Source organism: Amphiura filiformis, chromosome 10 (assembly GCF_039555335.1).
Source record: "Amphiura filiformis chromosome 10, Afil_fr2py, whole genome shotgun sequence".
In the NCBI taxonomy this organism is placed as follows: Eukaryota; Metazoa; Echinodermata; class Ophiuroidea; order Amphilepidida; family Amphiuridae; genus Amphiura; species Amphiura filiformis.
Genome location: NC_092637.1, coordinates 61,752,163 through 61,874,058, shown reverse-complemented (window position 1 = coordinate 61,874,058; position 121,896 = coordinate 61,752,163). Strand labels below are relative to the sequence as shown.

General features: G+C 37.2%; 4 protein-coding genes across 5 annotated transcripts in view; 2 read left to right on the top strand and 2 right to left on the bottom strand.

Moving 5' to 3' along the window:
* Positions 1-2,184: 2,184 nt before the first annotated feature.
* LOC140163127 (uncharacterized) lies at positions 2,185-22,505 on the bottom strand. Its single transcript, XM_072186502.1, has 6 exons — positions 22,300-22,505; positions 18,200-18,384; positions 17,048-17,138; positions 4,670-4,843; positions 3,506-3,600; positions 2,185-2,957 (listed from the first exon to the last, which is right to left on the bottom strand). The coding sequence occupies exons 1-6, from the start codon at positions 22,406-22,408 to the stop codon at positions 2,919-2,921; spliced, it is 693 nt and encodes a 230-aa protein (XP_072042603.1). The 5' UTR covers positions 22,409-22,505; the 3' UTR covers positions 2,185-2,918.
* Positions 22,506-26,359: 3,854 nt separating this feature from the next.
* LOC140163121 (DNA repair protein XRCC2-like) lies at positions 26,360-29,311 on the bottom strand. Its single transcript, XM_072186496.1, has 2 exons — positions 29,277-29,311; positions 26,360-27,310 (listed from the first exon to the last, which is right to left on the bottom strand). Exons 1-2 carry the CDS (start codon positions 29,307-29,309, stop codon positions 26,381-26,383), a joined length of 963 nt encoding a protein of 320 aa, XP_072042597.1. The 5' UTR covers positions 29,310-29,311; the 3' UTR covers positions 26,360-26,380.
* A 226-nt stretch (positions 29,312-29,537) lies between these two features.
* LOC140163120 (mediator of RNA polymerase II transcription subunit 16-like) lies at positions 29,538-68,061 on the top strand. Its single transcript, XM_072186495.1, has 22 exons — positions 29,538-29,711; positions 35,205-35,360; positions 36,733-36,934; positions 38,206-38,340; positions 41,024-41,129; positions 41,650-41,733; positions 43,187-43,264; positions 43,651-43,746; positions 44,614-44,726; positions 48,834-48,991; positions 49,388-49,452; positions 50,548-50,691; positions 51,896-51,997; positions 52,699-52,810; positions 57,662-57,795; positions 59,510-59,590; positions 60,885-60,988; positions 61,744-61,858; positions 62,511-62,609; positions 63,103-63,168; positions 65,712-65,937; positions 66,827-68,061. Exons 1-22 carry the CDS (start codon positions 29,656-29,658, stop codon positions 66,948-66,950), a joined length of 2,556 nt encoding a protein of 851 aa, XP_072042596.1. The 5' UTR covers positions 29,538-29,655; the 3' UTR covers positions 66,951-68,061.
* A 49,902-nt stretch (positions 68,062-117,963) lies between these two features.
* The window catches only part of LOC140163119 (spondin-2-like), a 9,314-nt gene continuing 5,381 nt past the window's right edge, over positions 117,964-121,896 (top strand). Inside the window, exons 1-2 of one of the 2 annotated variants that reach the window (XM_072186492.1) lie at positions 117,964-118,104; positions 119,358-119,581. In XM_072186492.1, coding sequence (XP_072042593.1) covers positions 119,359-119,581 — 223 coding nt within the window. In that variant the 5' untranslated portion in view covers positions 117,964-118,104; position 119,358. Of the gene's footprint in view, positions 118,105-118,642; positions 118,750-119,357; positions 119,582-121,896 lie in introns of those variants that run through there. The other variant, XM_072186493.1, reaches the window with a different exon arrangement.

Below are 121,896 nucleotides of genomic sequence, written 5' to 3'. Positions count from 1 at the left end.
AACACCAAAGTACGAATATTTCCAAACATTTAAATTAGCTAAAATTTAGGACATGTTAAAAACTATATTTTCTAGAACTTTAGAAGAGTACTTTTAATATTGGCCGGTTATTTTTCACACAGCGACGTTAACTAGTCATATCCCGATACTTTTAACGTAGGGTTATTTGTAGAGGTCACGCGTCAATGGGAAAGAGCACTGTGTATTGTGTATAGGAAAACGGACAGTAACTGCAGTATGGAAGATGCAACACTTTAACACACACAACAAAATAAACAAATACAGTCTAACGGTACTAACATGCCTAATTAAAACCGTAAAGTTTACGGTAAATTGCCGTAAAATAACGGTGAATATTTTACAGTGTTGACACGAAGATATATGAATGATGACGTTGTACGCCTGCCATGTCATTATTTCGTGTAAGATCCGGTCCACACGAATGGTTTTTTCCAGGTGGTGGATGACATGATCGAGCCGGCAACTTGTGAAACCGCCCGGCCGTATGGCATTTTCAATATACTTGGTTAATTTTATGGGGTTCATTATCGAACCCCAACGGTTTTAGCTTGTATTTATATTACTTATTAACATAGGCCCATTTGTTTGTGATATTTCAAGCGTTTTAAAATTTCAAAATAATCCCATTCATTTACACGGTTGACGACGAAAATTCACTGAATTTAGAGAATGCAATGCGGCCACCACCTGTTTTTTTCGGTCAATTATGATCGTGTCATAATCGTATTATGATATTTATATCGTGTGTCCGCTCACGGTCGTCATCGTAATACAATCCTGTCGTCATTCTCGAATGATGATTTTTTTTCCATCATTAGACCAGTTCGTAGCATGATCGTAACGTTACCGTGTTTACTCATTTTGTAGTATGGCTGTAGGCCTATGTTTATTCGGTGAATTGTGCGATAGATTATTACGACGGGAATTCATAACAATTAGTGGGTTTTTAGCGGGTTTGCCGTCGTACCAGTTTAGAAATGTTAAGCTTTCGTCAGGAGTAGCTCTGACTTCTTCAGGACAAAGTACCTAAGAATGAGACATGTAGGACGCCCCTTACCTACTGGTGGCTCTGAAAAGAGCCGCTCACTGAAGACTGCCCCTTGTCAACAGAGAACAAGCAGGCAGTCTTCAGTGAACGGCTCTTTTCAGAGCCATCAGTAGGCAAGGGGTGGCCCACCTACATGTCTCATTCTCATAGGTACATTGTCCTGAAGAAGTCAGAGCTACTCCTGACGAAAGCTTGGCAGTTCTAAACTTGCGGCGAACCCGCTAAAACCCCACTAATTGTTATTTAGTGAACTTCGTAATTGACGTTCCTCATTTATTTATCATAATCGGGAAATTGCGACACAATGACGTTAATATACGAGTGTGGACTGGCTCTTAAGCTAATCGTTGCCTAGACTACCTGTAGTCCACTTGCCCATTGTGCATACTCTGGATATTGTATTTAAGCTTAAAACTCTGATTTAATTAAGGTGTGCACACTTGATAGATTTTCATATCTGATCTTTTCAGTCACCCTACTCCCTCTGTTTGTTAGCTTCCCAAGTGGACTACTGACTTTGGATTGTGGTTTTCATGCTTAACACGGCTGTCTATGAGCTTCTATGGATGAGATTGTCGGAAATCTGGCCTACTAAAATTGGCCATGATGTAATGCATTTTTAAATGGATCTGGCTTGTGATTGGTCGCCCAGATCTCGTTATGGTTTAAATCCTCCAGGTACCTGTCATTACCATTAATAACTACATGGTACACAAGTATGCGGCTTTTGTGTTGTGTAATTGCATGAACGCGTCAATGAGTGCATGAGCGCGTCTTGTATTTGCTTGCGGTTAAATTTGATTGATAAACAAGTATGATTGACAGTGTGAGTGTTAGGGACTTTGCGCGTTCAAAATCCCGTTTAAAATTGAAAGTCCATAGTCTTTTTTTAACATGGAATTTCACGACTAATAAAATGGCAGATTCTAAAATAAGAATTGTTCAGTATTGAAGTGCCAATACAACTATGACATTATGATATGTTGCATTCAATAATATAAGCCTACGTACACTTTACTTTTTACTGTCACTAATATAATAATATAAACTTTAGTATTTTGATGTAATAAATATCAGTATAATTTCGAGTTCAACTAAATATACTTTCATCATGATTAACATTAATAACATGCTTTTATTTATCAAAAATCGACTATGGCATAGTCTAATCGTTGCCCAAATCCCATCCAACCCCTAAACTAAGCCTAGCTCTGATTTAGAATTCTGAATAAAAACCTGTTATACGGGCGGACGGACTTTTCAAGTAGGGTCGTTCGGTCGGGTTATTTTTTCCTAAGGGCCAAAATTACCCTACCATCCAAAAGGCAAAATTCTGAGTCGGTGGAGCCCGTGCATGATTGTTTTTTCGTCACCTGAGGGCAGTTTGCATATTTGATAGAGTAACCGTCGCTCTAATTTCATAATAATACTTTTATGATTTTTAATAATAATTGAAGAGCTTTTGTTGCAAAAGCCCTTACATCCACTTTTTGACTTTTTGAGAAAACATCTTTTTTCAATCAATTTTTGAGCCCATTTGTTTGCACTACATTACATCAAAAAGAAAATTGAAATAATCTCATTTACTTTTTATGAACTTTTAATTAAATCCGGCAAAATGCCATTTTTGAGCATTTCCGAAGCTACAACTTTTGTTAATTACAGTGATTGTTTTTTCAAACATAGTGACCCCAAAACAGTTCATTTTGGTTTTAATAGTTAAAGAACATTCGAGGCCACTGGTATACATCAAGAAAATATTTTCCTAAAATTTTACATTAATTTTAAGTTCAAATGGATTTGTATCAATCATCATATTAATAAATCTCGGCACTGTCATAGTTTTTGTTTACCACCAAGAGAAGATGCTGTTGTCTTTCTGCTCTACCTGTAATAATAATAATAATAATAATAATAATAATAATAATAATAATAATAGTAATAATAACAATAACAATAATAATAATAATAATAATAATAATAATAATAATAATAATAATAACAATAACAATAATAATAATAATAATAATAATAACAATAACAATAACAATAATAATAATAATAATAATAATAATAATAATAATAACAATAACAATAATAATAATAATAATAATAATCCAGCATAGTTCTAGAATCCCTGTATGCGTACCTTGGCGTACTCCAAATCTCTTATTGTTATTGCTGGTGGTGATCATGTGGTGATGATGATGACGATGTCTGAATTTTCAATTCCTACAGTGTATATAGTTATAGAATCCCATTGATGCGCACTTTGGGGTACATCGTTATTGCTGGTGATGAATATGGCGACGATGATAATGATAATGATGATGATGATGATGATGATGACGATGATGATGATGATGATGATGATGATGATGATGATGATGATGATGATGATGATGATGATGATGACGACTATAATGCTTTAATTACCTCCGTTTGGCAGTAGTCAGGAACGGTGAAGTATTTGTCTGGATTCTCAATCCCAACAGTGTAATTATAGAATCCCATTGATGACGCCACGTTTTCTGGAAGTGCACGAAAAGCAACATGTTTGATAGGCCTATAATTATTAATGACTAGAGTCGTACTCCGGTAGGCACAGTCACGTCACTTTCATATGCAAGTCTCACCCAGAATCAGCCCCCGTGAGTTGTCTCCACTGAACAACACAGGCTGTACAAATCCTGATTTTGTGGTTGAGAATCATTGAAACTTTTCATTTCGCCTGAAATGCTCTCTATATTTTTTAAGAGGTTCGTTAGGTTTGTGGATCGTATACGTCAGTGACTAAGATAATGGGCCCCTCGTCTCTGTTCATAGTGTTCGGCGTTCTCTTCCTTATCTAGATTGCTATACGGCGGCTCCCGAATTACATTCTTTCTTGCGGTCATCTTTCTCATTTATAACATGATAATTATATTGCATTTTTAGAAATATGGAATAGCCACTGCAGAAACAGAAACTAAGAAAGTAGCTCAAAGTAAATGAAGCTTTTGTACAATCTCGTTGGTAGATCATATTCCCCCCATAATTATCTTATGTATGTATATTTTTGAATTTGTATGTTTGAGATGGAACCAAATAAAATGAATCTGAATCTGAAACCTTTACTCGCCAAACAAGAAAACAATCGGTTAGCGAACAGCGATTGCGGACCACGCCGTTCAACAAAATCATGTTATAAACGGGAAAGATGTCAAGTCCTCGAGAAAGAAGTCTTATGAACAGAGATGATGGACCCATTATCTTGCGCCCCTCATATGGTCCACTTCTGGGCGATGGTGCGCCCTCTGCTGTTGTACAGAAGTTGGATGAAGGTGTGAGTAATGTCAGCATATTGTGAAGTCCCATGGTGAACTTGAATTGATAATTTCAATAAGTTGTCAGTGGTTTGATAAGCAAATCTTGTAACAACTTTGACCAAAATATACCTACTAATTGTGCTAAACTTGGACCAACGGTAGTAAACTTTTGTAACAAACCTTTACTTACTCAACGTTTGGTATATCCCATGAAAATTGCTCTCTTTGATGATATTATGATGCAATTAACCAATCAGAGGAAATGCAACACAGGGGTTCAAATGACACTTACGAGAGACATCCCAAGAATTGGTTTTTCCAATGAAGGTTTCACTAATCGGTAAACACTGCTGCGTAACACTGATACTGTAGACTCCAGGAGCCGGATCTTGCATCCCATAATAATACCCGTCGACAAAGATCTCTTTGTTGCCCCAGTAGTATGTATTTGAATAGATGAGGTAATCTATAAATAAAAGGGAAAAGACACTGATTTGGCCGGAAGGAGGTATGAGAATTAATTATTCCATTTCATGAACCACAACTGCTTACCCAACTGTGACACTTAGGCCCCGTATCCATAGGTTGTTCCCTTGTGGCGTGTGCCCTTGTTCCGTGTACACTTGTTCCCATGTGACCTGCCACACAGACAACGAACCTTTGTTTTGCTTAGTGGCCGCTAGCCTTAACATCTAGCCCTAACTTTAGCCGGTACCATAACTCTAATTCTAACCCTACCCATCTTAATTCCATGTCCTAACCCTAACCCTACTGTGGACCTAACTCCAACTCTAGCCCAACATAGTGCAGTTTTGTCCACGGCAAATTCACCGTGACATTTTCAGCCATAAACCCGCTTAGTGAAGATTAAACCGAAATATGCAGTACTAAACCATTATAGTAATCGATTGTCCAATGCACATTTCTTACCACGTGATAATATTAATCCAATCAGCGATCGAATTGTCCGCTATGGTCGACTAATCCAATCGATAATGACGCTATTGACATGTACGGGTGGAGCTCCACTGACTGAGTTTTGGGGATTTTTCACTGGTTTGCTATCATTAATTACTCATCAAGGCGCTCCACCGTTATTATAAGGACTATGCTAATAATTTAAAGATTGACATGTAGAGATTAAAGATTGACATGTAATTGAAACATAGAGCAAGTACTAAAATCAGAGCTTTTATACTTTTCGCCAGCCCATAAGGGCTGGTATCTAATTCCAAGATGGGATTTGTGTACACTAAAGATTAGCTAAGATTATAGCCTTCTTCTATTGGTATGAATTATTGTTTTTACTTCTTGTGGTGGAAATGTTTTTGATGTCTGCTAATTCGATTTGTAAGGAAAAGAAAGTATGTTTTGCCGTTTCAACGAACGAAAACGATTGAGTATTGCCAAAGTTATGTTTGAATTAATTATGACTTAAAAAGTTATCATAGGTAGGCCTACACATATAAACATAAACTTGTTCAGCAATAAGCATATCAAAAAAATGACATGGTCAACAGGGTAATTAGCGGGGTATATCACCGGCACCAACAAGATCATTGACTACTGAGCATAGCATGATGTTTGGTTGCATGTGAGTGCATAATTGATATGTTGATAACAGATCTAATCAAGTTGTAGTATAAAAATCTTCATTATTATATGGACCACAAGTCAAAGTAATTATCTATCCTATCCTGTATCGTTTTATGGATAAAAATGCCTCAAAATGTTATTGATGATATTATTGCTATCTTAAACATCAGTTTTGTCTTTTCAACAGGAAAAATCTGATGGAAAATAAAGTTTTTAGGGGCTAGCTATAATAATGGGCACAATCCTATATAGTATTGAACAATATATATCCCATATTTTGTCATGCACTTATAGAAAATAAATAAATTATTGTCTTACTTTATAGATTATAAATACTGTAAAATGACATATAACTAAAGTGAGGCCACTTTCTATCTATTTTTATTTGATTCATAAAATTGCATTCAACAAAATGATTGAAGACTGAGAAAACGCGCAATGCAGAATGGAATAGTAAGATGCCATGTCCATAGCTTCGCAGGAGTTTCGGACTAACACATTCAGAAAAAATACAGTTTTAAAGTGAAGATTGTAGTGAGTGATCAGTCCTTTATCATGTGCTTGCCACTATCTACTTTATATTAAACTATACATTGCGAATTAATATAAAATCATTTTAAAATAAAATGTGCATGTAAGTTGAGTTTACATAGCGAATTAACTAACAACTGCAGTGTATTTCTTGATTTTAATAATAAGCATGGGTAAAAAGCAGAAAAGACAAAAATACAGAACAATTTGGAGTAATGAATTAAAGAGTTGACAGGAGTTATAGGAGTAATGTTTTTTGATGTTTCAGTGTGCATGTTCTCATCATTGATGGGTTAGTGGACTGTCATGTAACATTGATATAAGCGTGATCCTAAAAATGCCTTTCACGGTGACCCAAACTATTTGCAAGACCTCTTCTGCATTGAGGCTGGCCTTCCCTTTTAACAGCCATTGTCAGTAAGAATGGGACCGAAATGGGACTTTGTGATTCAAGTGCGTCATGGATTTTCTTTAAAAAAAATAAGATGATGCATCATCAGTCCAAGAAACTACCCCCAAAATTTTAGCTTCCTCGCTCATTTCGTTTGTCCGAAAAAATTATTGAAATTTTGGCCCCATAAACATCGTTAAATGGATTACCAATTAGTAGCCACTAGAAAATTGTGCGCCAACGTTGGCCCAGTGAAAAGAAAAGAGTTTTTGAATCCTTCTATGGGTATCATTACAATGATGCAAAAAAATTGTTGGGTTACCATTGGCGCATCGTAATAATCAAGTTTAAAATATTAGTGAAAAGCGCCCTCGTGCTGTTTTCTGTGGCTTTAAACTCATTGCGCCATTAAGCACCCACGAAAAAAGCAAGTTGAAATGGATAAACTAATTATTTAGAATCAAATGCAAATGCAAAATTGATGGGTGCTCGTTGGCGCAAGAAGAAAATGGAGGTCAAAGGTCAAAATTTCTAATTTTGAGCCATTTTCACGCCTCATTAATTTCATGCGCCAAGGTCGAAGAACAGAAAAATTTGTGTTCAGTGGTAAACAAACTGTAACTCTACTAAAAGAAGCAGTAAAAAGCTTGGGTCCTGTTGGTTTAGTATTTTTTATGATTTTCTAAATATCATCTTAAAGCAAGTAAACAGTAAATAATATGCCATGCCGTACTATGTGCGAACTTTAAGTATCCTCCACTAGATATGCCAACAAGTACCCATGGTGTTTTAACTTCAGTTAGTTTATTCAAGTGCTGTTGCTTGCATTTCTGTGGAAATAAGTGTGGGCTCATGTTGGCGCAAGGATATTTTAAGGGTCAAAGGTCAATTCAAAATCACAAAATTCTACTTTTATGTTAGTTTGTGCGACCAATATGCAATCTTCGAGTGTCCATTTCTCGATGTGCCAACAAGTACCCATGGTGTTAAACTTCATTTAGTTTATCCAAGTGCTGTTACTTGGGTATCTGTAGGAATATGCTTGGGCTCATGTTGGCGCAATGATATTTTGAGGGTCAAAGGTCAATACAAAAAAATCAAAATGTAACAAAGTGCATTCTTTGAGTTTTGGTAATTTCAATGCCAACAAGATCCCATAATTTTTTCACTACCTATGCCAACTTGATTTATTCAGTTTCTTCATAAAAAGCCTTGAAGTTGGGATAATATTGGCATTATATGAATATTTAAAGAGCCCAATAATACAAGTATGAGACCAACTTCTGCATTTTTATTTAAAATGCAGAAGTTGTGCAAGCTTACATTGTAATGTATAATAAGTGAAGAACAATATTGCATTTTGACTGCAATGAATCAATATACTTATACTTATAACATGTGCAGGCTTATAATATTTTGGAGAACATTTTTATAAACCATGAAAACTTAAAATGTGTACCTTCCACTTGGTTTGTTGTGGATGGTCAAATGATCTGAAAATGCAGGGTAAGGTTTGATTTATACACATTCTGCATTCAACAGTATTAAAGTGTTACCGGTACTCTTAAATATCACTGTGCCATGAGCATCCATAAGACTTAACAAGCAAATATACGCTCCATTTGAGGTAGATATTGGGACAATGTTTGTGCACATTTTCACAGTTGCACAAACTCGCAAAAGAGTTGCACTTTGTGCTTTAGGATTGACCTTTGACCCTTAAAATATCCTTGCGCCAACATGAACCCAAACAAATTTCTACATAAATGCAAGTAACAGCACTTAGATGAACTTATTGAAGTAAAAACATTATGGGTACTTTTTTGGCACATCTGGTAGTGGACGCTTGAAGATTGCGTATTAGTTGCAGGAACTATCAAAAAGTAGCATTTTATGGTTTTGGATTAACCTTTGACCTTAAAAATATCCTTGGGCCAACATGAACCCATATTAATTTCTACATAAATGCAAGTAACAGCACTTAGATAAACTGATTGAGGTAAAAACATTATGGGTACTTTTTGGCACATCTAGTAGTGGATGCTTGAAGATTGCATATTGGTTGCATGAACTATATAAAGTAGCACTTTATGGTTTTGGATTAACCTTTGACCCCTAATATATCCTTGCGCCAACATGTGCCCAAACTAATTTCTACATAAATGCAAATAACAACACTTAAATATGTTGAATGAAGTAAAAACACCATGGGTACCTGTTGGCACGTCCTGTTGTGGATGCTTGAAGATTGATGGAACCCCTATTTGGCCTATTATATGCTATTTACTAGGCTTTAGGATGATATTTAGAAAATCATTAAAAATAGTGAACCAACAGGACCCAAGCTTGTTTCTGTTTCTTTTATTAGAGTTATAGTTTCTTTACCACTGAACACCACTTTTAATGTTCTTTGACCTTGGCGCACAAAATTAATGAGGCGTGAAAATGACACAAAATAAGAAAATTTGACCTTTGACCCCAATTTTCTCCTAGCGCCAACGAGCACCCATCAATTTTGCATTTGCATTTGATTCTAAATAATTAGTTTATCCATTTCAGCTTGCTTTTTATATGGGTGCTTAATGGCGCAACAAGTTTCAAGCCACAGAAAACAACACGAGGGCGCTTTTCACTAATATTTTAAACTTGTTTATTACGATGCGCCAATGGTAACCCAACCATTTTTTTGTGTAATTGTAATGACACCCATAGAAGGATTCAAAAACTGTTTTCTATTTACTGGGTCAACGTTGGCGCACAATTTTGTAGTTGCTGCTAATTGATCAACCATTTAACGATGTTTTGGGAGCCAAAATTTCATTATTTTTTTTCGGACAAACGAAATTAGCGAGGAAGCTAAAACTTTGGGGATAGTTTCTCGGACCAATGTTGCATCATTCTATTTTTTTTAAAGAAAATCCATGACGCACTTGAATCACAAGAGTCTGAATCTTACCGACAGTGGCTGTTAAAGGGAGTTTTTATTGATATATGATGCTAACTAGTTCATCTGGTATACCCACAGCACAGCGCTACTAGTACGGGTCAATTACCTGTGTGAGTGCCCCTGTGTTGTGTGCATACATGTAGTTAACAATAACTGCATGATGAACCTTAAGGTTATACACAATTTTGCCATTTTCAGAAGCAAAATGGGATGCACGTAGCCCCCTTTAAACTTATCTATTTCTGGAAATAAATATCGGAGAGAGAAAACGCAAACTACGTCTAAAAGCTGAAAGTGTAAGGGTCATTATTATGCTTGAATTTTCCACTTGGCTCAAAATGAAATGTACTTTTCAAACATTTCAATTTGTTTTCAATATCCGGAGCATCAAGATTTTTGGGAACACGGCCATAATTTCTCATTGGAAGTGGCGATTTTGTTGGGAACTTCGACGCACATTACAAACAAGTCAATAAAAGAATGTGCATATTCATTCTTGATATTGGTTGTCTCGATTTTTTATATAAGCTTAAAATGTTGGCCGAATTTGAAGTAAAATGGCCTCCACTTGTATGTCGTTTTGTAACCAGTAATAATAATTCCGTGCAAGATTTCATAGACAAAATTCTGACCTACATTATTTCTATAAACCCTCTTCTGCATGCAGGTGCTATTTAAATTTTCATTTCGATAGCAGAAAATTGAGATATTTGCTATTTTTCCGACTCGCTGCTGCCAAATTGTCTAGTTTCGCGATAAAAAGATACAGCGAAATCAGTTTTTCTTCGAACCATTTCACCTCGTTTCGGCTTGTGCTTTGAAGTACAAACTTCAAAATTGATATAGTGATTCTATATTTCAAGCTGCGTCATACTGTGTTTTTCTTACCTCTGATTGTCGCTGCTCAAGGCCAAAATTCGAAATTTTTTGGACAGAAGTGACACTCTCATTTCTTTTTAAAACACGCTGTTTACGTACGACATTGTTACGACGGGCTGTATTTGCCAAGTGGTGTTGCCGAGGGCAAGTGGTGTTGCCGAGGTTGGATTTTAGAATATTTAGGTATTTTCTAGCTTAAAATCCAGCGCCAATGCTGCGCTTGCAACAGGTAGATATTTAGAAATCCATTTAAGGTATGGGTATGGGTATGGAAATTGGGGATCCCAAAAATTGGCATATGCCTATATATAGGCTATATGCAAAGGGATGGGGCATTTTGGCAGGCCAAGGGGAGGGGGCCACAAAATTTGGCAGTCCAGGGGGTGCGGACAAGCGATTTTCGGCTGGCCGAGACGGGAGGCAAGCGATTTTTAGCGAGTCGCTTGGAAATTTTGGCTTATAATTAGTAGGCTAATACCGGTACTGATTGCAAGCCGGGCCGGGGGAGGGAATAAAATTAAATTTTGGCAGGTCGAAAGGAAGAATGACTTTACCTAGCACACATTAAAGGGGCATTTCGTGATCCACAGCCTCATACAACCCCATAGGCCTACGTCCTTTCTCACAAGTTAAGATTTTTATACCAGTCATCCCGCTCTGGCCACATGTTTAGGCATTTTCACGCAGATCAATTCATTAAGCAATGGAAAATATTGCCAAATTTGAATTTCGTTTTAAAAGCCTAGGCCTACTCCCCATTAAAAAAACCCACTAATTTTGGGGGATTAAAAAGTTCTGTAAAATGAAACAAAAGCCTGCCTCAATCCTAATTATTCATTTAATAGGCCAGGCCTTCATTTCTGAAAATAGCGGGAGCTCAGTTAGTCACTCTCCTATGTGTAGGCCTACTGAGGAGCTTGACAAGGAGCTCAATTATATAATATCAATATTAAACCAAAGGATTTTCAAGAAGTGAGCAGCTCAATAAATGCCATTAGTAAAATTATTGGGCCTACGATTTTTATATTTTATTTGACTGTGATCCGTTTTTCTATAGGCTATACATGCCTACACTGTATATAGGCCTACCTTTAAAATTTCTAAAATTGGCGGAATTGAACAAGCTCTAAATTTCTCATACGTCCAGCATAACCAAGGGCAACGGGGGGGTCCAGCATAACCAAGGGCAACGGGGGGACGCCCCTAGCTATGGCCATACCCGTAGTGGCGGAACCAGAATTTTTTTCCGGGCATGGGGCCCGGGGGGGAAGTGAATTTGAGACGAGGGCACTTATTGCACTTGAAATTGCCGCAAAAAGTGGAAAATTACATAATTGTGGGGATTTTGCCTAAAAACTGGATGAGAAAGAACAAATATTGGGGGAAATACTGCCCCCCTAGCGGCGCCACTGCATATCCATCCAAGCTCATCCATGATGCTAGAATGACGGAAGTTCTGGCGCTGAAATTCAATTTCAATATCACGAGTTTTTATCAGGGATTTTACCAAGGGAAGGCGATAGTGTAGGATTTTGCTGATATACCAGGCAACACGAGAAAGGTGTGGCGAAATAAGGGAGTGTTCATTATAAATATTTTCCATTATCATACTTTTGACGCAGAGAGCATAATTATTTGAAGCGTAGGCCTACATCGTGTCAGTCACATGGTCACATTATTTTCTGTTGAAAGAGAAACGCACATGTCTCTGATTAGCTCGGGGATTAGCTACTGCGCGCTGCGTGCTGGTCTGTTGTTGTCGAGTGGAAATGGGAAATTTATGAATGAACTTCCGCAACTTTGCAACATCATCACGCAGCGGCGTAGCTGGGATTTTTTCAGGAGGGGCAAGACTGTAGGCCCTATGGGGCGGGGCCCAAATCCACCAAATTTCCCACTGGGGCGGGGGCCCAATTTTGCCAGGCTTATCATAATCGTATATATGGTAGGCCTATTGAGCTGTATTGCATATCGTTTGAATTCCCCATCTCTCTGCCCCTCCTCTCACCCTCTCCTCTCTTTTTTTCTCTTTCTCCCCCCCCCTTTCCCTCTTTTTTTCTTTGCACTAGGGGGCGGGGCCCAAATAGGCAATTTTTGCAATTGCCCCCCCCCCCCCGGCAGCTACGCTACTGTCATCACGGTAGACATACGCGGTAGGCCTACAAGCAGGGCTGTCAACTGTCACGCATTGGCCGTGAGTCTCACGCATTGGGTCACTTTCTCACGGTCTCACGCCAAGGTAGTATAATCTCACGCCTAGGTAATAAATCTCACGCAAAAAGCTGCAAAATGAGTAAAATCTCACGCATCGTCCTGAATAATTTGTTGCTCCTACCCCCCCCCCCCCCGCTTTTCACATTCCCGAGCGCCGTGGCTCAAATATTAATGGTTCAAAATGAACATTGGAGTCGGCAAATCCCGGTACGCCTAGCTCTTTATACAGACAAATATAGTAGGCCTATCAAAATGTTGTATTTTTATATTTTCTGGTGGACTCGGGGAGAATATCATGTCATGTAGGTCACGGCGCTGGGTTGGGGGGGGGGGGGTCAAGGCATTTTGGTAGGCCTACCCATGCTTGATTCCGGGAGGTTTTTTAGCAGGCCCGACCATTTTTTTAAATAAAAACCTCGGGCGGGTCTCTTCAAAACATTTGTACCGCGGGGATCAAAGTCATCCAAATTTGGCCTAATTTGACGCCTTTTTAAGGGCACTTTTGCCAAAATGCGCCCAAAAGTTGGTCGGCGCTGTAAACCCACCCATCATAGTCGTTGAAAAGGTAGGCCTACCCCAAAACTGTGGCATCCCACGAACCCGAGGAGAGACCTCCGCGGGTAAAAACACACCTCTAGCGGGACCAGATTTATAATTTAAAATAGGCCTACATTTTGGAAGCCAGTCATCACGACAAAACGGCCATGGCAGTGTTAATGATATTAACACTTTGATTTTAGGCTTAAATAACGAGTGTAGGCCTATAAATTACAAATTTGCACACACCCGGGGGAACCTTCTCAAGCTGGTTTGGGTAAGGATGTGAGGCTGTGACTCCGAAAAACTACGGTACGATTTTAAACCAAATTTGAAGAAAACAGACCCAAAATTGTATCAACTTTTGGACTGAAGTTTTCGCAAATATTACTTTTTCGAGAAAATTATTGAAAATACCCTTCTTGAACCTAATTTTCATGACACTGAGGGTCAATAAAATCATGGCTAAAAATACAACAGAGTCTAAACTAAATGGCTGAAAATGCACCCCAAATCTGCCGCACATCCCCACGACACATTTCACCTTATAGATTTTGAAAATTGTCGCAATAAAATAGGCCCGAACTTATCCCAAATTATCCCCCGAAAAAATTTTTTTTTGCAGGTGAGGTTGGAGTCTTATTATTTTTATTCTCAGAGAGGATATGGGTTGATATTTTTAGCAGGGTACAATTTGTCTTGTTTTTTGACGTTGAAGTTCCAGATTCTTTTTTTATATGTTATTATTCATTTATTTATTTATACCCCGGGATTTATACCCTGTACGTGGGGAAAAGTACACACGGCAGCTACAGAGAAACCACGAAAACTCCTGTGAAGTGCATGAAAATGCCCCGAAAATGTGCCAACCGAAACACCCGAACAGGAAGATAAAAAAAAAAAACAAAACCAAAAACCCAGGAAATTTCCCGAAATAAGTTCCAAATTCTTTGTCCCCACTAAAATATATGAACACTCCCTTATGAAGTCTGCCCTCTTCCGGCTATTCTGGTAGTAGGCGTTGACAATTACCTTCATATTTTTGAAGCATGTTGAACCCGATTTGTTCTCTATTCACATTTTTAACGTTGCAAGTAACATTTCAAGACCTCTATTTGTGACAGGTATTTATTATCTTGCTAGAGATGTGCCTAAAGTTGAAATTCAATATTTCGGATCGCAAAGATCGAGAGATATAAAGTTGTTGAATATCAGTTTAACACCATGGATCATGGGCGTCTTATATGAACGATTACGATAACTAGGCAAAAATGGCTGGGATACAGGTTGTGTAAATACGACATGAATATTCATGAACTATACAGATTCCATTCTTCTCTAATAATAAAGATGTCAATCACTCTCCCAGACGACAGTTGCTTGGCGCTTGTAAACAAATCGAATAATAGTGCTTGATAACAGCTAAAAAAATAGGCTAAAAACACATTTTCACACAATTTTTTCCAGATTTTTTTATTTCACATGATAAGTAGACATATTTTCTTACGTATAAGGTAATAATATATTTTTTCTGGAGGTAAAGCCCCTCAACACTTTGTTTAACCTTAAGGGGGTTCGAAACGATGTTTCTGGAAAACAGAAACTGAATTTAAAACCATTTGAATAGATTGAATAAGTTAAGCTAAATACACTGAGCAGAATAGTTTTTGTTTGAAGGAAATCGGACATACGGTTGTCAAGATAAACATGTTTTTAGTTTCTTTGTATTCTATTGTTTTTGCCAATATATTGATGAAGTTAATGAGGAAAATTGGCATGAAACTTTGCCAATGTGTTTCTATGGCCTAAAACATTAACATGTGATTTTCCCGCCCATCTAATTTGCATATTTGCATAATTAATTAGCATTATACTTAAGGCAAATATTATAATATTTATATTATATATTATATATATATTATTAATTATACTTTATGCAAATTAGATGGGCGGGAAAATCATATGTTAAAGGTTTAGGTCATAGAGACACATTGACAAAGTTTCATGTCAAAATTCGTAAAGGTAAAAGTAGTATGAAGGTTTATTCATAAAATATTGGGAACATATTGGCAAAAATTAATATTAATGAGCACATTTTGCCAATTTTCCTCATTAACTTCATCAATATATTGGCAAAAACAATAGAATACAAAGAATCTTTCAACAGCAATATCTCAAAAACCGTTTGTCCGATTTGGCTCAATTTTAGAATTAAGATTATTTTGCATATCTCTCTGCAACAAGTCTATTTTAATCTCAATCAGAGCAACTTGATTTTGCCTTTCGTACCACCTTAACCCTACCATACCCTAACTCTAACGCCAAAATAGGATTTAATATTTTATTTATTATGCAAATAACCAATTTCCATGCCCCTCAGAACATGTGCATCTATCGGGAACTAACCTTTTGTTATGCTAAATAGCCTTCTGAAATGTGACACGTATTTAAAGTGAACATCATGTAATAATCGTAATGTACCTAATAATTCATTGGTCGCAACACATAGTGGCGTACGTGAATGACAAAATACGTCTCCGAGCAAAACGTTTTTGAAGGATATGCCACTAGTAACGGAGTCGATACTCGTCCACTGTTATCTCTCAATGGCCCAATTCCATTTAAAATTGAAGATTAAGGTTCAAACTATTACACTGTATCTTTAATAGGAAACAGGGAAAAACTCTTATAGGACAATAGCCAGCTCTAAACCTATACGCCACTATGTGAAACGGTAAGTTTGAAAAATCACTCTACGCCACTATGTGAAAGTTATGAAATGAGCGTAAAGTCACAAGTTTGTACTTTACAGATCTCCAGGGTGCCGAGTTCAGGTTCTTTGTTTCACGCATGCCTATAACTTTTTTTTAATTTTATTTTTCATAATCGTTACCGTTTCATGCAATAATCGAAACGAAAGCGTGCAAATCAAATTGACCCCTAAAAGGGTCATATTTAATTGACACCAAATATAATCATTTATCGACCCACGTTCCGGGGTCATTTTCTAATCGGGACCTCTGAATAGTCTGTGCAACCACGTTAGGGGTCGTTTTCTAATTGTAACACTGAAAAAAAGTCATTTTTGAAACTAAAAGAGTTATTTTTAAACTGACTATATTAGGGGTCAAATCATTTTTTGACCCCAAAAGAAAGAAAGAACGAAAGAAAGAAAGAAAGAAAGAAAGAAAGAAAGAAAGAAAGAAAGAAAGAAAGAAAGAAAGAAAGAAAGAAAGAAAGAAAAACGAAAGAAATATGGGGTGAGATAGATGGATTACCTGATACACAACGTTCCAAGTGAACGCCAAAAGACCCCAAAAGAAAGAAAGAAAGAAAGAAAGAAAGAAAGAAAGAAAGATGGATTACCTGATACACAACGTTCCAAGTGAACGCCAAACACCCCAAAAGAAAGAAAGAACGAAAGAAAGAAAGAAAGAAAGAAAGAAAGAAAGAAAGAAAGAAAGAAAGAAAGAAAGAAAGAAAGAAAGAAAGAAAGAAAGAAAGAAAGAACATACGAACGAACGTAAGAAAGAACGAAAGAAATATGGGGTTATGGGATGAGATAGATGGCTTACCTGATACACAACGTTCCAAGTGGAATAGATAAACCTCCTTCGCTCCTTTAAAACACTTTTGCTTGTCAAGGTCGATTACCCACACATAATCCTGAAAATTTAAATCGAAAGACATTTTGAACATATCAGCACTATTCTACGGTGAATTCAGTAGCGTACACTCTAAATTTCAAGGATTTAAAATAAATCCCAAGGGACTGTGATTAGGGACCAATCAAGTGTTAGATTTAAAATTAAATCTTTAAGATTTAAAATTAAATCTTTTAGATTTAAAATTCAAATCTACAAGATTTATTTTAAATCTAAAATTGATTGGTCCCTAACTGACAGTCTTAAGGATTTATTTTAAATCCTTATAATTTAGAGTGTAGCCAGGGGGGGGCAGGTGGGGCAGAGTGCCCCCCTGACAAAAAATGAAAGAAAAAGTGCCCTCTGACAAAAAAAAAAATGAAAGAGAAAATCAGGAGGGCAAAGGAAAAGAAAAGGGCAAGGAGCCCTTTTCTAGCAAAATTCAGGGCCAAAATAGTGTTAAATACAAAATTTTTCCGCGCTACGCGCGCACATTGTAACAATAAAGCCCTTTTTAGCCGGATAATGGGCGCAAATAGTGTAAAATACCATTTTACTCGCACATCATCCCAATAAGGCCCTTTTCGGGAAGCTCGAAGACATACACTCTCTAAGTATTGTATGATGCAACTGCAATTTTTTTTCGTCTGTGCCCCCAAAATTTAATTTTGCCCCCCCTGACCAAGAAAGCTGGCTACGCCCCTGGGTGAATTCATGTTGAATTCTGCACGTTAATGTTTAATTGTATTTTTAAATTTTTGTCAAGACCATACGAATTTTCTGCACTCCTCACTCAATGATTTCTATAAGAGCGCCTATATAGTACGGTACAAGAGAACGAGTCTCCTCCACAGTCGTTCCAAAACTGTTACTCGAATTTTCTATATTGTTCGCGATAACCATGATACCCACGTGCAGTCTGGGACCCAGACTACATGAGCACTTCAAATTAATGGGCTATTCAGATCTAAAACTATAACCATATGGAAGACATAACTTAAAGACTGGGCATGGAGATTAAGGTCTTCCCAAAGAGGTGAACTGGAATAGATATACCGGTTAAGTGGTACAGCCCATATATACCTTTCCAGGTTGTTCTATAACCTGCACGTGTTGTTCGACATAGGTAGGGGCAATTATCATCCTGGTGATGAAGGTGGCAAACCTGTTATTGGTGAAGTCATACACAGAATCATGCTCTTCAGTTAGTGATGTCTGGCCGAAGAGTAACCCAAGAAAACCTGTTCGTGTGGTTGCAGTCACACCACCTGAGAACAATAATATCAAAGTAAAACACAGAAAATTAAGAAATTGAGTCAATAAAGAAAGTGACGAATCTATGATCTTCAGTTAATGATATCAGGCCGAAAAGTAACCAGAGAAATCCTGTTGTTGTGGTTGCAGTCACACCACCCGAGTAGAAAATTAAGAGAGTGCATTATGGCCATGATCAGCCATCACTACTCCTATCCTAGAAAAAAATGCAGCACTGATATCATGAATATATTGGGAATAAAAAACATTATCATGATTTGTCAAATTAAACTGTTAATAAAAATTCAATTTCAATATTTGGTCAATTTGGAAATATCGGGTAAGCGTTTTTAGGGTGTTTATTATGAATGGCCAAGTGGACCAAAAAACGTGTAAGATTATACGTGTAACCTTACACGTGTAAGATGGTATCTTACACGTGTAAGATTGCATCTTATATAGTGCGTGTAAGATAGCATCTTAGGGGTGGTGCAATAATTATGTGTACCCCCCGGGGGTGAATTATAGGGGGGCAAAGATTTTTGGCAGGCCAAAGGGGGGGCAAGCATTTTTGGCAGGTCAAAAGGGGGGGTCAAGCGATTTTTGGCAGGTCGAAAGGGGGGCAAGCAATTTTGGCACAGATATTTTAGGCACCGTTTCTATATTACGCCCTAAAAAGGCGTAGGAAAAGGTTAGGAACATGTTCAAATACGCAAAATTTCCTGCTCGCTGCGCTCGCACTAGGCCTATATGATATGACAATTTAAGGTTTTAAATTCGGGTTCCACAAAATCTTGCATGTGTAAGGGGGGGGCAAAGATTTTTGGCACATCAAAAGGGGGGGCAAAGGTTTTTTGGCACGTTGACCATTTTGAAAATTCACCCCCCCGGTACACATAATTATTGCACCACCCCTTAGGCCCTATACGTCTTAGAATCTAGCGGGATGCTTAAATTGGCGAATCATATATAAAGAACGCATCTTTAAACGGAAACCCCAAACAGCCTATCATCTTACGCGTATTCATCTTCGACCAATGAGATCTCACCATAGCATTTCTTATACGCGTAAGAATTGCCTATTAGGGGTGGACGGTATTCCGATTTGACTGGTACGACGAGTGTCGAATAATCTCAGCCTCGATATCGATCTGCACCGCGGTAGTTTTCGCAAACGTGATTATTTTACCATCACCTCTAGAAATGTAATTGATATGAGCATTAATTGACTCCAGATAAAAAAAAGTAGCCAAAAAGTGAGATAAATCGGGATGTGACCATGACGGACCAACAATTCCTGATAGAGATTCGTCATAAAAAATAGGACATTGTAGCCTGAGACGATTTTGTAGCACTATACTTAAATTAAGAACTTGCCTCGTTTACAATTTTGGTGACGAGCTCTCCTTATCCTCGGTACGGCGCCAATAATATCACGTATCGTCCATCACTAAAATCCAAATCTTTCACGTGTAAGAAGTCGTGGGTGTTACAACTCACAAAACGTCTTTACATAGGCCCTATTATTGGTTGAAGTTTGTTACGCGTGAGATGATTGGTTTTTTGTGATTTCTTACTCTGTGATTCAATGTTTCCAAACCAATACAATCGAGGTTGATATCCCCCAAGAGATTGAAATGTTTTGGCTTCATATTCGCCCAAATAGACTACCAAGAACAGTTTCTTCTATTATTGTTGGTGCACTCTATTTCCCCGACGAAAACCAAGATATAATGATGCTTAGGCCTATGTTCAATCATATTCAAGATACTTTGTATCTCATGCGTGTTAAATATCCTGACGCACGCGTTTGCATCATAGGGGATATGAACAAACTTGATGTCTCTCAACTTTGTAGAAATAACAACCTAGTCCAAGTTGTCGACAAACCAACAAGAGGGAATAGCATTTTGGACAAAATAATAACAAATTTTGCTCAATTCTATTCAACCCCTTTGATTGAAACACCTATAGGAACGAGCGACCACTTAACAGTTATGGTTCCCAAAACCTAACCACATGCAGTAGGCCTATTAAGCATACTAACGCGACTATTAGGCCTACCAGAACTGTCCGGCCAATCAAAGACTCGGGCATTCGTTCTTTCGGTTCTTGGATATCAAATCACGATTGGAGTGAAGTTTACGAGCAAAACAAATCGCAGGATTGTACAAATGCCTTTTATAACACCCTGAATGAACAGATGGACTTGCATTTTCCTACACGGCAAGTAAAACATCATGTCACAGATAAGCCGTGGATATCTTCGAAAACAAAGGAATTAATCAAAAGACGTCAAGAAGTTTTCGATCACACTAGACCTCAATTTGGAGACACTACAGGAACAAAGTTCAGTGTTCCATTGCTAATGATAAGAAAGACTATTACCATGACAGAGTTCAAAGGCATAAAAAGTCTAACCCTGCTGAGTGGTACCGTCAGATACGTGTTATGACAACCAATAATACTAGCCAAGCACCCATTGAGCCTCCAGCAGGTACCGACCCTTCTGATCCTAAAGCTGTGGCCAACTGAGTATAAATGATCATTTTGTTTCGATCGGTCAGCACATAAGCCCGTTGAACATTTCTGGCTTACCCACTTACCTTCCTGCCCCAGAGGGCTCCCCAGAAGCCCTTCCTGAAATATATCCCTGGGAAGTCAATTCGAAATTGTCTAAAATCGGCAGGAAAAAAGCGGGGGACCAGCCCGGGGGCACTCCAACTTTGGAGGTGACGCGTATGTAGGGCTGTTAAGACCCCCTTTTCAGCATCGCTGTCACCCAAAGACCCCATATTTTTTTTTTACGAACACATGCTCGCTCCACGCTCTGTCACCCGAAGACCCCCTATTTTTCCATTTGATCTGTCACCCAAAGACCCTTACAAGTTCAACTTGAACAGCAACTTTCATTTATCACTGATTTTGTTACTTATTTTGAAAAAATAAAGAAATTTGAAGCCATTTAGAACTAGAAAATCGATTTTTCGAGGTTTTTGTGGCGCTGTTTTGGTTCTCACCCAAAGATTCCATTTATAAAAAAGGTCATTTTCTCACCCAATGACCCCATATTTTTTACATTTTGCTCTCACCGAATGCCAAAAATCATGCTCTCACCCAATGACCCCATATTTTTTACATGTTGCTCTCACCGAATGCCCCTTAGTGCGAAAGCGCCAGCCCTACACCTATATCCATTTCAAATTGAAGTGCCCCGCTTCGGGGGACCAGATGGGATCTCATCTAAGCTGATCCGTGAGTTCTCAGTTGAACTCAGTGATCCACTGGACGTTGTTTCTGCAGTTCTCTCTGCTGTTTGTACTGAGGTTGGTTTTAGTTTCGGCTTCAGTTTGATTTGTCATTGTTGTTTATATTGTAGTCTCATTTAACTCTTGCCATTGTTGTGATATTTTTGTGTTAATATTTTGTTGTGTAAATGATGTTGTAATTCAGCTATTTGCTGCGAGTGCATTGTTTTAATAAACCATTTTATATATAATATAATAATAAGATTCGTCAATTTAAAAATTCCGCTTCATTCTTACACGTATTAAAGATGCATGCAATCTTACGCGTATAAGATGCAACCTTACACTAGTGAAAATAGTTAAATTACTCAGGGTAGGCCTACATCACAATACAGCGCGCAAAAAGCTTCCGTAACATAAACCAAATAAAGTTGTCAATAACATTTTGTTCTGCGTATTTTATGCCCATTCTCTTGGCTATGCCAGTTTGAATGGAAAAGAGAACATTGGGATTTTTGGGGGCATTTCTGCCTCGGGTTGCAGGGTAATTCCCACCAGCTTTTGTAATTGATTTTAGTATAATAGTATTTTTGATACCTCATTCGGGGTGGTGCGACTTTTCTCAACATATATTATACCACTTTGATGTAGCCACTTTAGTGGACCAGGGCAGCCTCTTACCTTTACGAACACTAAAGACGTCGTCAGGAAGGCAGCATTTTTGCGCAGAAGCGTCAATAACCAAAACAGATACACAGACAATCGCAGCAAGATAATGGTACGCAGACATGGTTAAAGCTATATATGGGCCGGCTCCCAACCGATAAATTCTGACGATCACGTTTTGAATAAAACTTCCAGCAACTGGTTTGAGTGGTTCAAGTTTGTGTTTATATATATATATATATATATATATATCTTTGTCGTTATTTACACACGTAGGCTTACATCATGTACACGTTGTCATAAAGGTTCCAATAATTTCCTGTAATTGTTTGATCAGTAACTCATGATCAGCCCATCAGCTGATAAGTTTTGTGGACTGAATACGTAAAGATACACAAAACGGGGTGACCCATTGTCATGTGATTGTCAGTAATCAAGGTTTAATTGCCACATCGCATGTGACAGATTCTGGCAGAAAATTGTGGAATAGGCGGGGGAATAGGACCACATTTTAGTTTGAAAGGAACACCCCGGCCCCGGCAATCACAACATTATTAGAAAAATAATTATCACTAAACACGAATCACATGGTTCTATAAAGCAAACTCATTAGGCCTATTGACCGTAAACAGCCGTCTCTCACTACGCGAGTATTCAAATTCCCGGGCACCGAAATTGCCTCTGGCAATAACGTCCCAGCTCAGTAACATATTATATGAAGGCTGAAGACAACTGAGCACAAATAACCATGACGTTATTACCACAGAGAATTTCGGCGCGGTAATTTTGAATATCGCATATTTTTCTAACATATAAGGCATAATGTTGTGATTGCCGGAATGTTCCTTTAAAAAGTTTCCAAATTTCATTCTACATTTCCTGATATATACCTGTCTGTTACTTTTAATGTCCCATTAACTATCCCATTAAAACCGGCACAAAATATGACCGCCCCAACTTAAATTTCAATGTTTCCGCCGCCACCACCCAAAAAAAAATCATGCAAGGATCCACAACATACTCATCTATTATGATACAGGTCACAGTTTACATACATTCGAACAATTTGGGTACAAAAACTCATATTCTGCAACTTGAGGTCAAACTTTGCACCAGACACTATGCTTGTTTAATTGATGTCAACGTGGTCCAAAGTGACACTTATGATGAAGTCTTGGGATATCCGTAACAGAACCCCGGTACACCTCTTGTGTGACAGGTTTATTATCTGGAAATGTGTGGAGGGTGGGTTTCAAATAGAGTTGCCAAAATTCCATTTGAAATTATTACCCCCCCGAGGTATTTCAAAAATCTTTCACAGGGGGAGTGTGTATTTAATTGAATTAGCCCAATCTGGATATTACTGTACAACTCAACCATGTCAACGTCATAATATTATCCATTATCCTTCACATGACCTCGATTTACTACTTTTATCTATAGTTTGATTAAGACGCTATCATAATGTAAATTTTGCAAGAATAAAGAAAGATATACCGAGCAAACCATTCAACTAGTAACTACTACAACTTTAGTTGATGTAGAAGATTTTATTCTTAAGGACATGGCCTTGTTACTGGGGTTATATTTATTGATTTAAAGCCATAATGTACAATTTCCATCAAATTTAAATTTTGTCATTCTTACCCAAAATGCTGAAATAATATCAGTATAACTGCTGGAAGGCTTTTTGCCATTTTAAGCTTAAACAACAAGGGAAAGTGAAACAAACTCCACTGCCTATTTGGTCGGTTAACATGGAGTTCTATGGCAGACATAGAGTAATAGTTATGACTTATGTCAAAGTTGCTCTGTTGGCCTACAAACACAAAGAATTTGGCCACTTCCATTTGGGTACAAGTTGGGACTGGTGTAAACATTACACATATACGCCGAAATTTGAAAAAAAACCCACCAAATTCATATTATATAATCGTACATTAGGGCTTTAAAGAAAGCTTTTGACACTGTCAACCATGAAATACTTCTTAAAAAACTAGAAAAAATATATTGTTCAAGGCAAAGAGCTTCTGTGGTTTAAATCATATTTGTACAAAAGATCTCAAACATTTACTAGTAGTGTAAATTCTTCTTTATATGATTTTGAAAAAGTTAATATTGGAATTCCGCAAGGATCAATCTTGGGGCCTTTGTTATTTATTATTTTTGTACATTGTATGCCTACTGTTGACACTAAAACTATCATGTATACAGATGACTCAGGTTTAATTTATAAAAGAAAGAGTGTTTTGGAAGTGCAAGCTCAATTTTTCGATGTGCAGGGGAATTTATAACAATGGAAATCAATCAGCAATAACGAGTGAACAATGGGGAACACAATGGGTTTTCCCATGCTTGCCTAATTCAAGGTCGTGCAGTAAAAAAAACGTTGTTCATCATGCTAACACTTTAATGCTCATATCGTAACTTTTTCATATGAGAGTGGTTTTGTTTTGGGGGGGGGGGGAATCTAGATCTTCAATACGAAAGATCACAATTTTCAAATGAATTGTCAGCTTTTCCTCCCAGCTACATACACATAAAAATATCAATTTTTGATAATTTGCCATAACATTTGTATTGTATCGCGAATTTCAAAAAATCAAAATTATTAGATAATAAGGACATTCTTCGTTTTCAGAATATAATTATATATATTTTCGATGTATATGTCTGATGTGCTCTCATGTCCAACAAAATATACTAATGCAAACGTCCATATAATCCCCAGCGCTTAAACAGGTTTTTTTTTTACAAGTGATGTCTCAGGTGTTTTGGATCTAAAGGGTAACACACAGGCCAATTTTGGTTGAAACCACATCTAATTATCATTCCTCTCATCACAGGGATTAAAAAAATAGTTTGGCCTACCTGCTAAATGTATGTACCGTCATGAAATAAAAGAGCATGAGGTAGGTCAGGATAAATTTGTATTTCTTTCTTTCTTTGAGGGGGGAGGGGGTCACTCACATATAAGGTAGTACTGATATGTTTGGAAAGAAATTGATTTTTTTTTTAGCTCCAAAGGCTCCCACAAAAATGTTGAAATTTCAGTTCATCAAGCCCCTATTTTGCCCCAAAATCAATTCTTAGTTCCCACACTCCTATCAAAATTTCGGGGGGACATGGTGGAAGACTACTGAAATCCCACCAGTTTTTGAATACTCAAATTAAAGACAGTGATACACACAGGATTTCTGAGATGGTAATTAAAATGCATATTTTCTTTATTTTTAACTTCAAGTTTGAATGGCCACATACTACTTTGTTCCATTTTTTTAGATTACCGTATATATTTATCAATTAGTATTTTACCCAAATTATTTTAGGGCAATATAAACAAAATTCTTCAGTAATTTAAAATAATTTTCAAAAACTAAAGAGCAATGAATTTCCCCATATTTCAACAATTTTTGGTAAAATTTGTCAAAATTCTAAAAATATAAAAAACATGTTCCTATATCTAGTTTTTGGGAAAAAAAGCCCCCCCCCCTAAAAAAAAAATAAGAAAGAGGTCAAAATCATGCTTTAGTCTTCTCCACAAATGTTTTAGATAAATCTGACTTGTCAAATTGTTACCATTCCTGTGTAACCTTTAAATGCTTTAGACCAACAAGTCAGCTGTATGAAGGCCCAAAAATTTAACTTTTGAACACTCAAAATTAAGTTTTAAAATACGGTAAAAAGTACGCTAAAAAAACCGCATTCAGCATTCATTTTTGAAACTGCCATGGACTTGGAGACTAGCATTATTATTTTTTAGCCTAAAGGGTTGACATTTTGTAAAAAGTATTAGTAAACATTGAGGCTTCCTCCTCAGCAAATGTTACAATATTGCTTTGAAAGTCATTACACCACATTGGGAACAGTTCACAAACACTTGTTGGGGGGGCTGATGCAAAATTGGGGGTGATTGAGTTTATATACTTTTCTATGGGGTTGAGGGGGCCTGAAATTTTGAGATCTGAAAAGGAGGGCCCACAAACATTTTCACAATGAAATCTTTTTGCATCAAGCCCCCTAACAAGTGTTTGTGATAGGTCCCTTTACCAGCCAGGCCTTGTTGAACAATGAACAGTACCACTGAAACTTAACTTCACAAATTATACATGACCCCAGCTTCTGTGACCAAAAATGTACATTGATGTTTCACATTACTTGGGTGTATCAATGTCACTTTAAAAAGTGCCCTCATTGACTTCTCTCCAGATTCATTTGCAAGCACATCATCGTGTCTTCTTATTATATACCTGTGTGATACTAATTTATGCCATGAATTGCACAAATATTCATAATGTTCAATCTGTTCACGACTTTGTTCACTAATAGATGAGTTCAATGGTGATGCTTCTGCAACAGTTCCATGAAGGTCTTGCTGGAACTTCTTTGTCCTCTGGACAATAGCAGGTTTAGTAGCGAACAAAACCAAATTATATTCTTGTATTAACCTTTGAAGAACATCCACCATTTTTCTTTGCATAGTCTCTTGCGCAGTTCCGCTGTCACCTGCATTAGTTCTATCAATCCAATAAAAGGCTGATAATGAGTCTAACATGAGGACACAAATTTCCGGATGATTGGCAAATAATGACTCTAAAGAATGCAAACTGATGATAAGTTGTTCACTGGAGCTGCATCTCACTAGATGAAACTTACTTAAAGATGTTTTAATAAAATTCTCAACTTCCTCCCCAGATGGTATCTCTGCGTCAGTGTCAACATTATCCATCTTGAATTTATCCAAGTTTTGCAGAATTCGCTTTTCTAAAATTGCAAATAATCTCAACATAGAGAACTGATATTCAGTGTCAACAAAAACCACGCCAACGCTATGACCATTGAGTTCAATACCTTGCCAAGATGCAGGGAGGATGCATTGACAGATGAGGTGGTAGAGGATTTCAGTTTTTGCGCAGCAGGTTGTGCCGTATAGTTCAATCACGTTGCCAGGCTGGAGAGGCTCGGGAAAGAGGTTGGTGTCAAGAGTCTTGATTAGAGATGGTTTGTTTCCTAGTCTGGCAAAGAGCTGTGAAGAAAATTAAAATCAAGATTAGATATTGGTTACTCTGCACTGGCAGTGCTCATAAAATGGGCTAAGGGTGATTTTCCTCCGAAAATGCCAAAATAGCATTTAAATTTACAAGGGCACTGAACTTTTAATAGAAAGTTGGGACCTGTATGAAAGGCACTATTTTCCCATTATGGGGATTTCGGGTATGAACATCACCCAAAATCAAGCATACGTTGCATATAATTTATGTCGCTACAACCACTAACTAAAAAAAACCCAAAATATAACATCATATTGACATCAGAATTAAAATTGTGCATGCCCATATGGCACTGGGCCCAGTTGTAGTAGTTCTACAAATTTGAACGCTTGAGGACTTGTCCTCGCTTTTCATTATAAGTGTTGCAAAACATTAATATCAATTGACAATTTAATTAGCAAGTTAACAACCTGTTTGACCTCAACATATTCATACATGTCAATTGTCATTGCTCACCTTTGTTTTCACATATTTTGTTGTGAAAAATGATTAAAGGTACCCGGTCCCTGCACACTCTGTGTATCCGGCGGCATTCATGCTCGTCAAAAAGAAACGAGATTCGCAAAACACCAATAAAAGGGTAATTTTTCATACCACTTGTTCGCGAAATGAAAAAAGAGGGTGCTTTTCATTTACGTATTACATGCAACGTACATACATACATGTATAAATCATCGTAGCTTTTCATTATTCTTCATTTTACAAAATTTATCTAGATGCACAACTCATATCAGGTTCATTACCGTATTCTGTTTGCCACACATTACATACCGTATCACATCAATGTATACAACCGCGAGTGCCGAGCATTATAGTCCCTAGGCTAGCCAGTAGGCCTGGCATTTTCGGTAATTTGTACCCGGGTACCAGCGCATTTTCGGCGGGTAACCGGTACCAAATCAAAAAAAAAAAAAAAAAAAATTTTTTTTGAAGTTTTTTTTTCGGGTTTGTAGTGTCCCTGGACCTAGATGCTAGGATCATTCATGGTTGACCTAAAAAAAAAAATTCAAGATATTTTGTATTTTTAATATATGAAAATTTATACTTTGTATTCATGTCATAGTCTATGATTTCAAAATGCATTCAAATTCAATGCATTTTGAAATCATTAATAGACTATGACATGAATACAAATTATCAATTTTCATATTAAAAATACAAAACATCTTGAATTTTTATTTTTTTTAAATTTTTTATTTCGGTACCGGGGAGGGTATTTCCTACCGGGTAATGTAATCTCGGCGGTACCCGCTAGCCCGCCGAAAATGCCAGCCCTAGGCCTACGTGTTTCAGTCAGAAAGAGGTATTAGAAATGTTTTTTAAAATAGCGAAAAAGGGGGCATTGATTAGGGACAGGGATCGTTCACAAACACTTAATTGTTAGAGGGGCCTGATGCAAACAAATTTCATCGCGAAAGTTTTATGTGCCCCCTTTTGAGATCTCAAAAATTTCAGGCCCCCCCCCTCCTTTTTGACATGAAAATTATGGGTCAACCCCATCCTTTGAAAAGCAATATAAACTCAATGGAGACGGAGTGTGGGGACCGGGGCAATTTGCAATAGTTTTTGGAGCAAGATCGAATTTCTTCGTAATCGTACCGATTATGGCTACTAGGAATGCAGGTGTAAACACATACACACATTTATTTACACAGCACAATTGTTGGAACTAACTCCCGGTCGAAGCCTGGAATTTCAATTTACATTGTACGACCCTTTCCAATATAATACCATGGCTGCTAAAGCCTGCTTGCCTTTTTTTCGGCTGGCATTTTCGCAAAAAAATATCCCACCTCCCCCAAATTTATACTCCCGCCAGTCCAGGGATCAAAATCATTGCACATACAGCCCTAAACTTGAGAGTGATTAAAATAAATGCTATGCACAGTTGCATAAGTTATTGTTGACAGCACTCCAATCAATAAATTTAAGCTTACTCACTTGAGCACCAGTTTCAGAAAATCCCGAGGCCATCATGCAACCAATTATTCCATGATGCAACATACAATTGTTCGAGGTTAAAATATTTTTATTTTCCAGAAAGAAAAGCCAACAATTTATTAAATTAGGACAAATGAATCATAAAAAAAAAATTATAGTTATGATTTTGTGTTTTCTGGTACTAAATTGAACTCTTTTTAAAGATTATAAATGTCTAATAGGAAACATTTTATACGAGTGGAATTCTTGCCTGAACGAGGTTAAAAATGGCAGCCTCCATTGTCGCTCTGCGAGAGAAGTCTTTGTTGCATTAAACCTTATAATTTCCCTTATAATTCAATACTTTCTCGATATTTTAACGAAGTTTTTAAAGGAATGTATGAAAATGGAGTTAAGTTACATTACTGATTGGCCGAAAAGTGATTCCAACGTCTGGTAAGTACAGGAAATCTAAGTTAGTTTTAAGCTTACCTAATACAGTGTAGGTATCCCGGTTAACCTTAGTTCCAGTAACTGTAACTCGGTATCCTTATTTAACATTATGACATTCTCGGATACCGAGTTACAGGTCGCCATATTTATGTCCGCTTCGCAAATACGCTAGCTTGAGCTTATACTGGCCATTTCCCGATTGCCAAAAATAGGCATGTTAACAAAATTTTCAAGTAGGATATTTCACATGGAAATTATTTTGTTTAAAAAGGTGATTATTTAACTTAAAAAATGAGGGGTCAACCATGTCTGTAGGTCAACAATTAGCGAAGTTATGGGCAAATGTCTGTTTTAAAAAAAAACATGTATTAAATGCATCATTTTTCACCACGGCGATCCATTTTACACAAAGGCGATTTTATTTTATGAAATCTAACTTTCACTGCATGCTGACTTCTGTATCAAGGATAAAGTACCGGCACATTTTAGACTACGTCGTCAAGTTTCTGGTGTCCAAATTTCAAATTTTTGTATTTCCCTTTTTGGATTGAATGTCGCCCTCTATAATAAGGAATGTGGACATGTCTACCAAAAACTTAAAATTCTTCTTTAAAAGCACATAAATAACTTACGCAGATGTAGTGCAATATGTGATCTTCAGACACTCCGGCAAACTATCCGCATATGGATGTCTTGATATGATTGTTAAAAATGGTATATTTTTATGGTTTTTTCCACGTTTTTCGAATTTTAATACCTCTGTTAGGTACCGTAGGCCCTATGTTCATAAAATTTTGAAGTTCAACATTTTTAGCTGAAAGTTCTTTCATTTGAAAGAGAATCAAATTACCTAAACAATAAGGGGTCAATCATGTTTCTAGTGCATATACTTTTGAAGTTACAGACAAAAATAGTGTCACCAAATTGTCCAAAATTTTGTGTGTGAAATTGTGACAGCAGCCACATGTACAATGTACACTACTGTATGTGACCAGGGTTTTCTTTAACGCACAAAACACGCGTATTTACGCGTTCAGGCACTTTTCTGACTCCTTATATTCCCTAGTTCCAAAGTCCAATGCGTACAAAATCTTGAAAACGTGACGCGCTCAGATATTGCAAGAATTGAATAGAGAAACACCTGATATTGTGTATTTATTCTCGCTTTTGGCATTTAGGACCTATACTCCCGATATGTAGGACAACGAAAGGCTTTATGGACCGGCATTTCACAATTTTCAGCTTTTCAACTGTTCAAATTTAAATTTTACACAAATAGTGCCAAAATAGTCCACCAAATCGCTCAATTAGGTCTTCATTTTGCAAATTTCTAAAGTGGGGAACATCACCCTGCTTATAGTTGATAAACAAATGGCCACTTTCACTTCTGCTTTCGACATTTACCAATTTATGTTTGACACAATTTATAGGCCTACCATAATAGGGAAAACTTGCCGTCCACGAAAGACTCCATGGACTGCTCATTTCACAAATGTTCGGCTTTTTTAAACTAAAATTTTACACATTAATATTGCCAAAATGATCCACCAAATTGCTTCAATTAGGTCTTCATTTTAAAGTATAGTGAATCCAGCACCTTTTGGAGAAAGAATAAGTTTATGGTACAACAAATTTTGCCATTTTGAAGCTTAAATGTTGAAATATGGTGCAAAAGTGGAATAAATTCGCGAGAAGCGCGCAAAAATGTGCATTTTTGGGGCTAAAATGGCCAAATATGAGGTTAATTTGGTCAGAATACAGGCGTCAACATTGGGGGATGATTGTATGGACCCTCCCCCTGGCAAAATATTGGGGGAGATCCCCCCCACCACCACCACCCCAATCCACGCCTATAATGGCTCCAAAAACACACATATTGTTAAAAATGTCTTCAAAAATAATATTATAATCAAAATACCCCTTGGGCAATGTTTTTGACTCCTTCAGAGGAAAAATTCACAATTGAAAGGGTCAAAAAAATTTGAAAATACCCCTTCAGCAAAATGCTTAAAGAAAACCCTGTATGTGACCCCAGATGACCTCCTATTCTTTACTGTAAGAAAGCTGTTTTGGATGGTCTTGATTTACACACAAATGCTTTTGAGCTAAATCGAGTGTCGACTTGGTGGAACATGGATTGCACTATGTGATTAGCCTTTCAACAAGGCTCTGCCTGGACCACCGTAGTGGGAGCGCCATCTATAATATTCCACTGAAGGCAACGCGCGCTGCTGTCGCAACCGCTTGGCTCTGTCGCGCTTTCAAGCGCTCAGCGTCACGGCAACGCCGCTCGCCCCCCTAGGATCGCGAGGTCTTTGACAAAGACTACTATGTGATAGTTTATGAATCCATTATTATCCCAGTACCAACAAGGCAACATAAGTCAACATCACTTAGGTTTTGGTTGTCAAAATTAATTTTTAGTAATTTTTTCCATTGAGCCCCACAGTAAAGCCATTTTTGGACCGTACAGGCACATTCCACTTCCCTATGGACGAATAGCGCCACCTATAGTGTGAGATGTGAGCCTGGCTCCCGGGGGGTTCACTCCCATTGTGGCCTGTACACCATCCGCGATAATGAAAACGCGTAAAAAGGGTAGTTTTTCGTGGGTAAGCACGATCACGCTGTAACGCGCTTTAGGGTGTCAAAAACATGAAATATTGGGGAAAAGGGTAGCAAAATTGCAATTGCTAATACGCGAAAATGAAATTTAGGGTATGAAATTTGATGCAAGGAATAAAATCCCTGTTTAGGGTATTGTTTTAGGCAAGGGTTAAATCCTTGTTTAGGGTGCTTTTCAAAAGTTGATTATCGCGGATGGTGTACAGGCCACAATGGGAGTGACCCCGGGGCCTGGCTACCTCTGTTTATAATGTTGTTTAACGTGCTGTTCACATTTTATAACGGTCGCTTCTTGTAACGTGACGTAAATAACGTAACGTGACGTCAATCATAGACGAGAAAATAATACAAACCATTCACCAACTGGCGAAGTCCATCATCATCTGAAAGAAGAAGCATGCGCGCGCACAAAAAATGGCACAATCACATGGGCACGATCGAACGATACAAAGCGCAGGAACTTTGCCTCTTATTAAGCGTTCTGTGCACTTCCTGCGCCTGTGCTGGTTTTGTAAACACGCCTCCACGTGGCCATTAATTTGACCTTTAACCTACTTCCTCGCTACTTCCGTCAACGAGTCTCTACTTAGAAAATTTCGTAAGAGAAAGTGCTCCGAAAGAATTGCTTTTTACGAGAAAAGGAAGAATGAAGTGAAATTTCAACAACAGCTTATGGAAAGCTTGTGATGTAAAGGTACTTATTATAGATGATGTAGGTATTGAGTTTATATATAAATTATTTTATGGGCCGATGAAGACGGCAAATTTCTTTTGCGATAAGGACCAAAATCTACCGCAGCATGTCTTCGGGCCAGTAAATGTCAGTATGTTGAAGGATAGGACTGAAGACATGCAGGCAGGTCTAGGTTAGGCCTAACCTTAGTTAACACATTTGCTAGTCAGCAAAATTCGCCGACAATGTCAATGCATATTTACATAGAAATTTAAAACAACTGGCCGAAGAAGGAAACCTACATAAATATATGTTTTCTATACTTCACTTGACCCAAATATATGATTTTTTATGGTAATAAGACAATCACACATGGAATTTTAGAGGGATTTTGATAGCAGTTCCATTAAAAAAAATTGCTATCATAATGAGACTAAGATCTAGAAACACCCCCGAAATGCTGTTTTGGGGAATTTTGCTAGCTGAATCTTTTTGATGAAAGTCAATCTTGACAAGATGTAACTTTGCTACGGAAAGTGCTTTGAAAAAAAAAAAAGGTTTTCAGTTTTGGCTTTGTTTACTCAAGGGCTTTAATGTCAGTGATAATGATGCAGTTTGATGGCAAATTTGAATTCATCTAGCATACCTACACAGTGACAGTAATGTTGTAGAGTGGTAGCCGGTGTTATGCACTTTCAGTTTCCCATTGCGTTTGAATGGGAATTATTTTGCCTAGTCGCCACAAGTTAAGGGAGCACATTTCTTCAATATTTTGACAAGTTGACATAAAATGTTCTATTCTATAATGTTTGACAATAATGTAGGTATGCCAGGCAAACCTTTGGCACATTTGCTAGTCAACCAAATTCGCCGACAATGTCAATGCATATTTACATAGAAATTTAAAACAACTGGCAAGAAGGAAACCTACATAAATATGTTTTCTATACTTCACTTGACCCAAATATATGATTTTTTATGGTGATAAGACAATCGCACATTGAATTTTAGAGGGATTTTGATAGCAGCTCCATTAAAAAAAGCTGCTATCATAATGAGACTAAGATCTAGAAACACCCCCGAAATGCCATTTTGGGGAATTTTGCTAGATGAATCTTTTTGATGAAAGTCTATCTTTGACAAGATGTAACATTGCTACGGAAAGTGCTATGAAAAAAAGGTTTTCAGTGTTGGCTTTGTTTACTCAAGGGCTTAAATATGATATATAAAATGATGCAGTTTGATGGCAAATTTGAATTCACCTAGCATACCTAAATAATGTTATTTGCCAATAGTACGTCCAAAGACAAGTTGTAATTTTGTGTTTTTGATCGCAAAGATCGGATATTTTTATTCCCGATTCCAATTCTGCACCCTTCGCAACCTGGTGGAGAATTCGGCAGAATAAACAAGTTTTTAATTTGTAAAAACCAGTGAAGAAACTTACTATTTTCTTGCTGACAATTTCGTCAGTGAACCACTGACTTTATCGAAGCTTGTTGATGTTGTGATCCAACAGCTGATGACTGGCGGGAAGTTATGTCACTTCCAGTAGTGATGTTAGTCCTACTCACAGTCTCCAAAAGAGGATCATAAACCCGACTCAGATTGTAGACCCCTCGTCTCTGTTCATCACTCCTCGCCCCCTCCTCCTGATCTGAATTGACTCTTTTATCCATCGTGCTTTTCTGTCACTCTCTCTCTCTCTAAGATTTTAGACTCCCCCCAATTGATAATATGATTATAGCCCTGGCTACATGGTCACTAATATAGCTGAGTTCTTAAAAAGGGGGTCTACAATCTGAGTCATGTTTCTGTAGCAAAGTTACATCTTGCCAAAGGTTGACTTTCATCAAAAATATTCAGCCGGGGGGCTGGATTGGATTTCAGAATTCCTGCCTATTTTCAGGTGCACCACTGCTTAGTAGTGTGTACTTGTAAATTATATCTATAACACCATGCCACAACATCATAATTACATTAGCACAACTACATGTACGGTACAACCGTTTCCGACATACTAAATCTGTATTCACTTTTAATATATAACAAAAGTTCATATTTTCATCGAATAACTTACATTTTGTAGCCTAGATTTACGAGTAAAAAATATATATATCCTGGCACTTTTTGAATGACCCCAGGTAGTGTTTATCTTCATATGCTGTATAACATGAATTTTATCTTCCTTTATGCAGTATAAAGAAGCTAATTGGAGACAGTGTTTGTGCTTGGTCATGTCGCAACACAGTAGCATTCACAGCAGTTGGAAATGCAGAAATAGAAGAAGAGAGAGAGATGATCCAGCCTAAAATACACATTGTAGATCCTGATAGGCCATGGGAACTTCACAGGTTAGTATGATGGTGACCCTGGGATGGGGAACATAAAATACACATTGTAGATCCTGATAGGCCATGGGAACTTCACAGGTTAGTATGATGGTGACCCTGGGATGGGGATCATAAAATACACATTGTAGATCCTGATAGGCCATATGGGAACTTCATAGGTTAGCATGCACATATTTTGGGGGGGCTTTTGGGGTGCCAGCCCCCCGGGGTAAAAGCAGGGGGCGGCCAAAATGAAGGGGTGGCGGAAGAAGAAGGGGCGGCAAAAACAGGGGCGGCAAAAACGAAGGGCGGCAAAACGCAATTAGCAAATAAAAAGGGCGCTAAAATTGAAAAAACATAAAAAAAATTTGAAAAAGGGTTGCTTTTAGGGCGCTAGGGCCTGAAATCCTTTTTTTTTTTTTTATTTTTTTTTTTTGCTCTTCACTTTTTCAAACGACCGTGAAAAAAATTGGGTCAACCTTTTCGGCTGTTAAAGAAGGGCGGCAAAATTGTTTATTCTTCAGCCCCCCGGGGTTGGGGCGGCCACGGTACGCCACTGGTTAGTATGATGGTGATCCTGGGGTGGGGAACATAAAATACACATTGTAGATCCTGATAGGCCATGGGAACTTCACAGGTTAGTATGATGGTGATCCTGGGGTGGGGAATATAAAATACACATTGTAGATCCTGATACACCATGGGAACATCATAGGTTAGTGATCCTAGGGGAGAGAGAGAATTGACAATTCTAGGAATAGGCTTGTTTTCAGACTTTTGCAAGTACAATGGTAGCCAGGGGTGGGTGGCAGTGTTGTAGTCAAGACCTCTCTGTCCAAGTAAAGACCAAGACCTGCCCATCCAAGATCCAGGCGGAGAGTCCGAGACCAAACATTCCAAGACCAACGCCACCTCTTCCAAGGCCGAGACCTCTAAGTTTCAAGACCGAAGCATTACTTTAATCATGAATTTAAATTGAAAGCTCACAGTGCACCCTCCAGAATTTAATTGCTTAAAATTGAGCTATTCCAGTTAAGACATGGCCTTAAAGGTCATTCCACAAGGGATGTTTGAATTTTAGCTGGAATAACCCAATGTAACACCTGCTCATTGGTTATGGAGAGTTGTAAAGTCACATATAGATTTATTGTTAAGTTTAGAAACAAGAATTTTAAAAACAAGTGAAACAGTTCAAACTTGGCAAAGCGTGAAAAATTGTTGTGCAAAAAAATGTCCACTTTTATACGAGAGACAAGATTAAATCTAGTCAAACAGATAAACATACCTTGGAGCAACCAACGTTGCGGCCAGAACCACTGACCTTCAGCTGGGTTGTGATGTTAAACACTTTGACTCCCACTTTTATAGTATTTTATCATGCGTTTCTCTACAGTATCAGTGATGTCCACAAAGACACGATACAGGTACTGCAGTGGGACAAGAGTGGCACTAGACTGCTGTCTGCTGATGTCAATGGGACCATCCTGATGTGGCAGATGAAACAATACCTGCTGAATGAATGGAGATGTGTAGCACAGAGTCATCTGAAGGGTGAACCTATAGTTGCTCTGGCATGGCTTCATAATGGTATCAAGGTAAGATATGACCTTGGTCTCCCACACAGGGGATGTAGATTTCAAATGGAGTCACCCATCCAGGTAGCCCCATTTGAATTTCATACTCAGTGTGTGGAAGATTATTAAAGGTCATGTGTTCCAGAAAAAATTGTTTGATTGGCATAACCAGACCTACCCTAAAATAGGTCCGACCCTGACTTTTTTTTTGTTAAAAAAAAGAGTGAAAAAAAAAAAAAAATTAAAAAAAAGAAGAAGAAAATTATAAGGCCTTTATCAAATGCAATTTACAGCTTTAAAAGTAATATTTAAAAAAATTGCTCCCTATAACTACCCTATTTTTTTTTTTTATGTTACACAATCAAACATTTTTTTAGGCCTAAGGGTGTATGGATTTCAACTGCAATTGCCCAATGTTGCCCAGTGGCTGGTTGAAAACGTGTTGATATCTACGCTGTCATAGTTCATGCAAACATGTTGATACCATATAAACATCATTAATTTGTTTACTCAGAATGTCTTTGTCAGTAATGATGGTAAGACAAAACCTCATCCAATGTTTTGGTGTTATGTCACAGCGTATCACCTCTTGCGTCACTCGTCACATTGATTGCATTCATGGGTAGAGGACGTTAATGGATATGCTATTCCAGTTGAAATCCAAACACATCTATATAAAATGGAAGACGCGACCTTAATCTCCCACACAGGGGGTGTATATTTCAAAAGGAGTCACCCATATTGGTAACTCTATTTGAAATGCACACTCCCTCTGTGGCAGATAAAGATTGTGTCTTCCATAAGGGTGTTTGGATTTCAACTGGAATAGGGCTATGAATACATTAGCAAATAAGTCTGAAATCAGTTGCTTGGATTTGCAAGAATTGACCAGGGTGCATCATCAGTCCTTTATTTTTGAGGAGCGCGATCACGCAGGCGCTCCTACCGCGCACCTCAAAGCATAGTCGGGAGCGTAAATAACAGTGCTCCTTATTTTGAATTACGATCGCAAATAAAATGTCAAAAATAAATTACTCCAAGAACTGTATCACATCAATCACTCTGAATAACGGAGAGTGATTTTGAGGAGCTCAATATTGAGCTCCTCAACAAAACCAGGAGTGTGATTGATGGAGCTCCACCAAATTTTAAACGTGAAGGCCTGCATCATCCCATGTTCCATCAAAATACTAAAAACAATTTAACTCTTCAAAAATGATAAAGAGGACTTTCTGGCTGAAACATATCTAGTAAATTGTCATAATAGTTGTCATTTTTGCTTGGTTTTATAGATACAGTACAATGTGGACAATTTGGATACAGTCAACATGATGGACAAATTCTCCAGGACCAAATACTCAGGAACCTTGCCCAAACTTAGCGCCAAGCCAGCTGTTGGATGGGTGGCTGTCACTGCCACGGGACTGGTAAGTCAAATACTCAGGAACCTTGCCCAAACTTAGCGCCAAGCCAGCTGTTGGATGGGTGGCTGTCACTGCCACGGGACTGGTAAGTCAAATACTCAGGAACTTTGCCCAAACTCAGTGCCAAGCCAGCTGTTGGATGGGTGGCTGTCACTGCCACGGAACTGGTAAGTCAAATACTCAGGAACCTTGCCCAAACTTAGCACCAAGCCAGCTGTTGGATGGGTGGCTGTCACTGCCACGGGACTGGTAAGTCAAATACTCAGGAACTTTGCCCAAACTTAGCGCCAAGCCAGCTGTTGGATGGGTGGCTGTCACTGCAACAGGACTGGTAAGTCAAATACTCAGGAACTTTGCCCAAACTTAGCGCCAAGCCAGCTGTTGGATGGGTGGCTGTCACTGCCACGGGACTGGTAAGTCAAATACTCAGGAACTTTGCCCAAACTCAGCGCCAAGCCAGCTGTTGGATGGGTGGCTGTCACTGCCACGGGACTGGTAAGTCAAATACTCAGGAACCTTGCCCAAACTTAGCGCCAAGCCAGCTGTTGGATGGGTGGCTGTCACTGCCATGGGACTGGTAAGTCAAATACTCAGGAACTTTGCCCAAACTTAGCGCCAAGCCAGCTGTTGGATGGGTGGCTGTCACTGCCACGGGACTGGTAAGTCAAATACTCAGGAACTTTGCCCAAACTCAGCGCCAAGCCAGCTGTTGGATGGGTGGCTGTCACTGCCACGGGACTGGTAAGTCAAATACTCAGGAACTTTGCCCAAACTCAGTGCCAAGCCAGCTGTTGGATGGGTGGCTGTCACTGCCACGGAACTGGTAAGTCAAATACTCAGGAACCTTGCCCAAACTTAGCGCCAAGCCAGCTGTTGGATGGGTGGCTGTCACTGCCACGGGACTGGTAAGTCAAATACTCAGGAACTTTGCCCAAACTCAGCGCCAAGCCAGCTGTTGGATGGGTGGCTGTCACTGCCACGGGACTGGTAAGTCAAATACTCAGGAACTTTGCCCAAACTCAGTGCCAAGCCAGCTGTTGGATGGGTGGCTGTCACTGCCACGGGACTGGTAAGTCAAATACTCAGGAACTTTGCCCAAACTCAGCGCCAAGCCAGCTGTTGGATGGGTGGCTGTCACTGCCACGGGACTGGTAAGTCAAATACTCAGGAACTTTGCCCAAACTCAGCACCAAGCCAGCTGTTGGATGGGTGGTTGTCACTGCAACAGGACTGGTAAGTCAAACTCCATGTTTTACTGGGGAAAAAGTTGATTGGTGATGTGGTTTATTTAGAGTAGACTATGGGGTATGTGGATAAAATGTCTCACGAAGTTCATTTTTACTGTCTCCATCAAGGGACTACATGAATTTGATTTCAAAATGTAGATATTGTTAAGCTCATCTCAATCTGTTTGTTCTTAACTCCACAAGTGAATCATTAGCTAGAAAATCCCACCTAAAAACAGTACTAAACAAGAATTCCCTTTAAAAGGACAGTGTTGTGCTTTATACATGTACACCAGGCACAAAAAGAAACTCGTCAGTTATATTCATCCTTGCTGTTCAATAACTTGATAATTTTGGATTATTCTGAAATATACATTTTGTTAATTGGACATTTCTTTCTCATTTGACACCCTGTTCGTGAACATTGAGCAAGAATTTACCAAGATATGGGCTTCCAAACTCTCAAACCCCAAAATGAAAAGTTGCAATTTTAACGATTCAGCTGTGCCTGTTACACTGTGTGCTTTATTGATTGGCCCGTGGTGCTTGTGTGCAATACAACGATGCGTTCCCATTGAAAATCGCTGAAAATGCAACTTTTGATTTTGGGGGTTGAGGCTTTGGAGGCGCATATCTTGGTCAATTCTTGTTTGTTGCCTGGTGTATATATGCAGTTTTGATAGATGGTGTTCTAAGCACAATAACATGGCTATTTGTAGTGTAATCAGTTAACATAGTGCAGCCCTCAAATTAATTGAAGCCATTGAAGGCAGTTGCCCTATAGTGCTGCCTTGGTGCCCTGCATTTCTGTCTGTTTTCAAGCCATTGAAATTGCCTTGGTGGCCTTTTCAAAATTTTCAAAATTGCCTTGGATTGGCTGTCCTTTCAAATTCTTATTTTGAGGGCTGGCTTAGTGGAAACAGATGCAATGTAGCCTACCAGCAACAGTTAACCTCATGTGGTGTGACACCTGCTATTTTTGCCAGTAAAACACAACAGTGTAACGGTCGCTGGGTGTTGAACTACACATAAATGTATTGTGACTGGCAAGGTGCAAATTACCTTCTTTTGCTGATTCTAGCTTCCATAAAGACGTGGTACTTGTCTTTTCTGCTAAAGCATCACAAACCGGTAAAGCCTTTCCACCCCAGAACTGTCAATAAAGAGAAACACAATATCATGCTGAGTAAAATTACATTTCACTCTCAGTGAAATGGGCAACAGATATCTTGCCTCTCCAATATCTTAATTAACGTCCCCTCATAAACATATAGTGGCTACACAATTGTCATATAACACACCCTGTGTGAATTGTTGATGAATCATATTGTGGGTAGCCTGGTAATGCTGGGTATACAGTGTCCAGTACATATAAACATGCACTGAACTCATCAGCATGTACTGTAATAGCCTTTTTGTCATTTTGGTAAGCCTATTATTTTCCAAACTTTTGCCAACAGATATCTGTGACGGAGCTCAAGAATGGGGGTACCACGCACACAGTAACAGAATGCCTAGGGTTGACCAGGGCCCATGCAGCAATAGCAGATATCGCATATACTAGTGGTGAGTATAAAAAAAGGGTATAACTTTCACATTGGAACTATTTTGATCAGTAGTGAATTTTGACTTTTTTGTTGAAAAATACAGTAACATTTTTATCATTTAGATCGTGAGGTATTATTTCTAATGCTGAAAATGCCATCACTAAAAATTGCCACAATCCCCTCTGACGATCAATTTCAGCTCATATTATGTCATACACGGAGGGACACTTGGATATTAATGACCCGCATCTTTTTGTGCATGAATCAATTAACAAGCAGCTGTAGAGGATTTGGACACACATACAGTAACACGCTCACAGGTAGAACTGGCTCAGTTCCTCGGACTATGAGGCCGCTGGCGGCCGAGGGCGCCGCTGGCCTGAAGCGCCTAACAAGGCAGCGGCCGCCACTTCAGAGGACTACTTCCAGCGGGTACTGGTCACGGCACTGGGTCCAGGGCTAGCTCACAGGCTACATACAAATTGTTTGTGCAAAATTAACCCATGACTTCATAACATGTTTTCTTTTGTCTTTTACAGCTGGACATCTGTTAATATCTACATCTGATGGTAGCTGTCGTAGTCCTATCATGGTGTACAAGGTTGTCTTGAAATGGCAAGATGGTATCCTTTAATATAATCTGTCAATATAGATGGGCAAAGGGCAATTTCCCTAAAAATCCTGAAAGTAGCAGCAAAAGTTAAATTACCCGAGCTTTTTTTTTTTTCAAAAGCGGCCCCAAATTTAAAAAAAAGTATTTTCAGATATTTCTATTTTATTGCTATTAATATTTTTCATTCCTTAGTATCTAGTTTTTGCTCAAAAGGCTCAGTGTAATAATGATTTTCTAGTGTACAAACATCTTTCTTGCACTAAGTGGTGAGCCTTGTTGGATTTGTAAAAATGTTTATGTGGTACACGCGACCATCTTGCACTCTACAGGAAAATTTCAATTGAGATACAACATTTGTGACCATCCACCACAACTGAGCCAGGATGTCGCCAGTGCCACTATTGAGATATGCTCCATTGAACTTAACAATAAACAATAGGAAACAAAGGATTTATTGACCGCTTTATTGATTTTTCACTACTTAAATGTCAAGTACTATAGACATGATATACATCATTTTAAAGCTAATTTCAAGCAGAATATTTTGGTTGAATATCTCAAAAATGATGATTGGCGACTTCAGGGCTCAGTTGTGCTGGATGGTCACATTTTATTTATTTTAAATCAAGAATTATAAAATAGCCCAAAATGGTGCACATTTACATATTTTTATACTCCTAAATAGAGGGGGCGGCCTATCAGCAGATAAGCCGCCCCCTCTATTTATAATTAATTTACTTGGCCGTGAGATATTTTCGAGAGAGTAAAATCATTACATATTTAATTCGCCGGCAGATCCTCCATGAGCTGTTGTGGCGTGTGGTGGTGAATTCAACAACATGCAATCATGTCTTTATTTATTTTTATAATCCGCCAAAAACAATATTTTGACAAAATGGTGCTTACAGCTAGATTGCACTTACCCATTGATTTATGATTGTTTCAAAAATCATGTGAATTTAACCAATTTAGAGTGTTCTAGCACATCACTGATATTCCCTTTATATAAAGTATGCATTCTAGCAATGCTTCTAAATGTGTGTGGGGACTGCGTAGTTCACTTGGTCATATTTTCGAGAAGTTCTGATAACAAATCCTGTAAGACGTGAAACCTTCATGCAGAGAACATCAATATTAGAAGTGAAAGATAGAGTAGAGCTGAAAATAACATAAGTAGTTTGAAGTCATCAACAACCTGAAAAATACAGTTACCTAATTTAGGAAGGGACTTCTCACACACCCTAGACCTTGAAAAGTGAGCTATGGCACACTTACAAGTGTTCTAGTAAGTGTTCTAAATTCTAATACTAGCTGAGAAAGTGTTCTAATACTTAGAAACATTCTAGTAAGCAAGTAAACACTTTTATGTGAAATGTAGTGTCAGAATCGCCATCAAGCAAAATATGTAGAAGAAAGTTCATGAAAATATCTGAGGGCTATGTCTTCCTTAACTGTGTAACCAGATCAATGCAGTATTTCGTCTGAGTACCTTCCATCAATGCATCTACAATGCTGCTCAGACATCAACAATAGAGATAAATGTAAGTATAGTCTAGGTGGGCTATGTAAACAGACATACATTTAGCCTTATCAATAAAGGTGAGAATCCTGTTATGTAATACCCAACCACAAATCTCCAAGTACATCCCTGGAGACATCTTACCCTAACCCAACCAGATCTCACTAAAACTCACTATTAAACCCACTGCTTGTGCATGCATTCCATGTTATGCGATGACGTAATCAGCAAAAGTCATATATATACCAAGCGTAGCCCCCATGACTAGAGGCCGGTGATCCCCTCCATGGCATGCGAGGTGACCGAGTTCCGAATCCTGGGGATACCAAGTGACTTTATTGGGTATCTTCTCTCCTTTTTTCTAAATTGTATAAGTTTTTTTGTTACAACCTGTATATAATGTTTCAGATACCTCAGTTACCCATCTTAAGTTTGTCAATAAAGAGTGCACAGAGAGCCAAGGAGCCATGCTGTCATCTGAACAACTCGTTATATGTGCCACAGGTAAGGACACATCTTACATGGGTGTATTACAAAGTAACTATAGTATGAAGATGGTTTGAGGCGGCTATGTTACAAACATATGTATGTAACATGACATAACATAACAACGGCGCTTAATATAGCGCAATACCAAAAATATGAACATTGCGCTTTACAAACAACTACAAATATAACAACAGCAAAATACATTAGAAAATATATGTTTTAAAAGCCTTTTTGAAAGAATCAACTGTGAGAGAAGTCCGTAGTGTAGCCGGTAACTGGTTCCAGAGGGTAGGACCAGACACACTAAATGAACCATCACCAATTGTTCTATTACTTCAGAGCAAAGGCCTTTCCTAGGTGGAATGTAGGTAGCGATGTATGTAGCATTTTTAAATGTGTGTATATGTGAACTAGCACTTTAAGTGAGTGCACACTTACATGTATGTCACTTACTCACCATGAGTAAAAATACTAGAATTGCTCTCCTTTGAGCGACCAAATTATGTGTACATCCATATCAAAAGGATGCACTTGTCGGCTGCTACATGTATTTCTTTTCACATTATAACCAGGAATAGTATAGTACCAGACTCATCTTAAGTGTAGGTCACCTCAAATCATCCCCAAATTCCCATGGTTTAGGAATATACAGAGAATATAACTAAACTGTGCGATTTGGGGATGTTTTGAAGCGACCTCCACTTGAGAGAAGTCTGGCATTTAGTCTCGGCTATTATGTAAAAAACGAAACATGTAGCAGCCGACAAGTGCATCATTTTGATATGGATGTACACATTTATACTCCCCATGCTAAATTGTTGATATAGATTGGTAGTCATGTCCTCTTAAATCAACCCTCTTAAACCATTAACATTTTTCCAGGTCCGACAGGTTCATGTGTGGAATGCTGGAGTCTGAAGAGGGAACAGATTCCACTGCACAAGATGTTTCAAACATCAGTGTCCCACAACAGGGAGAATATACCTCACAGGCAGGTAAGAATAGAAACATTGATGTCCCTTGATCCTCTCTATCACTGTCCATTGTCCACAGAGTCTCGAGGGGTAACCACTTCCTCTGCACTAGATGCTTCAAACATCTGTGGCTCATAGCAGGGATTATATACCTCTCATACTTGTGGGAATAGAAACATTACCATCCCTCCCCTAAGAAATGCCCTTTATGTCCCCTCTGTCACTGCCCATTGTCCACAGAGCTTGAAGAGGGACTTAATTCCTCTGCACTAGATGTTTTAAACATCCATGTCTCACAGGAGGGAGAATTGATCTCACAGACAGGTAAAAACTGTTCCACATCATTAAGAGGCAGAGGAGGAAGGTTGGGTAAAAGAGAGATACAGGGTGTGTGAGATAAAGAAACAGAAATAACAAACGGGAGAGAGACAACATATGTGACATGATCAAGGGGAATGAGTCACATGTCGGCCCTGGTCGAAAATGAGTTTTACACATGTTTCTAAAGAGGACATTTATGGATGGCGGAAACCTTCAAAATACGCCTAAGAATACGCCTAAGAATACGCCTAACCTTAGACGTCTAAGATGCAATCTTAGACGTCTAAGATGCATTCTTAGGCGTCTAAGATACATTCTTAGGCGTCTAAGAATTTCATGGTAGACTTAAATCAACGAATCACAGGACCAGAAATCCCAAACAACCAATCATCTTAGGCGTATTCAATTATTGACCAATGAAATCTTAGACGCCTAAGATTTTACACGCCTAAGAATTCTTACACGCCTAAGATTGACCAGTTGACCGTGACTAGTGATGGACGGTATCGCAAATTCGATCAAAACGCATCTGACGGACGCTGTGCGTTAGAGAATACTTCGCTGGGTGGTGTATTTTTAGTCAACTCCGTTTCTCTCCATAGCCATGGGCGTCAATCCCAGAGAGAAAGGGGTGATGGGGTAGGGTACATGTTCTCCCATCTTTCGGCACAATGGCCCATTGTTTTGTTCTTTTCAGCCACTTTTTGACAATTCAGGCGGAACAGGGTATTTTGTTCATAATAGACTTTTTTCATTTGAACATAATCTAGCAGTTGATGTTGTTGTTGCAAACTGAGCGCGCAGTGATAAAACAATAATTTGTTTTAAATATTTTGTTTTTCTGATGACTTGCAGTTAATGTAAGATTTCTATTTGTATGGCTATAGTGTAAATGATGATGACGACGATGATGATGATGGTGATGATGATGGTGTTGTTGTTGATGATGATGATGATGATGATGATGATGATGATGATGATGATAGAAGGAAGGAAGGTTTTTATTTCAAACTCTAATGGTGACCCGCAGGTCAAATTGCTAGAATTGAACATTAATAATTATTAAACACACCTAAACAGACACAATGCAATTTGCAGGCAGCAGCTTAATCAGCGCCAATATTGCAACATTGAAACAAACAACTATACAAGCATCCAATCCAACCCAAACACTCCCCCAGTAGGCAATGAGGATAAAGTGCCTTGCCCAAGGACACAACACGTTGGCACGAGCGGGGCTCGAACTCACAACCTATGTATTATGAGTCGGGCGCCTTATCCACTCGGCCACACTCGGCCACACGTGCTGATGATGATGATGATGATGATGATTGATAATACAAATGATGTCAGATGATTATTAGAGTCGTGGTGGTGATGATGATGGCAGTGATGAGGAATTGAATTTTATTTAGTATGAAATCTACACCCCCCACCCACCTAGCCAATGTTGTTTTGATACTGAGATAGGAACGGACTAGTATTGGCTCCAATATTCATTGGGGGAGGGGGTTGCAAGCAATATGAAACATTAATGTTTGCCACTCATGTTACTTGTTAATGTTTAAACAAAGAGCACGTGTCTATGGTGTCAACTATACATGTACCCTGCTCATTTTTCATGTATATATATGTTTTTTCTTAACTCGTGTGCTATGACTGAGCCAAAAGGACATCATCTCCAAATACACAGTTAAGAGACCTCGATGCCTCCATTCAACAAGAAAGTTAACCGGACGGTGTAGGGTATGATGCGTTTACATCCAATATGTTCAGAGGTCAAGTTATGAGTGTGCACACATCATAAGGTCAACCAACTATGTCTTTATAATTCGAACAGCGTGTGACATGTTTTCGCCAAGGCCCCCGGGCCAAGGCCAAATTGTCTTTTATAATTGAAGAGATCAGATATGCATAATTTCAGTCTGCAAGAAGACAAGAGGTCAAATTTGTCTATGTTAAAAATAGAATCATGGAGGTATATAAATATATGCTTGGCATGTTTGTTCCACTTTGTTGTTTGTGTATTAATTTTCATCATCATCATCATCATCATCATAATCATCATCATCATCATCGTTATCATCATCATTTAGCATCATCATCATCGTCGTCGTCGTCGTCATCATCATCATCAACATTAATACCTGACTACTACTAGCCACACCAAAACAGCACACCGAAAATAAAATCAAAACAGTTAATCAATTTTGCTGCAAGTTCAAAGAAAATTAATATACAAATATTTAAATTCGTGTTTTATTTAAACGTATCTAATTGTAATTTAAACACAAGCATGACAACTGCTACATTAAGCTGAATTGAGCTATTTTGAAAAGAAATGTTGTTGCGGATTCTCTACCACACATTTCAAGCTGGATTGGCGCCAATGTCCATAGCAATGGAGGGTTATAATTTTCCCCCAAGACGCTCCCGGATCCCCCGGCATTGCCACTGAATTTAGAGCATGTTATGGTTATTTAAAAGGTGCCCTGTAAAGATATTGCTTGTGTCCCTTTTCGACCTGCCAAAATTGTTTGCACCCACCCTGTTTTATAAAACAAATGTCCCTGACGCAAATTTGACCCTCCACCACGCCACAGAACTTGTAGATGATGTTGAAGGCTATGTTGGCAACCTGCTCTATAACCTGGTACAAAATGGGGCGATTTGCCATTCTGCGGATTATAATGGCTCTTCTATTCAAACTTATTCCTATAGATAACCTGAACTGAACCAGAGATGACGGAACGGATTATCCCGTGGTACTTTCGATCACTGCGCATGGTATCTGTAATACGAGCTGCTAGTAGTCTTCCAAGGTGCTTTTAAGAGCTATTGTAAAATCTTAGGCGTCTAAGATTTCATTGGTCAATAATTGAATACGCCTTAGATGATTGGTTGTTTGGGATTTCTGGTCCTGTGATTCGTTGATTTAAGTCTACCACGAAATTCTTAGACGCCTAAGATTGCATCTTAGACGCCTAAGAATGCATCTCAGAGACGTCTAAATCACATTGGTGATACCGTCCATCACTAAAATGTCAATCTTAGACGTGTAAGAATTCTTAGGCGTGTAAAATCTTAGACGCCTAAGATTTCATTGGTCAATAATTGAATACGCCTAAGATGATTGGTTGTTTGGGATTTCTGGTCCTGTGATTCGTTGATTCAAGTCTACCGCGAAATTCTTAGACGCCTAAGATTGCATCTTAGACGCCTAAGAATGCATCTTAGACGTCTAAGATTGCATCTTAGACGTCTAAGGTTAGGCGTATTCTTAGGCGTATTCTTAGGCATATTTTGAAGGTTTCCGCCATCCATAGACATTTAGAGTTTTCAGAAACTGAAAACCCCATGTTGATACGACTTTTCATTCTGAAGTTACGCCAATTTATCAATCGCTGAAAACAAAATAAAACTAACGAATGTTAACCCTTTCTTTGCCAATATCTCAAAATCAATATTAGCAACATCCGACTCATTTCCCGTGATCGTGTCACATATAGGCTTGAAAGACAGGACATATTAAGGGAGAACAGGAGCAGGAAAGGAAGATTATGGCATAATGGTTAGGTACTTGAGTGCGATACATGAGTGCGATACATGATATTCCAGGTTCAATTCCTGGCGGTTGATATTGGCTACTTTGATATTGAATCTGTAAATTCAGACTTCTGCTGTCCTCCATAGTTAATTTAGAACTTGGTAAATGAATCATGAAAGTGCTCCATCCTTCGGAGAGGGGGTGTTTAAGATCAGTTATATAATTTGTTGGATTAATTTGATTTTGTGATATGATTTCAGAAATGGGTTTTTGATTCATCATTCAATGATGCATCACCAGTGACTGCATTAGCATTACCCAAGTTACCCGTCAAACTATCCAAGACATCCATGTATAATGGACCTGGGATGTTCCTGGCTCTGGCTTACCAAGATGGCAGTATTAAACTTTTACATAGGTATGTATTTCTTTGCTCGCTTCTTGGCATTACATAATCATATGGCCATGAAGTGTTTTTAATTGTTAATGAAAAAAAAAAAGTAAAAGTTCATGCCTGTATTTTACAGGCTGGAGTGCCTGTCTCTCTTTCAAAGGGACTTAGGGTCAGACTCTGTAGAATATTGTTGCTGGTTTTGGGGGTCCACCACTCTTCCCACCAAACTTTCTTTCCCAGCATAAACTGGTAGCCAATTATACACTTGGGTGGAGAGATACAATAGAGCACAATACAATAGCATCACAGCTGGGGCTTGAGTCCACAACCCTCCCATTATGAGTCGGAACCTGTTACAGTACCTCTAGGCTACCGTTGATTTATGACAAATTTGTATCATGTTGTAATTGTCTACTACAGGAATACATTGAAGCCTTATGCTGCTTTCAAGTATGAAGGTGTGAAAGGTGATTCAGGACCACAAGGTGAGTTACTTAGGCATATGCTTATATATATGTGACATTAGTAACATGTCTGCAAATTTTTACATAATTGTCTGGCAGTATAAGAATGCTACATTTTAATGCAAACCCCATCAAAGGCGGACATCTGGTTACAGAGTTATAAGCAATTTATCTTGGCTGAAAACAATATAAAACAACAGAATTTGTAAACTGTTTTTGCCAATATCTCAAAAACAATATTATCGACATCCGACTCATTCCCCTTGATCATGTCACATATAATACCTGAACACTACCGACATACTGTGTGAAAGTAAGTCAAATAAAAGCATGTATTGTTTTGGGCTAGAAACCTAAACCTGATGGAAACATTCATACATAAACACTTTTTAATTAAAAAAAAGCTTCATGTACAAGGAAAAACAATTATGTACATGTATCTCATGTATCTCTATCTATCTATCTATGCTAATACTGGAACAGGACCTGAGAAGGTATACTTGTCCAGGGTGGCAAGGTAACATCACATGTGTTCACATCGAGACAATCGTGCAGACAATATTTACAGTGCAAGTAAAAATCTAACAGCTGGAGAAGCTAGTAGATCACGATGGGCTGTTGCTGTTGACTGCAGCCGCCAAGTCGTGACCTGAAGTTTGGATCTCTGGGTCTATTTACGGTGATTTGTCCACTATTAATGAGAGTCCAGAGACCATGTTGGAATGCTGTATGTGTTGGGATCTGAACTAGGTAGACTGGAAGATCAATAGGTTAAATACTAATGAGTGCTTGTTCTTTTGATTTAATATAAAATGTCCGCTCATATACATTTGTAGTACCAAAGGTGAGCAATGGGCTGCTCCAGTTGCAATTCACATACCCTATGGAAGACATGATCTTAATCTTCCACATAGGGATTGTGCATTTCAAATGGGGTTATCTGTATACCTTTGAAATTTACACCCCTATGTGGGAGATCAAGGTCCTGTCTTCCATAGGTGATGTATGGATTTCAACTGGAATACCCTATTGAACACTGTGAATATGTGATGACAAAGTGATGTGGCCAACTTGTTGATACTTTGCATTCAACAAATCGTGTTTGGTTCATTACAGCGAAAAGACAGAAGTTGTACAACGGCAAGAATTTGGTGTTCATGGAAATGTCCACTGCATGTTGTAGTATCGTTGGATTGGATAGGAGGGGTGCTTTGTGCTTGATTAAGATAGCACCAACACTGGGCCAAGCATTAGATCAAGGTGAGTTGACCAGACTAGTCTCCTTGAGAGAGATGCCCACCTACAAGAGGGTAACGGTGCTAAATGCCCCCCTCCCAGCTGTATTGAGGTTGAGATTGATCACACAGAGACTATACAGGAGCAGTGAACCTCAGAAAAGTACCTTATTTTAGGAGTTTAATGTCCACACCCTAAACACACCTACATGTGCACCATACATCATTGCAAAGCTTGATATGTCTTCTTAGGCACCAGAACCAAATTTGTTCGATCTTTGGATCGACCGTCGATGCTGCTTCGATGTTTGTTATTAATGAACTAATCACTAATTGATTACAAATTAATGCTAAATTTATAGTGGTCAATATCAATACAGGCAAATATTCGTCCACTATAACAATTAACAATGTTTAATTGACTGATTTTATAAATAATAAGGATCGAACAAGCATTGAAAGATCGAACTAATTTGTTTCCCTTGCCTTAAAGGTTAGACATGATGTAGAATTTTCAAGTTGGGAGAAATGTGTTTTTGGACCATTTTGGTCAATAAATCTCATTTTTAGGCAAAAAATATGATTTTTGAGATAACTCTATTTTTGACATCTATGTACCAAGCCTCATCCATATAATCATGTTTTATACCTGTGAGTGTTTTTTACCAAAGTGGCCCTAAAACACATTTCTCTCAACTTCAGAATTCTGCATCAATGGTGCATGATGTAGGTGTGTGTAGGGTGGGGACATGAAGTCGCCCAAAAATGTGGTTCCGCTGCTCTTCTACTTTCAAAGATTAGAAAAAAATCAGTTGCCAGCTTTGCATGCCTTTCCTATAAACAGACTACTTAAGTTTTATATTCCATTGACAAGATTATTCATCTCCCTTCCCTCTACCCCTCCCTTCTCCCCCATGCCTTTAAAGAATATATTTGATCTGATGTTTGTTTGATCAATTGTTTGAATTTTTATTTGTCTGATGATTAAATGTATTAATTGATTAAAAATGATTTAATCTGTTTACAGACTGTGTCAAGCAGTGGTTGATTGTATGAGGAAGTGATTAATTAACTTGATTGATTGATTGATTGATTGATAAGTGTATCGATTGGTGAATGTTCTGTACTGACATACAGCTGATGGAAATGGCAGATATGATTGTTTGTTTGATTAATTGAATGATTATTAATGGATAAATGTATAATTGATTGATGTTTGATTACGACAGGTGCAGCAAGAACACACACCATAACTCAGATTGTGAATCTTCTAGAGTATTGTATGGTGACAGGCTGTGATTGGTGGGACCTGCTGCTTACTATAACCCTAGGTAAGGCACTTACAATCCAGTCATAGGGCCAGCCTTGTTTCTTTTATCCAAGACCAAATCCAATCCAAAATGAGACTGTTTGCCGATGATAGCATTTTTTACAAGAGAGATTGCAAATCTGAAAGATCATAATATAACAGATTGGTCATCCACCTGGCTGATGCACTTCAACATCAATAAGTGTGCTGTCCTAACAATAACAAGGAAGCGTAGAATCACCCATCACCATTATAACATCTCTGGTGAGCCCCTTGAGAGGTTAGATCATCACAATTTCTTTGGTGTGGAAATTTCGCATGACCTTCGCTGGGCAACCACTGTCATAAGATCAGACAGAAGGCTAACCGTACACTTGGGTTACTTTGTCGCACACTATCCCTCATGTAAACAAGATAAGAAGGAAAAGGCATACCAAGCCCTTGTTTGCCTGTAGTTGGAATATGCATCTGAGACATGGAATTAGTAATTGCAACTTTATTTCTCTATCACAACAACAATAAACAACAAAACAAGATTAGTGAAATGTGGGAGGTGAGAAGGAAGCAAAAAGCATGTGAAACCTCACTCCCTCCCCTTGGTTAAGTTAAAAAAAAACATAACTTGATACAATAATGCTCAAGGCAGTCTTTGGTGGATAGTGCATTTTGCATCAGAAGTCATCAGTTACATAAAAGTCTTACCTTTTTTTCTGTATTCTGTAGGTATGGTAGACACAGTGATTGACAAACTAACAGAGGCATTCAACAGACAAAGCAAACCAACACAGGAACTCCTATTCACAAGATTTGTGGCTCTCAAGGCATGTCTACACAGGTAATGAAGCACAATAGAGCAAATAGTGTCATTTTAGTTTAAGGTTGGTCTGAACCCTGGAATTATGGAAAATTTCGGGCCTCATAACTGCTGAATTGTTGGTGTAAAGTATATAAAATTATACATATTTAGCATGGCAAGACTTGATAAATTCATCTGTGAGGTCAAATTTGGGCCAAAATGCCATTTTTGGCCCAAAATCCAAAAATAACGTTTTTTGTCCCATTTCTTTTTCGTTCATCGTAACAAAAAATTCTTGGGCCAAAATGTTTTTTTTATTAATTTTAAAAACTAGATAAAAATATCTAGGAGCTGTTTTTTTTAATTTTGACCAACTTCACACCAAAAATATTTGAAATTTGCTTTTTTATGATTTTTTTTGAAAATTCAGTAGTAGAAGTACACTAATTCATAGTAGAACCTTTATCAAAAATTCGCCATTATTATTTGTGATGACAAACCTATTGTCTGTCCAATTAACTTAGACACCAAGTTTTTGTTACTTATTTGAAAAAATATCCACTTTCAAAGAAAGTCATGAAAGAAAAGTGTTAACATTCGCTGAGACCTAACAGGATTTTGTGTGTTTCCAAAGCATTGAGTGAGAGTTTACCAGAAATTCTATTGAAATTGGAACGTTTTTCTCAACATTTTAAAAATAATCTGGTAGAAGTTGGGTACCATTATTTTGGAAGGTCTCATTATACAGATTTGTAGGTATGGTGATTTTGGATAGTGAATGGATGAATAGTAAATTAATTATACTCCTCACCAAAAACATTTTATAAAAACGAAAAATATAATTCAGTTCATAAAATGCAGACAGTGTTTCTAATTGGCATATTTATTCTTAGTGTATTAACTCAGTGATCCCAGCTGTCCTTCAACCAATTACAACAATTCGGCGCGGTATTTGAATCTTCTTCTGTGCATGCTTTTGGCTTGGCCCATTTTTAAGAAAATACAAATTGTATGCCCTATGAATGTTCTGATGTTATTGGTGAGGAGTATAATTCACAATACACTCCAGATGCATAGTAACTTGCCCTATCCTTTGTTATAATGCACCAACTGTGACATCTTTTGGGTTAGGGTCGGTTCATAGTGAATATTCGAAGGCGAATATTCGTTGTCGAATACTTTTTGTGACGTCAAAATATATACGGCAATGAATAAAATATGATGACACGCCGAGTTGAATCGGATTAAATATCGCGCAACTGATAACGAGATACTATTGATTTATATGAAAGGCTCGAGGTCACCTGAATATCGTTCGACGAACGATGATTTCAAAAATCCCCAATGAAAATTAACCCGGAAATTAAACTACACAGTTGTGCAAAATACGCCTGGATAGTTCCAAAATGGCAAAATGGCTGATAACGAACTGAAAGAAAACGTTATTAGTGCGGTACGGTATAAGCGTACCCATTTTATATGACATAAAAATAAGGGACTATATAAAGACGTCCAGAAAAAGGAAAATGCCTGGCAGGCAATAGCATTCCAATGCTGTAGTGTTGGTAAGTTATGTTTTATGCAAATAATATGATATTTAGGCTTACAAACATAACCTACAAATGTACAAGTGAACGGTTCATTGTTTGCTAAATCCAAGCGAGATCACCCGAAAATCTATGCAAGGGAAATTTCTACTGCTGCTGATGAAAAATCCTAGAGTGCGTTTGGAGTTTTTTTCTGCACTTTACCAGTAGGCCTAAAAAATTCATAAAAAAATAAAAATAAAATAAACATTTAGAGCTCATCTGATCCACTTTCCCAGGAAATATCGATACTCCTTAGTTTTATTCCCCTGACTTTCCAGACATAATTATGAGTAAACATCAAAATTAATGTTTACAAAACAATCAAATATATATACATTCGTTTGCATTTTGTACATTAATATTAATAATGTACAAACATTAAAAAAGGGGGCCTAAGAGTATGTCTATTTTAATCATATACTAATTCCGCCATGCCCAAATATATTTTATATATGAAATCGTGTAAAATTGACCCCTTGACTATGGAACCCCAAATTCCAATCAAAAATAAAAACAACTTTGTTATCAAATACACTAGGACAATACATTGTATTACAGGAATTTAATAGATGGTGCATTTTAATAAATAAATAGATTAACACGGGTAATGGATTTAGAGAAATATTTGGCAATACCGGATTTACCACAGAGCCAGTGAATGAAGAAATTAATAAAAATAAAAATAAATTAAATGAGAAAATGAAAGCAAGGACATTTGGTGAAGTATTGTTTTAGAATGCGAAGGAGTCCTACATGTTTGTATCGTGCACAAATTATGATCCGAGACTATTTCATTTGACACGGGTGTATGGATTTCAAATGATCGGTCCTATAATAGATATCGATTAGAGAATTACAGCAAGAGGCTTTGAGGATGCCGTAATCCTCTTGACCATCAACCAATCAGATAGACATATTTCAGAAATATATTTGTAGAGTTGAAAATCTTTCAACTCTGGAAATATATATTTCAAGTAATCTCGTTTCACATTTAGCAGCACTTTGGCAGGCAATAAAGCCACGAAGGGACGGTAATGCTAATATACGATTTCAGTCAAATATTGGTGCAAATATACGATTTCTGTCAACTATTTGGCTATTCTTTGCCCAAAATTATGAAATGTATATCAGTAACAACTCTTAGGAGGGTTTTAGAGTAATTTTAACGAAATAATGAGGTAAAATAAAAGAAAACCCACTTACAATTTTGGACATGACGCTTAACTGTGGTGTTCTATAGGGAATTAAAATAATTCAAAATCGTTGTCCTAGCATCCTCTTTTTATGACATTTTTCAGTACATATCCACGAAAAAAGCATATTCCCCAAATTTCAGTTGATTCCATTTTATGCTTATGAAGTTATGCATGATTATGTGTATTACACTGCTCCATAGACAATACGTTGTAATTTCGTTCTGGTGCACCAGAACGAAATTCAAATTTCGCGATATCTTTGCTAAACGAATTAATCTGCAAGAAATATTTTGTACATCAACATTATGTAGCCAGAGTATTCCAGTGATATAAAAATCTCAACTTTTTTTGAGAACAGTGGGGGGATGATGCTGTGGATCAGGAAATGCCCCTTTAAATGGCTCGATTCACATTAGGTATAAGTTGGGACATTGTCAGATTGTTTGAACATTACAAATACAAACAATAAGGTTGAAAAAGAAATAGCCATTTAAAAATGATTTTAAAAGATCGTCTATTTGTAGCTTTATGACACTGAATAGACCAAATATCTGCCTCTGACGAAAAAAATGTTTTCCATGCAGATTTGTTTTTGTAACGAGTATGTCATTTCAAAAATAAAGAAAAAAAAGGCGGATATTACTTTTTAAAAACTCAACGCATTACTATTAATAGGCCTATAATTATAATTATAATGTTATACTTGATTAGATAACAATTAGCCATGTGTTTGATAATTACAGAAAACAAAATATGCAAAATGCTTCTCAAAGCAAATTAAATTACTTGGAATATGATTGTATGGTGTTAAAGTATGCAGTTTAAAGTGAATTGTAAACAAAATGTGAAAAAAGAAATGGACCTCTTGCATTATATGACCACTAGGGGTCACTTATATTAAATTTGCTCCTCCTGATCATCCTCCACCCCGCAAATTATGCTAATTATATACCAATTATTCAAATGTTAATATTATTTTACAACAATTATTATGCTTACTGTATTGGTCTCATCACAAGCTTTAGTTTGACACCAAATTTAACTACATAGGCTGTAGGCCTCCCTGTGGTAGGCCTATATTATGAACCCCAAAATGTCGCGCGTACATGTTACATCTCCACTTAAAACGCATGGCCACTTATTGACTTATTTATTGACTTATTTATTTCTTTATTAACTTATTAATTAATTAATTAATTTTTATTTTACAGACATTAAATCATGACAGTAGTTCAATATTGAGTTTACCTATTATTGTATTGACTACGTTAAAGAAATTCTCTAAATTTTGTTTACCTAGGTCAACGGGCAATACTGGTTAACAGTCGGGCAACGCTGTGAATTGTAGAAATATATCTTTCTCCGGTTCATAGTTTTATATTCGAAGCCGCATATATTTTGACGACCAAAAAGTATTCGAAGCCGAATATTCGCCTTCGAATATACACTTTGAACCGGCCTTTATAGAGGTTGTGCATGAAATTATTGATTGGCTCCAAACAAAGGATTTGAACCGGTGTCCTTCACCGAAATCATGGCACAGTGCAGTCCATTCAATCAAATATTTTCATCGACCTATTTGATCGTAGTGTATTTGTTATGCGTGTGAGACGACCTCTCGCGGTAGATGCAAACATGCTTTTGATGAATGCATTTGAGTAGACCGCCATTATTGTGAATTAGTAAAAGGATCAAAGAAAAGAGGGTGGAATCACTGATCAAAATGCATGATTACAATGTTCAAACACCCCTTACTGTAAATAGATTATCCCATCAAAAGTTTCAAGTCATGAAGAATATTCGCCTGGTCCCAGATATCTTGCTGTAAATCGGTCAAAATTGAATAAAAGTAGACAAGGAAGAATATTTTTTCATCGCTTTACTAATAATTTCTGTTAGGTCTGACCGTGTTTAGCAACTTTTCTTTCATGACTTTTTGCCAAAGTGAAAACTTTTCGATATAAATCATAAAAACCGGGTGTCTAAGTTATTTGGACAGACAATAGACTAGTGAACAATGTGTTTTTGATATTTAATCCCTATCCATCCTGCCACTGTTTTTCCAAACTATCCAAATTCTTCATAAACATTTTTGTATTTTTCAGGTTAAGCACAGGAGGAGGAGGCAAGTCAGTAGACTGTTATTGTAAACTATTACTCCAGGCTATTGCTTCTGTATTCAGATCACTACTTAGAAATCTGTCAACACAAGACAAAGGACCAGCGGAAAAACTCACAGGTATGATAATCTGTGTACAGTTGAAATCCATACACCCCCTATGGAAGACATGAGCTTAATCTCCCACACAAGGGATGTGAATTCAATTTGTGAGGTTATCAATTAATGTGCTATTGCAGATGAAATCCATACACCCCCTATGGAAGACATGCCCTTAATCTCCCACACAAGGGATGTGAATTCAATTTGTGAGGTTATCAATTAATGTGCTATTGCAGATGAAATCCATACACCCCCTATGGAAGACATGAGCTTAATCTCCCACACAAGGGATGTGAATTCAATTTGTGAGGTTATCAATTAATGTGCTATTGCAGATGAAATCCATACACCCCCTATGGAAGACATGACCTTAATTAAAGCCATGATTTTTCCGTGTTACAAAATTTAAATTCCGTGTTACAAATTGGACCATTAAGTGATTTTCCGTTTTACATTATAAAGCACTGAAAAGTGCATACATTCCCATACAAGCATGTTTTTAAAAGTGTAATTTGTCTTATATAATTATATGTACCTTTTTACTGTAGTCTCCCCTCAACATCCCCATTAAAATTAAGCATCATCTATTGTCTTGTGTGTACTTCCGATAGCTGTATCGGACAGAATCTTGCATCGTAGGCCTAGAATAAATGCTAGAATGAATTGTTTAATGGTTGATTACTGCAAAATTATCACTTTTTGTTGTTGTTTTTTTGCAAATCAACACAAAAGTTAGACATTTTACACAGATTTTCACTACTTTGTGGCATTTTCAAATTTTCGTGAGCAAACCCTGAATTCCGTGAATTTTTCCGTTTTTCGTATCACAGAGAAATCATGGCTTTAACCTTAATCTCCCTCACAGGGAGTATGAATTTCAAATGAGGTTAACTGAATGAGTGACTCCATTTGAAATCCACACCCCTTTTATGGGAGATTTGGATCATGTCTTCCATGTGGGTGTATGGATATGGAGTAAACTAGTTCAAAGGGTCACTAGTCTGAATGGAAAATTTAAAAGAAATAATAATGGCTGTAGTCAAAAAAGTTTTAGAGTCTGGATTTGTGATAACATATCCCTCAATCATATGAAAATCAAGAGTTTTAGAAAAAAGATTAATTTTCATAGCATTTATTTATTTAATTTTGCTAGTAAATGAAATGTATGAGAAAAAATTCTTATTAAGTGAAATGCACACAGCCTTATGCACATGGGACATTCATGTCTTAGCTCCTACTCCCTGAGTTCTTGTTAAATTACTGTATGGAATTCAGGTGACAACTCTATAGTCCGAAGGTTCCCGAATCCGAAGGCTCCTTAGTCCGAAGGTTCGCTAGTCCGAACACATAATTTACCATTCGCTAGTCTAAATTATTAAAAAGGTTCGCTGGTCCAAATTTCAGGTTCTCTAGTCCAAGGGTTCGCTAGTCCGAATAATAAATAAGTTTCTCTAGTCCGAATATAGAATAAGGCTTGCTAACCCTGACCGTGACCCTAACCCTAAACCCTAACCCTTACCCTTATTCTATATTCAGACTAGAGAACCTTCGGATTAGCAAACTTAATTTGGTTTTCGGACTAGAGAACCTTCAGACTAGCGACCCTTCGGACTAGAGAGAAAGCACAGGAATTCAGTGTGCAGCAGCAATCTATAAAGTGTGCAGAGGCCCATGGATTTGTCAGAGTACACTATAAATTACTAAAGGGTTTTCTTGGTGTTTTTATTTGCAGTTTTATGTTCACACAGTACAGAGACTGACCTGGATAAAGTCATGATGAACTTGGACACGAAGGAGTTTGTACTAGAACAAAGTAAGTAGCAGAAATAAATTGTTGCATACTGAAAATCTCAGAAGATCATTTCTTCCATACTCTGCATTCTACCAGCACATGTTCCTAATCAGGTGTTGCAGAGCTTTATTAAGTGGGAGATTAATAGCTATCTTGTGCCAACCAGTTAGTATTACCTGAATATACGACTGCTGTTTAATGCCTCAGTTAGCCTTTTGACTAATTTAATTTGCAAAAATCTAACTTTTTTTTTTTTTTTTTTAAGCTTGTGAAATGCTTTACACATGTGCTGGTAGTTATAATTCTTACCTGGGTGCCTACCTGTTACCTGACAACGTTGCCTGAACTCTAACCTAACCAAACATCAAAAAAGCTTAATTCACAAAGCATCTGCAAGTGCAGGTATCCCACATGATGTGATTGCATCATCATATGAGCAGTCATATGGTCACAGAAAGCTTGGCCAGCCAAGGTAGACCTGCGTGTCAAGATATCCCTGTGCACGTATCTGCATGGCACCCGAGGGGTCAGTGGTTCAAAACTGCACCTGAGAAAGAAAGTTTTGTCTTCTTCTTTCTTTCTTTCATCCTTCTTTCCTTCCACCTCACCAAAAAGCACCAGGGCCATTAGGGTTAATGGATAACTGCTGTTAATGCCTACTCCCTATTCCAGAAAAATACAGAACTATTTTTTTTTTTTTTTTTGAATAAAAATATATTATCCAGTTTTGCCACATGAAACTTAGCTGAATCCTAATCCTTTAGTTAGTCCTAACTAGCGATAAAAGTCAAAGTAATAGTTAGCCAATTTTTGGAAATAGGGACCAAAAATATGCGTTTTTAGGGTGTTTTTTGTATGCTGTGACAATCAAGCTCAAAGACTTGTACTAAGATTAATTTCAGTTTATGCATTCTAATTTTTGGAAAAGACATATTTCATTCTTTTAACCAACCATTTATTAAAAAAGTGAAAATCAGAGCAAAATTTTGGCGTATACTCAAGATTTTGAATGCCTAGACTTGTTCCAAGTCTTTGATTTTTGTGACTTGATTGTCAGAAAACATGCCGAAAATGCATGTTTTTGGCTCTTTTTTCAAGTAATTAGTAAAATAGTGAACTTTTTCTTTTATCTCCAGTTACGACTAAATGAATGATTAGGATTGAGCTTTGTTTCATTTGGTAGAACTTCATAATAATTTTTTAATCCCAACAAAATTAGTGCTCTATTTTTCTGGAATGGGGAGTAGGTTAGTCCAGACATAAGGAAACAGTAATTGTACACGTCATAAATACTCTCCACTTTGTTAATTTTCAGCCACCCTTCAGTCCTTACAGCATCTCATTCAGTTCATTGCAGACTATTCATTGTCTGTGTTGAGTTCAGTGCCGCTTACAAGTGCACATTCTGTTAAGCCAGGGGTGAGTACACAAATCAACTTTTTATCATTTTGTTGTGTTGGAAATTATTAAAGTTTGTCTAATATTTAAGAATGCAGGTCAGTAATACTCTGTGGTATGCAAAAATAATTGACATTTACATGTGTTCGAAATAAGCATGTAGAGTTAATCTGATTAGTAATACTCACAAATATTTTCAGTGAAACCATTCTCTGTCACCAGCTTTGTAATTATTCTCTTGGTCAGCTGACTCTAATTCTACAATAATACTCTACTTCTCTAATCTTGGAAAAAAAGTCTTAGAACGCTTTCGTGTCAAAAACGTAAAACTGACACCCCCTCTCCCTCGTGCAATGGTGGGAAATGCCAATTTCTTCCGGGGTTTCCTGATGTGTTCCAGCGTTGATGATGTAGATGTCATGTTTGTCCATAAACAAAATACTAGTACACTTCATTTCCATGATCATTGCAATATCTGCATGGAATTTTGACAAAGTGTGCCAAGTGTTCTAAGTACTTTTTTCCAAGATTGTTGATCCATTAGACTTATTTACTTGTGAGTTTTTCAATTGGTCCTTTATCCTAGTGTTGAAAGATTTCCATTGGAATAACCCATTTTTCAGTCATGATCAAATGCAGGCAATGTTAGATTACTCTGATACTCATGTTTAATCCAAGTCTATCATGGGCCATGCCTTTTTCATGATATCAGAGACTGCATTCAAATGTGTAAGTGACTATGCAATCTGACTCTTTGTTATTGCCTTGTGCTACAGGTGAGTGTTCTCAAGGATCCTGCCACACTATGTTTGCTGAGAGAACTACTGGTTATCATCAGAATTTGGGGTCTCCTCAACAAGTCTTGCTTGCCTGTATTCTCTACAACATCAGGTAGGTTGATAGGGTTATGTGTTAGCTTGTAGCAGAGAACAATTCCAACCTGGAACAGGCTATCTGCGGAAGCAGTTGCAGCACAATCTGTCAACGTTTTCCAGGCCAAAATGCGTCAGTTCTACAGATCTTTTTACTTGCACTGTTTATTGTTCTGCACTCTGCACATTTATAAGCATCATCACCTTACTCCTTGGATAAGCTTAGCTCTGTTAGGAGAACAACACTTGAAGACTTGATTACTATTGGCTTGTAGTCAGCTCTCCACAACATGGAGTAAGTCTAGCCGAAACAGGTTTTTTTTTGGTTTCAAGAGAGAGTCAAATCTCAGAACTCTGTATGAAGTTAAATTCACAATAAATGCACACACTAGCAGACGACACTATGGCGGGCTAATGGGCTATTCCAGTTGAAATTCAGGGGCCACTCAGGGAATATATATTTCAAATGGAGTTACCTGAATGGGTGACTCCATTTGAAATCTACACTCTCTCTATGTAGGAGATTAAGGCTATGTCTTATTACAAAGGTGTATATTTTCACTAGCACAATTGTCACTTTCAGAAAGAATAACTGGGTTGTTTTTTTAAAAAGGCATGAAATATTATCACCATGTTGAACTATTTGTGCTGATAACTCCTTGTCATTACAGATTCTTTGGATAGCTTATCTCTTCTCTTCAAGTTATTAACACAAGTATGGATGACCTGCAAAGATGACACACAAACAGAGCTGGATGACTCTATCATTGGTAAGTATGGAGGGGGGGGGGTACTCATAATCACAGGTTTGTTTGGCGGTTTCTAAATTTTGTGTAACTTATGCAACCTGGGTGAATCATTCAGCACTCAGCCAGTGACCTTCCATGATCCACATTGCAAGGCTACACATGGGTTGCATTTACAGCCTTTTGGTCAATGACCCCTTTTTCTAGGTCAATTTTGGTATATGGATGAGTGGGGTTGTTTTTTGTTTTTTGAATTTTTGTCACAATTTTAAATAAAACAAATTTTGCCTCACTTTAACAAAAGTTTTGAAAAATTTCCAAAACTTTTAGGAAAGTTGTTAAATATAGGACCAAATTTCTTGAAAACGTGTATACTGATTTTTCCTGATTGGAACTGGCTATGAGGAGGGGACAAGTGGGGGCTGCCTTCCTTTGCCATCCCCCCTTAGCTATGCCACTGAAAAATGTACTATATGCTCAAATTCCATTCTGAAGTTTTCCATGTTTTCACTTCCAGATGAATGTTGTCTTCTTCCAAGTCAAATCATGATGCAGAATTTGGATGTCACACCTGTCACTGAAGGTAAGGGTCTTTAACAGTTTTTGTCATGAAAATTTGATTATGTAGGTTTTTTTTGGTCATAAAAGTGTATCGTTTCTTAACCCTTACGCTCTTATGCTTTTTGGAGAATGGAAAAGAAGAAGGAATAAAGAGAGCAGATGAACAATTAAGAAATTGTTTCTTTTGGTCAGGATTCGAAACAGAGACCCTTTCTGTGCCAAACACTTGGTGTTTCACTGGCTCAGATAATACTTTCCGCATTACCTGCTACGGTTGTTTGATGTGATCATTTATTAATATTTCTTACAAAACATTATAATGTTCAATTCTAGACCTGAATAATATCAACAGCTATCACACTAATAAACTGAATGTACACATATATTTTGTAGCAATTTTTAACATAGATTTTTGTTTCTATATCAAATTATTCATCTTTTCTGCTCTTTTGTGGTAATTTTAATTCTATAAACTGTGCATTTCTGTGCAAATTGAAGGTGCTATTTACATATTTTTTAAATTTAAATTATCCAAATAATATGAGTTCTGCCATAAATTTTATGATAAAAAGGTGTTTTTTTAATTCCCCTGTCATTTGTTTAGTCTGTTTGCTGATGTTCTAATACCATTTTACAAGTGTCTACCCCTTGTAAAGATGCAAACAAGATTTTAGATAAATAGCACCATCATTGTTCAACTTTTATTAAAAATGGCTCAGTTTTACATGCCATCAAACAACCGTGCTGCATAATCCTAAAATTGTGGGATATCCTAAGATGTGCGCATACTTCACTAGCAGCATGGCTGCACTGTTATTAAAAAGTAGGGAGTTTCAGGTTTGTCTCAAGCAGACATGTCTCCCTCTTGTGAACAAGGTTGATGGGATTTGGTTTTCAAGTAGATGTGGTTGCTATTATAGTTGTTTCAATTAATGGAAATTGTTTGAGAGATGGGGTGAATAAGTCTGAACATGCTACCTAAAGGGTCTATTTCCTCCTTGCCAAGGAAGCATAAGTTTCCTTGACTACAAGATCCCAAGCAACCATGGGTTGGTTTTCAAGGTGCAACTCTGTAGTGAAATTTAATGTCATGACATAGGCCAGCAATGGGCTAGTCCAGTTGAAATCCATACACCCCTATGGAAGATTAGGGATTCAATCATGTTTCACCGTTGTTCATCACCGATTAACAACGATGAGTCTGCGTCGTCTGAGTGGTTTACTTTGCGAGCCGAGCAGTCCGGCGCGTCTGCGTGGTTTACTTCGCTCGGGCAGCTCCCTTGCGAAGTAAACCACTCAGACGACGCGGACGCATCGTTGTTAATCGTTGATGAACAACGGTGAAACATGATTGAATGGGAAATGTGGGACATTTACATCAAATTTTAATTTCCGTATTCTTTACTCAAAATTAGTAATAACTGTCAGGAAAGGTTTAATGTCTGAATACAATATCATGTCAAAATTGCTCTGTTAGCCTGACAAACAGAAGAAATTTGTTTATTTAGTAGGTGCAAGTTCAGTTGGAACGTATGTAAACATTACAAATATGCCAAAAATGAGTTGGTGCTCTTGGTTCTACCGTATTGGAAGAAAAAAAAACCTAGTCGTAGGAATGTGCAATATATGTTTGTCACATAAAATCAATATTGACAATCACAGGCCCATACACAGGGGTGTACACCCCCCCCCTATTTTCAAATATAAATTAAGTCTTCAGCAATCGCAATTTGCAAGTGTAGCAGGAAAAAAATTAGGTTTTTATTATGTTGGGTCAAATTTTGGGAAGAAGCTCCACTTTTTACCGAATTGCCCCCCTTCCTTGGAAAAAAGTCCACTTTAAAAAAAAGAATATGCACTCCCCAAAAGCAATCGTGCATACGGGCCTTGAGCATCCGATATCTGTGTATGAGATGTTACACCAAATATTTTCAAATATAAATTAAATCTTCTGCAATCGCAATTTGCAAGTGTAGCAAGAAAAAAAATCAGGTTTTTATTCTTTGTTGGGTCAAATTTTGGGAAGAAGCTCCACTTTTTACCGAATTGCCCCCCTTCCTTGGAAAAAAGTCCACTTTTTACAACAAAATGTGCACTCCCCAAAAGCAATCATGCATACGGGCCTTGTCCATCCAATATCTGTGTATGAGATGTTAAAACCCATCAGCTACTGGCATACTTAGTTGTACATTGCTGAACCTTCTATATGTTTCTGTTTGTTTTGGGGGGGATTTTTTTTGGGGGGTTAGTGCTGCTTCTTTTTTCATGGTTGGTGGAGGTTGTGGTCAAGATTAACATTTACTTTGCTAATGCATGTTTTCAAGAATAATCTAATCATTTATGATGATACACAATATCATTGGGCTATTCCAGTTGAAATCCATACCCCCTATGGAAGGCATGACCTTAATATTCCATACATTCAAATGGGGTTACCTGAATGAGTGACTTCATTTAAAATCTACACCCCCTGTGTGGGAGATTAAGATCATGTTTTCCATAAGGGGTATATGGATTTCAACAGGACTAGCCCATTATACATTGATTGATTTTCCCTCATTTCAGGTATAATTGGTAAACTCCACAGCAGGCAGACAATGTCCTTTGAATTTGACAGCAACCCCACTCCATTCATTACCCTGGCGACCTTTGCCCCCACCCTGGGAATGACCTTGGGAGCTGCAGACATCAACTCTAGATCATTAGCAGATAAAATCAACCAGAAATCTGATATTGTGAGGAGGCTGTATCTTGGCACTTCACCATCTGAACCACTCAAGAAATGTACAAGGTAAGGATCCTGTGACCTTTGACCCTGGTAATTAACCCTGTAATCTCTAAATTCATTTTATGGGATGGCAAAGTATGGTGCTAAGTATGGAAGGCAAAGTATGGTGCTTGTTCATATCCTTTTTTTTTTTGATTGGGTGGGGACGGGTAGCTGGACTCCAAAACGAAACCCATGAATATATCAAATTGGATGAAACAAGAGACCCAGTTATTTTGGTTTTTACCATTTTTTTGCTATTGAACAAACAAACTTTTTTTGAAAAACTAAACATAATTTTGGGAAAATATGATAATATTTTACAAACGATTTTGAAAATGGTAAACATTGGATGGGTAGAGTAAACAGTAGATAATGATGTCTCCAAGGTACAAAACACACCAAGGATTAAAGGATACCTAGAATATAGAAAAACAGAAAGATTTAATTTGAGCCAGGTATATTAACATGATGTGGAGAACAAGACAAAGATAGATATAGATAAAAAAATAATGCAGTATATAACCATTGAGGTGTACACTGACATTGCACTAGTGAAGATCCAGAATCACAGGGATATTAGACAAAAGTTGAAACAAAAATGGGTAGCCAAATGTGTCCTCTTTTTACTGCTTTTTGAATTTTTCAAATCGTTGAATATGTGTGAAGTTAAGCAACTAAATACTGTGTTTGTTTGTTTGGGTTGTTTTTTCATGTGCGGTATTTTTTAACAATTTACATTGCTTGCATGATTTTAAATTTATACTTTTGATGTTTTCATACTAGACCAAACATAAAATATAAATTTTTGTGCATTGTTATTTTCACGAGTACTAATGAGTGTAAAAATGAATGTTCCTCAAAAATGTCCACATTTACATTATATCATTATTTATGTGTCGTCATATTGCAGGTGTTCGTGTATATCCCTGTTGAATTCACCAGCCAGGACAACACCAATGAAATACTGGGAACAACGCTGGGCAAGGAGCTGCTTATGTGGGGGACTATGGAAGAAAGTTGTACCTGAATCATGAGGAATAGTTCATGAGAACTAGCCAGGACTACATCAGTGAAATAATAGGGGAAAACATTTGTTGATGTTCTGGGTTGAAAACAGACGTTGACAACTGGGCAAATTTTGTGTCCGACTTCCCACTAGAAGCTGGTGGTCTGAGACTGTGCAGTTGTGTCCAAATTAACCTGTTGACCGCTTTCACTTTTGAACAGATTTAGAACATTCCAAGTGTGATATTGTCATTTAACAGCGCGGTATGACACAGGTGCCGATAGGAAGTTATGCTATGACACACGACCAAGTTGCACACAGATATTTGTAATTTTTCAGTCTTCACTAGCAAGCATATCTTACATAAATATTGTGCAGTTGTATAAGACGAAGGATTCAGTCAAAGGGTAGGAGCTGCTTATGCGTTAGACTATGGAAGGAAGTTGTATGTGAATCATGAATGATGAAAAGATAACGGGAACCAGCCAGGACTCACCAATGAAATAACAAGGCAGTTATAATTAAAGACAGAGATAAAAAGAATTTGTCGCGTCTGATGTCACTGTAAATTACGATCCTTGATTGTTTTACACAGGTTAATAGCGCGCAAAAGGAAGGCCAATCTATCTGGGGCCGATCGGAGAAAAGGAATAACAGCAAAAAGGCAAAAAGCAGCTTTTCTAGGCATTGTTGACATGGTGCCTTCGTGAAAGAAAGTTTCGTACTATAAATACCTAACTTTTGAGATGGTTTGCATGTTTAAAGGTGCAAAATTAACAATAAGGCAGCCGGTTATACCGCCGCTTCAAGCAAGTCATCATCACAACCACTTGTAAACAAGCCATGCTCGAGTTTGATTGACAAATGATGTCAGATCCGATAAATTCTTTTTATCCCTGTCTTTAATTATAAGCTAGTATCCCATGTCAATTACCCCTCCGGTTTTCAGACATCGCTGAACCACACAATCAGAAAAAAACAATGAAACCTCAAAAAAATGATCGCACTCTGCATACTTTTCTAACTGCTTTTCTGATTGGTTGCCTTGATATAGGAGTGTATGAATGTATTATAATAGCTTACCATTAGTTATTAATGTGAGAAAGACCTGAATAAATTAAAAAGACGCCAATAAATGATCAAGATTTGTTTTGTTTTTATTTAATCACTGTGGTAGTACTTCTGACAATTATTTCTCAAAAAGCTACTCGCAGACATTATCCTTTAATGAGATTTTTCAATATCTATAAAGGTAAAAAAAGGACATTGTCAACAGGAAGTAAAGTGCATACATCAGTCATTCACCAGTATCACACCGCTGATGACGGAGTATGGTTACTCTGAAATTATTCGGACAAAAACGTGAGTGTTGTTGACCAGTTTTAAACTTTACCGTATAAATCTCTACACTCTCAATATCTATATTAATTTATTTGTGAATTAAAGTGCACTAATGCAGTTTATTCAGGGCTATCAACTTTTCGGAATTGCTTTGCGTGAGATATTGTCAAACGGTAATACCTGGACGGAAATATTGTTTGTGGACTAAAATTGTTAATTGTTAACGTCCGATTTCTTTCGCCAGGGCACCCGAGAATCTTAAAAGGATGGGAGTGTATCAGATTCATAAGGGGACAAACATGAACTTTTTTTTACAATGTGAGTGATTTTACAACCGTGGCATGTGAAAGTGACCAAATGCATGAGAGTTAACAGCTCAGCTGGTGTAATACAGACCGCAAAAGAAATAAGGTACCAGTTATTCTCACCCCTGTATATCCTAAACAAAAACATATGTGTTGTAATTAGAACTATTAGCCAAAAGCTTCATCTTTTAACTCCTAATTAAGACCTTGTTTGTTAAAATCCAAAACCCAAGGAAGATGTCAGCCAATTCAAAAGTTGCAGTTTGATCCATTGGATGCTCTGATTTGGGTAGATGTACCATACAGAAGTCCCTAGTATTTACATGAGGTTATACAGAGAGTAGTACATCCTTGAGAGGGCACTCTATTAATGTGGTTTATTTTATTAAACCTCATTTAAATACTTGGGACTTCTATATGATACATCTACCCTGATTTGTACACAAACATCAAACAAAATCACCAGGGCCGTGTTTTCCATTGATGCAACTCTCATTCCTTCCTTTGGTTTTATATCACTGTTAGCCGATTTCAACGAATGAGGTCTTAAATCAGAGCTAAAGCGTAAAATTTTGAGCCTCTCTAGTGTCAACTGCAAGTAACTTTGTCATTTTACTTGCACCTCCGCATCCATGTGTACATCCATATCAAAACGATGCACTTGTCGGCTGCTACATGTGTCTCATTTCACAAAATAGCTAGGAATAAATACCAGACTCATATCAAGTGTAGGTCACTTCAAATCATCCCCAAGTCAAATTATATAAGGAATGATCAATGTATTCCTAAACCATGTGACTTGGGATGATTGGAAGTGACCTCCACTTCGGAGATGAGCCTGATATTATTCCTAGCTATTATGTGAAATGAGACATATGTAGCAGCCGACAAGTGCATCGTTTTGATATGGATGTGCGCATATACAGTTCTCTTTCTGTACAAACTTTTTGGTACCATGTTGAGTTCCCCACTGACATATTTCTCTGGTGCGATAATTGGAGGGTTGCACCTATTAAGCAGAAGCAGACATATTTGTCTTTGTTTAGGATATACAGGGCTGATACAACTGGTACCAGAATTGTTTTGAGGTCTGTATATCAGTCCTAAGAGCATGTGGCTTTAGCCCCTGGATTTATTGGATTTGGGTGGACTGCCCAGGTCAGTATTTGTAAAATTGTTCTGCTGTGATCATATATTTTTTATTAAATTGGTGATTCCATGATCATGCAGGTGTAAACTCTTAAACACGATTACAAAAGACTTTTTCCCAACTTTAGCCATTATTATTTTTTTAGTATATTCAAGGTCATTCTCTGTGATCAAAAGTTACCAATGCAATTTTTAAAGCTGTAAATTGTGTTTGATAAAGACCTTCGCTCTTTTTTCTTCTTTTTTTTAAAATTTAATTTTTTATTTCCTTTTTTTTAATTAATCAATTTATTTTTTTGCAAAAAAAGAAGAAAAAGTCCAGGATCGGGCCTAATTTTAGGGTAGGTCGGCTTACGCCAATCAAACAATTTTTTTAGGCCTACTAGAATAATTTCAATACATATAGGAAGCCATACTCTCCTCTGCCTCCTGGAATAATTCAATGGTATCAAAATATTAATTTGTGTTCTGTGAGCACTGTTAATGCTCCAGGAGCACTATAACACTGTGATTTTATAACACATATTGATCCAAGAGCACTATAATGCTTATTGCACTAAGAGCACTATAATTTGTGATTTTACAACACTTAGTGCTCCAGGAGCACTATAACCACTTAGTGCACTCTAACAATTAGTGATCCCGGAGGATGATAACACTTATTGATCCAGGAGCACTATAACACCTAGTGATCCAAGAGCACAATAACACTTAGTGACCCAGGAGCACTATAATACTTAGTGACCCAGGAGCACTATAACAGTTACTGTTCCAGGAGCACTATTACACTTAGTGAATAAGAGCACTGTAACACTTAGTGCTCCAGGAGTACTTAACAGTTAGTGATCCAGGAGCACAATCACACTTAGTGATCCATGAGCACAACACATAGTGATCCAGGAGCACAATAACATTTAGTGATCCAGGAGCATAATAACACTTGTGCTCCAGAAGCACAATAAAACCTTGCGCTCCAGGAGCACTATAACACTTTGTGATACAGGAACACTCACTTATAACACTTTGATGATGTCAGTCTACACTCTGGACCATTTTTTTGCATCTAAAATCCGAATCCTAGAAATTTCACTTGAATTGCTTTTGTGATAGGACTCAATCTAAGGCACAAAAAATCGGACCACCCACATTAAAATACTGACACTAAAACATTGCATTTATGCCAACGTTTCCAAACTTTCTTAAGCGCAAAGGCAGTAGGTATATTATCCATTCTCAAATCTAAACATGCTAAATGCTATCTGTTATGAAACAAAAGACCAAATTTAACTTAAACTTAGTACTTACAACTTTTTACAATCCGGGTCTCGAAACTAGATTTCAAATGAATCTAATGTCGCCTGTACTTTGATGTTAAGACCCTGGATGTCCAGGGACGGCGGTCAGGTTGATATACACGAGATCAGACTTGGTACCAATAAACGGCAATTGAACCAGTTTTTCATTACAATTCAAGAAAATTATGAAAAATTACATTATTATGGTATCGTTGGGTGGTAAACCTATGGAATCAGATTTCATGATAGTCGCACGACTGTGGTGGGTTTATTTCGTATTATTTATCTTTGTTAGTCCTTTGTTCCCATGTTATCTTATTTTGGGCCTTATTTCCTCCCTTGTATAAAGCGCGGTGATTCAGAGTATTAATCTGTAGGTGTCAAACTTTGCAACATTTCTTCAAGCTTTCAACTCAGTACGACAGCAACTTAGCTCACTTCCGGTAATTTTTACCGGCGTGACCTCTGCTGTTACGTAACGCAATGTTGAAAATCAGGTGGCAAATACGGTTTTTTAGAAAACATCAAAAAAATGGAATACACGAGTCGTTTCTCCCTTCATTTTTATATTGAGCCCATAGATAAGATATGAAACATGAGTATAAAGCAAAGAATATTACGTGTAAAAGTTGAATTATTGTGGAAAAAATGAATGCTTTTGGTGCGCGAAGTAGCCTAAAAAATGAGAGAAAATGCATGTCACGATCACTAAAATGGTTATATCTGCAGCTTTGAGGAAACGCCGGTCTAATGCTTTTCTGTTGTGATAAACATTAATTAACCACAGCTTGTATTAAAATTTCAGCGAAAATGAGCGGTGGAACAACCTAGTCGTAGGTTGAAAAGTTGCGTTCTTTGAGTCCTCGTGCCGTAAGCGCACGTTGCAAGTGTCACGATGCTTCACGAAATGGATCCCAGCCGGCGCTGTCTATTATACATGTTATATTGATTAATATAGCAATTAAAAACGTCTATTGTTATATATTTTATAAATGCAAAATACTCTATTGTGTAACAAAATATTGTAGTCGTCAAAGAAGGTAGTATCATCTCATTTAACTGAAGTACAAGCAGTTTTGAAAAGATTGTTGTTGAGTGAGATCCTTGAACACGTTGAACGAGAAATAAGATAGCAAAAGAATACCCTTTGCCCGAACAAGTTGCGATGGCTTAGTGGACAGAGCGAAGGTGTGCAGTGCCGAAGGTTGAGAGTTCGATTCCCGTGTTATCTTATCGATGATGTGGAATTTTCAGTTCGTTTTTCTTTTCTTTCTCCTCTCCCTTTTGTCTTTAATACTATAGGCCTAATGAATGTCGGCTTGAAGGCCCACTTTTTTCATGATTTATTTCTTGTTCATGTTTAAGCCTAATCCTACATTCGAGTTCATATCTTTTAAAAAAATGCATTTAAGTTCAGAAGCTTTCAATATGATATAATCAAATAAAGCATGTCAAACTTAAGTAATTTTAAAAGTTCAAGAATATATATAGGCCTAGGCCTATCAAATAAAGGAACGTCAACACAGATTTTCACGATTTTTTAATTGGACTAGACCCCTCCCCTATCGGCAACATATTTTATGAGCTTTTATGCATAGGCCTACATATCAAATCATGAGATGCACGAATTTCAAACCTAATATTTTGGCATATTTGTAATTTTTACACAATGTTCAACTTACACCTCGGATTACACCTAATATAATTGGAATCAGCCAAGTTCGTTGTCTAGACCAATCCCCTATAGAACACCACAGTTAAGCGGTCAAGATATTAAGTGTTTTCTTTCATTTTTATCTCGCTACTTCTGCTTCAAATGTAACGTGAAAACCTTCCTGACAGTTATTTACTAATATTATAAATATTGTTATAATTTTTGGAATAACAAAACTTCAAATTTGCCCGAAACTGCGTATATTATGGCTTTAATAAATATATGAAAACTAGGATTTAAAAATATGAGTTAAAATCAAATCAAAAATCAAAGAGAGGTGCTTGCGGGGTTCGAACCAAGATCGAACTTCCAAATACATGTATTTACCACTAAGCCATACCAGAGATATGATTAATTCGGTGACAATAATAGCAATGTTATTCCCACTCAGTGCCTCACTCGTGTATTCTATTTCTGGAATGAATTAACACCGTCCAAATAATGTAACACAAACCTTTATGCTGACTTTGCTGAAATTGTTTGAACGTTGGGAGTATTATTTTCAAGTTAAATAACCAACAATGGACAATTGACAATGAAAGTTTCTTTGCAGGAAAAACATCGGCCGTACAATATATGGCGTGACAGTAGTCACGCACAAAGATAAACATTTCAACATGTTCAATATACGACTACGAATATACCCCAACCAAAATTCACGAAATTTTCAGGCAAGCTAACTTAAGTTATTCTATAACATGACACCCATTTTTGATTCCGGCGCTTTTTCTTGCTTGATGATATGAACATTTTTGTGTTCGTGACATGCAATTTTTCTCATTTTCCGAGCTACTTTGGACATGTTCAAGCTTCTTTTTTTCCATTTAATTCAACTTTTACACGTTATTTGTTGCTTTACACAAATGTTTGATGTCTTATCTGTGGTCAGGGTACATGAATGATGCAATATACGACCCGTGTCTTCCATTTCTGGAGCTATTTTGATAAAAAGCGTTTGCCGGCTAAAATGTCAACATTGTGTTACGTACGTAACCCGTGTTCACCAACCCGTATAAATTTTCTGTCGAACAAAAGAGGTCACGAAGTTGCTGTCGTACTGAACTAAGCCATGGAAATCTCAATCAAGCTTTGTTCAAAATCTCCAAGATTTTATGTGCAATATTATAATGAAAAATCAAGTAACATTACTCATGTTCAATGTTAATATTGCAAATAAGAATGAGCTCTGAACAAATTTATTTTGAAAGGAGTTATTTTTGATGAAAACTGGCAAAATTTGAGAGCAAAGTGCGTTACGCCTTGCAATACGAACAGGTGAACAGTAGAGTATGATGTCAGTTGTTACAATTCTATTAATCGCACGGATATTGAGCCGATTATTGGTAGGAAAGGTTGTTGCAACAGAACGACAGGTGTCACAAAAAATTATATCAGGTACAGGACAGCCGTAATTTATATTTTGAATCTGAGATCGATATGGATTCAATTGTGCTAGCTACACATTTTTCACGAATTATTTTAAAAACGGGTTTGTTGTTGTTGTTTTTTGGCTTTTTTTTTCTAACATTTTTAGTCTTCCCACTCAACACTTTTCTATCGGCGCGGTACACTCTTGGAGGAGAAAAAAGGTTCTAAGTAGAAAATGGCGTATAACCCCCAAAAAAGCTTCTTCTTACGCATCCAATAAAACACGCAACAGTTACAGTGAATTTTGACTGTGGCGTAGATTTCTTTTTGACATTAGGGGGATGGGTTGGAAAAAATGAAGTATAGGGAATCCAGCACCTTTGTTGACAGAATAAGTTTATGGTACAAATGCGCGCAAAACCCCAGAAAATGTGTGCCATATTGAAGCTAAAGTGATGAAATATGGTGCAAATGTGGAATAAATTCGCGCGAAGCTCGAAAAAAAATTGCACTTTGGGGGCTAAAATGGCCAAATAAGAGGATAATTTGGTCAAAAACCCACATACAGACGTTGGGTGATTCTATGGACCATCCCCTCTAGCAAAATATTGGGGGGGGGGGGGGACATAAAAAAAAGCTGACAAGGATTTAATTGTTTCAGACAGAAAGCAAATAGGATATCTAGATTGTTGTCTTGTTTAAAAAAATACATAATATTGAAGTAAAACAAAGAAACACAAAGGAACCAAGTTCGTGTTACTTGGTCATACAAAGGTTAAATAAGTTAACACTCGCCCAGGGGCTTAAACAGCGCTGACCATTGCCACCGAATTGACTTATGATTGTATGGGAAAAGTTTGATATCACAGCTTGGTGTTAACTTTTAAAAAAAGAACCCGCCAAGTGGATCAAATTGAATAGGTGCATTAGAAAATTATATAATGCTTAGAATAATGCATTATATATTGAGCCGTTTGGTTCATATTACTGAATTATAATTTGAACCGGTGTAGAAAAAGGAGGACAATATAATAGACGTTATTTTGAGCAATGGCAAACTTTTTAGTCCTTATGCTTTTATTTGTTGTAAACTGCAATCATTTTCGAGGTATATATATACATAACTTGTATAAGTTGTATATTTTGGAGGTGCTTCAAATGCAGCAAGTATATTTTCTTCAAATTTTTAACAGTTAGATTTCTGGATTTCGAAATGGATCGAGAGATAAAGATGTAACGATCGTGAAAACGAAAGAAATGAAGGACAGAAAAAAAGAAAGAACGAAGATAGAGACATGAAACATGCTGAAAGTAATGAATGAATGAAAGGAGGCAACGAAGTATGAGAAAAAGAAAAGAAAGAAAGCAACCAATATATAGGCCTATATTGTACGAAATGTTGTATATCCTTATTTTTTTTTTGCGGAAAAAGTTAGTTATGTCGTCAATATCAGAGAATCGCCACCCAAGCTGCAACAGTATGGTATAACAGCTAGCTCTCAGGTAAATGGTCTCAACATTGTTCCCTTGCCGTTTTCTGTTTTCTTTCGTCCAATGTTGCCCCTCATTACAACGCGTTTATGTCCGTTTTCTCAGCGGTCAGTCTTCCGCCAATTATACCGTTTCAATCTGACCTTTAACCTTGCAAAGTTCATGAGGAACATCACGAAGGCCGTCTGGGAACCCCCTCCCCGGCTTGCACGCCTAGGCTGGCCATAGGTTTAGCTAACTCTGTAGTTTAGCACGCTGCTAACACAGGTATTTTTCGGTTTCTTTTAAACAATAATTATCATCGTTCAAATTTTACATTTCAATAGTGCTTTGCTCTCTTTGCACATGGCAATTATGTTTCAGAAATCAGCGAATTACTGGGTTCCTTTTCATTTCGTTAATTATTTGAACCACGACTTTAGAATTTAGATTACTGTCACCCTTTCTGTTTTCCCACCCCAAAATATTTAAACCATGCAGTATATATTTGAAGCTGTTGTGAGACAAATCTCCAGGGATATTTTTTTTCTCAAGTTTGGTCCTAAAATCGCTTTGCCCACTCTTTCGACCTGTCAAAATAATTATTGTCCCGCCCCTGTAATTCACCCAAAGAGTACGCCTATCTTACGCCCCTTCTTATGTAACATGGAACCACCTGACAAAGTTCTCGGGACCAGGACTCGGTACTACAGACAAAGTGTTTGAAACCACAAAGTACTTGGGGCCACCTGACAAAGTACTAAGAACCACCTGACTAAGTCCGTACAACCACCTGACTAAGTCCATGCAACCACCTGACAAAGTACTTGAAACCACCTGACAAAGAATACACTTGGAACACCTGACAAAGAATACACTTGGAACCACCTGACAAAGTACTTGGAACACCTGTCAAAGTTTTTTAAAGTACCTGACTAAGTACTTGGAACCACGTGCCTGACTAAGTACTTGGAACCACGTGCCTGACAAAGTCCATGCAACAACCTTACAAAATACTTGGAACCACTTGACAAAGTACTTGGAGCCACCTGACAAAGAACCTGGAACCACCTGACAAACCTCTTGCAACCACTTGATAAATACTTGAAACCACCTGACAAAGTACTTTGAACCACCTGACAAAGTACTTGGGACCACCTGACAAAGTACTTGGGACCACCTGACTAGTCCTTGGTACCACCAATTTCTAACCGCATTTACTCATATGGCTATGAAGACACCATACAACTGTTGTTCTATACTGCGCCAATAAAGTATCCTTACAGTTGGAAAAATAATCACAATTTCAAAACTGAACAATATTGGGGTAAATATGTTTTTGTCTCGCCTGATAAGGCAGGAGACTATATAATCACTTTTCCGTATGTGTGTGTATGTATGTGGGGGGTGCGTGTGTGTGTGTGTATGTGACAAATTTGGTTAAAGTTTTGGTTAAAGTTTGCCTTCCGCCTATTTTCTCTCGGAGACTAGGAGTCGCACATTCCTCAAACTTGGTGGGTGGGTGCACCTTGACCCGAGACAGAACCAGTTTGTATTGGTTAGTGGTTCAAGGTCACTGAGGTCATCCAGGGGTCATCTTAGGTCAAATTAGTAAAAACTGTCGTATGGGTATGAAACCTGGTGGATACAGTCAACATTTAAAGCCAAATTTTTGGAAGGTCATTTCGAGGTCACCAGGGGTCATCTGAGGTCAAATTAGTAAAAACTGTCGTATGGGCATGAAACTTGGTGGGTACAGTCAACATTTAATGCCAAATTTTTGGAAGGTCATTTCGAGGTCACCAGAGGTCATCTGAGGTCAAATTAGTAAAAACTGTCGTATGGGCATGAAACTTGGTGGGTACAGTCAACATTTAAAGCCAAATTTTTGGAAGGTCATTTTGAGGTCACCAGGGGTCATCTGAGGTCAAATTAGTAAAAATGGTCGTATGGGCATGAAACTTGGTGGGTACAGTCAACATTTAAAGCCAAATTTTGGAGGGTCATTTCGAGGTCACCAGAGGTCATCTGAGGTCAAATTAGTCAAAACTGTCGTATGGGCATGAAACTTGGTGGGTACAGTCAACATTTAAAGTCAAATTTTTGGAAGGTCATTTCGAGGTCACCAGAGGTCAAATTAGTAATAACTGTTGTATGGGCATGAAACTTGGTGTGTACAGTCAACAATTAAAGCCAAATTTTTGGAAGATCATTTCGGGGTCACCAGGGGTCATCTGAGGTCAAATTAGTAAAAACTGTCGTATGGGCATGAAACTTGGTGGGTACAGTCAACATTTAAAGTCAAATTTTTGGAAGGTCATTTCGAGGTCATCTGAGGTCAGATTAGTAATAACTGTCGTATGGGCATGAAACTTGGTGGGTACAGTCAACATTTCAAGCCACATTTTTGGAAGATCATTTCAGGGTCACCAGGGGTCATCTGAGGTCAAATTAGTAAAAACTGTCGTATGGGCATGAAACTTGGTGGGTACAGTCAACATTTAAAGCCAAATTTTTGGGAGATCATTTCGGGATCACCAGGGGTCATCTGAGGTCAAATTAGTAAAAACTGTCGTATTGGCATCAAACTTTGTGGGTACAGGCAACATTTAGAGCCAAATTTTTGGAAGGTCATTTCGGGTTCACCATGGGTTGTTGCAGGTTCATTTACTTCTATCAAAAGTAATCGCGAAAGCAGGCGGTTGCGAAATTCATTTACTTCTACTGAAAGTAATCGCGAAAGCAGGCGGTTGCAAAAGCAGGCGAGACTCGTGGTTCGAGAACCGCCTTGTCTTTGTAATCCTGCACATTATGATACCACATTGCATCCAATGTGACGTCAAGAAGTAAAGTTATAAGCAATTGAATAGACGAAGGTCCAGTTTAAAAGTGACAAACTGGCCTATACAAGGCGCAAAAAGATTCCAACAAGCGCAACAACGAGACAACACAGTTTCTTCAATGAAGCGTTATTTAAAGCAGTTTTTATTTCAGTTTCTACTTCTCTGTACTTTTCATAACTTTCATTTTATTTGTCAGTTCTTTTGTTTCAGTTTTCTTTTGTTCCTTTTGTTTTAAATTAAAGCCAAACGCATAAATTAGCCATTCACCACTTTCAATCCAGATGTCTAGTCTGTGGAGTTTTGAGTAGGCCAGTTTGTCACTTTTAAAACGAGACCTTCGTCTAATCAAATGCTTGTAACTTTATTTGCTTTTGGATTTGCATTGGATTCAATGTGGTGTCATAATGTGCATGATTAGATAGTGCATCTATTAAAAAAACAAATTTACCACAGTATTATTCAATTTCGAAATTGTGATTATTTTTCCAAGTGTAAGGATACTTTTTGGCGCAGTATAGTTACCTTATCATGGAACCAAACCAATTTTATGTTCCCAAGTTGTACCAATTTGAATAAAGAGAGCATTTTAAAAGTGACAAAATTTACATAGCCGGTATGAATCACCCTGGAGGCCAAAATGCCTCAAATTTGTCAATTTTGAAATGCTCTCTTTTTTTCATTCAATTCGGCATAATTATAACTTGGACCGGGAACTTGGATGGCGCCAAATGAGGCATCAAAATACGCAAAACAAATTACACATTTATTGATTACTTTATAATTATGATACTTTAGTTGAGTGTTGCTTTTGTTCTAAAGTATATATTTTATGCATATTCATCATCTTCTACATTTGTTATTTATGTAAAGATTTACAGCAGCATCGTAGCATGTTAGAGAGGATCCAGACCTCTAAATCAGGATTTGACAAGAAATGAATGCCTATCAACAGCTGCTCTATAAATGAGATAATTTCTAAACTTAGAGCCACGAATTAAACACCATGAACATTTAATATTAACACATATTTCAAAAAAAGATCATCCAATATTTTTATACAATAGTATAGTTTCTATGAAACTAATACAACCGTAGCCGGTAGTTCACGTAGCGGACATGTAGGCCAAAGGTTAGCCGGCGCTTTCGGCGCAGGCAAGTAACGTTTTTCCCTTACAGGTAACTATACTGCTGGGCCAGTGTATCATATTGCGGCAATATGAAGCGTGATTTGAGGGTGGTCGTATGTATTCTCACAGTATTGAATAACCTATAATGATAGAAAAGGATGTATTATTCAGTTTAATATGTCACCCCTATGTTACCTTTCTGTACTGTTCTTTCTATTGTTTATCATCCATTGTACATTGTTAGTGTCAATGTAATGATATTCGGATAGATAACGAAATTTTAATAGCTACAATAGGGTGTATTTATTCAGTTTAATATGTCACCATAATGTTACCTTTCTGTACCGTTCTTTTTACCTATTATTTATCATTGTTAGTGTCAAAATAATAATCATCGGATAACGTAGATTAGCAACACGGCTATTTGATGTGATCATTTATTAATTTTTCTACCAAAACATCGTTTCTATATCAAATTATTCCTATATTTCTGCTTTTTTGTGGTAATTTTAATTCTATAAACTGTACATTTGTGTGAAAATTGAGGGCGCTATTTACATATATTTTTGATTTAAATTAGCCAAATAATATGAGTGTGTCTACCCTTTGTAAAGATGCAAACAGGATTTTAGATAAATAGCGCCATCATTGTTCAACTTTTCTTTAAAATGACTCAGTTTTACATGCCATCAAACAACCATGAATAGGATGTATTTATTCAGTTTAAATTCAGTTTTAATTATCTGTACCATTCTTTTTACCCATTATTTGTCATCCATTATTAGTGTCAATGTAATGATCGTCGGATAACGTAGATTGGCTGCAATAGGATGTATTTATTCAGTTTAATATGCCACCCCAATGTTACCCATCTATACCATTCTTTTTACCCATTATTTGTCATCCATTGTTAGTGTCAATGTAATGATCATTTGTAGTTTAGCTACAAAATACTTTATTTTAGGGATAGTTCACATAATTCATACCACACAAAGATACCCAAGTTAATTACAGGACCTCCGGAATAATCAGATGCTATAATCAGATAAGAAACATATCGCTGGCCATAAATAAATAAATGTCGGTTATTTAACGTGCGCTACACCTAAGTACCACGCACACTTCAACAATTATTCCGCTGCCATTAGGATATATCAGAATCATTTCCGCTTCCATAAGTCCGCAACTGATGCGCAGGTACTCTCAGCGACTTAGATTGTGATTACCCCCAGCAGCTCCCCATTTTACACCTGGGTGGAGTGAAGCAATTGGGAATGCAGAAGCTGTAGACCAGATTACGTGGTTTATCTTGCGTCATAGAACCACGAAATACTTTACTCAAAGCAGATTTTACATAATTCATTAAAAGATACCCTATAGGAAACAAATCGCTAAACATCCTGCAGTTGTAGACTGGTCCTTCAGGCTACTAGACGGGATAATCTGAGGATCTATAATTTTGTACAATACCTTCAACAAGCAGTAACATTATATTACCTGCTCAAGGAAAACCCTTTTAAGCAAGACAAGCATCCCTCAAAATTATTCCAATCGATTTCAAAATAGCGCAAAAGGCTAAGAAGGAATTATCTGTCCCATTTAAAAACTGTAGATTTTGACATTCCAAAATTTCAAAAATTTATAATATTCTGATGCAACTTTAGCCTGCAGAAAAAATATAACGATAAAAAGAAATCTCTACTTGAAAAGTCCATCCGCCTGTTTTTTGTTTTGTTTTTATTTTTCGTCGCCTTACGTCCAGGAACCAAGGCGTGTTAGAATTCACAACCCATTATTTTTTCATGAAAGAGAAATACAGGGTGTCCCAAAAAAAAGAGGCCCCTCATTGCGCCCTCTTTTTCTCCTATTTCAGAAAAGTTGATCAAGTATATGTTGGTATATTATTTCAATCGGCTCATAACTTTTGAAGATATGCCCTTTTAAAGAAATGTATCCGTTTTCACTCTGTCCACGGAGGAGGTTTGGCTACTTCAAAGATTGAAAAGTGCATATACCATGCATGAATATAAAACATTCCTCGATGATAACTTTATAAAATAACAAATTTATTTTAGGGAATGGGCTTTATCGGTGGGCTTATGGGTTATGGATTCTGTTAAGTGTCATTAATTTGGGCGAAATTGATGTGGGATGGGACTTCTTATGCTATACTTGCAATTACTTATGTTTTTCTCGGTTATTTTATGCCTTTTTGTTTTATTATGTTACTTACTTTCTTACTTTCTTACTTTATTGTTTCTTGCTTTCTCTTTATTGACAACATTAGTCATTTCTCTTTTTGGAATAAAAGGTAGCCCTGCAAAGGGCTGTTTAGTTTGTCTTTGGTTCTTTTGAAGTGAGTTTACTGTGCTGATCTGCCCTCTACCTGGTTGCCTCCTTGACGAATACAGGTTTCAGCCCTAGTCCTCATTGCATCAATTGCGTTGCGTAACCAACCTTGTGCGCCGGATACTTGCGAATATAGCAGTAATACGTTTGCAAAGATCTTGGATTTTGCCACAAATGAAGAAATCAAGTGGTGTGAGGTCTGGTGATCTTGCAGGTCACTCCACAGCATGACCCATCCCAACAACTCTGTTTGCTATCCGTGGACAGAGTGAAAAACGGGTACTTATTTTTAAAAGGGCATATCTTCAAAAGTTGTGAGCCGATTGAAATAATTGTTTTGGTTTATTAAAGCTAACAATTAAAGGTTTCTTACATACCAAAATATTGGGACACCCTGTACATTGCACGAGAATAATTAAAATGACTAAAGAATATTCTCAGCATCCCAACACTACCGTAACCCTTATCCTTAACCCCAACCCTTAACCCTTACCCCTAACCCTTAACCCTTACCCTATGTCAAACCTTAACTCTAACCCAAATCACCAGCTCTAACCTTAATCCTAACGATAAACTTTAAATCTTAAGCCTAACCCTCACCCTAACCATAACCCCTAATCCCAAACACCAACCCTTACGTTGATAATCCTAAGTATTATCCCTTAATCATAACCCTAAACATCAACCCTAACCCTAAACTCTTAATCCCTAACCCTTAATCCTAATCTTAACTCTAAAACATATATCCCTAATCCTAACCATTAACCCTAACTCAGTCAAGTTAGCTCAATCGATAAGGCGTTCGACTATGGTGCGAGAGGTTGCGGGTTCGAACCCTGGCGGTGCCTAGTACGCTCTCGTGAAAAAAATGAGTTAGCTTGAAATTCCCCTGGACAAGGAAGTAACTGCTAATTGTCTCGTTGTAACCCGTACGAAACTCGGGGAACTGATCCTGGTTGCGATGGTTATTTGTGGAATGTCTAGGGTGTGCGCTCTTGAAGCAGCACCTGATTTGTTGTTAAATGGTTTATGGACTGATGTGGGCCGTAGTGGTCAGCGACAACCTGTAAAGTGTGCTGAGGCTTGTGGATCAACGTCTAGGCGTTGTGCCTATGCGTAGCGCACTATAAATCACTGCGCTTTTTTTAAAACTCAAGTCATGACTCCAAACCCTATCCTTATTAAAATACAATATGCGGATTGTATCCTACAGTGATAACATCAAACATCCCACCCAAGCTACTAAATATCCGCGTGAAATGAATTACATAGAGATATAACTAAAGCATTTGATCTTATTGATTACTATCAAACACCATTTTCTCTACATGGCTTCTTGCATGTTAACGATCAGACAACCGGGTCATTGGCATCATTGCAAAGATAATCGTCTCCAACTCTAGTTAAGATCACGCGATTATTAGTCCTAAGTATTTCATTCATTGCTTTATACGTGTTTCATCCGTCATTAGATACCAAACTTATTCTTCAATGGTGGTGGCGCCAACAAAACTATAAATTACAAATGTCATGACATTTGTATTTCTGGAAATACTTTTCTATTGAATTTTATTTACATATTACGCAAAAGAACGCAATCTTGCCATTTGTTAAGTAATTAAATTGATATCTCTAAATTGAAAGAACTTCGCATTTTTCATCTTTAATGTAAAGTATGTAGGTTATATGCGGGCTCAAAAGTAGTATTTTTAAATCATTTTGGGGAGTCAATGACAATTTCGAAATAAGACTCGTATAATTACAACAATTAAAATCTAATTAGTTGTTTGTCGCCAGAGCCAAGAATAGCGTCATGAACTTTTGCATCATAGTAATTAGAATGATGTCTAATTACGTAAACACTTCCCGCTTGTTTAGAAGTAATAAAAAACATATACACAATAATTGCCATGCTAGTTGACATGCTAGTTGACATTCCCGACACAAACGTTCATCACTTTAATATCACCTTAATTTCTCAAGGTCGCAAAAGAGTGATTTTTTTATTGTTGTTTGTTTTTGGGTGTTTTTTTTTGGTTTGGGTTTTTTGGTTGGTTTGTTATCATGCCTTTCTGTGACCGTCGCGTCATTTCAGATTGTCACAAATAATTGTAGCTGTGAAGAATAAAAAATGATGATATGGATTTGATACAAATAATGTTTAGGGTACAAGAGAACCTTCAGGATGTTATTTTGAATGAAATTTGCATATCACGCACGGGTTAGAACCAATAAGATTGCAGGAAGTGTTAAGAAAGTTTGTTATAATTAGTCTCTTTACCCTCTACTCGGTGAAGAGAAGGTGAAATCGAGTTCAAGACATTTAGAGGGATCTAAAATCAGTAAACGACACTAAAAGGTTTAAAAGGTTTTCTGCTTGTCAGTACTAACGTTATGAAATTATATCCATGAATTTTGATGAAATACTCACATAAATGAAATACAATTACATCAGAATAACACACTTTTCTTCCACTTTTAAAAACTTTGATTCTAAAGTCGGCATCTTAAAGAATATGCGATCCACAGAAATGGAATCGAGATCACTTGTTGGTAGCATGTTACATTTTCACAACATGTTTCTAATCACAATAGATATAATGTTTCCAGTTATATTGATTAGAAAGTTTGTTATGGATTTTGCTCTATTAGGTGGTAGACTGTGATTGGGTCTATGTATGATATGAATACACTGTAGTTTCATGTAGACAAACCAGCAGTTCTGTTGGAAATGAAATTGTAGGTAATAATATCATAATTTGCACAAAATTATTGTAAATTGGATAAAATTGACCAACGGCTGTTAAAGTTTAGCATTAAAGTACATTTTAAGTGGATCAAGGTCTGGTCTGGGAAAGGAGATGTATGGCTATTGAGCTGTTCCGGTTGAAATCCATACGCCCCCTTTAGAAGACATGACCTTAATTTCCGACATAGGGGTGTGGTTTTTAGATGGAATCACCCGGGCAACCTCATTTGAAAATTCATACTCCCTTTGCGGACGATATCTTCCAAAGAGGGTGTATGGATTTCAACTGGAATAGCCCATTGCTCGTGTGTCAGATTCATAGAGTTTTATAGGTCTGGGAAAGTTGAGTCGATCTAGACTTGTTATCATTTGTCGCGGTCCCAGCCGGTTGGTGTTCCTCCGTCACTAAACAAACCGGTTTGTTTAGTGACGAAGGGGCACAAATCGGCTGGGATCGAGACTAGGTTATCATTACTCTAGAAAATACTTAATCAGCGATTGCAAAATATTTTACAGGTTATAAAAAACTTCTATAGGCGTACTCTCAGGTAACGCCATTTGATTTTCACATTTCGCAATTGGCGCAGCACGTACACGCTAATTCTGCTTTGCGTAATAGGTGTAAGTTGTTGGGGCTTAATTGACGCGCGCAGTATTAAACAAAATTATAATTTATATAAGCCTAACAAAGTATACTAGGATCTGCCAATGTTGATATTCCCCCATGCCGACATGACAACGATCTCAACAGAGATGAGTTATCACTGGAGACTGGGCTATTTGTATTAACTTAGCACCTTACAATAAAGAAAACAATCACTTATTTGACAATCATCTTTAGGAGATTACAAATTTGCCAAATTCAGGGATTTGCACGTTTCGCTTCTCATGGCGAATCATACAATATGTCCTGGTGTGAACATAGTGAAAGCTGTATATTCAAATGGTATCTTATTACAAAGAAAATGAGAAGTTAACGATTTGTAAATGTTTTCTTGGAACAACATGAGGTGTGACATGAGCTATCATGTTCCGTCTGATCACGTCTCTATGTAAGTTCAAGGTCATTGAATCCCGGCGTTAAATATCTGATAAAAGAGGAGAGGAGAGGAGAGGAGAGGAGAGGAGAGGAGAGGAGAGGAGAGGAGAGGAGAGGAGGAGAGGAGAGGAGAGAGAGGAGGAGAGAGAGGAGAGGAGAAGAGAAGAGAGAAGAGAAGAGAAGAGAAGAGAAGAGAAGAAGAGAAGTGAAGAGAAGCGAAGCGAGAAGAGAAGAGAAGAGAAGAGAAGAGAAGAGAAGAGAAGAGAAGAGAAGAGAAGAGAAGAGAAGAAAGTGAAGTGAAGAGAAGCGAAGCGAGAAGAGAAGAGAAGAGAAGAGAAGAGAAGAGAAGAGAAGAGAAGAGAAGAGAGAGAAGAAGAGAAGAGAAGAGAAGAGAAGAGAAGAGAGGTGAAAAAGAGGAGATGTATTCTATGCAACGTTCAGTTCTTGTCCTTTTCTTTCAAAGAAAAAAGGACGAGAACATTACTGATCGTTGAACTCAGAGGTTTACTGTCCTAAAGTTTCATCTTAATGTTTTCAACATACTGTACGTTGTAGACTCAGTGGAAAACCGCTAATGGCAAACATACAATTATTTGATGTGATCTCTTCCAATTTATTTCAATTAGCGATGGTATAAGGGCTGCTGTGATAAACAGTGAGTCTCTATTAAAGCCTTGTATGAGATTTATCTTCCCTAACTTCTTGGGTTATCTAGTCTTGGTGGGGTACCAACGGTATACTACAGACTATGGCTTCAGTGCTAGGTATATGGATGATGGGACACAATTGGCTATTCCAGTTAAAATCCACACTACCCCTGTGGAAGATTTTGGAAATATATTCCACAGAGGGCGTATGTTTTTCAAATGTAATTAGCCAGGGTGAATCATTTTGAAACTCAAACTCCCCTTGTAAGAGTACACAATTTTAGCCATTCAATGCTATTCCTTTTCTCCGATCGGCACCAGCCAGATGAATCGACCTTCCTTATACGCGCTATTAGCCAATCAAGGATCGTAGAGAATTTGATTGACAGTGACGTCAGACGCAAACTAGTCTTTTTATCTTTGTCTTTAATTATAGTAGTTTGTATAGACGATGGGAGACATTATTAAAATATATTATTTCCAATTACATTATAGTTTGTATGATATGATAATTATGACACATGACAACTTCAGACACAGTGTTTAAATAAACATCTCAAAAAAAGTAACTAGCCCCCCGTAGATAATGACCATTATTCATAAATGGGTGGTTGAATTACAAATCTGTAAAATGTGTCGGAAGCAGAATTTATTTCTGCACATTTTGACACCTCATTTGCAGCAATTGACTAAATATTGACGTCACAGCGTACATTTAAATCAATGTAACCCAAGATTTGAAAGTTGCAGTAAATTGTATTGATTTTGTATTCAGTGTAATGGAAGGAAATCTGTGTAATGATATCTGAGTGTTTTTGTATTGTAAAAATGTGTATGTAAGTGCAACTTTAAAATCTGGACCTCACTAAATTAAATTAACCGGTGTTTATTGTTTTCTGGGCTATCGTATCAAATAAGGTGTCAAAATGCGCAGAAATAAATTTTACTTCCAACGTATTTTACAGATTTGTAATACAATAGCCCCTTTTTGAATAATGACCATTATTTAAGGGGAGTTAGTTACTTTTTTTAGATGTTTATAATGTCAGTATGTCGATACAGTTGGCTGCAACCGAAGATTGATTTAGATTACAAAATGTTCACAAAATTTAGAAATATTCAGAAATTATTTTATCGATGTTCAGCATACATTTGAAGAAAGGTAACCATTACCGCGCTCAAATACATACATTCTTGATACAAACACATGCCCCGAAACAAGTGCATGTCAACCTGTCTATCTGGGATCATTAGGCATCATCTTACGACGGTATACAGCTAGGAGGTGCATGGGTATCCTGCCGCCTCGTGCCTGGAAGATGGCATTACTTTGACCTATTTTACCTTGTGTCTTGTCCTGATTCAGGAGAGCAAGGTGACGACCCACCATATGTACTATTAAGTAGGGCTTGCTTTGTACTCACTATAAACTGTCCTACAAAAAATGTCTTCAAAATTTTGCTTTAAAAATACTTCTACACTGTGACTAGGCATTGTTGGTGTAATTCACTATGAAATAAAAGGACTGGAATCGGAAATGAACACTGAAAAGACTTCAGCGGGATTACTGACTTTAAGTGTGAAAGTGTTTAAAGTCATTTTACTAATCACACTGAAGCTCACTAATCTTACTGGAAATTGTTTAATTTTCAGTGATATTTCAGTGATTATCTCAGTAAAAATTAATCACTGTTACTCTTTTCAGTGTCCATTTCAGGTTTCACTGTTTATTTATTTATTTATTTTTCAGTGATTTTATTTCATAGTGTAATGTTATGTTAACTTATAAAAGACGATAATCTCAGCTATTCTAACTGATTACTTTAGTGGTAGTTCACAAACACTCTCTTTTTCTTTTATAATTGAAGACCGAATTAAATAGATTCGGTCTTCAATTATAATGTAACCCAGGCATTGGAATAAATCAGGATCATCTTTTTGGGACACTTTGTAGCATTGCATGACCGAAACCTGGGAGCAACTGATGGGAACGATGAGTCATGGGAAATAATGAGACACCTGATTATTGTGTCATTATCGAATGAGAATTGTGCGATTCTAGCATCCTCTTTTTATGGTATGTTTGAGACAAAAATTTATCCTAAAATTTCAATTGATTCTGATTTTGTTTTTGCGAATTATGCATAATTATGCACAGGTTGTAACATGTGTGCCTATATCCGTGGCCGATGCCCTTAGATGGCTATACTGTGTGCCTATATCCGCGGCCGATGCCCGTAGATGGCTAAATTACGTGCCTCTATCCGTGACCATTGCCCGTAGATGGCTACACTATGTGCCTATATCCGTGGCCAATGCCCATAGATGGCTATACTCTATGCCTATATCCATGGCCGATGCCCATAGATGGCTATACGGTGTGCCTATATCCATGCCCGATGCCCATAGATGGCTATACTGTGTGCCTATTTCCGTGGCCGATGCCCGTAGATGGCTATATTACGTGCCGCGCCTCTATCAGTGGCATATGCCCGTAGATGGCTATACTGTATGCCTATATCCGTGGCCGATGCCCGTAGATGACTACACTGTGTTCCTATATCCGTGGCCGATGCCCGTAGATGGCTATACTGTGTGCCTATATCCATGGCCGATGCCCATAGATGGCTATACTGTGTGCCTATATCCATGGCCGATGTCCATAGATGGCTACACTGTGTGCCTGTATCCGCGGCCGATGCCCATAGATGGCTAAATTACGTGCCTCTATCCGTGGCCGATGCCCGTAGATGGCTATATTACGTGCCGCGCCTCTTACAGTGGCATATGCCCGTAGATGGCTATACTGTATGCCTATATCCGTGGCCGATGCCTGTAGATGGCTACACTGTGTGCCTATATCCGTGGCCGATGCCCGTAGATGGCTATACTGTGTGCCTATATCCATGGCCGATGCCCATAGATGGCTATACTGTGTGCCTATATCCATGGCCGATGCCCATAGATGGCTACACTGTGTACCTATATCCGTGGCCGATGCCCGTAGATGGCTATACTGTGTGCCTATATCCATGGCCGATGCCCATAGATGGCTATACTGTGTGCCTATATCCATGGCCGATGCCCATAGATGGCTACACTGTGTACCTATATCCGTGGCCGATGCCCGTAGATGGCTATACTGTGTGCCTATATCCATGACCGATGCCCATAGATGGCTATACTGCATGTGTGCCTATATCCATGGCCGATGGCCGTAGATGTCTACAATGTGTGCCTCTATTCGTGGCCGATGCCTGTAGATGTCAATAGTGTGTGCATATATCCGTGGCCGATAGATTTTACGGATTATCCGAAGAGTAAGTAATAAGTACATCTAGCTTTAATACATGGTATACTATTTTTCTACAATTGACAACAACTGTTATCTCCATATTATAAACATGTTTTATTCCTGTTATAATTATGAAAAATCCATGCGGAATTTCCTGGACAATACAAGAAATGATCATGTTTCTGGTGCCAAACATAACAAAACATCATTTATGCTCCCGGTATGAAACTTATGAATGACCCGATATGAAAGATACCCATAAACGAAACACAATAACATTAAAATTAAATAAACTTTACTCCTACTTTCAAGACTTAGTTTTGGAATTGGCTTCTCAACAATGCTCTGAATCTAGAGAAATAGAATTCAAAATAGAGTATAAAGCATATAGTAATTTACGTTATTTGTTTTCGGACAAATTTAAGCATGAATTTTGAGAATCAACATTTTCTTTTGACACGACCCAATTTTGTGACACTCTCCATTATTTTGTAAAAATCTTCCCCGATTATTATGCCTCCCATCATCCATATACCAAGCACTGAAGCCATAGTCTGTACTATCGATGGTATCCCACCAAGACCAGATAATCCAAGAAGTTAGGGAAGATAAATCTCATACAAGGCTTTAATAGAGACTCACTGTTCATCTCAGCAGCGCTTATACCATCGCTAATTGAAATAAATTGGAAGAGATCACATGAAATAATTGTATGTTTGCCATTAGCTGTTTTCAACTGATTCTACAGCGTGCCGTCTGTTAATACATTAAGATGAAAAGTTAACGACAGTAAACCTATATAAATGATTTGAACGTTTCTTTTTTGGTTTGGCTGAATAGAGCAGAAATATTTTATGTGTTGTACAGTTCTATACATGTAGTATCAACAGAAAAATCATGACCACTGTTATCGGTTTTCGATATGTAAAGTTGTGTTCAGTTCTCCTCTTTTCTAACTTCTTTTCCCTTTCTTTTTCTTCTCTTCCCTTTCCTTCCCTTCCCTTCCCTTCCCTTCCCTTCCCTTCCCTACTCTACTCTACTCTTCTCTTCTCTTCTCTTCTCTTCTCTTCTCTTCTCTTCTCTTCTCTTCTCTTCTCTTCTCTTCTCTTCTCTTCTCTTCTCTTCTCTTCTCTTCTCCTCTCTTCTCTTCCTCTCCTCTCCTCTCCTCTCCTCTCCTCTCCTCTCCTCTCCTCTCCTCTCCTCTCCTCTCCTCTCCTCTCCTCTCCTCTCCTGTCCTCTCCTCTCCTCTCCTCTCCCTCTCCTCTCCTCTCCTCCCTCTCCTCTCCTCTCTCCTCTCCTCTCCTCTCCTCCTCCTCTCCTCTCCTCTCCTCTCCTCTCCTCTTTTCTCTTCTCTTCTCTTCTCTTCTCTTCTCTTCTCTTCTCTTCTCTTCTCTTCTCTTCTCTTCTCTTCTCTTCTCTTCTCTTCTCAAATCAAATCAAATCAAATCAAATCAAAACATTTTATAAGCGTTTGATAGCTCGTGTGTACTCGTATTTGAATGGGGCTTCAACATTGTCAATACTGCTGTTCTGCTCGCTGGGATCATTAAAAGGGCCTTCAACTCACATAGAAAGAATCAGACAAACTGAGATCAAGACGGAACATGATAGCTCATGTGACAGCGCAGGTTGTTCCAAGTTATCAAAACAAGACATTTACAAATCGTTAACTTCTCATTTTCTTTGTAATAAGATACCATTTGAATACAGCTTTCACAATGTTCACACCATGACACATAGTATGATTCGCTTTGAGAAGCAAAACGTGCAAATCCCTGAATTTGGCAAATTTGTATTCTCCTAAAGATGATTGTCAAATAAGTGATTGTATTCTTTTTATCATGTTTATAGTAAGGTGCTAAGTTAATACCAATGGCCCAGTCTCCAGTGATAACTCATCTCTGTTGAGATCGTTGTCATGTCAGCATGGGGGAATATACACATTGGCAGATACTTTCTTTAGCCACCAGATAAGCTTTGTTCCAAAAAAATCGGTGATATAAAAGTGAAGATATTGCCAATTATGTAACATAGTCTTAAAACCGCCGCTTGGGCCACTTTTGTCTAAGTGTTATAAAAGTGACTGAATAGAGATGAACCATGGACCAGTTGGACGGTGCTCTTATGATAGGTAGTTTTAAACAATGGGGTATTCGAAGTGGTAGAAATGATTACATAATAGAATATCTCCATGAGTTTTTGAAAGTCACAACTAAGCACTGACATAACAACGTCACTTACTAGAAATCGTGGCTGCAGCTCAACGACTTCAACCCAATTCACGTCGGAAGAGCGTATTTTTATGGTTGTGACATTCGGTAGCACATGGAGTCAAGCAGAAACCATAAGATTGTTTATAGCTCATTTTCCAAACTCAGAAGTATGTATAATTTGTTAACACATTATGCAGTTACTGTCCGTTTTTCCTATTCAGTGCACACACAGCGCTCCAATTGATGATTGACCTTAAGCTCACTCACTGTACTTTAGGTATAAGCAATAGACTAGTTAGTGGGCTGGAGGGAAAACCCTTCACCCAATAATAGCCATAGAGGCTCACATGTGAATTATAATGTTCATCCTTAACATACTACAATTTGAAGTAAAAAATGTCACGGGAAAGCTGTTGTCGAGCTGTTTTCCGAAGAGAGTCTTCCAAAATTTCATAACATTCGGACGTGTAATTTTAATCGCAAATTGTGCTCAACAGCTGACTCGAGATAGCTCCAACTTCGAGCGAGCACCATCGTGTTGATCGGTTTGATCAATTTTCGCCATAGAAGCTGTAAAAAAACTTCAATTCTTTCCCTCTATGGTCATTTAAAAATGATTAAAATGCGATTTTGGAAAGATTGTTGTCGAGCCCTCCCAAATATGGAGTTCTGACTGCCCGATAGGGAGCTAAAAAATGGAAAAACTTTTTCCAAACCGTGTTAAGTCTAAAACGACATGTTTCTCATTTACTTGTGTGATACGATCACAATAAATGTGACAAGTTTGACATGAGTTGTACCATCAACATGGCTGGATAACAATATGCAGACTTTTGTTCTCATTTCGGAAACAAAAAGCCACGCTCAGTATTGTAAATGTGCGTTTGCTTTGTAATGGTGCATCCAACTGAAATTATAATACCTATTTCATCACAGCACATTGCGATATCGGACAGGTAAATCAGAAACATATATTTATGGATTTATCCAGGGATATGAGACACATCCCTGATTTAACATAGTTGAGCTGTTTTGAATGAGGTTTATCTTGGTGTAATGGGGTTTAAGTCCTCCAAAGGTCGTGGTGAATTCTGCTGTAGACATGACTGCATAATGAGAAATGCTGGCAATAGTGGTTGCCCCAGAACAGCTAGAATCCCAGCTGAACTAAATATTTTGTACTTATGGATGCAAAAACTCGGTTCCAAATCAGTTTTACCGATGATAAGGGATATGAGACATTACTTTATTTATAAGATAATTTGAAAGAAATTTCATGACTTCATTTATAGGTTTTAAAGAAATATCTTATTATTATTAAGTTCATGTTAATTATATGAAGAAACACCACTTATAATAATTGTTTTGTGTCAGTTCTTTGATGTTTAATTCACGATAGGCATATCTACGCGGTTCAAACTTGATATGCGCAAACATGGCAATAGTGGCCCAACACGTTTTCTGGACGATTTAATTAATCGGACAACGGACATAACTTTTGAACCCAAGCTAGTAAAGAACCAACTAAACGTCTTCTTTTAGCCAAGATATTACTAATTGTAGCATATAACATTTGTGCCATAACTCTTTTAGTTTTTTCATGAGAAGTCAATATGCAATTGTATGAATTTTATTGTTACACCCTGTAGTTCAACACCATCCGGAAAAAAATCATATTCACTGTTTTGCTCATCCGGAGGCTTGTAAATATCATCAAAATTCACAGTTTGGCGCGCTCACATTATGGCGTCATAACACAACGTTTGCGTGGCCAGGACTTTTTCAGATTTGTGACAAAGGGAGCGGAGGTGTTGGGCACCAAAAACAGTATTATGATGCGTATGATAACAAATTAGGGGGTGTAACCCTCTCTTCGTATAGTAAATATGGCGTAGTATACTCAGTGGTCACACCTGACGTTGAAATCACGTTGAAATTTCGGCGTCAAAATCAATTTCTACGTCGAAATCAGGTTGAAATCACGTTGTATTTGCAAAGGACTTCAACCTGACTTGAGTTGGTTGAAATCGGGTTGAAATTTCAACGTTGTATGAACGTTGAAATTTCAATCTGATTTCAACTAACCTTTAGGTTGAAATCGGGTTGATTCAGGTTAGGTTGAAACTTCGACGTTGCATCAACGTTGATTCAATGTCGAAATCCTAACTAGGATGAGGGTTTACAAACTTAAAGCCCGCAATAACGCAACAAGTGCATATAGCTGCATTTCACCTGTCTGTCTGGGGACCACCATGCATTACTAGGAGGTGCCTGGGTATCCTGCCGCCTCGTGCCTGGGAGATGACTCTACGTTGACCTATTTTACCTTATGTCTTGTCCTGATTCAGGAGAGCAAGGTGATGACCCACCACGTGTACTATTAAGTAGGGCTTGTGTTGTCTGGTTCTAAAGTTTGTTTGGCTTATAATAGGCGAAAAATAACACTCTTATTCATTTACTTTAGTTACTCTGCTATGTGTGCGTTGCGTAATGCGTGACTCGTGCATGCTTATATGAATTTACGCGAACTTGAGTTGGGACGTGATGCGCGCAGTAACGAATAATGTTCGCCTATTATAAATAAGCCGAACAAACTTTATAAACTGTCCCAGAAATATTATCAAAACATCTAAGTAAAGGAGTCGAACCTGTACTGTTTACAGGACGGAGTGCCCATCATCTTTCTCTAGCGATTAGGCCAGACTCCACTCCCGGGGGGGCACTTCAATATGAAATGGATATAGGTGTAGGGCTGGCACTTTCGCACTAAGGGGCATTCGGTGAGAGCAAAATGTAAAAAATATGGGGTCATTGGGTGAGAGCATGATTTTTGGCATTCAGTGAGAGCAAAATGTAAAAAATATGGGGTCATTGGGTGAGAAAATGACCTTTTTTTAAATGGAATCTTTGGGAGAGAGCCGAAACAGCGCCACAAAAACCTCAAAAATCGAATTTCTAGTTCTAAATGGCTTCAAATTTCATTGTTTTTTCAAAATAAGTAACAAAATCAGTGAAAAATTAAAATTGCTGTTCAAATTGAACTTGTAAGGGTCTTTGGGTGACAGATCAAATGGAAAAATAGGGGGTCTTTGGGTGACAGAGCATGTGCTTGTAAAAAAATATGGGGTCTTTGGGTGACAGCGGTGCTGAAAAGGGGTCTTAACAGCCCTACATACGCGTCACCTCCAAAGTTGGAGTGCCCCCGGACTCCACTGTGTAATGTTGCTGGGGATCGCCACACAGTGAGTCTTTTACATTTTCAGCATTTAAGAATGCCGGTATCCTGGCCGGTATCCACACCTGTGTGGAGAGGTGTAATTGAGATTAAGTGCCTTACTCAAGCGCACAACACGATGGCGTCGAATCCGCAACCTTTCGATGAGTCAGAGCCCGTTCAGCTGGGCCACACTCTTAATTACACGTATTTAAAAATAAATCCTTAAGTTTGCAATTATGAACCAATCAATTTTAGATTTAAAATTAATCTAATAGATTTGAAGTTAAAAACTTTAAGATTTGATTTTAAATCTGTAAGGTTTTATTTTAAATCTAATACTTGATTGGTCCCTAATCACTTTGGATTTATTTTAAATCCTTGAAATTTAGAGTTATTTATTTGAATTGACAGTATTCGGGCTTTAGATAAAAAGTGCTATAACCATTCATGTAGCTGATATAGCGCATGGGAACAGGCAAATGTGTGTTCATAAACACTTGATTGTCAATGATCGCTGAAGCAAGTAAAAAGTAAAGTACTTGCGAAAAGTCTAGGCAAATCTTTTTTGGGACAATTTATACCATTGCATGACCGAAACTTCGGACAGTGATGGAAGCAATGAGTCATTCGATAAGACAACTGGTTATTGTCATCAATTGTAAATCTACAGTTACACGCAGATATAGATTACACTTAAGTATAGTATCCGAACTATAATATTACAAAGCGCTTTTTGTTATACATGACGGGTAACAATGTATTAAACGTGATATTTCTCCTCTATTTATCTAGTATCAGTGTAAAATTAAAAGTCATGATGTGTCATGTGCCTAGCAGGAGGATTAAAAGAGCGGTTGTATTAAGCGTTTCGCACAGTAGATGTTTCGCCGCATCCCCTAACCGCTAAACCAGTGATTCAAGTTGGATAAAATGTAATTCGCGGCAAAGTGCTTTTCAAGAATTCGGGGTGCTTTTTGTAAAATGCGTTCAAGCCAGAAATACTAAACTCTTTATTTTACCCCTTTTGATGTGCTGCATCACTTGTGATTATCATCTTTTGTGAACTCAGATATGCAGTGCACGGCATTAAAGGGTTAAACTGTATTTTACACTTAAAGGAGTATTTCGTGATCCTAGCATCCTCGTTTTATGACATTTTTCAGTACATATCCACGAAAAAAGCATATTCCCAAAATGTCAGTTGATTCCGATATTGCGTTTGCGAGTTATGCATGATTATGTGTATTACACTGCTCCATAGACAATACGTTGTAATTTCGTTCTGGTGCACCAGAACGAAATTCAAATTACACGATATCTTTGCTAAACGAATTAATCTGCAAGAAATATTTTGTACATAAACATTATGTAGCCAGAGGTTTCCAGTGATATAAAAATCTCAACTTTTTTTGAGATAAGTTTGGGAATGAGGCTGTGGATCACGAAATGCCCCTTTAACAAAAAACTCAATCATTTCGACGAGCAAACTTTCTACATAACCAGTGATAGCGGATTGTAATTATGGTTAGGCTTAGGGTAGTGTTAGGGCTAGGTTTAGGGTTAGTATTTGGGCTAGGTTTAAGATTAATGTTAGGGCTAGTGTTAAAGCTTATGTTGGGGTTATAGATTCGACATGACTAACCTATTTTCGACATAGCAAACCTTGTACATAACCAGTGATAGCGGACAGTCAATTGCCATCATCATTATTTTACCATTATTCTCATGATTACCCTGCCATTATTTCCCATGCCATTGCATTACATTGAGTTACCTTGACCTTGAGCTCATTGAAGTCAAGGCAACGTACTGTCTTATATAATTCAAAAACAAGCATGAATTAATGTAAATAACACCCCATTGTGTGACTGATATGGGCCAAGGTAGTATCCCCAGGTAAGTCATTAATAATTACAAGCCATAAGGTTCGTCATATAGTCCATACTGAACAAAGCAATATAATCAACATGAATAAGAGGTAAATGTGTGTCTGTCTGTTTGATATAATGTAAAACTGTGTCATTTGTGATGCGTTATTGCATGAGTGATGACATTTTGGGGAATTCCCTCTTATTCATTCATAACCTCATTAATATACGCAACAAGTGCGATCCAATCACAGATAATAACTTTTAAATACGCGAATGCAGGTCATTGAAAAAATGCAGGTCATTGAAAAAGTATAATGACCGCGTCTCGTGACGTAGCTAAAAGTACGATCTACAATGACCGCGTTACGTGACGTGTTACGCGTTCGAACAATTTACGCGGACGCTGGCCGCCGTATTTGGACATCGCATGATTGCGTGCTAGTGTGATTGGTCGCTAGCGGTATTTCCTATTCTGTGTTTAAATTAAAAGAAGAAAATGTGACGTAAATTGAACTTTAAAAAGTGAAAAGTGACGGTTATGAATGAGGTTAATCCCTCGGGATATTTCTCGGTTCCAAAGCACAATGTTTAGATATTTCACAATACCCTCAAACCAACTGATGCGCAGTCATTAACCTCTAATCAAGTTGACAATTTCCCAGAGTACATCATATATATTGTGAAAAAAGTAGAAATTGTGTTGAAGATGAAAAGAGCACCATTTTGGAGATACCCAACTGTGCGAGGATTTTATGCAAAGAATATAAAAGTCTTCAGTGGACTTCGCTGAACATTGATCTTTGCAGGACAAGAACTCTCAAATCAACATGAAGAATGCTGCTGGCTAAGTAACCAAAGTAATCAAACTTTCATAATAGCATATTGCAGTTATACTGCACAGCAAACATGATTCGACCTTTGTAGTACTTAAACCTGGTTAACAGGAAACTACTCCAGAAAAATCAATCGATAAAGTCTAGTCCTCCACATTGAATGGTGGATTGCACTTATGCCCAAATATGGCACTTAACAATCAATAATCACCCACTTGAAATCCCCTGTCTGGCTGTACTGGCCAAAGTTATGGACAGATATGGGAGCTGTTTTGCTGTTATCTGTCATTTAGCCTACATATCAAGGAGGTACGAACATTTGCAGATGCCCCACATACTCAGTTTTTAGCTTACATGTAATGTATACATTATTCTTGATTGACAGCAAGTACAAAAAATATCCGTCAAGTGGTTTAGCTTTAATGCTCTTCGGAAGAGAGCGGTCTACAAGTGAGTGATAGTCATTAAAAGTTGCATTCGATTTACACAGGGAATTTTGCAGGCCATGCCGTGCCCTACTTAAAAAAACACCAAAGTGCGAATATTTCCAAATATCTAAATTAGCTAAAAATTTCGGACATGTTACAAAACTATATTTCCTAGAATTTCAGAGAGCACAATTATTATTTGAGTAATTTAAATTTGAAATATATGTAAATACTGTACCGTTTATAGAATAAAAATTACAACCAAAAAAAAAAAAACAATCCATATTTCCATGAATATTCCATAAATATTCTTTCCATTGTACTCATTAATATTCAGTGTTTGTATACTTAGTGTTATAGTATAGTGTTAAACAATGTTTTAAATGGGTTTTAAAGCTGTTGTATAGTACTCTGATGACAAATTACTACCGTTTAATTTTATGTGTTATACAGGGTGTCTCAGAAAAAATTACCGAGCGAAGAAAATTGAATGTAAGTCGAGTAATAGACATCAGAATCAAAACAATTAAAATCTAGCGTATAGCTTATTTTGTTGTGCATCACATACGAAAATTTTATTTGATTCGGTTGAATGGTTGTGAAGAAATGAACGATTACATAATGCGTGCATCAATGTAGTTCATTCCAAGTTTGATCAACAGGATCAGCTTTTTTCATACTCGCTCACCGCTTCCTAAAGTGTGTGTATCTCATTAAATTTAGTCCACATTGTCTATTTTATCATCCGACGGTGTTATGTCATTCATGCTTTCACTGAAGATGAATAACAGTTTGTCCGAGAAAATTTTGATTTCTGCAATTGGAAGCTTTCCATCTGTAATTCTTTATGTTGTGCTAATATGTTATATTTTAACTTTCCAAAGAACATTTGAGCCAAAAAATGACAATGATCAAGTGCTTACAGCTTTACGTGTGATTTTTGATACCATGCATCATTAATGTTGAAGTTTTAAAAGATTTAAACTTTTCATTGCAAATTTTTTGGAAATATTTCAAAACATTAATGTGTGTAAAAATGTTTTAAGCCAGCTGGAGTTCTTTATGCAATAGTTCTTTATGCAACATTTATATCAACATTAAAGAAAAAATATATTTACAAGTACCGAGCATCATCTAACATGCAAGCTTTCATTTTCAATATCTTGCAGATTTTTAAATTTGAACAAAACCTAATTAAATGTTTTGCAAGAAACAGATTGTTTAAAAAGAAGGATTTCACCGAACAAAATATGAAGCCCATTGACAGTTAACCACTTAGTGCGCATTGTATTGAATGCTCTTTCTTTCAAACTTGGAATGAAGTGAATTGACACATGCGTTATGTAACCGCTCCTCTCTTCGCGATCAGTCAACAGATTCCAGCAAAATTAGCGTATAAGATGCAGAATAAGATGGGCTACACGCTGATGTTTAGATTTTTGGATTCTGATATCTATTTCTCGACTTACATCCAAATTCATTCGCCCGGTAATTTTTTCTGGGACACCCTGTATAAAGGAGTCGTTTGTTACTTCATTATTTTGATTTTTAGACATTGTAAAAAGTCAATTACGCCGTTGCATTCTAGCAAGTTCTAGACCATGGTTTTCTCATTTAAACACCGTTTATTACTATGAATTTGGCGTGCCCTACTTACTAAAACACCAAAGTGCGAATATTTCCAAATATCTAAATTAGCTAAAAATTTAGGACATGTTACAAAACTATATTTCCTAGAATTTCAGAGAGTACAACAAATATTGGCCGGTTATTTTTCATACAGTGACGTTAACTAGGAAATGTCCTATACCTCTAACATACACTGTTTGTAGAGGTCACACCTCAATGGTGAGAGCACTGTGTATTGTGTATAGGAAAATGAACAGTATCTGCAGTATGGATGTATTTGATTGCATGTAACTATATATGTCTATGTATCAGATCATTATAAATCACATTTCACTTTTGATTAAAAGACTTAGATATTGTTAACTTAATTGCACAGTGTGTTTTGTTGTGCATTCTGAAGTGAATTTGAGGAAAAGGTGTTTTTAGCCTTGAGTCGTTAACGACTCGTAAACATTAAAGTTGAACAATGATGGCGCTATTTATCTTATGTATTGTTTGCATCTTTAGAAGAGGTAGACACTGAGGTATGAGAATATCAGAAAAAAATACTAGCAATTGGCAAGGAAATTTTTTATCATGAAATGTATGGAATTATTTATATTATTTGAGTAATTTAAATTTGAAATATATGTAAATACTGTACAGTTTACAGAATAAAAATTACCACCAATAAAAACATATTTCCATGAATATTCAATAAATATTCGTACCATTGTACTCATTAATATACGAGGGGGTATCCAAAAGTTTTTGAAATCACCCAGAAGTGAAAGAGCTATATCAATGAAATTTTGTCAGTGTAATCACTGGTCCTTATGTACATTATGGTCCAAAAATGGTCTCATAAGTGTTTGTATACTAAGTGTTATAGTATCATGTTAAATAATGTTTTTAAATGGGTTTTAAAGCTGTTGTATAGTACTCTGATGACAAATTACTACCGTTGGATTTTATGTGTTATATAAAGGAGTTTTAGACATTGTAAAAAGTCGATTACGCCGTTGCGTTCTAGCAAGTTCTAGACCATGGTTTTCTCATTTAAACACCGTTTATTACTATGAATTTGGCGTACTGCCAGTCTGCTGATAAATAACGCCTTGCTGTTACCCCAATCACTATCCTGGTTGGAACCTAGTGAGACAGGTAATGCAGAAGATGGGAAAATTGTTCTACTGAAGAAACGAGATTAACCTTTATTTGCTGATATTATATAGATGCGAACAAATGGAATAAAGGACATTAACCGCTCAAATGTCCATACACATTTGAAAGAGCAGCGTGGTATGGCGGTTAACGTTTTTGGCTCTGGTACATCTAGTCCCCGGTTCAATTCCCGGTGGAGGGAAATATAAAATATTATATACCCGCTTCCTCCATTAATGCATTTGAATTTTCACAGTAAAGTAAAATGTAAAAACAAAATATATGGGGTCATTGGGTGAGAGCATGATTTTTGGCATTCGGTGAGAGCAAAATGTAAAAAAAAAATGGGGGTCATCAGAAACTTCGAACATTGAGTTTATAGTTCTAAATGGCTTCAAATTTCTTCTTTTTTTTTTTTTTTTTTCAAAATAAGTAACAAAATTAGTGATAAATGGAATTTCATCAAAAAATATTTTCCACCCCTATACATACACATTATTTGGCCCACATGCCTATCTCAAAACTAGGATTACCGAGTTCCGAGTGATTTTGCTTGATCGCATCACAAATGACTTACGCACCCTGTTCTAGTTCTGATATTAGATAATGTGTCTGTGGGCAGAGCACTCTTGCTGTGGGACGTGCTCGTTAATATTTTTTGGCATGTTAACATTATTCTTTGTACAAATACAAAGGATATTAACCACTTACTGTTTGGCTTACGTGAGGATGGTGAGGTACTTTATTTTTTATTTTGTTATGGTGTTGAATTTCTTGTTGCGTTAATGGAAAGTTCGCGCAAAGTAGGGTATTTCTGGAGACATATTCACATGACAAAGAACATGAATCGGTTGACCTGTAACAAATAGCATGTCCTCCCCTTTTGGCTTGCCAATAATTCTTGTCTCTACACCCCCCCCCCCCCCAACTCACACACAAATTTACCATCCTCCATGGCTCATAATTTGCACAGTCTCTTAATACTGAAACATCAAGTAATACGCGTTCATTAACCTATAATTCATACACTCCTATATCAAAGCAGCCAATCAGAAAAGCTGTTAGAAAAGTACGAAACATGCATTGATTGTGTATATTGTGCACTCCGCGGACTACGCGCAGTGTTTCGCGCACGTTCGCGTCGCGTCCCGTAGAATTGATTCATTTTTTCGGGCGGGTTGATGTTTCCTACACAAGCTAAACTTTCAAATGAACATGCACCAAATGGCTTTTGCAAATTGTGCAACCACTGTACTAATTACCGTAAAAACTCGATAGTTAGCATATGTGAAGAAGATGAAGATGATGAAATGCAGTGAAGATTTATTATCTGTACCTTTATTTGATCTTATGCAGAATACTATATTGAATCAGGCTGTGTCAGTAATTATAAGTATATTATTCGTCTCTAGTCTCCTTCTGAGCCGTTTTCTATCACGTATGTTCACGGTTGAGCCCAGTGGAGTCTGGGAACAAGCCTAGCGCGTCACCTGCCACACACCTTTACAACACGGTTACCTAAATGTTACGCGGTCATCCCAGATGAGTCATTTTATCGGGCTTTATCAATTTCCAATTTTTCATTTGAACTTCATGCATGATTAACATACTAGTAAATGCTACAAGTTTCATCTAAATCATACTCACTGTTCTTACGATTTAAACATTTTCATATTGAATAAAACAATGAAATACAAAAGAGGCGCAACACTTCTTTCGACCGTATTTCAAAATCTATTTTAGCGACAACTGGACCATTTTGCTTGATTGCGTTATTAATATCTCATACTTTAAATTCCACAAATTACACAGGTGTGTCACGTGTGATGCATAGTGAGGACTTTAATGACACTTAGTCCTGTGCGTGCTTGAAAGTCTAGAATGTCCAATGGCTGCCTTAAGTTAGATTTTAAAATTGCATTTGCAGATGAATCAAATGTTTATCTCATGAGGCGTCGGGTTTGGAGGTTGTTCTTCACGCGATTAAACTTGCTCATGGAAGCATCTACCCATCATCAAGACTTGATACCCTATAATTGACGACAAAGATAAAAAAAACTCAAATGCGTCTGACGTCATCTGTCAATCAAACTCGAGCACGGTTTGTTTAAAAGTGTGTCGTGATGATGAGTTGCTGAACGCGGCGGTAAAACCGGTCGCCTTATTTATTGTTAATTTTGCACCTTCAAACATACAAAAGTTTGGTCTTTATAGTAGGAAACTTTCTTTCCCGAAGGCACCGTGTCAACAATGCCTAGAAAAGTTGCTTTTCGCCTTGTAAAAGTACGTAATTTTTCGCCATTTTCTGCTATTCCTTTTCTCCGATCGGCACCAGATAAATCGACATTCCTTTTACGCGCTAATAAATTAACCAATCAAGGATCGTAGGGAATTTGATTGACAGTGACGTCAGACATATTTTAGTCTTTTGTACCTCTGTCTTCAATTATAACAGTGCTACATATTCTAAACGGCAAGAGGAAGCTATATTTCTTCGACTTACATGATGCTTTGTCATCGTAATAAGCAACATGCCAACAACCACGCTTCTGATATTCTATTTTTGTACAAAGTAAATGGAAATGTTTCAACGAGTTGAGAGCTGTTACCGCAGTTGCAATGCATTGCATTATATTCAAACTGAGCTAAATGCATAACAGATAATGTTCGGGATAATGTTGTATCTTAATCTATTGGGGGTTATGTTGCTCTATGTAAATGGCTTCCACGATCAGATGTTATCTGATGACGAAAGAGAGCTACATTTGAAGTGATGTTTAAGTTCCATGTTCTGCTAACCATGATAACACAAATCAGCCTATGATTAATAAAATCGAATTTTGTTGGTCCTATAGATATCTTGGTGGTGATGCCACCTAAATTTGTATCCATGATCACAAGAATAAGAACAGAAATGTTCGTAATATGGCGAAATTGATGCTCCACTGTGTGTCACGCTTCTACGACTGAAAAGGACCAGAACCACGTGCAGGTACCGATCCAACAATATGTGGTGTTCCACAAGGAGTCATTGCAGGTCCTTCTGATTTTGGTACATTGATGGTTAAGGATTGGAAAAAAACATATGTCTCATAGCACCATTAGTATCATGTCGCAAAAACAAATTGATATCATGGGTATTTTGTTCTCATAGGTAATACATTATTATATTTCATTAACAACGAGTTTACTTTGGCATAATATTGTGGACACATGCGCGGATACGCCTCCTCGAAGATAATTCACTATTAGGCCTAGCTGATTTCATAACAGAGTCGCAACCGATAGGCGATTGATTGCCGTCCATTAAACGACTTTGTTCATTCCAATAATTTAAAAAGCAACACAAATTTATGGGCCGAATCTCAATCGCAAATCACCATGGATTGAAGCTTAAAGTGTAGGCTGTTACCGCACACGCAATTGTCTGGCTGAATCGAGAGAGGTCAAAGGCTATGAGAGTCGATTCACAAACATCAAAGACTTTATAGCAACCACTTAAAGGAGCGTGGTCCGATTTTACCCTATGCTGTTCGTAACTATGGCTGAATAACAACCTGCTAAGATACATGCTAGGTACTGGAACACACATAATACTCATACTGTTCCAGTATTATGTTGTTTTATAATGATTTTCATTCCCTTCTGATGTGAGAAACGAACATATGCATGTGATGGAACAATGTGGAATATAAATGAAATAATCCATTATGGGCCAAATAATAATAATTAATAAAGAAGAATAACATTCGGTAATAATATTTCTCAAGGTCAAAGAGCAAGCTAACATTTAACCAAATTCTCCATCTTAGTTGTAAAAAGAGGGCAATAATCAGAACATGCTCCTTTAACCAAGCTAGGCATGTTAGTACTCATTGTAATGCATTTTATATGTGCCACAATCTAATTCAATCAGACCAGAGTCGGAAAAATCCGAGCAAAAATCAATATAACATAACAAAATGGACATGGAAAGTTCATAGAAAATGACAGCCCCTTGGTACATGTAGTGCTGTCCGACACTTGATCACAAAATTCAAACCTTTCCGGCGTTTTTTTACTTTTTTTTGAAAAGGTGTGTCATGTGTTTAATTTTGATTCACCCTCCGTGTATCACACCGTATGTGCGTCCCAATCAAGTTTGCTCGTTAGCTGTACAATGAGTTCTGCGTGCACGCATCTTTTGCGCCGGAACATTTCAATCTCTTGCAACTACCGTATTTGCACATTGCGTTATTTTGCGCTGCTGTGATTGGTCGATAGCGATATAGCCCATTTAGTTTGTTTAATTCAAAAGGTAAAATATAAGTTGCAATTAAATAGTTAATTTGTTACAAATTTTAAAGAATGAAATCTTGTTATTTTGTAAAATATGGATTTCAAACCGGTTAATAACTTTGCATCAGTTATATGGCGGGCATTATGAAAATGTAAACATTTTGCTTTGGAGCTCAGAATATTTCACGAGACTCCGCCCCTCGGGATATTCCTCGGTTCCATGGCACACAAACAGACACCATCTCTGTTGATATTATCACCTAATCAAACAAACTTTCTATATGGTTCCTTTCTACAAGATTTCTTCGAGCAAGTAGTTCACCTCTGACATTATAACTGTTAGGTCATTTTGGCTTCACAGGCCCTACTAAGACATCATGCTGTATACCCGCCATGCCATCGACGCCAGTAAAGAGTCAGCCTGCTTAGACGAAGTGTAATTGTTAACCTTTTCCCGCCTCTTTCTCAAGCAATCGACTGAACAGAGAAAAAGACGAACAAATCTTAGAAAGTTGTGCAGTTTTTGTGAGGTTTAAGACTGTTTATTATCTACAAGAAAGAACATTACGTATTATTTGATTTGCCGTTTGCGAAATATGAAATTTTATTAAAGGAATGTAATTTTGAAGTCTCGTTGGTGGGTTAGCAGTAAACTTCTAGTTGCGTGTTCCTCGGGATGTTTCTGATGTATTCAGGAGCGTACAGATGCCGTACGTCTGATTTGGTTTGTAAATAGTGTGGGTGGTCCACTGGATTCAATTCGTTACAATGTTACTGTCTATTACATCAACTTATTTTGTATTCTTTGTGTGCTGATGCTTGGTGGATATGAAAGTAAGAAACGATCGCATACAAAATATGAAAGCAGATGCGCAAGTCGAACTATATGCTAGCTTATTTGTATAATTATTCATTTAAGAGCACTTTTGTCTTTCATATCAGCAAGTATGCCCCGTTTTAAATTTGAAAGAAAATGTCGCGGTATAATTTTGCATCTAAAAATTATTGAGGTTTTTCTACTTCCCTTGGCATTCGCAGAGATGAGATTACGTATGTATTAGATTTATAAAGTTTGTTTCCTACAATTGCAACAACTCGAAACTTTGTTACTTCGCTACACAGTTGCTTTTAAATGTCTGTTGTTAGTGTTCTTTTATTATTGCGTTCTTATCAATTGCATTCACACAGTAAGTGAAAACAATATTGAATTTCATCGTATTTTGATTTGATTTTTCAAATTCGGCCATGTCGTCTGCTCAAAACCCGGTATTAATTTCAGACAATCTCGTGTTATACCACCCGTGACGTCATAAGGCGACCGGTTTTACCGCCGCGTTCAGCAATCACGGAGTAAAGCTGCACACTACACGTTAATTCCTTAAGCTTGCCTGTCACGGGTGGTATAAGACGAAATTGCCGTTAATTTAGGCCACAGATTGAGCATTAAATGTAAATTGTCACGACAGCTTCTGGTGGTTGTTGTCACATTTAATTTTGGAGCCAATTATTGTGTTTGATAGTTGAGATACAAATTGCGACAAGTTAGTTAGATTCTGCAACATCTGCAAGATTTAACCACAACACGCACAAGGAACTGGAGAATAGAGGTTGCATTGGAATATTCTGGATGACCTTGAAATGAGATACAATGTTACAACAATGCGTTTGTTTTTGTTTTGTTTTGTTTTGTTTTGTTTTGTTTTGTTTTGTTAGTTTTTGTTTTGTTCTGGTTTTTTTTTTGTTTTTTTTTTTTTAGTTTACTACATTCTGAATTAATATAAGAAACCAGATACATATAGCTTTAGTAGAAATGTAGTATTTAGTAAAAACATAAATGTTAAATAGTCTGATGTAATGAAATATATAACTTTATAACGTGATGAAATCAAACGAGACATAACCTCATTTTCTTCCCCAACTTACTCCAAAAGATTCTGTCTTTTGACAAACATATTGCAAAACATTGGTCTTCAGTGCGATGTAATACATTTCATTACAAATCTGGAACACAACTACCCGCTTTTTTTTAATAACGGATATTTTTAATTAATTGAATTTCTTTTAAATATATGCCTAAACTGTCAGTAAAAACAGCCAAATCTGTAAGACAATATGGCAACTTTGTAGCCTTTCATTTTTTAATAACATTACGGCTGACATAAAATTCGGTAAAACAACAGAAAAACAATTCAGTCAAAACCGGCTTAGCCTGTGAAATTCGATAAAAAAATGGGCTATTCCATTTAAAATTCATACACCCCCTGTGGAAAACATGACACAGGGAATGTGAATGGGGATGTGTAAATTTCAACTGGATTACCCATATGACACCCGCTAAGGTCATACAAGCAGTCTGCGAGCGTATTGAACGCGCTGGGATCATGTTGAACGGTGCGTGTTAAGACAATTCACCAATCAACTGAATCTTTGCATTTAGACCCCTAATACCATCACTTGACATTACGCCAATGTACACATCGTTAGCGAACCTCGTTACTGCGCACTTCACGGCAATAACGATGTGCGCATTGGATTGACGACATCGGGGGTCCACGCAAAGGCTTATGGGATTTCCCGAAAAGATCCATTCTACATTTTAGCTTACCATTGACATTTTGTTCAGCCATTTAGCAAAGTATGTGTCCTCTCAATGGAGCACTGATAAACAGCGAGATGAGGGTTAACATGGTTAATGTTACTAGTCACAAAAGTAGTTCAAGACATCGGAGCAGCTAAAGTGCCAAGACATTAGTTATATAATCTTCATCATTTGTTTTCAATCAATGCTCCAGCCTCCCGGGTCCAGACTTCGCCAATTACGTGTTATATTACGTCATCCACGTTCCTCGATATCGGTCTACGCACAACACGCAGTGAGAATGTCTGCTTAGTATCAAGAAGAATATGCGCGTGTAATTGCAATTGTAATAAGATGATCGAGGCGTGATGAGTAGATGATACGGTGATTTTAGAGCATTGTGTACATCGACGTAGTGACAGTGGCGTAGCCAGTTGGCGGCCAGGGGATGGCCGTCGGTTCATGTAAGGCCGTCGGTAGACGGAAGGCGTTGGTGAAAAACAAATTGGGTTAACAAAAGACTATTTTTTACCCAGGATGACCGCCTATAATCCTTTTTTTTTTTTTTTTTTTGGCTCTTCACTTTTTCAAACCACAACTTCCGTCGGCAAACAATATTTTCGTCGGTAAATTTACAAGTTATGCCCCCTCGGTTCCAAAATACTGGCTACGCCACTGCGTAGTGATAGGACGATTCACCTACAAATACCGCGCAGTTCTGATGTGATGATGTTGTGGTGCTTTTTGTAACTCACAATAATTATTTCCATAAATTTAAATTAATCGCCCTAATAATGCACAATAAACCCAAATATCATTTATATTAATACCGGTAATAAACCTAATCATACACATAAAGCAAATGTGTTAGGCAATCCACGTCAATTACATGAATTTGTACACAATTGGATATTAGCTGTAAAAATTAAAGATTTACCTAAAATGTGTCAATACAATCATCAAAATTTGTTATAAAACGGCAACTTGGTTGCCTTTGATTTTTCTAGTAACGTTGCAGCTATAAACATAACATTCGGTAAAACAACAGATAAATTGGGTCAAAAACCGGCATAGCTTGTGAAATAATAATGTGAAAATTAGGAACATTCTGTAACAACACAGAAACATTCGGTAAGGAAATAAAACTAAAGTAAAATGAGCCATTCCATATAAAATCCACACATGAAGACCTGAGCGCAAGAAGACCGTCAGTCCACTTGGCCCCTCAACATGTATACACTAAAGTGACGTATAGTTTCTTAGGGTTTTATAATGTTTAATACATGTTCCAGGGTGAAAACATCATGAAAGGTTATGAGATTTGTTTTGGCCCCTGAACATGTATAAAACATTACCAAACTATACGAAACTATACGCAACTTTAGTGTATACATGTTGAGGGGGCAAGTGGACTTACGGTCTTTTTGCGCTCAGGTCTTCACATATCCTATGGACTACATGACCTTAATATTCCACACAGGGAGTGTTAATTTCAAGTGGGATTACCTGAATGGATTTGAAATCTGCACGCCCTTTTTGGGAGATTACCCAGCAACCACAAAACGTTTTTAAAACGTTCCAGATTATATTTTGGAATTTTGGTTTTGGTTAAAATGTTTTAATAATATCAAATGTCGGATTATATAAAGATCATGGAAACGTTCTTAAACGTTTTTTTATGAAAACACACGACAATATTTTTTTTGAAATGTTTTCAAAATGTTATTGTAAAATATTTTGTGCCAACATTTTTTGCCAAATATTTTGTCAACACTAAAATAACATTATGTTAGAATATTTGCAGTAAGTTATCAAACAACGTTTTTTAATGTTTTGAAAACGTTTATACCCTTAACCTACCCTTTATATACCCCGACATTTAAACGTTCTCTGGCAACATTTTCTAGCCTTTTGCTAATGATATCGAAAATGTTTCGTTTGTGTTTGCTGGGTAAGGGATTGTAAGGGATTTTACGGATTTCAACAGGATTAGCCTAATGACTCTCGCATAATTAGCGCACGTATTTGTCCCGGTAAGGTCATGTTAGGACGGTGCGTGTTGAGACAATTCACCAATTCGGTGAATTCGCTAAGCCTTTGCAAACTTTGCCTTTAGACCACCGATGTCTTCACCTGACGTCACACCAATGTGCATATCGTCAGCGAACCTTGTTACCGCGCATTCCAATGATGTGAAGTACGCAATAACAATGTGCGCCTCGTTAGCGAACTTCGTTATTGCGCATTTCAATGCTGTGAAGACAGCGAGTGCGCAATAACAATGTGCGCATCGTTAGCGAACCTCGTTACTGCGCATTTCAATGTTGTGAAGACAGCAAGTGCGCAATAACAATGTTCGCATCGTTAGCGAACCTCGTTACTGCGCATTTCAATGTTGTGAAGACTGCGAGTGCGCAATAACAATGTGCGCATCGTTAGCGAACCTCGTTACTGCGCATTTCAATGTTGTGAAATGCGCAATAACGATGCGCGCATCGTTAGCGAACCTCGTTCCTGCGCTTTTCAATGCCATAAAGTGCGCTGTAACGATGTGTACAACGACGTGAGGTCATCAGGGATCCAAACGCAAGGCGTAAGGGATTTACTGAAAAGATCCATTCTATGGTTTCGCTCACCTTGGACAGTTTTTCATCCATTTACTAAATCTCAATCTCACTTAAGAACAGATAAACAGCGAGATAAGGGTTAATATTACAAGTCACAGAAGTAGTTCAAGACATCGGATCAGCTTAAGTGCCAAAACGTTAATTACATAATTCATTCACTCTTCATCGTTTGTTATCTATCCATCAATGCTCCAGACTCCCGGGCCCAGACTACCGTCAAATACGTGTTATGTTACGTCATCAACGTTCCTCGATGTCGGTCTACGCACAACACGCAGTAAGAATGTCTGCTTTGTAAGAAGGAGAATAAGCGCGTCTTATTTCAATTTTAATAAGATGATCGAGGCGTAATGAGTAGGCGATACGGTCGGTAGCCGGTGACTTTAGAGCTATGTGTATATGGACGTAATGATTCGATGATTCACCTGCTAATACTGTGGAGTCCTGATGTCATACTAATCTGGTCGTATCTATATGTGTGACCCACTGCGATACGTACAAAATGACGCGAGTGGTGCTTCCAACATATTGTAGTAACCCACCATCGCCCTAATTATGCACAATAACCCCAAATTCATTTATTTTAGTAATAAACAAAATTATACAAGAATAAAAGAAATGTGGGTGTAATCTACGTCAATGATTTCTGATAATTTTAGTAGATACAAATTATTTATCATATTAATAATCATATTTTAAGATTTTTTTTTGCTTCTAGATTTATTTTTATTCTGATCTCTGTGAGTCTTGTCCACCTACCTCTGCTCAGATTTTCTGACTTGATTATTTTTATGGTTTATAAAAGTGGGTAAATGAGAGAGAAGTATTAAACTTGAGACAATTGCTGATCACAATTTTCATCACGTAACTGTTCTCAACAACTACAAGTTCTCAATCTATTACAAGCCCTGACCCAGCATACACAAAAACGTTTTAAAAACGTTTTAAATAAGTTATTTTTTGGCTTTTGGTTTAGGTAAAAACGTTTTCATAACATTAAAATGTCGGGTTATATAAAGGTCATGAAAACGTTTTAAAACGTTTTATATGAAAACACACCACTACAATATTTTTAAAATGTTTTTAAAAATGTTCTTGTGAACTATTTTCGCAAACATTTTTGCCAAATATTTTGTCAACGCCTAAATAACATTATGTTAAAATATTTCCACTCAGCAAACACAGAAATGTTCTCAAAATGTTTTATTCAAAACGTTTTAATAACATTTAAATGTCGGGTTATATAAAGGTCATGAAAACGTTTTTAAAACGTTATTGCAAATATTTTGGCAAACATTTTTGCAAAATATTTTTTCAACCCCAAAATAACATTCTGTTTAGAATGTTTTGTATCAAGTTTTCAAAAATGTTTTTGGAATGTTGTTAAAACGTTTTTATACCCTTTATATAACCCGACATTTTTACGTTTTCTGTAAAACATTTTGTGTTTGTTAGGAAGTTTTTAATGTTATAAAAACGTTTTATACCCTTAATATACCCTTTATATAACCCGACATTTAAACATTTTCTAACAACCTTTTATAACCTTTTGCGAATGATGTCGAAAACGTTTTGTGTTTGCTGGGATAGTTACCACAAGAAAGAAGTTGGTGGACAAGACTGACAGAGATCAGAATAAAAATAAATCAAGAAGCTAAAAAAAAAAGAAAGACAAAATCTTCAACAGTGGCTAACAAAATGGTGTTTAGATACCAGGTAAACTTCTACACTGGGACGTAAAATAACCGGATAGTAATAGAGTATTTATTTCCATTTACTTGACTTCCAGTCAACATTTAAAAACCGCGTTATTGTAAACACAAGTTCACAGTTGATATGTTGAACGTGTAATATTGTCTTATTTTGATATGAGGTAACCGATAAACGTACGGTATGGTATTATTATACGTTTATAATAATATTGGGTGGATGTTCACCTTTCAGGTGAGGGGTGGTCCTATGAACAAGCTCATCCCAAATTCATTCGCACTTTTCACATTGAATTTAAGTATCTGGTATCAGTGGAATTTCTTCTTTGACTCATTATATTGCGCAGCGAAGTTTGGTTTGGTTTTTGTAGGTCAAAATATGTATTTTGTAGTTGGGCAAATTATCACATAAAATATTTTGGTCACGCGATGCAACGCAGTTTATTCGGCGAATAAAATGCCGATGTGATATCGACGTGAGTAAATTAACCAATCAAACAATAATTGACGTTGAAGAACCTTGCCGAAAATTACGGTTGGTTAGAGTAGGAGTAGTTAGCCCATTTATCATTCACACGTATTATGTGGGCATTCAAATGCACATTTGTGGATTAATTGAATTCCAGATTGAAATAGATGGAGGAGTGGGGTTATGTTCAACCAATAAAAATAGACCATCCTCCTCGAAGGCTTCCTAAAAGGCGTGCTATGACAACACGATGACCAATAACTATGACATCATCATTTGTTTACCTTTGATCTATATAAACTTTACTCGAGACAAAAATGGACGTAACTATGTGCGAACTTAATTTAGACACCATCTTTTGACACTAGTCTTTTACACAACTCTATTTTTAACAGTTCCAATCTTGAAAATTTGATTTTAAGGTATACATTTATTGGAAACAATTCTTACTTTTTCGTTTAAGCCATTAAGCCATTGTGACGTTCACCATGGCAGAAGGAGGTAACGATATCAGGAAGAATTACCATGATACGTCTTTTTGCCATGAACATAATAAAGAGGACATGTGTATCTAGTCTGTTAGTTCACGTCAGACCCAGACAAGAAGAGGTATCACTTACATCAATACCAGGCGCATCCTATCTACTCGTACTTTAGATGATCCCTCCACTTAACAATATTAACCCTGACCAAACTGATATACAGTTCAGACACTATATTCAAAATTTTGACAAAATTTCATTTTTTTTCAATATTTTTAATATTGATGAACATATTTGAAATCAGCATGAAAAATGCATTCAAATAAGTACAAACATGCCTAGTACTGGTTCAGTGGTTCTCTCAATAGGTCGGTAATTTTGAAGAAAAAAATAGTCAAACCACGTAGAATTTATGTACGGTAGTACCTCAGTCTAAAAGTAAAGAATGGGGCATTGAGTATTATATGATACTCAATTTAATAAAGTTATCTTGTAAAAGTTCAAGGGGTCACAGATTATTACATATTTGACAAAGGAATCTTGATTTAATTGCAGCGAAATGGGTGTTCCACGTGAACGCTTCATTCATGTGCAGTGGCTCGATCAAGAAAAGGCGTTTGATGCTAGAGTTCGGCAATTTGAATTTTAACTGATTTTGTTAAATGGTATTATAACTATATAAGAATACTTATCATATAGTATACAATTGAAGATACCAATGTCTTTGCAAACGCAAAGATTCAGATCCTACATCGCTACAAGTAATAATTTCGTTATAATTTCCTCGAAGTGCAATTAGTGTAACATGTGTAAAGTGTCCAACGAAACATTTGCTCCATTGAATAAAAAGCTGCTTTTACCTTTTAATAAATCACTATGGATGTGTATCCTTTAAGGGAAGGGGTATGAACGTTTGGACAGTATTTATTGTGGGACATTAGAGCACATCAGATATATCGAATTGCATTCTGAATACGAAGAATGGCCTTCTGATATCAAATAATTTAGATTTTTGAAATTCGCAATGTAATACACATTTTATGGCAAATCATTAAAATTGATATTTTTGATATTTAACAGTACTCGAAATAAACTTTATAAATCTGATGATTTCTACCTAAAGTGTATGTAGGTGGGATGAAAAGCCGACGATCAATTGAAAATTTGAATTTGGGAAAAATTGAAAATTTGGGGAAAAAATCCATATCTTCAATATGAAAGGTCAAAATTTTCAATTGATCGTCGGCTTTTCCTCCCAGCTTCATACACTTTAAGACTATATCATTAAATTTATAAAATTTACTTCGAGGACTGTTATATCTCCAAAATGTGAAAAATATCAAATTTTAATAATTTGTCATAAAATTTGCATTATATCGTGAATTTCATAAAATGAAAATTATTTGATATCAGAAAGACATTCTTGGTATTCAGAATGCAATTCGATATGTCTGATGTGCTCTCATGTCCCACAAAAAATGCTGTCGAAACGCTCAAAACGCTCATTCCAGTTCCCTTAATCAGACGCTAAGATTGTTCAACCAACAGTCATGCAATGTATGGACGAAAAGACTGGAAGTCAAGATCCCATAAGCTTTTGCGTTTGAACACCTAAATACGAGTAAGACACGCTGGTGCGCACACCGTTAGCGTACATCATTACTGCGCATTTCACCGCAGTTCGCAGTAACGATGCAATTCGATGTTCGTATCGGTGTGACGTCATCAGGAGTCCAAGCGCATAGGCTTATGGGATTTACTGAAAAGGTCACATACATTATGTTTTCAAACTGTCATGCTTTTAATTACAAACAAAAATGGCATAAGAATTGTTAACACGGAAACATTCAAACAAGTACGATAAAGTTTCTCACCTACATTTTGCATTTATTTTAAACTATATTGGCTACTTTGAAACTGTAACCATTATTGCTTATGTGAAATTCTGTTACCTTTTCAGACAAGGCAAAATAAGACTATTGCGATATTAGTGACCCCTTCTCAACCTTGGATATATTTGAACTTAATATGCCCAGAAGACGATGTGACATGTCAAGTTTGTATTCAATAAAATGGATCAGTAGTAGACAGTATTATTGGATCGTTACTATTGGTTTAAAATGGGTTAACTACTAGTGTGGATTGCCATTCAAATTGAAGACTGCATGCTGTGTAAGAAATACACCAGTATAAGATAAAGTCAGTCTTTTCAACATGTTATAGGTCACAAACATTATGTTTGCAAACATTTTTGTAATAATCGTTGAAAATAACACAAGAATTGTACAACATTCAAATTAATACAATGAAACTGTTTGTCCATATTTTTTTTCTAAAATTCGAAATGATTCTTTTACACTTGACTACTTTGACACTGTGACCTTTTATGAAATTATTATAATTATTTTTTTTTTTCAGACAAGGTAAAATAATAAAACAATTGCGATATAAGTGACCCCTTCTCAACCTTGGATATATTTGCACTTAATATGCCCAGAAGAGGGTGTGACATGTCAAGATTATATTCAATAAAATGGATCAGTAGTAGACAGTATTATTGGATTGTTACTATTGGTTTAAAATGGGTTTACTAATGTGGGTCGCAATATCATCCTTGTCTTACAACTGGGTGGCAAGTCGCTTTCTTTCCGATGTTGAACTTTACACCCTTTTAAATATATTAATTGGATTCGCTTAAAAGGATTATTCTTAGAAGTCATCGTTTATTGCTTTATACTTTAAGTTTGATAAATCGGTCAGCGCCATATGCAGGTTAGATAAATCGGTCAAAGCGCTTTATGTAAAACACTTTTTTTTACAAACGTTATGCAATTATTTTTGGTGTTGTGCGAGACAATAGACAGTTTTAGATTGTGTCTCGTGGACTCAGTATTTGAACGTCATTATTTGGTGTTAATTTAACCGCGATAAACATTCGGCACTCTTCATGACATTAAATTGACGTCACGTATTCACTGCGTCCGCCCTCGAAATGCTAACCCTGTCTAATATACATGTAAGACGGTTAGGTCAGCGCGATGCGCTTTACGAGCTTCTTGAATCAACCACATCAGCACAATGAATACCAGTTATTGTTATTAATATGAAGCCTAATCCTTACGTGCCTGACTCCATCAGGAGTGCCACTATGCTGTAATTAGTCACACTCAGATCATAATCCGATGATGACAAGAGGGCAATTAAAATTGCCCTCTTGTCATCATCGGATTATGATGATCATTAGCGAGAACGCAGCCAGATAAGTAGTCGTTTAAAACAAAAGTGTTACAGAATGAGAACAAAATATTTTAGATTGTGTCTTACATTTGAACGTTTCATATAAACAAGTGATATTCCACTATTTTTGGCGTAGAAAAACTCGGCCTGATTATTCCACTTAAAATATTATTTTCGCTGTGTTATATGAGACGATAAACAATCCGTTGTCTAACTTTTGATTGTCCTTTTGTCATCATCGGAAGCGAGAACGCAACCAGATAGTTGATGTCGAAGTCATTAGTACATCTTTCTCACCACACAATATGTATATGAATAGACCTAGTGTCATATTTAACCAGACTTAAGGGGCTATTCCAGTTGAAATCCATATCCCCCTATGGAAGACATGCTCTAAATCTCATACACAGGGGTTGTAAACTTCAAATGGAGTCACCCGTTCAGGTAACCCCATTTGAAACTCTCACTCCCTGTGTAGAAGATTGAGGCTATGTCTTCCACAGGAGATGTATGAATTTCAACTGGAATAGTCCAATTATATGAAATCCAAGATACAACTAGCTTCATTCAAACTTGTGGTTGAGAATCAGTTGGACAAAACTTCACTCAAAGTGTGGCGGTTTATTTTATGTTTATATGATATCAAGCTAGTACAATAAAGCAGATTATATTTCGTCAGGACCTGGGAATTTATTTTCGCTTCGGGGTTTAACTTACTAAGTACTTGTACTTTCTATCGACAACTTTTTACTGTTTTTTACACTTTCTGTATGTCCTTTTCTAGTTTTCTTTTTTAGTTTTGTTCTTTCCTTTTGTTCTTTCTTTCTTTCTTTCGTTCGTTCTTTCTTTTTTTCTTTCTTTCTTTCTTTCGTTTTTCTTTTTTTCTTTTTTTCAAGGTTTAATCTTTCAAGTTTTCTTTAAAGCTTTTTTCTTTCTTGCAAACTTTCTTTTCTTTTTTTTTTAAATTTTGTGTCAAACTTTCTCTTTCTTTCTTTCTTTCTTTTCTTTCTTTCGCCCTTTCTTTTCTTTGTTTCTTACAAACTCTCTTTCAAATTTCCTTTCAAACTTTCTTTTACTTGTTTTGCGATTGTGTAACGCCATTTTGTCACAAATTTCAGATTTTCAATGATGGATTGTTGCGTATATCGGATATTTAAACGTAGCATACCTATAAATGAAACTATAAATAGAACACAATATAAATCTTGAATTCGTTTAGTAGGCTTACATATTTTTCATTACTCCATTTTGAATCTATCCTATTGCATAACTTACAGCTGCTTGAGAAAACTTTTTGCAAGTATATAGGTAAGTATCTAAACCATGTCAGACATTGCACTTTTCTATTACATCGTTCATCCACAGATGTGTTCCAATATCTGTGGTTCATCTCTCACAATACCCCTATTCTTCACGCACTTTCCCCAGGCAAAGTTTACAAACACTCTCTCTTAATCACAACTCTCTCTTACTCACCACTCTCTCTTAATACACACTCTCTCCACACGCCATTGTAAGTGATCATTCCTATTACAGCAAATTTGCTATTATAGCAATCCAATCAGGGTTTGACTAGCCTTTGGAAGCTACGCGCATCAGGCGGTCTTGTAAAAGGCCTGGGCTCCGTATATTAGGTGAGTTAGCGGGCATATTCCAGACATTACCATCACTGGCTTACCATAGTTCACCTTGTGGTGATTCCCGTGTCTTGTCTGGTTATATACCTCAGTCTACTTTGTGTATTTTCTTCAACCCACTTTTCTGTGTTAAGCAGCAGGTATGTAACATTGAATAACATTATTATTTTTAGGATTCGTTTCCGGGATTTCACATGTTTGCACCGCCACACTAAGTCTTGTGGTGTGTAAAAAAAAATTTACATTGCATATTTGCACACAAAAATTCTAAAATTGTGTCTTTATATTCGTAGTTTTGTTTAAGATAGAAAATTTCAAATATATTGAAGTAATTCGTGGAAAATATTTTCAAAAAGTCAGCAATTTTGCGAAAGTCGCAAAAAAAAACCCAAATTATCAAAATGTTAACTTTTGTGTATGTATTTTATACGTTAGAGCGACCAAAAAGTATTGAAATGAGGACAAACATGCCTAGTATTGCATTATTGTTTATTGAATATTTTAAATAATTGGGTTTTTTTGGCGGAAACCATTAAGATCCGATGTGGTAAATGCGTGGATGAACATGAATTTGTGTGATTTACCACGCGTAGTTAATGTGCCGACAATAGGCATTTAGCCAAATGTGACGAAAGCCCATATATATAGTGGGACGATTGCGTTGTCATTCATTTGTAAAGACGATGCAACAAGGTGTGGACGTGTAATTACTAGCTCTGATTATTTGCTTGAATCTTAATACTTAAGTTTGGAATTAACTTTGAACGAAAAGGAACATATTGGAGGTAAGGCAATTGCAACACAGCTTTATATCAGGAATGTTTATTTATTCAATTTGTAAATCGGTTTCTTCATTCACTTTGGTATAATCCGATATTTTTTTACATCACTTGTCTTTCCCGAAATAACCAGATGCTTGGAGATTTTGAACAGGCCCAAAAGATTGCGCAATATACTTAGTACTTCTAAATTTTCTAAAGCGTGCAGCATTTGCAACTTTATATTACTGTGGACTACTTTAATCTCTGTGGACCACTTTAAGTTGGATCTGTTCCAGGTTAAAGATGATAGTCATTCCTTGCGTCTTGTGGTAAACCACACTATTACTTGATCATTATTTCTAACCATAATACTTTGTACTTGGATAATTGCTTCAACCAACAAAAGACAGGTTTTAATATAAAAATATCTTCCCGAACTCAAGAACTACCGACTCAATACCAAGCTTGTGTGTACTCATTTTAATGTAATTTTCATTTCCAAGTCCAATAATGGTAATGAATGTTAATAATTTTGAATCTTTTGAACAATATTGTAAAGTGTAGAAAGTTGTCGGCTCTTCAGCGCACAAAGGATAGTTATACATTTTTGTCTTTTTCTGCTTCTACCACAGGATGGCCTCAATGAATTTGCTCGTGTGTCTTTTCGTGGGGAGCTTCTTGTACGTGGATGGCGGAAGACCGGAGGATTTTGGTAAAGCCCATCATATCGATGTCCATTGTCACGGAGCCGGACCAGCCACATATCAAGTTGAGTTTTATGGAGAATGGAGTCAGAGAGCTTTCCCAAGACAGTATCCCATCTTCAGACCAAATGCACAATGGTCAGCTGTTCTTGGTAAGTAGACCTGTTGTTACTATTCTTCATAGTTCACCGGGCTTCTAGGCGTTAGAGAATCCCTTAGAAGAACATTGTTTTGCGATACGAAATATTTGAACCAAGCCAATGTATAGGGTACAGACAGTCAATCCTAACCTTCTTCGGAACTAGCAGCGAGATATTTGTCATCAGACATCAGACTGCACCTTCGCCACTCTGTCATGCTGCTCCCTAAGTGGATGGTCGGTCGTCTCTTTCAAGCAAATAGAGTTCCTTGGATTGATTCAATCATCCAAAACACATTTTAATAAGCTGAACCATTAACATTAAAGTTGCTTTCAGTTGTTGGTTTTTTGTTTCTCAATACTAGTCTGTTACATAAACTCTTTGGACTAGTGACTAAGTACCCAATGTGGTTATTGTGATCATTACTACTATTTTTATATGTTATAAGGTCTCTTTAACCAAACATGGTATATCTTATTACATTTTGAAACCACAACATTCTACTGTTCCTTTTTATGTCAAAACTATTGGACCTTTGCCATGTTAAAGGACATCGTAAAGGAGTTACACTACCATTTCACCGCACACGTAAAACAACACCAAAGTTAACATGTTGGTGGTATATTTTATAGATCCAATACACAATAGACGACCAATTGTTGTTATATTGACCGCAACTTAACCTATGTTATCATTGGCGTACTGTGTCTTAAGTGTAAGCAAATACACCAGGCACAAAAAGAAATTCGTCAGTTATAGTCATCGTTGCTGTTCAACAACCTGATCATTTTGGATTATTATGTAATATGCATTTGGTTAATTGGACTTTGCTTTCTCATTTGACACCCTGTTTGTGAAAATCGAGCAAGAATTGACCAAGATATGCGCCTCCAAACCCTCAAACCCCAAAATCAAAAGTTGCAATTTTAACGATTCAATTGTGCTTGTTTAATACATTGTGTGCTTTATTGATTGGCCCATGAAACTTATGTGCAATACAACGATGCGTTCCCATTGAAAATCGTAGATTTCAGAATAATCCAAAATTATCAGGTTGTTGAACAGCAAGGATTAATATAACTGACGAGTTTCTTTTTATGCCTGGTGTACATTAAGTAATGATCACAATAATGATAATTCAATTAACAATGGAAATTATAAAAAACCGATTTGCTAATTAATCTGAATAAACCAGATTGACATGAAGTGGAAAGTTATTGCGCTACGATTTACATAATATATGTAGAGATCTGAATGCAATTACCAGGTTCTCAATATTGGTAACATGCCGTTACTCACTTTCACTTTTCTTCATCCTCGGTCCTTCCCGTTGGTTTGCACGGGTAATCGAGAAAGCCAAACCTAATTAACTTATAAAATTTAAATCATTAACGAGAAACCCTATACACATTGTTTAATATTATCCATTCTCTATTTCCGATGTGTGCGGTACATGTATAGTTACCACCTGGGTGTGTTTGGGTAATCACAAAGTGTTTGATGTGAATGATGAGGTTGACCACCTTTTATTAAAAAGGAACCATAATAATGGTTGTATAATGTAGTTGGAACCTGTTAAGCTTATCCATTTTTATGGAATTAATAGACTTCCAGAGTTTCTGCAAGAAACTAACACTAGATAGTAAATATTCTTTGTTATCTACTGATCAGTTATAACGGATTTGCTTACTTATTTAAACCTAACAGGGTGTCCCTGAATGACATCGTCACCCAAACTTATATTGTTGGTATGCTAATTGTCTGAACCAAACAAACTAAAAAGTTGATGTGGTTGAACTTGAAAACTGATCGCCCTGTTCTTGAAATAATAAGAATTTTACGAAATCACTTCATTTTCAAACCGTTCCATGGATTCAAATGTCAATCAATGATCTGTGTCTTGAGGTAAATTTGCAGAATTCTGTAAGAGGAAATTCGCACTCTTTGGAAAAACTTTTGAAAATTTACCCATCTCTATGCCATCTTTATAAACATTTCACCACAAATTTACACCAAAAAGACTGAAAATATAAACCCAAAGCTGCCGTACATCGCCGTATCCCCCCTCCCCTCCCACTAAGTACCCCGGGATCATTGATTGATATTTAAATCCATGAACCGAATTGAAAATGAGGTATTTTCGTAAAATCCTAATATTTCAAGAACGGAGCGGGACACCCTGTATAAATCAGAACAATTTTCAAAATGAATGGTATCAAATCTCTTTCTAAAAGCTGAGTAAGACCAACTATATGAATAAACAGAAAGAATCTAAAGCGTGTGACCAGCAGTCTTTACACAAACCACAACCCATCACCTGATCCTAA

Excerpts from the sequence above, each read along its gene's own strand:
- LOC140163121 (XM_072186496.1), bottom strand. The coding sequence starts at position 29,309 with ATGGCCTCGGGATTTTCTGAAACTGGTGCTCAA. Across the intron at positions 27,311-29,276 it reads TTTCTGAAACTGGTGCTCAA|CTCTTTGCCAGACTAGGAAA; the intron begins GTGAGTAAGCTT and ends TTTTCTTCACAG.
- LOC140163120 (XM_072186495.1), top strand. The coding sequence starts at position 29,656 with ATGAAAATGGAGTTAAGTTACATTACTGATTGGCCGAAAAGTGATTCC. Across the intron at positions 43,265-43,650 it reads CATCAACAATAGAGATAAAT|ATACCTCAGTTACCCATCTT; the intron begins GTAAGTATAGTC and ends ATAATGTTTCAG. Across the intron at positions 48,992-49,387 it reads AGTATTAAACTTTTACATAG|GAATACATTGAAGCCTTATG; the intron begins GTATGTATTTCT and ends TGTCTACTACAG.
- LOC140163127 (XM_072186502.1), bottom strand. The coding sequence starts at position 22,408 with ATGTCTGCGTACCATTATCTTGCTGCGATTGTCTGTGTATCTGTTTTG. Across the intron at positions 17,139-18,199 it reads TTATAGAACAACCTGGAAAG|GATTATGTGTGGGTAATCGA; the intron begins GTATATATGGGC and ends TTAAATTTTCAG. Across the intron at positions 4,844-17,047 it reads CTTGGAACGTTGTGTATCAG|ATTACCTCATCTATTCAAAT; the intron begins GTAAGCCATCTA and ends TTTTATTTATAG.